The sequence below is a fragment of the Crotalus tigris genome, unplaced genomic scaffold (genome assembly GCF_016545835.1).
Source record: "Crotalus tigris isolate CLP2741 ecotype Arizona unplaced genomic scaffold, ASM1654583v1 scf7180000018831.1652172, whole genome shotgun sequence".
Classification (NCBI taxonomy): domain Eukaryota; kingdom Metazoa; phylum Chordata; class Lepidosauria; order Squamata; family Viperidae; genus Crotalus; species Crotalus tigris.
Window position 1 is genome coordinate 745,753 of NW_024097221.1, and position 118,771 is coordinate 864,523.

General features: G+C 36.3%; 2 protein-coding genes and 1 long non-coding RNA gene across 12 annotated transcripts; all 3 read right to left on the minus strand.

Moving 5' to 3' along the window:
• Positions 1-21,770: 21,770 nt before the first annotated feature.
• Positions 21,771-25,204, minus strand: LOC120314121. Its single transcript, XR_005558344.1, has 2 exons — positions 22,180-25,204; positions 21,771-22,050 (listed from the first exon to the last, which is right to left on the minus strand). It is a non-coding gene; the product is annotated as an uncharacterized LOC120314121 (long non-coding RNA).
• Positions 25,205-25,666: 462 nt separating this feature from the next.
• LOC120314109 (actin, alpha skeletal muscle B-like) lies at positions 25,667-48,669 on the minus strand. Of its 2 annotated transcripts, XM_039356852.1 has the most exons (9): positions 47,997-48,669; positions 44,460-44,633; positions 41,721-41,849; positions 37,248-37,358; positions 35,982-36,066; positions 35,337-35,498; positions 34,838-35,029; positions 28,075-28,256; positions 25,667-26,356 (listed from the first exon to the last, which is right to left on the minus strand). In XM_039356852.1, exons 2-9 carry the CDS (start codon positions 44,586-44,588, stop codon positions 26,213-26,215), a joined length of 1,134 nt encoding a protein of 377 aa, XP_039212786.1. In that variant the 5' UTR covers positions 44,589-44,633; positions 47,997-48,669; the 3' UTR covers positions 25,667-26,212. The 2 variants fall into 2 exon arrangements, with proteins under 2 accessions (XP_039212786.1, XP_039212787.1); XM_039356853.1 differs by lacking the exons at positions 41,721-41,849; positions 44,460-44,633 and having other exon boundaries at positions 47,997-48,034.
• Positions 48,670-50,597: 1,928 nt separating this feature from the next.
• On the minus strand, positions 50,598-103,682 carry LOC120314095 (golgin subfamily B member 1-like). Of its 9 annotated transcripts, none has more exons than XM_039356828.1 (29): positions 103,337-103,682; positions 99,793-99,850; positions 99,260-99,403; positions 98,051-98,197; positions 95,548-95,658; positions 93,484-93,651; positions 93,127-93,312; positions 92,656-92,778; positions 91,501-91,614; positions 89,082-89,403; positions 88,165-88,274; positions 87,718-87,835; positions 86,249-86,340; positions 84,918-85,069; positions 77,963-78,116; positions 77,596-77,719; positions 76,611-76,741; positions 74,008-74,117; positions 73,411-73,579; positions 72,455-72,559; positions 61,058-71,719; positions 60,670-60,821; positions 59,751-59,907; positions 57,444-57,596; positions 56,688-56,810; positions 55,231-55,328; positions 54,857-54,991; positions 52,058-52,172; positions 50,598-51,272 (listed from the first exon to the last, which is right to left on the minus strand). In XM_039356828.1, the coding sequence occupies exons 2-29, from the start codon at positions 99,835-99,837 to the stop codon at positions 51,114-51,116; spliced, it is 14,379 nt and encodes a 4,792-aa protein (XP_039212762.1). In that variant the 5' UTR covers positions 99,838-99,850; positions 103,337-103,682; the 3' UTR covers positions 50,598-51,113. The 9 variants fall into 9 exon arrangements, with proteins under 9 accessions (XP_039212762.1, XP_039212760.1, XP_039212759.1 ...); XM_039356826.1 differs by having other exon boundaries at positions 56,655-56,810; positions 93,127-93,306; positions 103,337-103,681; XM_039356825.1 differs by having other exon boundaries at positions 56,655-56,810; positions 93,127-93,309; positions 103,337-103,681.
• Positions 103,683-118,771: the final 15,089 nt, after the last annotated feature.

Sequence of the window (118,771 nt, forward strand, 5' to 3'; positions counted from 1 at the left end):
ATGCAAGCTTTTCTGCAATGAAGGAGGGGAGATGGAGGTATATTGGTCACGGACCAAAATAAATCTAGCAACATTGTTTGTTGAAGGTTTGTTGTTCTTTCAAGGAAAAGCTAGGGCAAACTCACATTATCATGAGTGGCAAGGGTACAGAGTACCTCTGAAGGATCAAGATTACCATTCGGGTACAAATCTATTTTCCATAAGTAGCTGAAGGAAATAAGAAAAATGCCATTAAAGACAGCATTTCCCAACCCAAGAGAATTGCCAAGAAAACTGCAGGCACTCTCTGAGAATTGAACTCAACTGAATGGAAGGGAGGAAAAGTAATAAGTAGGGATGGAGCATGTAACAATATTTATATTTAGCCAACACCCTAGGCTATCGTACAAATATATTTACATGTTTATTAGTTTGTTTAGGTTTCTAAGACTGCCCAAGTCTTAGAAACCTAAACAACAGAAATTTTGAGTAGCATTAAACCAAAAGTATCATTGCTGATAATAACAAAAGGAACAGACATGTACCATAAACAAATCCAGATAGATTACTCTGGGCGGACACATACTTCAAGGGCCTGGGGAAAAAGTCAGGTCATCAAATTTCTGGGTAGATGCTATTCCAGAGGGCAAGTACTATGATGAACAACTTCCTGGGTCCATTTGATGCTTTTACCTAAAATGGGACATGAAGTAAGTTTACTGTCACAATTTACAGAAATTTTATGGGCAGAAACAATGACAGTGAAACAGTGTCTCAGATAACCAAGTTCTATGGCATGAAGACTTTATAGTTGACAATACTTACTACTTTGAACTGGACTCAGAAGCTTACTGGTAACCAGTATTGCTTATGTATCAGAGGTGTTACACAGATACACAAAATAATTCCTATCACTGTTCTTGCCCCTCTATTCTGGATTAGCTGCACCTTCTGCATGGTCTGCAGAACATGTACATGTTCAATATATTCCAATCTCTACACACAAGATGACTAAGGGATAGGTGACTTTGAGAATGAACCCACAGTCCAGGAAAGGATCCAACTGGTACCATTACCACTTTTTGAACAAGAACCGTGAATCCAGGGAGATCCCCAATGTATACATCAGTTCTGCTTGAGAAAATACAATCCTGTTCAGAAATAATGATAGAAAATCCCCAGTATCAGAAAAACCCTGAACCCATAGCCACTCAGTTCATCAAGATTGAAATTAAGCCTGTTCCTCCCACTCCATACCCTGACAGCCTTTAGATCTTAGAACAAGACTTTGACACTATCAGTTGGTCAACCAGGGATCAGATACAATAACTGACTATCATTGTCACAGACCTGTGTTGACTGAAGACCTCATCCAATAGGTTCATGTAAAGTACATGAAACCTGTGACATCCACAGATCAGGGACTTAAGATTTGGTTTTTTCCTTCCTGTCAGCACTAACTGGAACCAGCCATGGAGTAAGGAGGAGAACCACCACAACACTATGTTCCCAGTCTCAGTCCCCAGAGTCAGTCCTAAAGAATACCATGACTGGTGGTATCAAAAACCATTGAGAGACCAAGGAAAACCAGAACACTTGCACCAGACCATCCTGGCTCTACCAGAGTTCACCAACAAATGCAATCAGTGCTATTTCATCCTGAAACATGACTGAAACAGGCTCAGATAATACGTTTCTTCCAAAGCCTACTGAAGCTGCAGCCTGACTAGTTTATTAAAAGGAAGTTTGGATATTGATTAAAAGTTATCCAGAATTATTTGACTTTATTAGATTCAAGAAGCCTTATTTGCGCAGGTACAGAAATAACTTAAAATGCCTGGGCATCTACATCTAATTTAGGCTATTGATTGCTTTGTTGGGAAGCAGGAAAAAGAACAAGGCTTATCTTCATTTGCTTGCTAAATAAAAAATAAAAATTACAAGCAAAGTCTGGTGTGTTATGTTTTAGATCAAAATCCTGAGAATCCATAAAACTCATGTCAAGGGAAATCTCTAAAACAGTCTAATTAGAATGGAATATATTCAGCATGTATGGTTAATACTGAGTAAAAAGAGAATTAGCAGAGTCTGTTTTTTAATATTTCCAGGAACTATCTTAATGATATAATAATAGAAATCCTGGGTTTACAGTGAGAAAAGTAATGCTGCTTTCCTTTGATTGATTCTCAGCCTCTGTCAAGAGAAATAATGTTTAAAATAACACAATTAAGTAATCAAAACAATTATAATAGCTAAATGCTTTTCTTATTCATTCCTAGGCTTCTCTTGATTCAAGCCACAATAATAACAATTTGCTGGGTAATGTTTAGTTTTTTTAATTAAATAGTTATGAGGACATTTCATAACACATATTTTTGGATGTTCAAATTTATCCAAGTGCTATACAAATAAAAACCCATTATAATGTACAAAACTATAGGCATATGTTCTTTAGGATGCACAGCTGTAGGCTTTCCTTCTCCTAATTTAGGCACCAGATGTTATTCTTTCGTGCCACTGGGAAAACTGATTGGATGTTTTTTCCACTATAGGTTTATATATGAAATCTGATTTTTAGAGAGTTTTACAGATTTAACCATTGCTTGTTAATCCTTTACTACAACAGGCAACAAAAAAAAAAACATTAAATGAGATTAGTTTGAAGTCTGTATAAAAAAAATTTATATAAACATTTCAGACCTAAAAAACACAGAATGAAATTCCTGATCTAACTATAATGACAATTAAAGTGAAAATATTTTCATATATAACTATTACTGACTGCTTTCAAGTGCAATGGAACATAGGCCTTCAGTAATTGCACTGGAAAACTTCTCCTTAAGTAGGGAAGGTCTAATTAATGCTGTACAGTGTACCATAAAAATGGAATAAATGGTGGAACAATTTCTGTCTTCCTCCAATAATCAATATCTCGTTTAAGATTTAATCCAAATTAATTAGAATGTGGAAAATTAATTAGAATGTAGTCCATGTTATAGAATCACAGGGCTGGTAGGGTCCTTGTAGGTCAGGCATGTTAAACTGCCAGCCCATGGGCCGGATGCATCATATTGAAACCGCGCCCATCCCCAGTGTTGGCAATGGGGAAAAGGTCATGGTACGTTATGTGATGTCACGTGACATCATGAGTTTGACATGCCTGTTGTAGGTCTTCTAGTCCAACAGCTGCTCAAGGCAGGAAACCCTACACCATCCCAACAAATGGTTGTCCAATCTTTTCTTGAAAACCTCCAGCACCCACAGTTCAGGAGGTAAGCTCTTCTGCTAATTAATTGTTCTTACCTTCAGGAATTTCTTCATATTTCCAGTTGAATCTTCCTCTGACAAGCTTCCACCCATTGCTTCTTGTCCTTCCCTCAGGTGTTATGGAGAATAAATCAACATCCTTTCCCCTTATCACAGCCCTTCAGGTATTAAGAAGACTGCTATCATGTCTCCCCTGAGCCTTCTCTTCACTAGTTCCCTTAGTCACTCATCATATGATGTAGCCTCCTAACCTCTTATCATCTCCATACCCTTTCAGCATTTTTTTTTTAAATCATGGTGACCAGAACTGGACACAAGTGTGATCTCACCAGTGCAGTATAAAATAATACTATCACTTCCCATGATCTTGATGCTATCTGTCTGTTGGTGCAGCCAAGAACTGCTATAGCTTTAATTAGTTTTTTGTGCTTGTAGTTGCTCATTTAATTGCAGAATTATAGCATTTTTACAGTTGTGTCAATGTTTATTCAATTACCCCAGATATCTATATCTAAGAATTTACGACTTTAATAAGATGTAGATTTAAGGATGATTTTGACTGCCTTCACTTCTCTATTCTTTCTGCAGTCAAGTACAAAGTCAGTTTGTTAAAATAGCAGTGTCTTGATGTCTCTTATATATGAAAGCTTCTATATTGCATTTCAAAGAATGCTACATTACATGCAGAATAATATCCATGCCTGCCATCTATTATCTTGGATCCTTATTAGTTATATATTAGACCTATGTAAACATGGGTGCTTGCTTTTGGTTCTACAGGGTCCAAGAGACCAATGAAGCTCTAACCTGTGTCTTTGGAAAGAATAAAGCAATCATAGGATCTTTTCCAATTGTTGGTATCTTTAGAGTGATTTTTTTTATCACAAAGTACAACCTGCCCACTTATTACAAATTGCAAGAGATGCACTTTTGAATACACCTTGTATAAGATATATATTTCAGAGATGTACAAAAGGACTTCTTTTCTCTATTCTTCCCAAACTATGGGATGCATTTAATATGTAATATTATTATGTTTTCCTGAATCCACTATTATTTATTTCCTATTGCTTGAATTTAGAAATAGAACAGAAATTTATTTAGCTACATTTTAAGGGAACTGTCATCAGGATTGACCTTGATTCTCACATATATGGATTGTTTTGGCTAACTGAGAACTACACATCCTCCAACCCTCTTCCTTCATCTATTACCTCTAAACTAAAATGTGGCAAAATGAAGACAAAATGAAAATGGCTTCAGTTCGGTTTGTCACGGCGTTGACAGAAACATTTGCAACTAATTTTATTAAGCCGAAACTGAACAAATCATATTATAGTAAAGGATATATCCATTTTACCTCTGTTTTTATATCCCAAGTTCTCAAAAACAATCAAAAGGTGATTCATGATTGGTTTAATTTCTACACATTGAAACTCTGAAATCAAGGAGCAAAAAACAATCACTGCTCTCGTTTGAGTTGTCTTCAAGAAGAAAGGAAAAGAAATCCTGCAGAGCCTGGCTTATTGTGTTGCTCATTGCTGAAGGGAAGAATAAAACTGACAAACTGTCAATTCCGAGTCTCATATTTTTATTTGGGTCATTGAGATGAAAGCCATCAAGCTCTCCAGAAGTTCAAAAGTTTACTTATTACATTGGCAACTAAAAAAGAATGAAAAGGATAGGGAAAAATAATTTCTTGATAGACAGAAGAACAGTAGGCATAATTGTATCTTTTTTCATTCCTTTCTTCTTTTTTCTTACTTTTTATATTTTTATTTGTTCATTTTTCCTGTACTGAAAAATCTAATAAAAATAGATTTTAAAAATTACTTGTTATTCAGTTCATTAGGAAAAAGATCTACCAGTTTCTTCTAATTTAAAAAAAATTCCAGTACATATTTAGAACTTGCTGTGCCAAAGAAAGTTTCCTCACTAACGATTTCAAATTAGTATTTTCTTTTTAATCACAAATAAACCAAATGTAAATAGATAGTTAAACATTTCACTGAGCTTATAGGGAAATGCAGTAAACATTCTTTAAAACTATTCCTACCTTTATACTTTAATTTATATTCGGTAGATAATCAAATATTAAGAATCTTTAATGGGAAAAACTTTTTAGATTTTTTTGAAATCAAAACTATAGTTACCCTATGGATCGTTTATTTTTTCAGGATTTTAGCTCTATCACTGGATTTTTATTTGGATCTCAATTTTCCTTTGGAATGCTGATGTTCATCAGAAAATCAGTTATGGGCAAAATTATAAAGATATTTTGTGACCTTTTTTTTCCACATGCCAGGCTTGGCTCCACTTTTAATCATAGTGCTACAGTGTTATTTTTCCAGTACCAAAGATCGCAAGACACATTTGGCAGATGTTAGGGCAGTGGCACAATGACAAATTTATCATTCTGGGATAATCCCAGATTGAAAAATACTTAATAAGCCACAGCTGGTAATACTAATAGCATAAATATTTTAAATTAGCTGATTGCAAAATCATACTCTAAAAGCTATTTGCATTATTACAGGAGGAATTTAAACTACTTAATACTGAAATGACAACATACTGAATTAAAACATCTTTTGAATTTTGCAATTTGGCACAGATGGATTAGTTACATCTAAAACTCTTGAATAATTCTTAGTATTGGAATTGTTATAGTTGCAAACTACCTACAGCAAATTCCCATTTGTAACTAAAAGGTATTAATAAAGTAGATATTAACAGTTTTATTTTAACTCCATTCAGGGTTCTGTTATTTTATTTTCTATTAGTGAATCAATGTAAAAAGGTTTTAAATTCAGTATATTGTATTTCTTATGATCTTAAGATGAGATGTCAAAGATCCCCCCACCCTTTGCTGGCAATTCTCAGATCAAAGGCACAAGCATTTCACAATATGGTGGGTACAATATTCTTGGTTTGTTCAGCAGCTTGCAAAATATGTGTTTATTTCATTAATTGCTTTCCCTAGGAATAAATTTGTTTTTGGATGACTGCATAATTCTTTAAATCAGGTTACAACTAATGCAACTTCCAAAACAAGTGAAGGAAATAGATTAAACTGCAAATACCTTGCACTGCTTTGGTGTTGCTATTAAAATTTGTTAATTAATGAGTCACTCTGATTGTTGAACATCTCAGGCCATGGTATTTATAAATTAAAATCTATTCCTTCTACAGATGTGATTTAATCAAAATTATAGTGTATATGCATAATTCATTGCCTTTATTTTGAACTTTTGTAAGGGGTACAAGAATATATCAGAAGCGTTCTAGGGGTGCTGGGTATAGAAAAGGTTGGAAACCGCCGACATAATATAATGGTAGGTTTGCTTTTTTCACATTCAATATACTTATTGAGTTTTTAATGTGAGTGGTTCAATTAAAACAACAGCTAATAAAAAAAATCCACAATAAAAGAAGTCTAGAGTGTTGTGTCAATTCCCATCTTTCATGGGTGTCTCCAGGAAGAAAACGTGCTGGGGGCAAATGATAGAATATGCATGTCAACATCACCATGCAAATACCATCACCTACATATTGGCACCAATTGTAGGAATGCCACAACCTTATGGTGGCATTTGTACGATAACTTCATTGTGTTCATATCATCATGGCTGGATGCCAATGTTTTAACTCTTCTGTCTGCATAGTACACAATGTAAAAAGCTATCCCAAAGTTACACATTTGGAGTTAAACTCCATTTACAAAGCAGCTGGACTCTGAAAAAGATATCTCTGAATGAAATGACATTTTAATTATGACTCATGATTGACTATGCACTATGGTTAGCTATCTTGATAATGTTATGATTGTTGTTGTTGTTATTGTTAATTGCGAAGTCGTGTCCGACCCATCGCGACCCCATGGACAACGTTCCTCCAGGTCTTCCTGTCCTCTACCATCTTCTGGAGTCCATTTAAATTCACACCTACTGCTTCAGTGACTCCATCCAGCCATCTCATTCTCTGTCGTCCCCTTCTTCTATTGCCCTCAATCTTTCCCAGCATTAGGCTCTTCTCCAGTGAATCCTTCCTTCTCATTAGGTGGCCAAAGTACTTGAGTTTCAACTTCAGGATCTGGCCTTCTAAAGAGCAGTCGGGGTTGATCTCTTCTAGGACTGACCGGTTTGAACGCCTTGCAGTCCAAGGGACTCGCAGGAGTCTTCTCCAGCACCATAGTTCAAAGGCCTCAATTCTTTGGCGCTCAGCCTTTCTTATGGTCCAACTTTCACAGCCATACATTGCAACTGGGAAAACCATGGCCTGGACTATACGCACTTTTGTTGGCAGGGTGATGTCTCTGCTTTTTAGAATGCTGTCTAGATTTGCCATAGCTTTCCTCCCCAGGAGCAAGCGTCTTTTAATTTCTTGGCTGCAGTCCCCATCTGAGGTGATCTTGGAGCCCAGAAAAATAAAATCTGTCACTACCTCCATTTCTTCCCCATCTATTTGCCAGGAATTGAGAGGGCCGGATGCCATGATTTTGGTTTTCTTAATGTTGAGTTTCAAGCCAACTTTTGCACTCTCCTTCTTCACCCGCATCAAGAGGCTCTTTAGTTCCTCTTCACTTTCTGCCATTAGAGTGGTATCATCTGCATATCTTAGGTTGTTGATATTTCTCCCGGCAATCTTAATTCCAACTTTTGATTCATCTAGCCCTGCCTTTCTCATGATGTGCTCTGCATATAAGTTAAATAGGCAGGGCGACAGTATACAGCCTTGCCGGACTCCTTTTCCAATTTTGAACCAATCAGTGGTTCCGTGTTCGGTTCTCACTGTTGCTTCTTGACCCGCATATAGGTTTCTCAAGAGACAAATGAGATGGTCTGGTACTCCCATCTCTTTAAGAACTTGCCACAATTTGTTGTGATCCACACAATCAAAGGCTTTTGCATAGTCAATGAAGCAGAAGTAGATGTTTTTCTGGAACTCCCTAGCTTTCTCCATGATCCAGCGTATGTTGGCAATTTGATCTCTAGTTCCTCTGCCTCTTCGAAATCCTGCCTGTACTTCTGGTAGTTCTCGATCCACATACTGCTGGAGTCTAGCTTGTAGGATTTTAAGCATAACTTTACTAGCATGTGAAATGAGTGCAATGGTGCGATAGTTTGAACATTCTTTGGCATTGCCTTTCTTTGGAATTGGAATGTAAACTGACCTTTTCCAATCCTGTGGCCACTGTTGAGTTTTCCAAATTTGCTGGCAAATTGAGTGTAGCACTTTTACTGCATCGTCTTTTAAGATTTTGAATAGCTCAGCTGGAATACTGTCACCTCCACTAGCTTTGTTGTTGCTCAGATTTTCTAAGGCCCATTTCACTTCACATTCTAGGATGTCTGGTTCGAGGTCAGTGACCATCTCATTGTGGTTATCTGGGATGTTAAGCTCATTCTTGTATAGTTCTTCTGTGTAGTTTTGCCATCTCTTCTTAATCTCTTCTGCCTCTGTTAGGTCTCTGCCATTTTGGTCCTTTATCATGCCCATCTTTGCATGAAACGTTCCCTTCATATCTCCAATTTTCTTGAAGAGATCTCTGGTCCTCCCTATTCTGTTGTTTTCTTCTATTTCTTTGCACTGTTCATTTAAGAAGGCATTCTTATCTCTTCTAGCTACTCTCTGGAATTCTGCATTCAATTGGGTGTATCTTTCTCTTTCTCCTTTGCCTTTCGCTTCCCTTCTTTCCTCAGCTATTTGCAAAGCTTCCTCAGACAGCCATTTTGCTTTCTTGCATTTCTTTTTCTTTGGGATGGTTTTAGTTGCTACCTCTTGTACAATGTTGCGAACTTCCATCCATAGTTCTTCAGGCACTCTGTCTATCAGATCTAATTCCTTAAATCTATTTGTCACCTCTACTGTATATTCATCAGGAATATGATTTAGTTCATACCTGAGTGGCCTAGTGCTTTTCCCTACTTTTTTCAATTTAAGCCTAAATTTTGCAACGAGAAGCTCATGATCTGAGCCACAGTCAGCTCCTGGTCTTGTTTTTACTGACTGTATAGAGCTTCTCCATCTTTGGCTGCAGAGAACATAGTCAATCTGATTTCTATGTTGACCGTCTGGTGATGTCCATGTGTAGAGCCGTCTCTTGGGTTGTTGGAAAAGAGTGTTTGTTATGACCATCGTATTCTCTTGACAAAATTCTATTAGCCTGTGCCCTGCTTCATTTTGTACTCCAAGTCCAAACTTGCCTGTTATTCCGGTTATCTTTTGGCTTCCTACCTTAGCATTCCAATCCCCCATGATGATAAGGACATCATTTTTTGGTGTTAATTCTATAAGGTGCTGTAGGGCTTCATAGAACCGGTCAATTTCATCCTCTTCAGCACCAGTGGTTGGGGCATAGATTTGGACTACTGTGATATTGAATGGTTTGCCTTGGATTCGAATTGAGATCATTCTGTCATTTTGAGGATTGTATCCCAGTATTGCTTTTCCTATTCTTTTATTGACTATGAAGGCTACTCCATTTCTTCTGAGGGATTCTTGCCCACAGTAGTATACCTGATGGTCATCTGATTCCTAAGATGTCGATGTTCAGTCTTGTCATCTCTTTTTTGACTACGTCTAGCTTGCCTTGATTCATGGATCTTACATTTCAGGTTCCTATGGAGAAAAAAATCTTTACAGCATCGGACTTTCCTTTCACCACCAGATATATCCACAGCTGAGTGTCCTTTCGGCTTTGGCCCAGTCGCTTCATTCTTTCTGGCGCTACTAGTACTAGCCCTCTGCTCTTCCCCAGTAGCATATTGGACACCTTCCAACCTGAGGGGCTCATCTTCCAGCGTCATATCTTTTTTCCTTTTAGTACTGTCCATGGGGTTTTCATGGCAAAGATACTGGAGTGGTTTGCCATTTCCTTCTCCAGTGGATCACATTTTGTCAGAACTCTCTGCTATAACCTGTCCGTCTTGGGTGGCCCTGCACGGCATAGCTTATAGCTTCATTGAGTTACGCAAGCCCCTTCGCCATGACAAGGCAGTAATCCATAAAGGGGAATGTTATGATAGAAAGTATTATTTCCATTTTACCTCTCCATTTGAAATTGTATAAAAATACTATTTATATTGTCATAGTAGTCATAGAAATATTGTTCATGAACTGCTGAATAACAGTCTTCTAGTCTTACAAGCATTTCTAGATAAGAAGCATGAAAGCCAGCTGGGCATTTTTGGGCCACTGTCTCTCAGTCCAACTTACCTTCCCATCATGCCTCATCTATTCTGAAGTTGTCTAGAACATTTTCTCCTGGGTGGGTTGGAGCCATGATTACTTGTGACAAGTGCTCTGCCATCTTGGAAATTATTCAAAATTTAAAACCTGAACCCAACTCCAGTCCTGAAACAAGATCCAGGATATTTCAAAGGAACGTTGCTGGGCAAATAGGCTATTGGTACTGAATATCAATGTAGCCTTAGTTTGTCAGATAACAACAACAACAAAATACAAAGACCTACAAATAGAAATAGAATGACTGTGGCAAAGGCAAGCAAGGGTAGTACCAATAGTAATAGATGCCTTACGTGCAATCCCAAAACAACTAGGGCACCACTTGAATACCATTGGAATTGACAAATTCACCATTAGTCAATTGAAAAAAAGCAGCCTTACTAGGAACTGCTTCCACCCTGTGATGATATCTGTAATACCATCAAACATCCACATCTGCCTATCCCAGGTCCTTGGTAAGGACTTGATAGGTAGACAAAAATGTCAAATCCAGTCTGAACATCTGGCTGACTGTGCGATGATCAATAATAATAACAATAACAATAATAATAGAGTTGGAAGGGACCTTTGAGGTCTTCTAGTCCAACCCCCTGCTCAGGCAGTCCAATTTCATATACAGGAATTCACATACAGTCACCTCTAGTGCAATCCTTCCCATGTCTGCTACAATCTTATGTACCATCATGGCAACCACTCCTCCCTGACCTTGGCATTGCAATTGCTGTAGGACATGAAACCTAGCTGGGTAGATTAAATCAATGAAGAAAAAAGTTTAATACATGGCAAGATGGGAATATGAAGGACATTGACATCTATGTTTGCTTATCACCAGTCAGATCTCATAATAAACACTTAGGTCTTTGTTTGTCCACCACCATGGCATGAAAGGACACCATCTTATTTCACACAGATATGGAATTCTTCAGTATTGTCTATAATTTATAATTATTATAATAATAATCATATAGGCATATATGTTCTAAGGTAAAATACCAATAGACTAGAAGAATTACAGGACATGACTTCATTTCTGATCTATTTGTCTTTTTTCTGTTCTCTTTTTAGATATACTGTTAACTAACATTTGTTAATAGTATGCCTAAAAACATACATGGGTATTTAAGGTTTCTAATTTAGCAGAAATGGCTAAAATTTGGGGGGGTGGATGGGTTGAAGTTTAAGTAGTTCGGATAAAGTAGAAATAGTCTTATTGTATATAATATTAATGTTTTAATTTTGAGAGAGGAACTGCTCGGGCATTTCCCCTGGACTGCATCAAGAGGGAGGAGAAGAAGGCGAGAAGTAAGTAGGAAGGTGGAGGTGAAGGAGGAGAGGGGGTGAGTGAAGAAAAAGAGGGAAAGAAGTAAGTTGGTTTGAGATGGGATGCGGTTTGGGGGGAAATGGGCGGGCAAGGCCAAATGTAGTGTGTATCAATTTGTTTTATTTTTTATCTGAAGTATTTGTAAGATGGTCATGTATTGTAAAGTTGAAAATAAAAAAATTTACAAAAAAAAAATAGTATGCCTAAAAAGAGAACATAAAGAAGACAGATATTTACATTTGTTCATCATCTTTAAACTCCATTGCTAAACTTCTATGATTTCTCTGTATTTACCCAATAAATTCACTCCTTGAATAATGATTCCTTATATTCCATCTATATTCTCTGCAACAGCCACAACAAGAAATAATCAGTCCAGAAACCCACACACTCCTTACAATCAGGTGCTATTCAGAATTTCAGATTATCTTTTTAGTTTGTGTAGCTGAAAATGCAGTCCTTTAAAAAGTTTGTCTGTTCACTCTTCTATCATCTTTGTCTCTTTCTGCTACTGAATTCTCTTGTCAAATTCCTGTTATTAGCAATTCCTATTCATTGGCTCAGGGAAAGTAAATTAAAAGATTACAAAAATCTCAAAACAGCTAAAGTTGTCAGTAGTAAGACTGCAATTATACAAACTTTTATCTAAGAATAGGCTCCATTGAGGAGAGTGAAAAATTCTTTTTGGGTAAACAAAATGGATCCTGCTATTTTTTTTTTTCAAACTTTATCCATTTATGAAAAGTTATCCAAACTGCATACTTCTGCTTTGGGAAAATTGTGTCCCAATTTTATGCTGAATTCTGGGGCAGGTAACATACACAGGTTATGTAACACAGACCACTTTTTAGTTCCCTCAAATATTTTCTCCTTCTTTGTCTTTGAACTGACAGAGCAAACCAAAGCAGACTAACAAAGAACCAAGCCAAACTAGGTCATAATCATATTGACAGGCTCTGACCCTCCATTATTGAACATGTTCTCTGTTCAAGAAGAGTGTTTCCCCAATCTAGACAGTGTCCTGTTATACATTTCAGAAGATAAGCTCAGTCATCTAAGCAAAAGACAGCTTTTCGGGATACAGCCTTCATCCAAAAACTTGACAAGAGTGATACATCTCAGTTTTTGAAGTCTGTGTCTTCCTGAACAAAGAAATAATACAAACCACAAACATTTATTGGCATAATTTTCTCCTTTAGCTTCCATTGCATCTTCTGCCTATGAAAAAGCAGCTTGAAAGGATTAAGGGACTTTTCAGAACAGTCTGCAAAATGGCACTGGAGTGGTATATTTTTTTCATTAGGCTACAGCTGACCTCAATTTAACAATCAGAGTGTTGAAGGCTTATTTTTGGTTTTCATCTTGCATATTTATGAATGAAAATTGATTCAAAAAGTAAACAGGGGATGATATAACTATGTATAGTGTTTTGGTAAAATATTACAAGCATTCTTCTTTTTAATTTCAGATTCAGAATTTACTGAAAACATAAACTACCAGGCATACTCAGGTCTTCCTTCAGTGACCTAAGGCAGAGGTCCCCAACCCCCGAGCCTCAGCTCACTACCGGTCCATGGTCTATTCAGAACTGGGCTGAGTGATGGGCTGGTGGACCAGTGCACATACAGCTCAATTTACAAAAGTGGTAGGCTGGCATGCATGTGCATGCACATGTCAGCCCGCAGCTTGCATGTACCTCCCCACTCCCCCGTTAAACATAGTTTTGAATCTTTACCTGTGAATTTTATCCCTTAGGTCAATGGTCCCCAACCTTTTCTTTTTATAAAATATATTTTATTGATTTTTTAATATAAACATCTTGATATTTGATAAATAGCGTGTTGTCTGGGTTTATATTTACAAAGTAATCACTAACGGTTAATTTCTATATTCCAAAATCCACATTATAACTTTGCTTGATTTTCTCTTCTTCCAATAACATTCTCTTTGCAACCTAAATGAATACAATTTTTATTAATTTGATAGGTAACAATTAAATATAAAGATTTTTCTAAAATTTCTACCAATAATAATCTCATCAATATCATGCTTCTTTTCTATCTAGTCATCTTGGTTGCCTCGTCACAAATCCTGTTTACAATTCTTATTTAAATTTATTTTCCCTACAATGTTCAAAACATTTCTACTGGCTAAAATTTTCCCAGAATTAATTACCTTAAAGTATTTAAATCTATTTTCATGTCTTAAAAAATAAGTAAGAAAAAGACACAAAAGAAAGACATAGAAAAAGAAAAAACGTGAGAAATAAAAAGAAAAAGAGAAAAAGAAAAAAAGAAAAAGGGAGAAAAAGAAAATAATATACTACTTAAAATACGTATTCCTCTTGAATTAGTATACACTTATTTCCAAATTCTTTCTGTTCTTTTTACCCATAATTAAACCTATGTTTAATCTTTAAATGTTCCATTTAATAAATCCAATCATCTAATTCTATCCAAAACATTTTTTCCATTTTTACTTATCCATTGGAATTTTCTTAAAATCAGTTACATTTAAATATATAAAACATTTGCTTTATGTTAATCAGTGGGTGAAGTTAAAAAAAATCCCCGATGGCATCGCCATGATGCCTTTTGTGATACTCAGCTAGGCTTCCAAATGGCTTAAGCTTTTAGCTCAGGAGTTCTGGAGAAACACAAAGTTTAGCCTTTCACAAAATTCATTACCTGTCCTTACAGACACATGCTGAACTTGATCAATACAAATATGTAAATTTAACTTACTGGAGATGTAGCAATGTCAACACAAAAAGTAGAGAAAGATTACATTGTCACTCTTTAATGTTTCCTGCAGGTGATCATCTCTGGCACTGAAGAACCTAAGACACACCTGAATGATGATTGTTCTTTAGAGAAAGAGTCCCCAACCTGTAGGCCATGGCCCACTACTGATCCGTGGCCTATTCGCAACTGGACTATGTGAATGGCTGGCTGGTGGGTGCGCATGCACCCGCACGCACAGCCCCACTCACACAAGCATCGCAGGTGCTCAGGGCCCCACTCACGTGAACATCACTGGCTCTTGGGGCCCCACTTGTGTGAGTGGCACAGGTGTTCTAGGTCCCACTTGCATGAGCAATACACAAGCCTGTCCCTCCCACAAAACCATTCCCTCTTTCCCCCCCTCCTCCCCGGGCCACCAACCCAAAAAGGTTGAGGAACTCTTAGAGATAACCTGCAATGCTGAAGAGGAAATGCCATTGAGAGAGGCCATTCAAGAACTTTGTCCAAGTGTTTTATAGATGGCACCTTGATCCACAAAAAATGTCTCTTATGTACCCTGACGTACAACCTAAATGTTGGAGATGTGGTTATACGGATGCTTCCTATTATCATATTTGGTGGTCATGCAGAGAGATAAAAGCATTTTGGATCAAAATATGGTGGAATATCCAGAGAATTTTTAGAAGGAGGGTAAAATTTACTCCGCAATTATTTTTGTTGGGCATTGTTACAGATTGTGATACAAAGGAGGTTGTATTGATGTTAAATTTGATTACAGCCGCGAGGCTGTTAGTTGGACAATACTGGAAGAAGGAATCTTTGCCTACACTGCAGGAATGGTTTCTTAAAGTGTCCTATTTGGCGGAAATGGCAAAGATTTCGGCTTTCTTAAAGCAACAAACGCAAGAGAAGTTTCTTGCCGTTTGGGACAAATGGATAAAATTTATACAATTTAGACTGGGTATAAAAAATATCACATAGTTTTTTCATAAGTTTTATTTTTATATATAGAGAATGTTATATATAGATATTTTTTATATATATATAAATATAAATTTTTTAATTTAATTTTTATCTTTATTTGTTAATTTTTAACTAAGCCTATATTCTGCTCTGGGAAGCTCAGGGGGGGGAAGGGAGGGTGTTTGTGAGGGGTGGGGGATGGGGGGGGTTTTATATATATGTAATGTTTAGTTTTTTATTTTTTTTGTATGTTGTTTTTTGTTTTGTATTGTTTTTGTTTTTTTGTAAAATTTATAAAACTTTCAATAAAAAAAAAAAAAAGAACTTTGTCCAAGTTTCTTTTCTTTTGAATAAGAATGCTATTAAATGCTGTAACTGTTTGGAAGAGTAGGAAATGTCTTTAATAAGGTGACCAACTTTTTTACAATGAAAAGGAGGACACAAATAAATTGAAGAAAAAAATATTGTAAATAAAAGAAACATTTTATTCATTGCAACAATAATACAGAATACACTATAATATGATAAATGCATAATAAAAAACATTTGTAACAATAACATTTTATATTGTACTTATGTTTACATGCCACACCCCCGCCTGCAACCGCCCCGCCAGCACTGCTACCCTGCTGTGTAGAGCGGGCCCTGCGGCTCCCAAAGCACCAGCTGTGCCTGATCTGACCCCAGGGGGCAGCCTGCCATCAACACATCCCGTCTGCAGCCGTCCCACCAGCACCACTGCCCACTGTGCACAGCCCCATGTAGAGCAGGCCCCACAGCTCCCACAGCATGGGGGACATCCAGCCACCGCTGCCCCTCACACCGCTGCCAGCAGCAGCCCCGCCACCCCTGCCTCTTGCACCCACAGCCATTACTGCCCTAACAGGGCCGAAGATCAAGAGAAAGTTATCATGGCATCACCGCTCCAGTCTCCTCCAGGTATCTTCAGGACTAACTAGGAGATGGTGTAGTTAGGTAGCAGGGAGGAGTGCAAAGTTCCTGCCAATTCGCCTTCGTTGAAGACAACTTAAATGTGCAGCGAAGGGTGTTTTGGCGCACTCAGCAGCAATTCCTATTGGCTTTCAAAAGCCAATAGGGGGAGTAGCACAGCTCATGCAGAAAGTTGAAAAAAAAAACCATCAAAAAAAGGTGCCAGAACGCCGTTCTGAGCATTCTATGAGAGAGAAAAAAATCCCAGCAGATTAGTCTTCAAATATCAAAAAGGAGGAGATGTAGGAGGACACTTTTTGAGGGAGGACAGAACTCACAAAAGGAGGACTGTCCTCCTTAAAGGAGGACGGTTGGTCACCTTATCTTTAAAGGTGCTTTCAGAATTACCCGACTCTACTATAGGCACTTCCAATGTTCTACAAGTACATCTCTTTTTATTTGTATTTCATCAGTGCATTTTAAAAGAAAATTGTCGGAACCAATTTCCTTCACAAGAAAATTTGGTCTTGAGTCTGCTTGCCTCATTGGTGGTTGTCCTGGAAACACGGCTCCTGTTCCCCCCTTGCATGAGAATGCGGGTAATGAAAGGAATCCCTTTGCATCTCTGGGTCATGTCATGTTAATTCAGTGCTCACTCTGAGTATGAGACCGACTACTGGCTTAGCCCGTGATATCCAATTAAACAGCCTTTTCACAAGAGGGATGGGGAAAATGAAAAACAAAGAAAAAAGGGAACCAATGTGCAAATAGTGTCTGGCAGAGATACATGGACAATCTGTGTGCACAAATTATTACATCTCAGAACCAGATGATTCAAATCTGCAAGGTAACACAATCCTTGATTTGATTGGGTCATTGTGAGCCACATAATTTGTCTGAGGGTTGCCACTGAATTGCTTAGCAAGGAAAAGCAATAATCATACCATGATTCAGGGACTGCTCTAGGGAGGATTCATAGTTAAAGAATAAAAACACACAAATCAGGGATATCCTCCCTTTTTTTTACACATGTGGGACTTCCATCAAGCCCACCATCAAGAAAATTAAATGGAGTTTAAAAACTGATGAATTTTGGTCAGTTTCTAATAATTAAATATGCACAATATTATACGCATGGATCCGTCTTCTGACCAATATATATATATATATAAACTAAAGCAGGGGTATCAAACTCAATTTCATTGAAGGCCGCATCAGCATTGCGGTTGCCCTCGAGGGTGTGGCCTACTAGGTGGGTGTGGCCTACTGGTTGGGTATGGATGGAGTGGGTATGGCCTATTGGGTGGGCATGGCCAGCTCTACATCGTTTGATTCAAGGGGGCCTGTAGGGGACTGGGCAGGAGTGGGAAGATCTGAGGGTCTCTGGCAGAAGGGGGTGGGACTGGGGCAAGTGCAAAGGCATGGTCCACTGGAGGAGCTTCACTGCCTGCTGAAACCCCTCCGCCGGAGCCCATCAAGCCGGATATGTGAAGTAGGCGAGGGCCATTTGCTGGCCACTTCCAGGTGATGGTGCATTTCTTCATTCCACATAAAGGTTGACACCTCCCCAGCATGCACCCAGGGGGCAGGGCTGACACTGCAGGGGCTGGTTCCTCACTGTTTCCAGATGACCTTGTGGAGCTAAGACTGAATGCGTTTCAGCATAGATGGCCGCCACAAAATTGTACATTGGCTCCCTTCCGGCCGGTCTGGGCCAGGGCCAAGGCAGCGGGGGCCATTCCCTCACTGTTTCCAGGATGGCTTGATGGGCCACATGAAACCAATTCGCGTGCCACATCCAGCCCCTGGGCCTTGTGTTTGACATGTCTGAACTAAAGCATCCTTTGAATCCAATTTAGTTCCTGATGATTTCATAAACACAACTATGTTCTTTTCTTGGCAACACTACAGAACAGCTTTGCTACTGACTTTCTACAGGATTCTTTTTATTCTTTCCAATTCAACAAAAGATTGAAAAAAGTCACAGAAAGGGGCTCAGGATTCTGTCTGCCTATCAACAGGCTCATTCTGTGACAACAGAAGAGATTGGGCTACTCTGTGCTGCACTGTAGAGATATACAAAAATGAAGTAATCTTTTCTCTTTTTCAAATAAATGTGTGCAGACATGCCACCCTGGACTGATAGCATAATGGAATCTATGAATGACCTTGAGGAAGGAGAGGAGGAGATGCTGCCTGGGAACTAATTAAATAAGAATGACAGGAGCCCACAGTCACTTAATGATCAGACAAAGAAACTTAGGAGAGATCCATCATAAGGGATAAATTAGTTAAAAATGGAAGAGGAAAATTTATGTCTTCGGGCTTGCAATATATTGTTACTGTTGCCTACAATTAAGTAGAATTAGTTCATCTTGTTGTTTTTCCTGTCTGGTTTGCCTGAGAGGGCTGACAGATAGCTTGTTTAGTAGACTGTATGAATGAAATTTCCCTTCCTTTTTTCTCAATATTGTGACATCACTCAATACTATATCTCCCCCAAACTCTAAGGAAAGGGATGATATCATCTGGATTCTACAATGGGTGGGTGAAAGTGAAGATGTAGAAATCCAATCAGATTTGACAGAAGTGATGCCAAATCAAAAGAGGATCCAGCTTGAGGCAATCCACAGAATTCATACTCTTCTGAAGAATAAAAGTTTGGGATCGTACCATTCCTATGAGTTGCATGCCAGTTGTTTATGAAGCTGAGGTAAAATTGTTTATCTTAATCTTTGAAACTTTAAATAATCTAACAACTGACTAAGTAAGGATCTGTCTGCTTCTGGACATATCTACAATTACAGAAGCTGCTTAATGGATACATGCTTTGACAGTGGCAAAATACTATGTAAAGGTTGTCCAGGAAAATGGTCTAGAAACTGTAATTAATCCAGAAGAAAACAACTAACCAATGCAATCAATTACACAAGTGATTTGCTGCTTGTCTTTTTCAGAACCCATCTCCAAATGCTGGTTTTAACCATAAAAACTTTAAATGGCTTAGATAAATATTGATTGCTATATTGATTTATCAAGACTTTAAAGTCTTCATTTGAAATGTCCCTCACAAAATGAGGCAATGTTAATGCCAAAAGAAAGACTTTTTGGTAGTAATATCCTATTTGGGGTACCATCTCTAAGATGCTCAGTGGTGCCTCCATTACAATTTTTGTCTTGCAGTCAGTGCTTCTTCGTTGTAATCATAATGTGATTTTTCTGGACTGAATTATGATGGCTATGATTTTTGTGATAAGTATTAATAATTGGGTTGTTTTTAATGGTTGACTTTTTTTATTTTTAACTGTATATATTTAACTGATTTTTGCAATGATCACTTTGGTTTGGATTTTTTACCCAGTAAAATAATTCTATTAAGCCTGTTAGAACACCACTGTAATTTATTGGCACCTGCTAAAACTCAAAAATACACTGCTGAAGACTTCCTAGGGCTGCGAGAAAGGTGTAACAGGTACTCGTAGGATGCAAGATTATTTTACCAAGGTAAAGCTTCAGTTTGTTGCTAAAATTTTTAAGGCATGGAGGGAGTCTATGTACAAATGAGAAACATCACAACACTTAATAGGGGCAAAACAAAGGACAAGTTAAATTGGAAAGAAATGCTTAGCAGAAAGAGATCTTTCAGATCAAAGTCCTCTGATTTCCTTCGCCATTTCTTTTGCCCGGCTCTCAGCATAGGCTTAATTCATGTTTCAACATATATATATATCAGACTATTAATTTTCAATAGTATTCTGCATGTTGATTTACTTAGGAATATATTCACAGCATAATCAAGCTCCCTCCACAGAGAAAATGAAATCAGCTGCCCAGATGTAGATTCATATTCTAAGCATTCAAACTTTAGCTCCAGCTGGTCTGATGAATATAGCTACAAAATAAGGAGATCTGAATATAAAAAAGTTGCTTTGCCAGAGAGAGAGCCAAAATGGGTAAGACTTTCAAACAGACTCATATTCACATTCCTGAATGCTGCTCTTGGGAAAAAAAATTTTCTACTTCTCTGCACATATATCTAAAAGTCAGGGATAGTTTATTTATTTGCTTCTTGGAAACCTACCTGTTTCCAAGAAGGTATTAGAACCTATTCGGATCTAGTACCTTCAGAAAAAATCTATTTTTCTAATTTTAAAATCTAATTTTAAGTATTCCAATATTTAAGGGACTGCCACAATGAACAGGGGGTCAACCTATTCTCCAAAGCACCTGAAGACAGGTCAAGAAGCAATCGACAGAAACTAATCAAATAGAGAAGCAATCTAGAACTAAGAGAAATTTCCTGACAGTTAGAACAATTAAACAGTGGAAGGACTTGACTCCAAAAATTGTGGATGCTCCAATACCAGTGGTGGGATTCAGCCGGTTCGCATAACTTCAGCAGAACCGGTAGCTAATTTTTTGTTGCTCAGACCCACAATGGACTTCCGGAAGCGACATCCACACAGAGAACTGGTTGTTCACATATTTGAATCCCACCACTGTCCAATACTGAAGGTTTTTAAGAAGAGTTTTGACAACGATTTATCTGACATAGTATAGGGTTTCCTGCCTGAGCAGAGGGTAGGACTAGAAGACTTCAAGGTCCCTTCCAACTCTGTTATTCTGTTATTCTCCATACCGTTATATAGTACACCACACCAATTTAGAGTCCCTTAAGGGATATACTGTAGTGCAGACATGTCAAGCTCGCGATGTCACGTGATGTCACGTGACGTATTGGAACTTTTTCCCCATTGCTGGCAATGGGGTGGGTGTGGTTTCATTGTGACGCATCCAGCCTGCAGGCTGGCAGTTTGACACCCCTGCTGTAGTGTATCATTGAAGAATAAGATTATCCCACACAAGCCAGGAAAATATTTACTGAACTGGGGCTGCACATTTCTCCACATTTCTGGATCTGGGGAAAATATAGTTTCAGGTCCACACATACCTCCAGAACCTCACTAGATGATTATGGAAACAACCTTTCCTGGAGGAAAGGCAGAATATAAACCTAATAAATGTATAATTAAATAGTATTGTGGTAGGTGCTTTACTGGGACAAAACTCTAGCTTGTATTAAGGACCAAGCTAGACCAATCAGATCTGATTGACATTGGTATATGTCCCCCAAAACACTCAATTTGCCAAATGATCCTTAAATTCTAATTCACCTCCTGGAAAATACAGAAGACTTTATTCTTTAAGGGGTGACCCTAACTCTGTTTAGAAATTCAAGAACTTTTCCCATCCTAGTAAATCTAAATCTAGTATAGTAACTGCATGATGTATAAAATGGAGGTGCTTACTATCACCTGATTTCCCCTGCCTTCATCTGAAAAATCACTCCATATCTTCTTCTACAGCAGAGTATGGGTTGTGAACAATTACATTATGTTTACACAACAGCTGAAAGTCAGCTGCCAATGAAATCTAAACTGAGGAACAATATTTAAATGTCCCATCATCTCTTGGGCAAAAATCAATTGCAAGGTTCTTTCCAGGGGGAATTTGGATCAGACATCGAAACCCTTATGAACATTTGCTTCCTGTACTGTTGATTCATTGGAATGTTCTCTTAAACCAGTGTTTCTCAACCTTGACAATTTTAAGGCATGTGGACTTCAACTCCCAGAATTCCACAGCCAGCATTGATGGCTGTGGAATTCTGGGAGTTGAAGTCCACATGCCTTAAAATTGTCAAGGTTGAGAAACACTGTCTTAAACCATGTGGAAGCTGATCACAGATAAGCAGTCTTTGAGACAGCAGGGATGGTGTTTTTCTGCCTGATAATTAAGCTTAACAGCAGCTGGAAACTACAGTAAAATGTGAAGCTCCCCGAAGTAAATTGGGTCATCTTTTCAGCTTTGCTAGTCATTCTTGAACAGAATGATGGTTAAAGCACCAGGCTAGTATCCTGGAGATTCTACTTCTGCCTTAGGCTGAAAGACAACTGCATAATCTTGATCATTCTCTCTGAGACCTAAGAAGGAGGCAAAGGCAAAAAACTTGTCAAGAAAACTGCAGGGATCTGCCCAGGCAGTTGTCAGGAGTTAGACTGACATGAAGGGACCAAAAAGAGAGAAAGAGAGACACACACATATTCCTGAAGATTTTGAGGAAAGGACATCATATGGCAATAATGAATTAGGTTGATTTCAGCTCATTTGGGAAAATAGAGCCTGGAGGCCTAGTTTTTAATTTATTATTTATTTAATTTTCGTCCTGCCTGTATTATTTTTATAAATAAATAAAGGTGGCGAACATACTTAATACTCCTTCCTCCACCTATTTTACCCACAACAACCAACCTGTAAGATAGGTTGGGTTAAGAGAAAATGATTGGCCCAGAGTCACCCAGCTGGCTTTCCTGCCTAAAGCAGAACTAGAATTTGCAATTCCTGGTTTCTAGCCTAGTGTTCTCACTACCACATCAAACTGGTTGTAGGTAGTTCTCGACTTGCAGCCGGAATGAGGCATTAAGTGAATATTGCAATTGCTAAATAAGCCCATTTTTCTCTACTTGTCCAAAAATTACAAGTAAGTGCCGTTTTTTGGCAAAAAAAATATCATAAATCACAGTCATGTGACTGTGGGACACTGCAAACAATCATAAATGTTTTGTTTCCAAGTACATTTTCTCTTTTTCTGTGAGTTACATATCAAATGATAGTATTTGGATTGTAGATAATTTAGTGATTCTTCCTTTAGAAAAACAAACGTTTTAACATTTAAAAGGAAAATACTTATGGAAGAAATAAACTTGTATATGTGTACGTATTTCTATGCAACTTCAAAGACCAGTCATATATCTATTTTTCAATGCCATCATAATTTTGAATAGTTGCTGAATGAGTGGTTAGTAAGCAAGGACTGTTTGTTCTATCCCACACATGTATTATTAATGCAGAAATAATGGTAGTTCTAGTTCAAACATTTTCCAACAGACGGTGGAAAATTGTTGTAATTCACTGTATATAAACTTTAAAACAACAGCAATACATTTTTTTAAGATAACGGATTATAACCAGAGTTCATTAGGTCAGAATGAAGATCGCCCACAGTACAGTTTAGCTGGAAACAAACAGATGTTTCTTCCCCTTGTAGGATCAGACTGTTGAAACTTTTCCATTGTCTGTGTGATACGTCATACCTCTGTCCATCTAATTATTCCCTTTATGGTGCAAAATGTAGGAGCAATCACATGGTGTCCCACTTTCCCTCTCTGTTATGTTGCTGTTATGTACATAAAAGTGTTAATTATTTTCTTTAGGACTATTTATGCTAATTAATGACATTATTTCCTGTGATCTGGAACATTCTGTGTCTTTTTGTATAGATAATGTGCCTTTTTAAAATCTCTTATATGTTCTTCATGCCTCTCCTCATTGCTTTTATTTGATTTTTGTATATAGTTTCAGATTTGATATTTCCCAATATTTTCAGAATAAACATCAAGGGGTTATGTGTTTTTTTAAACTAACTTAACTAAGTGGCATGGATGCTTGCTCTGATCTGGATATAGGACTTGATTATAGTGTGCTGGTTACAAGTTAAACTGGAAATTACCAATACTGTAGTAATTTTCCAAAAGTAAGAACTAAATGAGATAGCTACATTTGAGGGATAAAAAGTTATGCTATGAAAGTTTGTTTTTCTTCTCATTTTCTCATTTCCCTTCAACTTAGTTTGCTACAAATTTCACTTCAAATTTAGGTGAATTCATTAGCATTCCTTGACTGTATCTAAATGATTTTCATAAACAGATTAAACCAGACTATTCTGGTTGCTTAATTATATCTACTTAATAGGTAAATCAAAGTTGCAATTAATGCAAGCCACATTAGCACTACATATTTAATTATAGGTACATTAAAGGCAGCAATAATTATGATAAAATATTTTGAAGTATTATTTTTATTTATAAATTTTCATTTTTGCCTAACAAAAACAGCACAGAAACCAGAATCCTGTATACACTTGCACAGGAGTCTCTTGAATTTAATATTTCTGAGTAGGTAGGCACCTGTAGGATTTTACTACAAATTGCTCAGAGTACTAAGGGATTGGAAAGGGCAATAAAATATTTATGACTAAAACTGACTGTATGATTCGGCCCACTTTTTAAGGTTTTGAGGTAACCTTAAATATTGGAATAATGGAACTAGTGTCTTCTGAGAGTCTTATTTCTGAAAGCTACTATAACCGCCCCAAAAAGCCCCTCAATCAGCTTGTTTCTAGGTTTCATTATGGTTAAAAATTAAGAATGTAAACCATGTTCCTCCAGAAGACTTTCATATCTTATGCTCATCCAAAGCCTCTTAAAAACAGACTTAAAAAATCAGTTATGACCAGTTTGATGACTTCTCAGCATCACTTCATGTGGTCCTCCAGTGATCAAAAGATTAAGTTGCAGCCTCAACCCTTCAGATGATGTATATGTTAGATACATTTACTAGGTAGCCCAAAGCAAAGACATAAAGATTCTGATATGCACCCCTGCTGAAAGGAAACCAGAAAGTGAACAGTGTTGCAGCTTGCATGATGTGTCTCTCCAAACATTACTAAAATGCAATTCCCAGAAGCACCATACTATATGGCTAATTATCAAGTTGCTGGGATTTGACCAGAACATAGAATAATAGGATTGGAAGGGACCTTGGAGGTCTTCTAATCTAGTCCAATCTCCTATTCAAGCAGGAGATCCCTCTAGCCCAGTGGTTCTTAACCTTTTTAATGCCGCGACCCCCCAACCGGTTGTAAGTCAAGGACTACTCAACTGGTGCAGCAACGTTTGCAGAATGGGACTTTTGGCGGGCTCAGCAGGGCAGAGACAGCCTGGACAATTCCTATTGGCTTTTGAAAGCCAATAGAATTAGATTTTGTTCAAGTCTTTCAAAAGCCAATAGAATAAAAGGGAGTAGCACAGCTAAGGAAAAGGGGGAAAAAATGGCGGACTACTTGTTTGGTGACCCCCGTGAAATGGTCATTCGACCCCCAAATGGGATCCCAACCCACAGGTTGAGAACCACTGCTCTAGCCTGATGCCTTAACCGATAGTTCTTGACATATGACTATAATTGGTCATTGGTCATAACTGGTTGCTAAGCAGGCTGGTTGTTAAATGAGTTGGGCTCGATTTTACAACTTTTTCCCATAGTTGTTAAGCAAATCACTGTAGCTGGTAAGTGAATCAGGTAATCATTAAGTGAATCCAGCTTCCCTCATTGACTTTATTTCTCAAAAGCCGGCTGGGAAGGTTAAAAATGGAGATTACAAGATCTTAGGACACTGCAACAATCATAAATATATGCTGGTTGCCAAGTAGCTGAACCTTGATCATGTGGGGATGCAGTGATGGTGGTAAGTGCAAGAACCAGTTATAAGTCACTTTTTTCATGATAACTTTGAATGGTTGCTAAACGAAAGCTTGTAAATCAAGGACTACATGAACATTTAACTGGCTATTCTGTGATAAAGTATAAAATACTGAATTCACTGCCCAGAAGTGGTAGGAAAATTCCTAATGCACATTTTGTTCTAGGGGGGGGGAAAGAGTTTGAAGAAGTAGCTTTCCAATGATCATAGCTACCCTTTGCTTGTTACTGGAATGAAAAATCTGATGCATATTTTAGGCACCAGAAAACAGCACTTAATTAATTGGCAAAACCATTTACTGTAGTTTTAGAAGTGTGAAAAGAAAATTAAGAAAATAGTGAGAAACCACAAGGGATCCCTTATAGGAAATTGTAAGCATACTCAAAAGCATTTGCGATGGACAATGGAAGGACCAGCTTCTTCATATTCATCTTTGCTGATCCACATTTGCTGGAAAGTTGACAGAGAAGCTAATATGGAACCTCCAATCCAAACAGAGTATTTACGTTCTGGAGGTGCAATCATCTAGAAAAAGCAAAAAAGAAATATAGAAATGAGTGGAAAAATCTGTTGATATCACTCATAGTGGTTAAAGAGACCTCTATTTAATTTTATTTATTCTTATTGTACAAAATGGAGACAATACAGCATGTAGTTATAATATCTATAATAATTATAAGGTTCTATAGAAATTAGAAATTGCTTAAAACAAACAATTATTCATCTACTTCATGACAAATTCTGTGGTGGCTTTTTATTTATTTTTTTTAGTTCAGTTTAAACTGAATGATTGATAGTCTGCTCTATCCTAAAAGCTCAGGGACATCACATAAAGGCAGCATAAGCAGCACTTGAAATACAGCATCTACATATATATCTGAATCTAACATACCAATCATACTTGTGTTATTCAATAAGTCTTTGATCCTTTCTCCTGACTGGTATGGCTGATTCATAGTACAGGTTGTCTTCAACTAGTAGAGTAGAGTAGAGTAGAGTAGAGTAGAGTAGAACAGAACAGAACAGAACAGAACAGAACAGAACAGAACAGAACAGAATAGAATAGAATAGAATAGAATAGAATAGAATAGAATAGAATAGAATTCTTTATTGGCCAAGTGTGGTTGGACACACAAGGAATTTGTTTCTGGTGCATACGCTCTCAGTGTACATACAAGTAATAGTGATAATCATGATCATATACAACATGAAAATACATTAATCATAAATCGTGAATTTAGTGACCATGCAAAGTTACAACAGCACTGAAAAAAGTGACTTAAGACCGTTTTTCATACTTACAACAGTTGCAGCATCCCTGTGGTCACACGATCAAAATTGGCAATTGGGTCATATTTATGATGGTTGCAGTGTTCTGGAGTCATGTGATCACCTTTGGTGACTTCTGACAAGCAAAGTCATTGGGGAAGCCAGATTCACTAAACAACCATGTCACTGACTTAACACCTACAGTGATTCACTTAACAATTGTGGCAAGAAAGGTCGTAAAATTGGGCAAATTTCACCCAACAATTGTCTCGCTTAGCAACAGGTATTTAGGGCTCGGTTGTGATAGAGATTACTGTATCATCCAGACATCTTTATAAATAAACCAGAAAACAAACAATGTTTTCTAATTAAATTGCACCAGCTCCCAGAAAATGACAGAAAACCATGAACAACCAATGACCATATCCTGCCACTTCACTCAGCTTGTAGTTTATCTTGTGATACAAATATATTCCTATATGGCAGGAAGGTGGGGGAAAAAAAGTTATGGAAATTTTATTTTAAGAATCAAAAAGTCACTTTTTTTGAAATATTACTTCTTGCCTGAGCAAAAAGTGGCCTTCTTGGAAAACAGTTTAAAACTAGGCAGAACATTTGCTAAATTTGTGTATGCCGGTGTCAATAAAGATAAGAGCACATCATTAAGATGAATAGCGAGGTGTGTAAATAAACTTTTTATTGTATCAAAAATACAATGTCGTATTGAGAATAAAATGGCCCAGGGGGTTCACAGATTATGATAGGCCCAACCAGAGAATCTGTGCCATTGGTTCTGATTTCTGTATCTTTGATATTTGCATCTTTCTTCATAAAACCTTTTATTTGAGCCCCATTTTGTTTCTTTGAAGTCAGATAATATATGAAAATAGCATTCCTTAAAAAAATGTCCTAGATAATATTTCAGGAATATATTATTAAATATCTGTTAGACCAATGTTAAACATAATATTTACTTTAATTTTCATAGTACTTGGAGCCAGTGCTGTGATTTCTTTCTGCATACGATCACCAATACCGGGGTACATGGTGGTTCCTCCAGAAAGCACATTATTGGCATAAAGATCTTTACGGATATCAATATCACATTTCATTATGCTGTTATAAGTTGTTTCATGGATTCCAGCAGATTCCATTCCTGTAAAGAAATAAAATTAACTCATCAAAGATTTCAAAACAGGCTTCTGGTGGTTCCAGCGATGACGAATGGCGGCGTTTTACAAAGCCGCCCGTTCCTGGTGCATGTAAAAGCCGCGGGACTTTGACAATCAGCTGTCCCGCGGCTTGAATCTCCTCCCTGGGAAAAAGGGAGGAGGAGAGCTCTCAGGTAGAGGTAAGAGCTCCCCTGGATTCCTGTTATTTTGGGGATTGGGGGGTAGAGCTCCCTCGGAGCCTGAGCAACTCCGCGTTCCAGGGAGACTTCATTCCGAAGTTTTTGGGATGAAGCAAGTTGCCGCTTCCACATCTGCTTTTTTTTCCAGCTGCTTGTGAGTATTTGAAAGCAGACGGAGCAGACCAGGAGAGACTGTGCTTAAGTTTGATGGTGCCTTTAACTTCAGCAAGTTTCCTCTTCCTTTTCTTTTGTTCACTTTCCCTTTAGAAGAAAGGGAAAGTGAAAACTAAAATGGCGATCGTCTTTCTTGCCTGATTTGCATTACAGAGTAAAACCTGGATACAGATTAACTCTTTAAATACAGAAGTAAGAATTTGGCTTTTATTCTTTCCTCTTTTTTTCTCTATTTTTTTTTCTCTTTTTTTTAAGAACACTTAAAAGAACTGTGCCCTTTTTTTTTTTTCAATAAGAATCTTTCTTCTTGGAACTTAAGAAAATGGCTTCAAAACGTCTGCCTCCCGCCCCTAAGGTTCCTATTTCTTCTCCAATGCCTCAGCCTGCATCTCAGAAACCAAAATCACCTCCACCTTCTCCTCCTCCTCCTGCAATTTCTCTTAATGATTTACAAGATGCTTTAAAACAGCATGCCTTGGATATTAAGGAGGAGGTAAAAGATCTTATAATTGCAGAGAGGGCTAATACAGAAGAATTATTGGAGAAAAAGAATAAACAAGTAAGAGACCATATCCTTCTGGCCTTTCAGGGCCTAGCCCTGCACATAGAAAGGATTGATGACCAGATGGAAAAGATTACTGAAAATGCATCAAGGATGGAATTTAGAATGCAGGAGGTAGAGAACAAGATAGAAATTACACAGGATGAACAAATCATTTCACAATATAGGGAGATGGAACACGCATTGCGTATCAGAGGCCTGAGGGAGAACCCTCAGGAAGACTTAAAGATGCTTATTGTGAAAGATATTGCTCCTAATATTGGTTGGCGGCCTGAAATAATTGAGAATGAGATAGAAAAAATTTTTAGAGTTAATTCACGGGTTGCTAGACAGAGAAATCTACCAAGAGATGTGGTTATTTATTTTTCTAGAAGATCTATCCGTAATGAAATTATACAGGCTTTTTACAAACAAAAGTTTCAAATTGCTGATCAAGACGTGATAATTTTAAAAGAGATACCTCCAAAAATTTTAAGAGCCAGAAAAGATTTTACTTTCTTGTCTGATGAGTTGAAACATCGTCAAATTCAGTTCAGATGGGAGATTCCAAGAGGAATAATAGTAAATTATGAAGGGATACGTCACAGATTAACTACTGTTTCCAAAGCAAGAGATTTTTATCAGTCTATCTTAAAAGCAAGATTGTCACCACCTCCACAAATAAGGATGACAGAAGAGTCTCTTATGGCAGGAGCCTCATCAATGATGGTTATGGAACAAGCTGCACCGAATTCTGACATAAAAGAGCAAAGGATGACACGAGCTGCCCATAAACGTAAAGAAAAAGAGCAGTTGCAGAAGAGTGGTGAAAGTTTGGTTGTTACAGAGCCTGTGGGAGGGGCAAGACCAAAAAGATCTTCGACAGCAGATCTGCAGGCCATGCTCCAGAGGCTCCAGGCCGGTGGAGATGGTCAGGTTCCTGACCTGGAATGTTAATGGCTTAAACGTGCCCCAGAAACGAAGAAAGATTTTCCATTATTTGAAACAACATAATAATGATTTGATATGTTTGCAGGAGACTCATATAACTTTAAAGGATTCTAAATTTTTGATGAATTCCCGTCTGGGCACACATTTTACTGCTCCAGCCCCTGGGAAAAAAGGGGGAGTGGTAATTTATGTGAAGAAAACTTTTTCAGCTAAACTAATTGAGGCTGATTCTGAAGGAAGATATCTTTTTGTGGAATTATTATTACAAGGCCGAAAGGTTCTTATTGTTGGACTATATGCTCCCAATCAACAACAGAAACAATTTTATAAGTTGCTGCATGGCAAGATATCTCAGTTGGATTATAAATCGGTAATTTTGATGGGTGACTGGAATGGGGTTTTAGACCCAACTATAGACAAAAGAAGTTCCTCTAAAACTTTTATTCAAACTAAATTACCTATGACTTTCTTTGATTTGAAGGAAGAATTGGAGCTTATTGATATTTGGCGAGAAAGGAATACAAGTGATAGAGACTTTACCTTTTATTCTGATAGACACCAGTCATTTTCAAGGATTGATTTTTTTTTGATTACTAGTGACTTCCTCCCTAGAGTGAGGAAGGTGAAAATTTTTCCTAGAACATTGTCAGATCATAGTCCGGTGTGGATGGAGTTATATTCGGAAGACGGGAATAGAAGATCCTGGAGATTGAATGAGAACTTATTTAATCGGGAGGAGTTTGTACAAAAGTGTAAAGAACATTTAAAGGACTTTTTTACTATAAATATGAATAAGGGAACATCGATGTCTATGGTGTGGGACGCTAGTAAAGCATGTATGAGGGGAATTTTGATTCAATTGAATAAAGTTTTTAAGGAAAAAGGGTCACAAAGACGTAGAGAAATAGAAGAAGAGATCAAATCAAAAGAACAAGAGTTGGTTCTTAACCCTACTGATAATAATTTAAAGGTATCTATAAAGATGCTTAAGGAACAATTTAACATGTTGATGGCAGATCAGGTGGCTACCAATCTGTCGTATATGAGACATAATACTTTTTGCAATGCGAATAAGCCTGGGAGGTGGTTGGCTTATCAGTTACGAAAGAAACAGAAAGCTAGAATTATAGAGAAAGTAAAATATAAAGGTACTGAGGTTTTTCAGCAAGATTTGATTAAAAAAAGCTTTTTGGACTTTTACACAAAATTATATTCAAGTGATAATATAAGGGGTTTGGATATAGATAAATATTTACAATCAGTACATTTTCCTAGACTTTCAGAGGAACAACAAAATGGGATGAATAGTTTAATTACTGTGGAGGAAATTGGCTTAGCTATTAAGCAGTTAAAGGTTGGAAAGTCTCCTGGAACAGATGGACTGACTTCTAGGTATTATAAGATTTTATCTGAAGAAATGATAGAGCCACTAAAGGAACTCTTTAATAGTATTTTGTTGGGTATGCAAGTTCCTCCTTCTTGGAAAAGAGCTTTTATATCACTGATTCCGAAGGAAGATCAGGATCTTACAGAGCCTAAGAATTATAGGCCAATTTCATTATTGAATGTTGATTATAAGATCTTTACAAAAATTTTGGCAAATAGATTAATGCAGGTTATGAAAGACTTGATTCATAGTGATCAAGCAGGATTTATAACAGGGAGATATATGAAACATAATGTTAGACAAATTATTAACTTAATTGAGTACTTGGATAAGAATAATCAGATTCCTGTGGCTTTTATCTTTTTGGACGCTGAAAAAGCTTTTGATCAATTGGACTGGCAATTTTTATTTTCTTTGGTAGAGAAAATGAATTTTGGGGATAATTTTTTACATGCACTTAAAGCTATATATCAGCAGCAATCTGCACAAATTGTTGTAAATGGGGGATTGACTGAGAATTTCAATATTCAAAAAGGGACAAGACAAGGATGTCCATTATCCCCATTGTTATTTGTTTTAACATTGGAAATTTTATTGATTCAGATTCGGGAATCGAAGTTAGTTAAGAGTGTAAAGATGAGGAAGAATGAGTATAAATTGCGGGCATTTGCGGATGATTTGGTTTTAATTTTGGAACAGCCGAATCAGGCGATTGATGGTTTATTAGAAATTATAACAAAGTATGGGAATGTTTCTGGTTTTAAAGTTAATAATTATAAGACTAAGATATTATCTAAGAATATGTCAGTTAAAGAAAGGGAAAGTTTGATTAAAGCCACAGGTTTTCAGATGGTAAAAAAGGTTAAATACTTGGGAGTATATCTAACTGCTTCAAATGGAAAATTGTACAAGAACAATTATGAACCACTATGGGTAAAAGTCCAAAAGGATTTAATAGATTGGAAAAAATTGCAATTGTCATTGTTGGGGAGAATTTCAGCTGTAAAAATGAATGTTCTACCAAAGTTTCTTTTTTTGTTTCAGATGATACCTATTCTTAAAAAAGAGGCAAATTTGGAGGAATGGCAAAAGGGTATCAATAATTTTATATGGGCCGGGAAGAAACCAAGGGTTAAATTTAAGATATTACAGGATGCTCGAGAAAGAGGGGGACTTAAGGCACCCAATTTGAAATTATATTATGATGCAGCCGCCCTAACTTGGTTAAGTGATTGGCTTAATTTAACAAATATGGATATTCTTTTTTTGGAAGGTTGGGATTTAATATATGGTTGGCATGCATATTTAATTTTTAATAAGAAAGTTGATCGGACTTTTAAATCACATATTTTGAGGAATGCCTTACTTCGTGTTTGGAAGAAGTATTATTATAGATTAAATTATAAAATACCTATCTGGGGGATTCCCAGACATGCAATTGAGGGAACCTCTAAGGGGACAAATTTTGATAAAATTTCATATAAAGAATTGTTAATTTGTTCTGGTTCGAATTGGCATTTGAAATCCCTAGATGTATTAAGGCAGCAAAATATTCTACAGTCATGGTTTCAATATTTACAAATAATGGATAGATGGACTGTAGACAAGAAAGAGGGAATAACACTAGAAGATAGACAATTGGTTATTCAGATTAAAAACCAAGGTCCGGCTCATATAAAAAGAATATATAATGTTTTATTAGAGTTAGATTCGGAAACAGAATTGGTTAAAGATTGTATGATTAAATGGGCTCAGAATATACAGGAGCCGATCTCATTGGATTTATGGGAGATAATTTGGATAAGAAATGTTAAATTTACACAAGCTCAAAATTTGAGAGAAAATTTTTATAAAATGTTTTATAGATGGCATTTAGATCCTAAAAAATTATCTTGTATGTATTCCAACATACAGCCCAAATGTTGGAGATGTGGCAATAATGATGCGACATACTTTCATATTTGGTGGAATTGTAAAAAAGTAAAGGCTTTTTGGATTATGATTTGGTGGAACATTCAAAAGATTTTTAGAAAGAAGATAAAGTTTACTCCTCAACTATTTTTACTTGGTATTTTTGTTGACTTAAATGAAAAAGAAACTACTTTGATGTTGAATTTATTAACTGCAGCAAGGTTACTAGTAGGTCTATATTGGAAGAAAGATTCTTTGCCTACTTTAGAAGAATGGATATTTAAAGTATCTAGTTTTGCAGAAATGGCAAAAATTTCTGCTTATTTAAAGGATCATACACAAGAAAGATATATTACTGTATGGGGAAGGTGGATAGATTATATTCAGAAAAAATATGGAATTAAAAAGTTTTATTTATTTTATGAATGAATATCAAATATTATAGAGAATTGTTTTATAAGTTATGGAGTTAAAGGTTAATTATGATATTTTTTTTTCTTTCTCTTTTTTTTTCTTTTTTTTTAATTATTATAATTTTCTTTTTCTTTTTTTTTCTTAACCCTGTATTCTGCTCTGGGAAGTGAAGGGAGGGGGGGTGGGGGTGGGAGGGAGGGTAAGGGGGGGGTTCTCTATTTTAAAATTTTATTGTATTTTTATAAATGATTGTATGTTTTAAAAAATAAAAATTTTCAATAAAAAAAAAAGATTTCAAAACAGACCACTTTATCAAGTCGGTGGTGAGTATATGCTAAAAATGCAGTAGATGATTGTATATTGTTTGATAATCTATTCTAGTTGTTCAGCCAAATGCATGATTTTTAAAATCCATTTTATAAAGACATCCAGATTTTATTTGGATGTCTTTATAAGGAAGGCATTCAAAAAGTATCTACTGACATGATTAAATAGTCACAGAATTTATATCCCAGCAGTCTACATGTAGGTCTGTAAATAAATTTCTCCTGTCTTGTCAAATAAACTCTACAAATATTCATGTCAAATAAAAATCAGATCCAAAGGCATTTTTATTTTTTGAAAACTCTTACACTCTTTCTGACCATAAAACAAATCAGCTAGGCAACAGTCACAAGGCAGACACATACACAGGTTCACTAAGACAGAGTTCCCCAACTTTTCTGGCTTGACGGATTGGCGGGGGGAGGAGATGGTTCTGCACGAGTGGGGATGTGCAAGCATGTGCATGCACTCACCTGCTGTTTCTGCGGCCCGGTTGCAAACAATTCATAGCTCACTAGTGGACCGTGGCCCAGAGGTTGGGGACCCTTCCACTAAGACATTCATGACTTACTTCAACAAGAGCTCTAGGACACTTAAAGCATAAGTGTAGTTTTGTACCACTTAACTTCATCTTTGTTCAGCAGACTCAAGCCACACAAAGAAGAGGAACATGTCCAGGCCTACCTATAAAGGATGGCTGGAAGAGAGTTTCAGGGCATCGAAATCTTTCATTGCCAATTGTGATGACTTGGCCATCGGGAAGTTCATAGCTCTTCTCCAAAGAAGATGAAGAGGCAGCAGTAGCCATTTCATTCTCAAAATCCAGAGCCACATAGCATAACTTTTCTTTAATATCTCGCACAATCTCACGCTCCGCTGAAAATAGCCAAACAAACATTAAACAAGGAGGACAATTGAAACAAGATTGAATAGGGGGATGAAGGGATTATTGTAATGTTAAGGAGGGACAAGGGTTCTGTCATTGCAATAAAGAAAGGAATAAAGTTGGTTATGAACAACTGTGGTTAATCTAAAACATAAACAGGCTTAGGTTTCTCAGTAATATTGTATTAATACAGATTAATGATAACCTTTTGATGAGAAAAGACAGGTAGCACTTTATGCTGTTTTTATGGGTAATATTGTGGGCAAACAACGCAGCTTTAAGAAAAGTGCTGATTACCGGTAGTAACAAAAGAATATCCTCTCTCTGTAAGAATTTTCATGAGATAATCAGTGAGATCTCTACCAGCCAGATCTAGTCTCATGATAGCATGTGGCAGGGCATAACCTTCATAGATAGGTACATTATGTGTCACACCATCTCCAGAGTCCAGAACTATTCCTAGGAAAGCAGAAACAGAGTGTCGATATTTTTCATTACAGCCCTCACACTTCGCTTTTTAACATTTTTAACTCTGAAAGGAAAGATTGTAGGCTTTTCCCCACTTGTGTCTAATCATGGCACAAACATACCCTCAGAAAATCCATTTTGTTCAAGTACTACAGTATGCTTGGCATTTGTTTTATCCATGCTTCAAATTACTTTTCATATTTGAATATCTAAAGTTATTTAATTGTATAATATTACATGCAAGAATAGAGACAATGTGCCATACTTCAACATTTGTCTAGCACAATATCACTGATACAGAAGCTTCCCTATATGAAATCAATAAGGAGTATTTCCTCCAAACGTTTGGTAGGATAAAATTTAATTATTGTACTATGTATCAGTGCTCAATGTAAGAGAAAATGGAAGGTAATGGATATATTCATAGACATATATTTTTTAAAAAAGGGAATAGAAACTACAATCCAAATTTACCGGTAGTTCGTCCAGATGCATACAAGGAGAGAACGGCTTGAATGGCCACGTACATTGCTGGTACGTTGAATGTTTCAAACATTATCTGTAGATTAAAAGATTTTTAGCAACTCCAAATATGGAGGACAGCATGTTTAGTCCTACGCTAAGACATGGGACAGAAATTATCTCAAGAGCATACAACTTGGAACAATGGAATTATGTTAAAGAATGTAAATTTCAGATAAATATTAGGAATTTAAAAACATCTATCATTATGAGCAACTTCACAGTAAATCTAATTTGAAAGGGGGATGGTGAGAAACCTTGCACTAGTTGTGCTCTAGTGAAAGCTAGAGAAGCCACCCACAGGAATGCTTCCATTTGGATTCCTGCAGTGAACAGCGGATTGAATCAAGGCCCGCGTGCCTCTTCTAGCATGATGGTTCCAAAAAAGAGGAATAGTTTGCCTCCCAAAGCATTCTGAAGCAACAGTGTTTGTCTGCACTGTCATGGATAAAATATCTGACTTACTGTAACTGCTGTGTTATTTTATAATTGATGATTTTAATGTTTTTTTTAATGTTTTTATGTTGCAAGCCACCAATGTCATTGGACATGAGATGGGCGGCAAATAAATTTCATAATAATAAAATATCCATCAGAAGATATCAATCGTCTATGTTAGATATGCAGGAGCAAGATTCATATGCCATAATGTGACTGGGGAGGGGAAACGGGGTTTTGTAAGGTATTCAGACTACCATATAAATTCTTAGCTAGCATTTCTAGCGACATTGGCTTGTTTCAACCAGTCTGACAAATCATAACTTATTTTTTAATTTGTTTTTATTTGTTTGTTGTATTCTTCTCTTTCAGAGCTGCAGTTCTTTTGTTTAAATTGTTTCCTGCTCTGTGGCTAAAACAATCTTTGTTTGGTGTCAAGGATAGCACTGTCCATCCTACGTAATAATGCTCACCTGTCAAACTGAAGGAAAAGTAGTTCGACTCAGAGAAGTAGGATATTAAAAACTTGCCTCAGGCTATGATTTAAATTAAGGTTATGGCACAAATATGGCAAGATAAGAACTAACCCTAAACAAAAAAATAGATTAATAGATCTTTATATCAGGAATAAATACCGCTATTGATGGCTTATTGTGAAATTATTTTTTTGTGGTTATTACACAACAGTAATACTTCTGTGGTTATTACATGACAAGTTTTTTTTTTGCTCAGAAGGAAGGCAGTTCTTAATTTGAAAAGAAACAATATCCAAATAATTACCTGAGTCATTTTCTCTCGATTAGCCTTGGGATTTAAAGGAGCTTCTGTGAGCAGTACAGGATGCTCTTCAGGGGCAACACGAAGTTCATTGTAGAAAGAATGATGCCAAATCTAAAGATGGAGAACAATTTTTATTAAGCATCAGATATAGAGAATGACACATCAATGAAAAATGAAAAATGACTGAAAATGGGAATTCTTATGCAAATTTTTATTTGCACTGAGGAGTCTATGCTCCCTCTGAGGCTGATTTAATTTTACAACATTTCATATAATTGGGGAGCTGCATGTTTCATTTAGTCCCATAAATGAAACATTTAGACAGTCACTATCCAGAGCCTTCATCACATGAGCATGACAGACACTCCTGCCACTCTGTAACAACTACAAAGGAAATCCTTATGCAGCACTCTTGCTGCAAGCAGTATTAAGGGACAACTCTCTATCAGGAAGATGTCGTTTAAGTGACACCAGGCGGGTAGGACATAACCAGAACACCCATGAGATTTTCCTTAATATTCCCATAATATGTTTTCATATAAGCTCTGGCAGCAAATGCTTCAGACAGCCATGCTTGAAAGCACTGTTACAGAGACCTCAATCTGAGATTTTTGAAATTTTTACTGCTTCACAAATTTTCATTACAGCGGCTTTCAGAATTGTCCATAATGGAAAAAGTTGCCCAAGGGATTCAAGTGTAATATATTACATACTAAATCAAAGGTTTGTCATTCTATTCATATCTAATGACTAGATTTCCCCTATTTTGTGTCCAATTTTTTGCATTTTATGAGTGCTAAAGGGAAACCACTTGGTTTTCCACCTGCATTGGCATTTCAGATTTTAAAATTAGATGTAAGGAACAGCTAAGAATGATTTCCCTTCTACGTGCTATGAAAGAACAATGAAGATTAAAAATAATGCCGCTTCCTTGTCCTTTCGCTTTTGTGCACCAGATATGTTGAATGCCACTCTGAGCAGATGAACCCAGATCTAGACTCCATGATTTTGCATTTCATTTAGCACCATGTGACATCTACTACGAGAAATCTGGCCACAGCACATAAATCTGTGTGCAATGTTTCAACATTGCTCTAACAACAGTTGTTCTGTTCTCACTGCTTCATTTAATTCTGTGCATGCTATCGTCCAAGTTCAAGTTGCCAACTAGATCATTTGGAGCAGAGTTCCTGCTGTTGAATCTGGGATAAATGCTGTTGAGGATCTCAGAAATCAGTTGAGACAGCCAAATACTAGAGCTCCTGTAATTTATCCCTCTCAACGTTTTATTTATTTGTTAAATTTATATGCCACCCATCTCCCATGAACGTGATGGGGGAAAAGGTGGTTAACAGTGGTTAGTATGCAGTATTTCAGGCTAACTCTGCCCATTGCCAGTTCAATCCTGACCAGCTCAAGTTTGACTCAGCCTTCCATCCTTCTGAGGTCAGTAAAATGAGGACCCAGATTGTTGAGTGGCAATATGCTGACTATGTAAACTACTTAGAGAATGCTGTAAAGCACTGTGAAGCAGTATATGCTAAGTGCTATTTCTATTGACTTCCTGAGATCAAATTCTGTGAGAAAATAGTACCACAGAAAAAAACAGTAGGGAGAAGGTAAGTAGGGAGAGGGAAAAGTAGGTCCAACAAAAAAGTAAATGATTTAGTTTTGGGATGATAATTGGAAGAGAAGCAGGGACCCAGTTGTACCCAAATATAACCTTACCCATTGGCCCCCTCCCGCATACAGCTACTCATTTCTCTATGTTTTCTTTCACCGTGGTCTCCTATGTAGGTCCACTCTGCAGTAGGACCCACTGACTACATTCTCACTTCCTCCCAATAAAAACATGTTGAGATTACACCTTCCCATTCTGAATTATACCATCTTGATTTCTGCCTGTTTCCTGCAATCTAACCGTAGCTTCTGTTTGCTCTAATGTAGGGGTATCAAATTCACAACGTCACGTGACATGTCGCAACGTACCGCGACTTTTTTCCCATTGCCAACAATGGGCTGGGCGTGGTTTCGGCATGACGCATCCAGCCCCCGGGCTGGTAGTTTGACACCCCTGGTCTAAATCAGAAGTAAAATGTTATTTTAGATTGCAAGTGGAAATCAGCAAAAAAAAGGGGGGATATATAAGTTGGATACTCAAGTAAACAATGTAATTCCTTTTGCCAGTTAAGTCATTTTTTTTTTCTGCCATAAAGGTGATTTCTCTGTATTTCTTGTAAAAGGAAAAATCTCTTTAGGAAAAAGGGTTTTTCCTTGCCTCCTATTTTTTGTAGGTGATGATTACCTGCCCCCAAGTCTCTTGTGACTAAACTATAAACTTAGTTTCTAAGGTTCTGGACTGAGTTGCAGCTGAGGCAGTTTAAGAAAAGGCTCTGAAGGCTCTGAAGATTTATTTATTATTTATTATTAAATTTATTATTTAATCAATTTCTACAGTCCACGACTATGGAGGCAAACAATGCAGGTAGTCCTTAACTTATAACCATTTGTTTAGTAATCACTCAAAGTTACAATGGCACTGAAAAAAGTGAATTACATCCAGTCCTCACACTTATGACAGTCACAGTGTTGCCATTATCACTTGAGCAAAATTCAGCAACTGGCATGTATTTACAACAGCTGAAGCCTCCTAGGTCATGTGATCACTTTTTGCAACCCTTCCACTGGCTTCCTGCAAGCAAAGTCAATAGAAGATGGTCATTTAATGACCACGTGATTCACTTAAAAACTGAAGTGATTCACTTAATAACCATGGCAAAAAAGGTCATAAAATCAAATGCAGTTCACTTAAGAACCAACTTGCTTAGCAACAGAAATTATAGTGCCAATTGTGGCCGTAAATTGAGGACTACCTGTAATAAAAGTTGGGCAGTTAATCCAGACACCTGATGAACGATGAGCTAATTCTGGATTCATTTGTCTTTATGCTCAACTGCCATAGAAAAGCAGGCCTTAAGTAGCACAAAGTCTTCAGTTAACTTTTTTCAAGGAAAGCTCTTCCACTTTTGGAACTTTCATAGGATTATACTGGGATAGGGTGAGATTGAAGAGATGAATTTGTTGTGGGCTACATGTGAAAGTTTAGCTACGGTGCCAGATTTTGTTTTAGCTTTTAATACTTGTGATTTTAATATTTTTTATGGTACATAGATGTTGTTTTATCTTTTGGTTATGACCCGCCCAGTGTTGGGTACAAGATGGATGGCCAATGTTTTAAATAAAATAATAAAATAAACTGTTACAGATTACTGGGCATGGGTGGATGATGAAACAAAACTCAGCCCTTCCCAATGAAGGCAGAGAGGTGACTGTTAGAGGACCTGGAGGGCAGGAGAGGAAGCCTAGCTAACTACCCTCCCTGCTTCTGACCTTTTAATGATTTAGCATATTTGGATAAACACAGCTGGGAATCCCAGGAGACAAAGCATTGAGCAGCCACAGCAAAGAATGTATCACAGATGCCGCCTTTTAAACTTTAGAACTACTTGACAACACAGGAAATAGAAATGAAAGGGGAAAGGGGGAATTGCAGAGATGTAGTGGGAACAATTAGGGCTGTGAATGGGATCCATTGAAATGTCATTTATGGAAAAGCTATGCTACCATCTACAGGATGAAGTATGTCATTCCATTTCCTCCACCCCGTCCTCAAAAAAAGCACAGCATGTCTATGGAGATTCTCCATAGAGAGAATCTATGCATAACTGAAGAAGCTTCTTGGATGAGAAGCGAAATGTTTTCAAAGAAAAATAAAATTCCAGGTGCCTTTTGGAAAAGCACCTTTGGGATAGTAGCACAGCAGTTCTTACAATCAGCTAAAGGGGCAAAGAAAGGATGAGGCAGGTTCTGAAGGCTGTGGGAGAAAAACTAAGAAATTTTCATCCTAACCTATCATTTCCATTGAGTGCTTAGATATGAGCCAGCATGTGAAAACCAAAGTCTCTGAACTTCTGTTAAAGCAATCACATAGAAGCAAGCAAGCAAGCAAATACAAATTATGCCAGAACAGAGCACACATTCAATCTGGATCTCTATAAAAGTTTCAGCATGGAAGCCACAACTGAGTTATGCTTAAGACTATTCCTTGTCATAGAGATGCTCCCTCTCTTCTATATGGGATCTTGTTTCTTCACAGAGCAGAAATATAAGCAAACATATATCAATGTGCATTGCTGCACACTTAGCATTTCCAGCTGTGATGATCTTGTGACCCAGATGAGTGTGTGGGAATAACATAGCCACAAAAAGTATGACCTCAAGAAAAATAATAATCAAGGATACCCCCCGTTTTTTTGGTGCAGAAAGGGAGACTTTATATTGCACTGTACATAAAGAAATTGGTTGGTTCTGATTGGTTCCAGTTCAGAGGAATTAGCTATCTCATTGGTGCAGGTATGATTACCTGACATTTTCAAAAGTAGCAAATCATCGGGAGTCACAAAAAGCACTCACCTTTTCCATGTCATCCCAGTTTGTGATAATACCATGCTCAATGGGATATTTCAGGGTCAGAATTCCTCGTTTACTTTGTGCTTCATCCCCAACATAGCTGTCTTTCTGGCCCATCCCTACCATAACTCCCTGTAAAATTTATCAATCAAAGGAAAACATCACCATTAACACTGTATCACAAACATTACATAGACCAGTGGTGGCGAAACTATGGCACAGGTGCCAGAGGCGGCACTCAGAGCACTCTCTGTGGGCACAGGTGCCATTGTCCCAGTCCTAGGCCTTCAGCTAGGTTTTATAAAACCTTTTTGCTTTGGGCGTCTGCTGCCATGTGCAAAAAAAAAAAAAGATTCAATCAATCAATATCAACTTCTCTCAGAAAAAAAAGATCTTGCAAAGTTGGAATTGATTGATTTAACTTTTTAGTCCCACCCAGTCTGCCGTTACCACCACAGCCATGCCCACCCAATGGGCCACACCCACCCGGCACCTGACAATGCATAAGTGGGTTTTGGGTTGCAGTTTGGGCACTCGGTCTCTAAAAGATTCGCCATCACTGACATAGACTAACTAGTGTCTGGTGTAATTCAGCATCAGCATCAACAACAAGAGGGGTAAATTCTTTTATTCTGCTTTGGTCTGTGTCTTTGGCAATCCCACACAATTCCTTTCATTGCTTTCTTTGCATAGATAAGTCAACACTCCTCTTCCTAAAGCAGACATCTATAACACCTAGACAATAGTATTATAAAATCTCTGATAATGATACATTACATAGGGCATAGGCTATACTATGATAGAATCAGTCATTGTGAATTTATAGGTAATCTGCATTTAACGTCCATTCATTCAGCAACCATTCAGGATCGCGACACTACAGAACTAGGGGTGCTTATAAGTGTTCTTATAATTGTGGCTGTCACAGCATTCCCACGCTTGGCGTTCAACTGATCATTATTTGCAACATTCACTGCCATCTTCTAAAAAAGTCAGTGAGGAAGCTGGCAGGAGATTGCAAATGGAGATCATGTGAGCGCAAGATGCTGCAACCATACAGGATTCACCTAATGACAGGACTGCCAGAACTGCTGTCATAGGTTAGTGTGGTCATGTGACATCACACCATATGTCTATGTTGCTTAGCAAAAGAGTTCCTGGTCCCAATTACTGTAAGTGAGGACTATTTGTACTATACTGTGTGGGACCAATACAAATTCCATAGGGCACTTTCAAGTTTCAGTATTTGATTTACTTCAGTGGGGAAAAAATGACCTGCTATATCACACATTTATTGGTACTCCTTTCCAAGCAAGTGGACTAAAGCTGAGGTCCCATGGAGGATTGTGGATTGCATTGATAAATAGGCATATAAGATTGTTCTGTGGCTCTCCCATTAAAATCAACAAGATTTAATGTTTAATTATGCCCAAATTCTATGCCATACTTTAAATACTCCACAGCAGCACTCATCAAGATGTGATTTACTTTCCAATTATTCTGTCTTTACTTTTGATACACATTTAGAATTGCTAAGTGTTTTGCTTTCTTTAGCTTTCATTTTAAAATACTGATTTATTTGATGTGATGTTCTTTTGAATTTTTTTTATAAAGCTAAGTTTATTACATGGAGAATATTAAACTAAAAGACATAAAAACAGTTCTGTAACTATGCCATATTTATAAACTAAGTTATATAACAGAATTTAGTAACTTTTCTTTTTAAAATGCACATTGTAGGGTTTAACATGTAAGTGTGACACCCTGAAAACCATTCATAGAGACAATCTCATGTTTGAAAAAGTATCTTTAATCCGTAAATTTTATTCCATTTCTTACAAGCTACCTTAATCAGTTGATTTCAAATGACTTACACGGTCATTATTTATCTTACATGATCATTCATCTTGGGAAAAGAAATGATTGTCCTATGTTTTAAACATTATATTCTAGTCATTGATATGCAACATTAATAACTTCAAAGAATTAAACAATATTTTATTCTGAAATATTTTGTACAAAGATCTAGACCAGGGGTAGGCAACCTTGGCTCTTTTATGATTCGTAGACTTCAACTCCCAGAATTCCTGAGCCAGCATGGCTCAGCTTGGAAACCTCTCCCTTTCCCCTCAGTGTGGCTGGCTCAGGAATTCTGGGAATTGAAATCCATGAGTCATAAAAGAGCCAAGGTTGCCTACCCCTGATCTAGACCTATCACTAGGCAGCGCAGCCATTTGCCTCAAATAGTGGCAAATGAGTAGGATAATAATTGCCAAGAGTTACACGAAAGGTAAAATAAAGTCAAGATGGAAGTTGCAGCTGCATGATTTTCAAACACCCATCGCTCATCACAACACATGTAAAAAAAAGAACAAAGCTTCAATCTTGCAGTACATCTTGATCCTTCTCTGGATGGCAACTTCCTTGCTATTTCTCTGAATCTCCTGCCATTTTCTTCTATTCACAACAAAGTTTGCTCACCACTTTGCCTGTTTTAGTCTCCTAAATTGGTCTGCTGCCTTCAGAAGTAGTGATCAGCTGAAGGAAAATTCAATTAAGAATCTACTAATTTCCTACATATGGAATGGGGGATTTTTTTAAAAAAAAAAATAGTATTGGAGCAATCCCATTTTATAAATTGTTGAAAAATGTTCAATGGATTTTGAGATGTATTCAAATAAAATGCAGTGACTTTTAAAATCATCCATTTTCAGGGTTTTTATTTATATTATTTAAACTGACCTGGTGCCGAGGGCGCCCAACAATAGATGGAAAGACAGCCCGAGGAGCATCGTCTCCTGCAAATCCAGCCTTACAAAGCCCAGAACCATTATCACAGACAAGAGCTGTGGTTTCATCATCATCACCCATGACTTCTCACTATCCTTTCAGCCAAAGTCAAGGAAAAAAGCAGGTCTGGAGTTGGGAAATAATTTGAACTATCAAGCATCGTTTACAGAAACAGGAAGCAAACCACATACTATAGCTTCTAATGAACTCAGAAAATATATACACAAATCAATTAATATGATAGTGCTGATTTTAATTATATTCAAGCTGAAATAACCTGAGAAGGAACTGATTGTAAGATCTTTAAACCCATTTGTTTGTTTCTTAAATGATCCTCTTTCCGGGCAATAGTTGAACTTTTTTGTTTTTCTTAAGATACAAATAAAATATCCAACTACTCATAAGATGTTTATGTATGGGGTGAAAGGAACAAGCTTTTTTCTTGACACTCCTTATTCTCCTGAATATCTGTTCATGAGTTGGAAGCAGCAGTATGGAGATTATAAGAAAAGTCAATGAAAATGGATTCCACTCTTCTATCAGCAGAAGCTTTTGTTAGAACAAAGATAGCCAGAAATAGATATTAAGAACGAAGAGATAATTCAAAATGATGTCTTGAGGTACTTATTATACAGACAGCTGGTTCAATGGTTCAAGCAGCACAGATGGGCAAGCTCAAACAGAATAAATAAAACAAGAATGATTAACAGTGTGAATGACATCAAGAGAAAGCTTTAGGATGCAGAGAAAACAGGAGAAAAACAACTTCTCATAATTTTTCAAAGGTGCATGGATGTGCAGAAATAGAATAGCATTATAACAGGAGTCCTATTTCTGGATTTCAAGCACATTGAATTAGTATGTATGATTTCATGTATACAAATCTTTTTATAACATCCTCTACATTATTAAAAATCTTGGAAGGCTTCCACTTATAAAGAATACCCATTTGAAGCATAGTTGTGCATTCTTAGATGCCTTATCTATTTATTGTTAATCTTAGGCTCTATCTATTAATTTAATTTATTAAAATTTATAGACTGCCCCACTCCCGCAGGATTCCGGGCAGCTAACAATAAAAACACAACATAACTTAACAAAACAAACAATACAATAACATTCATCCAGGGGTCAGATTTTATAAACCCCAGGCCTGCCAGAAAAGCCAGGTCTTAAGCAGCTTGCGGAAAACCAACAGGGTGGGAGCAGTCCTAATCTCCGGGGGGAGCTGATTCCAAGACGTGGGCGCCATCACAGACAAAGCCCTCCCCCGCGGCCCCGCCAAATGGCACTGCTTGGCCGATGGGACCTGAAGGAGGCCCAGCCTGTGGGATCTAACTGGATTAGTGCATCCTGAGCACAAGGCTACGGATTTTTTTACATTCTACTAGTAAACAGCTGGGAATAGGAGAAATGGCAATGCCTATACTCAAATCCAGTTGCTATTTTTAGAGGATTCATAATATTATAAAGATTCTCATATAATATTCTTGACTGTTGAGTGGAAAAAAAATGGAGCGGAAAAGTCAGCTTCATTTCACATATTACAGCAGTGACTAACTCCACTGATATGTCTGTTCAGCTGCATGGCCAAAGACATCTCTTAGAAGTGTAGTATAGAGGTGTAATCTCTTCAAACACAATAGGCATTTATCAAATTCTCGAGAAATCAAATTGAGGGTCTTAACTCTTGTGCATTCCACAGTAATGATAGAAATTTGGGCAAGTTAACCTTCATGGAGGAAATTCAGTCTTGCTTTGAATTTGAGTAATTAAGCTAAGTTTTCTGAGATACAGGAATATTTATTAGAATGGTAGGAGAGTAATTAAATTTACTCCCTACCACCTTTTATTCACACAGATAGTAGGGGTGAGATAAGGAGAGATTTGCCTGGAGAGAATACTAAAATTTCCCTACTTTTCAGGTTAACTGTTGATTGAAAGTGTATCAGAGCCTTAATACATGACTTACCCACACTTGATACTAGTATATTTAGCATGGACAGGAGAATCCTATTGATGTATCTTGCATAGATGTCTAATATCTCTATCTACATTCTCCTTCTTCAGTAATTAGATTCTGGGAGGTGGGTCCAGGGAGCAGTGCTGCCTGCCTATTATTTTTTCTCATATGAAGACATCATTATGTAATTAACACAAGAAAGTCTTTTGGCTTAGATTATGTTCAATTTGTACATAAAGCAAGTATATTATTTGAAGCTACTCTACAGCAGCAGCAGCATATTCCTAACCCACCCATAATATAAACAATCTCAGCAGGAAAGATCTAAAAATAGACCCTCTCTGGAAAGCTTTGGATAATTCTTTGAAATGGCAGCTGTTCCCATTAAGTGTTCACTTACAAGAACTATTCTATATTTGGGAACTATGAGCCCTTATCAAAAGAACTGTTCTAGAAAGTGGAGTGAGATAGGACTGGGTTTATTTACCATAAACAACAAGTACAATAGACCTCTCTTGAAATTCTGAAGTTCAACTCTAAGGCTAGATGCTTTTCCTTCACTTGTGCCAGATATTGATAATCAACATGGTGTAGAAAAGAAATAATCCCATTTTTTTCTCTGGAAATAGAAATCCATTTCCCAGTGTACCTAAATCACGGCTGAAAACATGTTTTTTTCCATTCATCATGCAATGGAAGAGTTGTTCAATGGAGTACCTGTCAGAAGCCATTAGAATCCATATACTTTAGATTTTTACTGCATCTCTCAGTTAGACATACTGAATTGTATAACATGCTCTTGTTCCCAATAATCTTGCCTTTTTTAAAAAAAAAAAAGAAGTCAGCCATCCAATAGAGTTCAGGAGCTCAAAGAAATCCAAAGGTGATTTAGTAAGATTGACAAAGTGAATATTTCATTTTTTTTAAAGTTAGTGCAATTAGCTAGAATTGAAAAGAACATTAAAATTTGATGCACTGAACTGTGTTTTTCTGAAATGCATTCGGAATACAGAGCATGCTTCTCTACCAAAAACATAAATGATGTAAAACAAAGACCTTTTGAATTTGCAAATAAAATGGGGACATGGTTGGCATACAAATTGCAAAAAGAAAATGGAAAGGTAATGTATTTTACAAGAAGTAAATACTGTAATAGCAGATAATGTGAATAGGTGAAAGAATTCTAGCATCATGCCTCTTTATACAAAGGTCAAGAAATTTCCTCAGAAAGTAGATGAATACTTGCATAAACAGAATTTGTTCCAACAAACTACTGAAGCCAATTTTAATGGCTGTACTATTCCAGCTATACTATTAAAATGAATTAAAATATCACATAACATAGCTTGAGTGCATTTGCTAAAATTATTCAATTAACAAATTTATGCAGACTACTGAAATTTAATTAACAATGAAATTTAATATTTAATATATTAAAATATGCTTTGATAGATCAGCAAATTTTTAAAAATGAAATCAAATTTGCTATTGTCAAATGTGAAAAAGGTTATCTACTAAATACTTACCCAAAAGATACAAGGAAGCAACAAAATGCAACAGCTCTCTTGGAACCAATGACTCTCTCGTCTTCTGCTACATTTATACAGTTTGTGGAACGGAGTACATAGACTACACAGGTCTGCCTTGCCATTTTTGGAAACATTTTTTTTTCAGTGTTTGCTTATCACTGACAGTTTACAGGGCTGGATAAATTAGGGCACAATTTCTAGTACTTTTGGATACTTTCCCACTGTAAGTTGTTAAACTGGCTTCCTCTTTGCTTCCCAATCCTTTTTCTCACTTTATGTTTCGTCAACCAATTTGCTTCATTAAATATTTAATTAACTGTCAGAAATTCTGTTCACACTCAACTGGCTGTGGTTCCAAAAGAAAAAAGTAACCAGGTACAATATTATGGTACCATTCAAGTTGTCATCAGGTTTTCGAGGAAAACAGACATAAAATAACTACCTTATCTTGCGATGGGATGACTCCATGCCTGAAAACTGTGGCTGACTCATAATCACAGGTCACTTACTTCTCTATCTCTTCATTTGGTTATACATGCCCTACAGCATTTTTTTTTTAAACCCAGCCTCTCAAAAGAGGCTTAGATATTCTTGGAACAGGTTTACTGACATTCATGGGATCTATTTTACAAATAACTAATCTTAATCCAATCCACTATAAAGCACACTATATGTCCCAAATGTGCTTTTTCAAGAGGCAACTGGACTTTGTTTTTCTTTGAAGATGTTGCACTTCTTATGCAAGAAGCTTCTTCAGCTTTGACTGGATGATGGGGAATGGAAGGCTTTATATTCCTTATGGACAGCTGTTCGTTTGCATTCTTTTAGAAAGTCACTGAGGCCACTTGGAAATTTATCTGTGTCCTCAAGATCACCTGAGTGGTGCAAATGGGTGTGGAACTTCTAAGTGGCCTCAATGATTATCTAAAAGAATGCAAAGGACGAGCTGTCTGCAAGCAATACAAATCTTTCCATTCCTCACCATCCAGTCAGAGCTGAAGCAGCTTCTTGGATAAGAAGCAAAACATCTTCAAAGAAAATGAAAGCCCAATTGCCTCTTGAAAAAGCACCTTTGAGACAACCATGACCTGAATGGCTGGATCACATAGACATACTATGTGTCAATAAGCAGTTATGTTATGTTGGGAGATCCAATTATACCCACAATTATTTTAAAATTACAGCCTGACCAAGGTGCTTATGGTTATATAGTTACATGGTACATCTTCCGTTCCCTACGCCAGTCCTCCATAAGGCTTTTTTTGACTTAGAGACCTGAAGTGATTCCAATTCCCAACTGCAGAATTGGCTCAGTATTCTAGTGTGTGTGAGGCTGGAAAAAGCAGCCCTCACATGCTCTGTAAAATACCTATGAATGATAATAGCAAAAGTACTTCTACTCAGCAGGAAGATGAGATAGCTCAGCTTTCAGAACCTGTAGATTGCAGCTTCTTGCATATCAATAAATATTATATACAGGGATTAAAATACATACTCCTGATTGTAAATTCAAGGCATAATAGTGATCTTCAAGTATTTTATGTGTATGAAGAGATGGAGCAGACTTACTTAGTGTGATTGGAGGCTAGGACATTGTAATAAATATCTTTTCTTTTAAGATTTCTTCTGAGTGAATCATTCATTTCAATAATTCAGTTACTGTTAAAAGCATGTAACAATTTAGCAGGTATGGTATTTTTTTTAAAAAAAAATTACTACTCACACCCCTCTTACCAAGGTTAATTTTTCTAGTCAAAAACAGAAAATACTTGCAGTTGAAGATTTCAAAATAAACACAAAGCATGTATGTTTTCTTTTTCATGTTTGCATCTGACAACTTACTAGTTCAAGTCATAATTTTATTCAAAATTTGGCAGCACTTCATTTAGCTGCAAGTTACTTGCTGGTTGTCAGACCCTTTCAGACAACAGATTTCAGTAATGATGCTTTGTATTCCCTTGGCTTTTCCCCATTAGATGCTTTTCAGGTGTTAATTTGGCACACCTGGACCTACCATACGAAAAAAGAATTCTACCTGTTGAGTGTTGATCTTTTTTAGATGCCAGCTCTGGATAATGTGATTAATTATCCTTGAAAAAATTCCCCCTTTTTCAGTAGTGAAAATTATTTTTTTACAAAAAATAAAGAAAAAAAAGTATATTTAAAGGTACTTAGAATTATTAGTCAGATTATAAATTTCTCAAATTGTTACTACCAAGGACATTGTTATTCTTCCAAGTCTCTCCTCCATCTCTATTGTTGATATTACTAATGACATTTAGATGGTAAAAACTGGAAGGTTATCAACCAGACACTTAATATGTTGTGCAATTAGATTATATCTAAAATAATAAATTACTGTGAATTGGAAAACTTCATTTTATCCAACACAAAAACTTCCCTTATGTCTCATCAAACAACAAAAATTAAATTATTAGCTGTTGTTTTGGAGCTGATTCCAAGAACTCAGAACAAGAAATTTAAACACTTCCAAAAACTGTCCCCTTCTCTATTTTTTTATCAGAAAAAAAAAGATTTAGTTATTGCCAGTCTCCTCATACACAGACTATGGTAAGCATTCAATATATCACAGACAAGTTTAATTCTTAAGATTTTATTTAAAGTTGAGAAACTCATAATGATTCCAGCTTTCCCTCCCTATATATTGCACTCTGTGAGCTCCTTGTTATAATCAAGAAGCAAAGAAACCCAATAGTTAAGAATAGTTTTCCCCAAATGTATAGTTCAACTCTGTTAAAATAAATTTATATAGAAAAGATAGCATTTACAACCCATTTGACAGTGTTCAGCTATTCCATATTCCTCAAATATATTAAACATCCCAACTGCAGCAGCTTCTGGTAGTGTTTTGATAACGTTTTTTCTTAGCAAATATAATATTCCATTGTTACAGAGCTACTCAAATCAACTTTGGAACAACTACAATGTACATCTAAAACTTCTTGTTAACGAAGTTGAAACCCACACCTTATGCTGAAAATATATCAACTGTATCCAGTGCATAGCTTTACAATAGCTTTTGAGAAGTCCGTTATCTCAAACTGGCACACATTATTTTAGAAGAAAATAATTCACACAGCAAATTCAGTGCACTTATAAGACACCTGTTAGACATAAGACAACTAGAAGATGTAGCATCACCAAATAACCAAGAAAAAGATAGCGAGATTTTGCCCGTGAGGTCAGCAACTTGGAGCAGAAAATACTTCGTCCCCGAATCCATCTCCTAAAAGTAAGTGCTCCTCCTTTTACCTGTGCAAAATCAAAGAATACACCTTGTTTAAAAGTATAGTCTGGAAACTCTTTATTTGAGCTGTTCAGTAAATACACACTTAGTTAATAACTGTGATGCAAAAACTTTCACAGGCGCATAAATTTATGGGATAATGCAATAATTGATCTGATTGTCAGGACAGCTTGCACAAATATTTTCATGCAATCAAGTGCAAACAGTAAAACTAAACAATGAAAGAATGTATTCAATTTTAAGTGTCATATATCATCTAAAGTGATTATACCCTCAGAAGTTCTAGTTATTTTATCTATTTCATTGACATATTTCTTTCTCCAAGAACTAAACTTGCTTTATTTTTTATTATTATAGCTTTAGGAGATATAGTTTTTGGCTCAAGGACACCTGCTGACTTTTATGATCGACTGAGCTTCCAGTCTTAATCAAACTTCACAGTTATTTGCATATTTACAGAGAGGATCGCACTTGAATATATACATTTTAGTAATTCAATGGCATTTCAAAGGGTAGCACTTCAGTAGTTATGTTTTTTTTTAAAAAAAGTGATTAAAAAAGTGATTAAAATATTGCAGATGTTGAAAGATGAGGTCAAATGGCATTTGAGAATTTTGCTAAAGTTCTGGAATTACTTCGTCCTGGATGTAAAGCAAAGAACTACAATAGAATCTAATGGCCCAAAGTCTAATGGGAAATTATTTTCATTATATGATCTCTGCTTTTTTATATCATGTGATTTATTTTCACATCAGCCAGGGACATTTCATCTTAAGACTTATGAGCTTACCTTTTGCACTACAATATGTTCATTTGGGTTGATGACCAGAGCCTCTCTTTCATCATCAGACTCCATCTGAACAGCATAATCCCTAGGTGATGATCTATAAGTAGTCATCTCAAGCCTTGAAAGAAAAGTTAATAGAGTTCAAGATGCCAGAAATTTCTAAGCAGCAACCAGCTATGAATATGTGTACACTTTTCTTTGAATCACGATTCTTAATATCAATGTTTTTTTTCAAATTATGTCAGATTTTCTTACTCTTCAAACAGGCAAGACTTTTTTTATATAGAAACATAGCTAGTTATTAAAGTCCTATTTATTTTCTTTACTTACGTATTAAATGCATATGCTGCCAAATAATTCCAACTTCTGATGGCTTACAACAAAAGACAAAACAAAAAACCCCCAAATATAACAATTTAATATCTATGGAGATTTTCAATCATCCAGGTCATGGTTGTCTCAAAGGTGCTTTTTCAAAGGGCAACTGAACTTTCTTGTTTTTCTTTGAAGATGTTTTTGCTTCTCATCCAAGAAGCTTCTTCAGCTCTGAATTCATGGTGGGGAATGGAAGGATTTATATTCCTTGCATTCTTTTAGAGCAGTGGTTCTCAACCTTTTTAATACCACGACCCCCAACTGATCGTAAGTCGAGGACTATTCAACCGGTTGTAAGTTGAGGACTACTCAACTGGTGCAGCACCGTTTGCAGAATAGGACTTTTGGCGGGCTCAGCAGGGCAGAGACAGCCTGGACAATTCCTATTGACTTTTGAAAGCCAATAGAATTAGACTCTATTCAATAGAGTCTATTCTGTTGGCTTTCAAAAGCCAATAGAATAAAAGGAGTAGCACAGCTAAGGAAAAGGGGAAAAAAATGACAGACAGCGTTGTTTGGCGTGAAATGGTCGTTCGACCCCCAAATGGGGTTCCGATCCACAGATTGAGAACCACTGTTTTAGAGAGTCATTCAGGCCACTTGGAAGTGTATCTGTGTCCTCAAGATCACCTGAATGGTGCAAATGGGTGTGTGGAGCCTTCTGAATATCTGAAAAGCTCAAGAGGATATTCAGTCAACATAACATACGTGCACACCTTAAACACAAGACTACCCTAAGGCAGAAGCTTGCCCACCCCAAGGATAAAATATCCAGACATAAACTAAACAATGTGGTATATGCAGCACAATGCAGTGAGACATGTGCAGATCTGTACATTGGGGAAACAAAACAACCACTTCATAAACATATGGCACAACACAGAAGAACAAACCCAGCAGGACAAGATTCAGCAGTCTATCTGCATTTAAAAGAGAAAGGCCACTCTTTTGAAGACAGCAATGTCCACATTTTGGACAGAGAGGACCGCTGGTTTGAAAGGGGGGTCAAAGAGGCCATCTATGTCAAAGCTATGTCAACAGAGGGGGAGGGATGCAACATCGTCTATGTCCAGTCTACAATAGTCCTTTCAGCAGTTCCAAGAAGGCTCCACACATATTTGCACCACTCAAGTGACCTTGAGGACCCAGATAAACCTCCAGGTGGCTTCAATGACTCTCTAAAAGAATGCAAACGACCAGCTGTCTGTAAGAATAAAAATCTTCCATTCCCCACCATCCAGTCAGAGCTGAAGAAGCTTCTAGGATGAGAAGCAAAATGTCTTCAAAGGAAAACAAGAAAGTTCAGTTGTCTCTTGAAAAAGCACCTTTGAGATAACAATATAATAAAGCCTCTATGATAAAAAGAACATTAACAGACAATAACACATTTCTCTACAGTATAATCCTCCTAACCATCAGAGCCCGAAATAACTAAAATAAAAACCCACCAAAGCAAAAGTAGCAGGAAGAATAGAAAGTAGAAAAAAAAGAAGGAATGGTAATAAGGGACCATATTACATATGACTTCTGAAAGAGTCCAACTTTCACTGGCTTATACAATATAAGAATATTACCAAAGGGACCAGCCTAATTTCTAGAGGAAGACTATTCCAAAGAGTAGGCGAAAAAGCACATTTTCTAGCTCATCTCTCCTCATCTCATGAAAATGGGCTACAACAGCAGCATCTCCCACAAGAACTACCTCAGGCACGTTAATGGGTTGAAAGAAAAGGTCCTGCAAGAACCTGGGTGCCAAGCCAAACAGGGCTTCACATGTCAAAATTAACATACTGATTTGCACGAAAGCTTTTATGTTATATGCACTATTAGTGAAGTACCTGAGTTAACAGGTAATAAATAATAAATCACAATTTTCATCATAAAAAGAGCACATATTTATTTGTTAAAATAACTGAAACTGAGATATGGAATAGTATATTAATTTGCTTGTGAACCAATGCTACCTCCATCAAATTAGCATATACAGAGATTAGATAGATTAGTATCAGAAAATATAACTGCAGTCGCGAAAGTGATAACTATAAGTAATATTATTTATAGAGATATAATAACATTTCAAGTTTCGTCACTTCAGTAGTAGTAAAATAATATATTTGGATCAATGTTCTGAAGTTTTCTCTAGTAATTGCTTCCTGAAACATGACTCCTTGGGGCAATGTTGGATTTTATAGGATTCTTATCCGTCATAGCTGTATGGCCATGTTGTATTTGTAAGACTGAATTTTGTTTCCAAATGTTTACAATGTACAGAAATCCCATAGTCAATAGCTCAGGAAGGCATTTTAAAATTCTTGGTTGTACATTAAATCTAAAGAAATGGCTATGTCCATCATGAAGTGTTAAATATGTCAATTCATTCCAGGCCTTGTAGCAACGTGTTTTTCATAAACGTGACATAAATGTTACCTTTTAATCTGTTCCTCAGATTGTCCCAAAGCCTCTTCTGCAACTTGTCTTCTAGTCCTTTCTTCCGAGAGCCTCTCAGTCAGTTGTGTTATAGTCTGTTGCTCTGAATTACGTTGTCCCTCCAGCTCTACAAGTCTAGTGCAAACCCACACATGAAATTACACATAAAAAATATTCTCACTTTTATTTTTATTTATTTTTGCTTTTATTCGAATTACTATACTAAAATTAGTCATTTTAAGAATTATTTTAAATATTTAAAGTTAAACCAATGCTCTTTCTTTAAATTGTATCATAATGTGATTTACATCTTAAACAACAAAATGTATTTTACTACAACAACAACTATTACTACCACATAAATAAATAGCAACCTTTTCTTGAGTTGACCGAGTTCCATATCATCTATTTTAACAGTAACTGCAGCCCTTTCTTGAGGAGCTCCTGGAGGAACTTCAGTTGGAAGATCATTCTAAAACAGTAACATGACACGCTATTTCAATATTGATGTTAATGTACAACACTGTTATGCCATTTATGAGAAAACTGTTCATAAAAATCAAAAGTTAAACATATACCACATTGATTAAAATAAGTAACATTTACTTCTTTATAGTTAATTCCAAAATAAAGGAAATTCAAGAGACTTACTTGCATTTACCATAAAAATTTTCTGGTTGTGGATTACAAAATAAATTTATGGAAGGACAGTGAATAGATTAAGGAGCAGGGGGAAAAACTGAGGTTGTGATTAAATGCAACTGATATCCTCAAAAAGAAATAAAGTGAAAACTTTAAAGAACAAAAAAGCAGTGCATGAAGGATGATTTGTCTTCAAGGTCAAAAAACAACACAGAGGCATAGTGAATAGTATATGGGGAGGAATACTAGATTTTAGTTGTGCTTTCTTTTTCTTATACCTTTACTCTTTTGGGGGGGGGGCCTTACATATATTCTTCATCTTACTACCACAATTTTAGAGCCAAAATTTCCATTGCTAAGCAAGGAGGTTATTATGTGAATTGTGCCCAATTTTACAACCTTTTTGCCAGTTGTTGAGTGAATCATTGCAGATATTAAGTGACTCATGTGGTCGTTAAGTGAATCCAGCTGCCCCTACTGTGTTGGAAGCAGGCTGGCATGGTTGCAAATGGTGTTCACATGACCCTGGCCATTGTAGCCATCATAAATACACACTAGTTGCCAAATGTCCACATTTTGATCATGTAACTTTGGGGATGCTATATGTCATTAGTGTGATGACTGGTCATAAGTCATTTTTTTAAAGTGCTGTTGTAATTTCAAACAATTGCTAAAAAAATGGTTGTTAAGTCAAAGACTACCTGTATATAAAATATTCTATTTCTGCATTTTGCATAATGTTCTTGCCCAAAAGAAGAGCAGCAAGATTATGTATTCATGTAAGAAAGACAATGCATACCTAGAGCAAGCTTGCAAACAAGACCTTGTGGATCTGGTACAAAGACCGAAGCTTTCTGACTTGAGTAGGCTGTTGCCATAGCTATATACTACCTTCTAGGTTTTTAAAGTATGAGATAGAGAGATATTGTTTGAAGAAAGCGGGGAAAATTGTATTTCTTGATCTCTTCGTCATCCTGCAACTATTTATTTTATTTGGAAAAACTGGAACCAAAGTCTTAGCCTTCATGATTTGCTTCTACTTGTACTTGTACTTCTATTTCTGAAATTAATTCAAACTTAACTATATGCATAAGACTATTCTCTATGCAGACTACTCCTTGGTGTCTATTTATACAAAATTGCCAATCTTTCTTACCTGGGTGTTATCTTGAACAGAAACAACTTGTACCTGATAATCCCTTTCAAGCTTCAAGTAACGATTCTGGAGGTCATTACAACGAAGTTGATTATCTTGCAAAGTTTGGGACATCATTTTTAGTTGAGCAGACAAAACAGCATTTTCTTGTATTGCCTGCAATAATTTAGATTGGACAAATGATTAAATTCATGAATGTGCACAGACATACCAAAATAATATAAATATTATCATTATGTTAAATCAAAATTGTGTAACTGTTTGAAAGAATACCAATAATGTACCGTAAATGCCGGCGTACAAGGCGACCCGGCGTATAAGACGACCCCCGTCTTTATAGCCGGGCCGCATTCCTAGAACGTCGTCTTATACGCCGGAAACTACCAGTATTTCCGGCATATAAGACGACTCAGCGTATAAGACGACCCCCGTCTTTGGCGCCGATTTCAGCGCTCGCGAAAGTCGCCTTATACGCCAGCATTTACAGTAATTTCACCTTATTTTTATATTGAGCTTCACACCATTTACTAAACTCTGCACAGAGATGCTTACAAGCTTAGGTTTGTGCTAAGACATAAGTAGGAAGGAAATTAAAATTTTCAACATTTTTATTACATTTATGCAACAATGAAATCCAGCTGATTTTTTTCAAACTAACTTATAGTAGAATAAATAGAAATGTATTATTAAGATAATTTCCATGGACAGCTGCAAATTTACAGGAAAAAGCCATGTACAAATAACAAGTACCATATTTGTTGAATAATTTTGCTGTATCTTCTTAGTTACCTTTGAGTTTATTTGTTGGAATTTCAATTCTCTCTGGTGCAGCTCCTGAAAGCAGCGCTGGAGTTCATTCTGTAAATGAGTTCTTTCAGCTAGCAGATGCTTCACTTGATCAGAGACATCTGTGCTTCCAGCAAGAGTAACAGATTCTAATCCCTTGCACAATATATAAAAACATGACAATGTGACTTAGGCTGACCATACATAGTCTACAACAGTGGTGGCAAACCTATGGCACAAGTGCCAGAGGCGGCACTCAGAGCCCTCTCTGTGGGCACGCACGCTGTCGCTCCAGTCCTAGGCCTTCAGCTGGGTTTTATAAAACCTTTTCGCTTTAGGCTTCCGCCGCTATGTGCAAAAAAAAAAAAAAGGTTCAATCAATCAATTTCAACTTCTTGCGGGAAAAAAAAGATCTTGCAAAGTTGGAATTGATTGATTGAACTTTTTAGTCCCACCCAGTCTGCCATTACCACCGCAGCCACACCCACCCAATGGGCCATGCCCAGCCAATGGGCCACACCCACCCAGCACTCGATGATGCATAAATGGGTTTTGGGTTGCAGTTTGGGCATTCAGTCTCTAAAAGGTTCACCATTGCTGGTCCACAATGTGATTGCCTACAATGTCAATTCAGAATGCATCCTGTAGAACTTCTCACTGTTCTTGCCACAATTTTACCAAACTATTTCCAAGAAGACGAATATGAAAATTCATCACTACTACAACTTTCTGTAGTAGACTCAGGATAGTATGTGCCCAAGATATACATACTATTAAGCTTCCTGACTAACCTGGAATTGAATAAGGATTGTATTGTATTATAAGCATTGTACCACGCTGTATTCATATTCTTTTATATGTACTAATATGTTTATTTTAGTTGATAACTAATGCATGAGAGCTTGAATCCAAGCCCATTAGGTTTGGCTATATTAAGTATTTCCAGTTGGAGAAATTATCAAATCTTTCTTTAGGAACTGGCAAATGGGCATTATTGTAATAATACTGTCAGACTATTGAATTGAACAGGAATACAATATACATAAAAACCATGTATACAAGTCTGTCCCATAAAGAATTTAAGACCGCTAAGCATTTGTAGTGGCATCATGGAAAAATTGGAAAGGAGATGATATAGTGCACTTTTTTTCCTCTAAAGGTATAAGATAAAATTTCTCCATACCTACTTTAGAGTTAGGTATTAACCCAATTTATTATTTAGAATCACTTAATAAATGTTGCAAATTGCATCACTGTATTGTAAATATTATCACTAACTATAAATTTCTCCACACTCCATGCTCTATGCTTAGAAAAGATTACTTAGCAGACTTTGCAAATTGAATGTAATCACTCTTACTTCAAGTCTTTTACCTGCACTGCTACTTGTAATTATTAAGATAAAAAAGATAATAGTGACATGATGTGCCCCCAAGCTAGTCTCTCACCCTTGAAAAAGTATCAAAAATAGCAGAAACTCAGACACTTTGAACTTTGATATATTCCCAAATCCCAAGAAGAATTCTCCCTGGGAGCCTATCCATTTCTGGGATTCCTAACTTGCTAAAGGCATGCACTGTAAATTGGCCTATATGACTTCTTTTCTCTTCATTATTTGTTTAATGTGATCCTTTTTGGCATTCTATTGTGGTTTGAACTTATTACCTTGAAATCCTGAGCCAACTTGTCAAAACATCTCCCTTCTCAGAGGAAGGAATGACTTAACATGATGTTCAATGTGAGGCAATACGGTGTGCTCTCAGGATTTTGGTGTGGCAGTGCAATTAAGAGTTATGTGTCTTTTTTAAATCCCTAGTTCCAAACCTTGTCTTTGCAATACTAATATTATTGGCCACTAGTGCCATCTGGTGGTATAGGAATGCAGTCGTTGCACAACAGAAAACACAATGCTTTGGCTGAAAAGAGGAGCTGGAGTCTCAAGAGGCCTAGCTACAGATTATGGCATTTATGCTCCTGCTGCTTATAGCAATGTGGCAAATACAATATTCTTTTATCTGTGCTTTTTGCAGCGATTCCAGGTTTTATAGACTAATGGTAGAGGAAATTGATATCTTGGTCAGGCAACTCCAATATGTGATTTTCCTAGGCTATTTTCTTTCTATTTCAGTTAGTTTTATTCTCTTCAAATGACTTATTCCCTGGAAGTGCATTTAAGATTAATTTTTATTCCAAAATTTTTATTACTTGGAAATTGATATGGATATAAATTCAAAATTTAATATAAAATGCAAACAAGACACATTTGGGGCATTTTGTTTGATGCGGTTTGCGTAGTTTTTGCGTAGTTACCTTTACTGAGCAACTGCTACCAGGAGATACAGCTCTTTGAGTCACTTCATGATGCACTTTTTTTAGTTCTGCAATCTGCTTTTCCTTTTCTACAAGAGATGCCTGGAAGTGATTTTGAAGTGCTTGAGATTCTGTCAATAGACGGTGGTTTTCTTTTCTAGAGCAACAACGTTAAGATAATGATAAAGAGTTAGACAACTGCATGAACCTAATCTTAACACCAATTGTCCTTGTTACAATTTCATAAGGCTGGTTTGAAGAAAAGCATGCACGATAAAGTGAAATTAATTAAAAATACAAATCCAATCTGAACAGCAAGGGCAGTCTCAATGGAGAAAAAAACTTCTCAATTAAAATATTTACCGTATTTTCCGGCGTATAAGACGACTCCCAACTTCAGAGACGATTCACATAGTTAGAAAGTCGTCTTATGCACTGGAAAATACGGTATTTTCCGGGGTATAAGACGACTCGGCGTATAAGATGACCCCCGACTTCAGAGACAAGTCGCATGGTTTAGAAAGTTGTCTTATACGCCGGAAAATACGGTATATCTGATCTCTCCCAGAAATTTAGGGCAGATTATATGAACCCAGGCAGGCAGTCATTAATTGACCTAATGTGACCAGTAAAGTGTCCTGGGACTTCAATATACTATTAATTATATCACATTTTCTCACATTACTATGAGATCTTCCCTCCTACTTAGGTAGCTTTTTCTGATCTTTTAAGCCTGGTATCTTAAATTTTCAAACCATTACACAGAGAGAGAGAGAGACAGTCACACACAAATACACGTCACTGATACACTATAATAATAATGTAAATGTAATGCACAAGATCTATTCCCATTTGCACATTAAGGAAAATGAAGTAATCATAAGGCTTTTATAAAAAAAACATTTAAAATATATTTTACCTCAAAGCAACCACTTCATTCTGGTATGAGGCTCTTTCTTTCTCAGCTTCTTCTTGAAAAGCTTTTGTCTGGTTCAAGTCTCTCTCAAGTTCATCCACTTTGGCTTTCAGTTTCAATATGTCAGTTGTTGCAGAATTAGTTCCTTCTTTAGTCTATAGAAGAGAAACACAGTTAATTACCTATGTTTTGCATATTTTGCTATAATTACAGTTTTTATCAACCAGTAAATTCAAATGCATGGAACCGAAAGAAATATTACAATATGATCTTACGCATATCTACTTTGAAGAACTAAGTCCCACTGTATTCAATGTTCCCTACTCTTGGGTGAGCATAATATTGCAGCCTTAGCCTCTATTTTGTATAATATTGTAAGGCATCAACTTACCAGTCTGTCCCTATCCATTTGAAGACTCTTCAAATTATGTTTAAGTGAACTAATCTCACTGTTGCAGTCATACGGTATGGAAACTGAGTTTGTGCCCTGTTTAGCTTCGTGAGCTACTCTCAGTCTGGAAAGTTCCTGCTGAAGTCTATCTCGTTCATCCTGAAGGCTGGCCATAGCCTTAGAAAAGGCATTCATCTGTTGAACATAACTCTCGCGCTCAGATAAAAGTCTACTAATTTCAAGATTTTGGGTATTCAATTTTTTGCACAGATTTTCAAATTCATCAATCAGCTGGTGAAAGGTGAAGTTGCCTTCAGTTTTTAACAGCGTCTGACTTAAAGAAGTATTTTTTTCCATCACATCAAGAATATTTGATTTAAACTCTTTGAGTTCAACTTTGAATTTTTCAGTTCGTTTTTTTTCAGATGCAAGTTCAGAAGTAGATTTGCTTTGAAAAACCTTGAAATCTTCTATTAATCTGTCTCTATCACTCTGCAGAGCTGTCATAGCTTTTCTAAAAGATTCAAGTTCAGATCTCTGTTCTTTATTCTGCAGTTGGACTTCTAACAACCTTTGTGACAATCCAATGGCTTCACTGTCCAGTAATCTAGCATCACTATCTCTATTTATTTTCTCTTTCATAACCTGGTGTGCAGGTAATTGCTCTAAATTTTCTTCTGAATCAATATGAGATTCTTTTTTCTGATCAAGTCTATTTCCTTCCAAATGCATTTTATTTATGGAAGTAATCAGAATCTCTAGGTCACACACTTTTGATGTTAATTTTCCATTTTCCAGTCTTAGAGATTCAATTATCTCCTCCTGTATTTTCACAGACAGTTGAAGTTCTTTCATTTTTTTCAGAACTTCAAATTTTTCCTGTTGAAGACTCTTAATGTTGTCCAATTTTTCTGTAAGTAATTCTTTTAATTGGTTATCTTTTAGTGACAACACTTGATTGAAATCCTCCCTGTACCTTAAGAGTTGTGCAGTGAGCATTGCATTTTCAGAATGAAGATCATCTATCTGATTCAAGAGCTTCCTTATTTCTTGTTTCAATGTCCTAGTCTCATTAGCATTGTCAGTTATTAATCTCTCTTTCTCAGATAAAGCAACTCTGTGCTCACACTCTAGATATTTATGTTTAGAAAGAAGGGAATCTCTGTCATTCTGAAGTGATGACATTGCCTTTTTTAAGGTATCTATTTCACTGGCGATCTCAGCCCTGTCTTGAGACACTTTGTCAACATTCATCTGTACATTTTTTAATTCATTTTGCATCTTCTGACAAGTTTCATCCGATTGCTCTTTGGCTATCTGTAGACATTTTATCTGCTGCTCATATTCTGAAATTTGCTTTGGATGCAGTGTTTGTATCTGAGTGTGATAGCCAGAAGTGTCTGTGTCTTTTGTTGAAATCAGAACAGAAATTTCCGTGTCTTTCTTATTCAGCATTATCTTCATTTGATCAGAAATGATCAACTGCTTTTCCAACTCAGCTTCAATTTCACTTTTTTCTAACAGAAGTTGTTGTGTTTCCTGTTCTTTTCTTGTCAGATTTTTCTTCAGTGCTTCAATCTCTTTTTCAACAGTATTATTTTTTATAAGGTGGTTAAGGGATCTGTTTTCTTTAATTAATGTATGCAAAGCATCTTCTTTTGATGCCAGAACACTTGTCAACATTTGCAGCTTATTCCACAATGTGATATTCTCTGCCTTTATTTGAGAAAGCTCATTGAAATTGTGTGAATCCATGGAAGCCTGCATTACACTCTTGCCTTCTTCTGACACATAACTTTTAAGTTCTGATTCTTGAATCTGAGACATTTTTACTTCTGTTTCTTCTTGTAAGGATGCTATTAATCTATCACAGGTCTCTGTCTGTTGCTGTTTATTCTCAATGACTCTGTCCATGTCTCTTGGAAGAGAGTAGGGAAAAGCTGCCAGTCTAGCTAGGTCATCATTCAACTCATTTGGAACATTCTTATTCTGAGAGTCCCTAATGTCAATTTCTTTCTGCATATGATGTTCACCACGGATTTTCTCTTTCTCTTGCTGAAGAAAATGGAATTTTTCTTCTAAGTTTGGCCATTCTTTTGGGCAAATTGTTTTTAGCTTCTGAAGGCCATATTCAAGTTGATTCTCATATTGTCTCTTCTGAACTAATATCTGATTCTCTTTCTTTTTAAGTTCTTTTTTACTATTTAGGTTTTCAATTGCTAGTTTCTCTATTTCAGCCTTAGCTTCATCCAACAAGGTCTTCAGTAAAGAGAATTTTTCAGCTAGATTTCGCAACTCTTCTTTTGACTTAGTAAGTTTTTCTTCTACATTGCTTAAATCTTTCTCAGTTTTTTCATTTTTTGTTTGTGACAATTTCAGTGACTTTTCCAAATCTAAAATTAATACCTGGTATTTAATAGAATCCTTTTGCAATTGGTTAATTTCTTGTTGTTTTTCCTTCAGCAGCTCTTGTAATTCCTTTGTTTTGTTCTTTGTCCCATTATTGTCCCTCTGAGCAGATTTTATTTTTTCTTCAAATACTCTGATAACATTCTGCTGCTCTTCTTTTTCTCTAATTGTGCTAGATTTCTCTGATACTATATCTTCTAGTTGCTGTGTGAGTAAATTTATTTGCAATTCCTTGGCATTCAATCTATCTGTCATTTCATCCAATTTTTTAATGTGGTTGAGCAACTCAGTCTCCAAAAATTCTTTTTCATTTTTTACTTTATAGGATATTTCTTGAACATTTTCTAATTCTTCTTGTAACAGAGATTTGTCATCTTCTAATATTTTAATTTTCTCATCCAGGCTTACTATTTCTTGATTAAAACTTTTAGAATAATTTTCTAACTTAAATAAATAGTCTGTATGTTGATCATCTTTTAATCTTTCTGATATAATTTTGTTTTCTTGTTTTAAAATATGCACACTTTCCTCTTTTTTTTCTAAGATCTCTTCAGTTAACAAATGAATGTACTTTGCTAAGGACTCTCTTTCACTCATCTCAGATGATACATCAAATTTGTTCAATCCCAATTGGATTTGGAGATCTTTCAGAGCAGATTTTATTAGATTAAAATTCTCCCAGAGTGATACATTTTCTTTCTTATTTTTTTCTAGATCTTGTTTTAATATCTCACAGATTTCTTTTAAATGTTCGTTTTCTTCTATTAGCTTATTGTTTCGAAGAGCAGATTCATCAATCATTTTTTTATGTTCTTCCAAACTGAATTTGTGCTTAGAAGCCTGCTCTTCTGCTTTAGTATATAGTTCAGTGATTTCTTTGCTTTTTGATTCAACCAGTTGTTCTAGCTGGTCTTTCACAACGGCATTTTCATTTCTTGCTTCTTGAAGCAACTTCTGAAGTTCTTGTTTATCAGACTCTTTCAAACTTATTTTATAAAGAGCTTCCTGTTTTTCTTTTCTAGTGACATCAATAACCTGCCTCATTTCTGCTATTTTACTGCTAACATTTTCATAGGCCTGAAGTAATGATTCATACTCTTCCTTTAATTCATTATGTTTAGCTTTCCAACCTGTCAATTCAACTGTCTGAGAATCCTTTAAGGAATTTAATTGGAAAGAAAAGGCTTCTTTCTCCTGGGCTATAGTTTCCATTGTAGACTTCAGACTTTCACACGCAGCAGTTAGATTTTCATTTTCAATTAATAAACTAGCACTTTCTGTGGCAAGCACCTCCTTTTTACACAAAATTTCATTCAAATCTTGTTTTTCTCTGCTCAGCTCAGACAATAGAAGTTCAAGGGCATCAGTCTTATTAACTAATTCTTTGTTTTCTAATATTAGTACCTCCATTTGATCTTTCAGAACTTTGTTTTCTTTCCGAGCTTCCTTCCGTGATATTAAAGCAGCTTGGAGCTTTCTTTGGAGATGGTCCCCAATTTTTTCTTCACGCTTCTGTTGCTGGAGTTGACAGTTATCTACATATACATTTTGTCCCATGGTTATTTCTAATGAGAGATTATCTTGATTTTTTAGTCTTTCTGATGTCATTCCTGTTATGCAAGTAAAGTCTAGTGAATCTTTCTCTACATAAGAAACATCCAGCAATGGATTAGAGATGACTGTATCCTGAACTCCAGTTTGCTGCACATTATCAAAATGCAGCCATGCAGTTTCAGAATTCTTTCTGCTTCTTTCATGTACCATATTTTCACTGATGTTAGGAACTGGTAAACCCTTTCCATGAAGCATGTTTAATTCTATCAATAGTCTTTTATTTTCTTCACGGACATCTCTTAACTCCTCTTTCATGCTGAGTAATTGTTCGTTTGATTTTTCTGGGCTGCTCATGAAATTCTCCATTTTTTGCCTCAAATCTTCAAACACTAATTTAAAATGTTTTGCTTCTTTTTGATTTTTCAATAAATTTTGTTGTACTTGGGAAATTTCTTTCATTATTTCCTTTCCATGGCCAATTTTTCCGGTGAAATCCTTAAGAGAGTCACTTAATTTTTTTATCTCTTCAACCTTCTCTGAAATTTTTATGTTGGCTTGTTGAACATCATGCTTCAACTTTTCAATCTGTTCCAGATCATCTCCATCATCTGTATAATGGAAAGTAGGTGTTTCGTTTATTGTTTCAATAATAGCTCTAACATCTGTCAATTCATCTTTGTAAGTTTCCAACTGTTGTCGAAGATGATCTCTCTGATTCAACATACTGTCATTGTCTTGCTTATACTGCTGTTCCAATTGTTGAACACTGAACTTCAGTTTCATAATCTCATGTTCCTTTTTATCAAGCTCATATGACTTCTGTCTTACTTCTTTCTTAAATGTTTCTTTTTCTTTCATAAGACTGTGATAGTTTTCATCCTCTTTTTCTGCCACCTTGCTCAAGCTTTCTGGTTTTTCTACCATAATAGGACTTTTCTCTTTCATCTCTTCTGATTCAAATGTTTTTTGTATAGTACTTTCACCGTGGTGTAGAGTTGTAGCATTTTCTAAATTTTCATGCCCAGAGTATGATGGTGACATAGTAGATTCAAATTCTTCACACTTTCTTTGATGAACTATCTGGAGGGCTTTATAGTCTTCCTTTATGCACACAAAGTTTTTTGTTAGTTCATCAAAATTTGCTAGTAATTTAGCATACTCTTCTTTTTGTTTCTGAATTGTTTTAGTACTTTCTTTACGGGCTGCAAGTAATACCTGCATTTTCTTACGTAAAAGTTCCTTTTCTTTCTGCAGCTGATTAATTTCACTAGGAAAATGTGCACCATCACTGAAAGGTTCTTCGGTGTTTACACCAGCTTCTGATCTGTTCATTTCCTTGCACGTTTCTTCTCTCTTTGATGCTTCGATTTTGAGGTTTTCTATGGTTAAGAAAAGCTGAGAGTATTTCTCAGTATAAGTTTTCTCTTTTTCAGATAGCACAGATTGCATTTGTGCAAGCAAAGAATCTTTCTCCTTTAGATATGTTAAATTTTGATCAGACATGCTTTTTTGTTCAGCAATAGTTTCCTTCAATCGTATAACTTCCTTCTGCAGCATCTCCAAAGAAGCTGTTTTAGAAGATAACATTTTGTTCATGTCATCTATCCTCGTATCTTTTTCTAATAATTGTTCCTTCGATTCATTAAGTTGAGATTCAAGATTTTTAGACTGCTTTGTCAATTCATCAATTTGCTCCAACAAATGTTGTGTTTTATTATATTCTCTTTCTGAATATTCCTGATCGCTCTGTTCAAATTTCTTAATTTTCTGAGTTAAATCCTTCCTTATTATCAAAGCTGCTTGAAGCTTCTTTTTCAGAGTTTCCTTTTCCTGACTTAATTTTTCCAAAGTAGCATTTGTCTGTTCCTTCTCATTCAACAAATCTTTAATTATAGCTTCTTTGTTGGTCAATACAATTTGACTGAGTTCAAGTTTTTTCTTATGTTCTTCTATTTGCTGCAATAATACGCTTGCTTCTTCTGTCATACTATTCTGTGTGCCTTGTAGCTGTTGCAATTTGAGAGATAGTTCATTTTTTTCTTCTGAAAATTTAACCATTTCATTCGACATAGATTCCATTATCTGAGTAACTGAACAATCTTTTTCTTTTAATTGCTGGCTTAGAGTAGTAATTAAATCTTTTTGCTGAGTAGTTTCTGAAATTAAGTTTTCTATCATCTGATTTTTGTATTCAAGGTCTTCTAAAAGTTTTTCAACTTTTTCACATTTGTTGTTTAGGGTTTTACAATTGTCTTGAAGTTCTTCTTCTAATTTTTCTATCTTTTCCTGGAGAAAAATGTCCCGTTTCTTCATTTCTGTTAACACAAATTCATTTTCTTCACAAACACTCAGTTGCTTACCTAAAGCTTCTTCAGCAGCACTCAGTCTACTTGATAAGAATTCAGTCTCAGATTGCTGAGCATCTCTTATATTTTGAAAGTCATTCTTCTGCACAATCATTTTTTCTTCCCACAGAGATTGCATGTTTTTCAACTGATTATTCAAGTGACTTATTTCTTCCTCTTTCTCCAAAAATGTCCGCTGTAATTCTATTGCTTCAGCTTCTTTACTAAGAATACTATTTATTAGAATAAAGATTTTTTCTAACACAACCTTAGTTTCAGTTGGTTGCTGACCGGCTTCATTATCATTGTTACTGGTGAAGTACCTACTGTTTAATAATGCAGACAGGCATTTGAATAACTCTTTGTTAATGATCTCGTGTTCTTGCTGCAAAGATTGAATTTCAGTATCTTTTGATTTCATGTTATCTTTCAAACTGCTTACTTGCTCAAGACTAATTTTGGTTTGCTGAGTTGCCCTATCAAGTTCTACCACCCGCCTGTTTTCTAACCCAAGGATATTTTGTTCTAGCTTTTCAATTTTCAGTTTTAATTCAGAGATCTCTTGATTCTTTACACTAACCTGCATCAGTAACTGTTCTCTCTCATTTTCCAATTGCATAGAGATGGCATGTACGTGCATTTGTGACTCATTCTCACTGGTTTCTATTTTTTTGCGAAGTTCCTCTACTTCTCTTGATTTCTGCTGTAATTGGTTCTGGCATTTAACCAGTTCTTTATTTTCTTCACTCAATTTAATAAAGTTATCTTGTAAAATAGTTTTATCATTTGCTAAAGAATCTACCTGTTGTTGCAATTTTTCCATGGAAAGTATATAATTGTGACATTCTTGAGTGGTTTTAGAACTGACGATGTTAAGTTCAGAATTTAAGTATTCAATATGCTTTATCTGCTCAGCGCATTTCTCCTGTACAACTTGTAGATCCACTTCTTTCTGTTCAAATTGTTGCTTCCACTGATCACCTTGTTCCAATGCTTTCCGGTGCTCTGATTTTTCAGATTCCAATTCAACTGACAAAGTATTAATTTTCTTGTGGCTAGTGGTGATGCCCTCATCTTTTTCTTCCAAAAGTTTCTTTAGTGACACAGCACTTTTTTCTAGTTCTTTTCTAAGGAGTTCAACCTCATTATTAAGAGCTTGAACATTATTCTCTGCTAGTTGCACACTAACATATTTCTCATTTAAAGAATTACGTAAATCATCAATAAGTTGTTCTTTTTCACTCAAAACAGCACTGAGTTCACTTCTTCGCTCACACTGAGCAGCAAATTTGTCCTGCAAAGATGAGAAAGCATTGTCTTTCTCTTGGGCTCTGTCTTGTAATTTTTGAATTTCTTGGGTTAGTTTATTAATTTGATCATGAAGTTGTGAAATTAACTGATTTTTTTCTTCATTTATTTTTAATTCTTCTCTTACTTGTTTCACAAGACTAGTATTATCCAAAGCAGAACCCTTTTTCTCTGATAGGGTCTGACTAATGTCAGTTATTAATTTCTCCTGAACAAACATCTCCTTTTTGAGACTCAAATTTAACTCTTCTACATTTGCAGCTTGCTTCCTCAGGGTCTCATATTCGTTCTCTTTGTCCCTAATTTCAGTGTTCAAGGTATTATTAAGCGAAGAAATGTTATTTACTAACAGTTCCTTTTCAAGAATACTTGCTTTTAACTGTGCTGCTTCACTCATCAATGATTCTATAGTTTTCTGCTGCAAACAGGAAGTTTCAGAATTATGTGCTTGCAAATTAACATATTCCTCCTCCTTTTGTTTTAAAAATATATCTTTTTCTGTAATTAATTTGTTTAATTCTTCTGTCTTTTCTACCATATTTTTCAGCTGACAATGGAGATCAGAAATTATTTTCATATTCTCAGACAGTTGAACTCTAAGTAACTCAGATTCTTCAGATTTATCTTTAAACAATTTTAAGTCTTGAACTTGCTTCTGCAAATTTTCATTCTTTTCTTGTATTTCTAACTTAAGCTTGTCACCTTCACAATCTAAAGTCTGAACTTTGTTTTGCAGATTTGAAATTGTTTGCAAATATTGTTTTTCCTCCAAATCTTTCTTTTCTTTAATCTGCTGAACCAAAGCTTCTTGCTGGGAAAGGAGAGATTCTTTATTATGACAATTACTTTTTAATGTTTCTATTTCAATTAGTAGACTATCAATATAATCTACAAAAGCTAAAATATTATAATCATTCTGTTCACTTAAAAGAGCTATTCCTCCACATTTTTTAATTAATGCCAAATTAATTGTTTCAATATTTCTTTTGAATTTTTCGTTTTCTAATTTCAATATATGAGCTTCATGCTTAATGGATACTGTTTCACTCTGATGTTGTATTAACTGATGCTGAAAAGTTTCACATTCACCTGACTTAGTACTGCACAAGGCCAAAACTTTCTCATTTTCAGATTTCAAAATATCTACTTCTTTGGCTAATAATGCTAATTTATCATTCGATGCTGCATATTCTCCAGTTTTCTTAACAATTTGCCTATGAAGCTCCTCCACCTCTAGCCCCTGAGATAATAAAGCAGCATTTTTTTCTTCAATCTGATGAGATAATTGCTGACCAATACCTTGAAGCTTTTCTAATTCTCTCTCCAATGCTACCATATCAGCTTGCTTTTCTTTTCCTTGTTTTAATAAGGTTTCATACTCCCTATCTTTTTCTTCTAGAGATCTTGATTTTTCGTTAAGATCCATTTCTAAGTCTTGAACTTGTTTTTGCAACGACAGTATTTTTTCTCCCTCACAACTAAGCTGTTGGACCATTTTACTACATTCTGACTCTTCCTTTTTTAACATTTCTTCTTTTGCCAGTTCTCTGTCTTTAGCAACCTTCAGCTGAGTGTTCAATGACAGTATTTCTTGATGTAATTGTTTTGACAACTCAGTTTTTTCTGAGAGCTGTTCACCCAACACTTCACACTTCTTTTCTTTCTCTGTAATCAAATCTTCTTTTTCTTTCACAACCTTTGAGAGTTCTTTAACTTTATTTCTTAATTTTTTTCTATCCTGATTAATCTCTAAAATCAACTGTTCATGTTCCTTGGTACTACCAATTATTTTACTTTCCATTTCTTTTATACACTGAACACCCTTCAACAGTTCACATTCTTTTACATCCAATAATTTGGACAAACTCTCATTCTCATTGATCAGCTGTTGCTTTTCTTTCTCCATTATATGCATCTCATTTCTAAGATCTTCAGTCACTTTAATTTGACTTGCTAAATCTTTCTCTTTCTGTTCAACAGCTGCTGCTAACTGCTTACTAGTCAGGATGCCAGCTTGTTTTTCCATTTCAAACTTATTTATTATTTCATGATTCTCTTGTAATTCATCTTTTATTTTTTTCCACTCCATTTCTTTGTTATCTAGTTCATCAAGAAATTTCAGTTTTTCTTCCTCATTTTGCTGTACTATAGCTTTAAGCTCATCTTTTAATGATATTATGACCTCTGTTTTTTCCTGTACAGACTTTTTGGCAATTTCTAGATGTTCCATATGTTCAGCAAGCTGCCTGGATACATTTGATAATTCTTCATCTTTTTTAGCATTTTCCACTATTAGTTGATTATATAATTCTTTTACCGATTTCAATTCATTTACAAAACTTTGTTCTTTGTTTTCTTTCTCTTGCAACAAATTGTTTAGTTTCTCCTTTGCAGAGATATGTTCGTCAAGCTGGATTCTAAGTTGCTGTATTTCTTCTCTACATTTTATCTCTGTTTCTTGCACTTTTTCAGCTGATTTATTTATTTGTTCTTTAAGCAATTTAACTTGCGACTCACATTCCAAAAGCTGATTACTATATGCAATATCATGGTTCTTCATTTCAGAATGAAGTTCTTTAATTGATTTGCTTGCTTCTTTTACTTGCTTAGTAAGATCCAGATTTTCTTTGGTTTTAGCTTCATTTTCAACTTTTACTATTGCCAGCTCTGATTCTATTATTCTTAACTTCTCATTAAGTTCTGAAAATTTTATGCTTGCATCTTTCGTATCAGTTGTTTGTACATCTTTCAACAATTGGACTTCCTTTTCTGCCTTGGACAGTGCTTTTTCCATCTCCCGTATTTCATCTTCTTTGCATCTGACCTGTTCAGAATACTCAGACATATTCAAAGAAAGATCAGAAATTTCTTTGTCCTTTTCAATCAACATTTTCCTGAGGTTGTCAATTTCTCTTTCCCGTCTCTGCAGATCTTGAATAAGCTGAGATCTTTCCTCTAAATGATTTGTGTTCAGCCTGTCAAGTTCTTCGTTTGTCTGTTCCAAGTCCTGTTGCATCAACTGCATAGCTGCATCTTGTTTCGCAGTCTGAAACAAAAATAATAAATTTAAGAATTTACTTCATTGTTGGCCAAGACGTAACCCAACCAATATAATAGTAAGACCGCTTCCCTTTACTCTCTTCTCTTTCTGATCGCAATGTATTTCTATAATTATTTCAGGCAATTTAGAATACAGAATAATACGTTAGAAGAACGTTGAAGTTCTTCTAGTAGTCCAACCCCCTGCTCAAGCAGGAAACTCTATATCATACCAGACAAATGGCTGTCAAATATCCTCTTAAAATCCTCCAGTAATTGAGCACCCACAACTTCTGAAGGAAAGCCACTCCATCGATTAATTTTTCTCACTCTCAAGAAATTTGTCCTTAATTCCAGGTTGGATCTCCCTTGATAAGTTTCCAAAACTGGACACAGTATTTCAAATGTGGTCTTACCGAGGCATTATAAAGAGATACTAACACTTCACATGATCTTGATACTTTCCCTCTGTTGATGCAGCCTAGGACTGCATTGGCTTTTTTGGCAGCTGCAGCACACTGCTGGCTCATGCTTAAGTGGTTGTAGCATGAGATAGGGAATTAAGAAAAATACAGTTAAAATTTCCTGGATTAAGGAAGTAATCATAGTTCCTTCACCAACTGTATCTTTAGTGAAGAAAGATTTTTTAGTATGTATATATAACACATATGGCTAGATTATAAGACTTGAACACACATAAACAATATTTTTACATAAAGAATAATGCTTTAGTTTTTTTTACCTTTTCTTTAAAGACAGACACTTTCTCTGTTAATTCATTGATAACAATTTTCTGTTCTGAACATTCTACTCCGTAAGAACTGCATTTCTTCAAAACATCTTCCAGCTAGGTTCACAAAAATATATGTTTTTAATTTAATATAATTAATTATAATTAACCAAATAAATTATTTCATTATTAGCAATGTGCAGTTAATTACAGGTGCATGCAATTTAATAATATATAATAATCTTGCAAAGTTGACTTTTCCTAAAAAAAAAAAAAAAAAAAAGCAAAGAACTACTACTAAACGATAATTGACATTAAAAAGAAGTAAAATGATTTAAATTTTTCCCAAGGTAATACATTTACAGAAAGCTGCTTATTCTTAGAACTAAATTGTTATAGAGTTAAAATACTCTTCATTTGGACTACAAGCAACTGAAAGCCTGATTTAACAATCTACTGTTCGTTATCTAGTACTCTATTGTATGACAATGAGATACTCCTCATTTGCTGATGGTAATTGGGACTGAGAGTTCCGCCACTAAGGGAATCATAAAATGCAACACAGTATGACTGAATAAACTTACAACAGACGTTGTGGCAGTTCACAAGTGAATCTTACACCACTGCAACATCCCATGGTAACATGATTGCCATTTGTGATCTTCTACCGACTTCTCCATTAACTCTGCTTGTCAGAAGCCAGCAGTGAAGGTTACAAATGGTGATTATCACACTGTAGGGATGCTACAAGAGTTACAATTATGTGGACTGGTAATAAATCCCTCTCATTCAGCGTCATCATAATTTCAAATGATCACTGAACAAGAAATCTTTAAATGAAGACTACACATAATTGACTTGCAGGTGATTTTAAAGGTTTTGGAGGGCAGTGAATATAGTGCTGTATGACTGACTGACTGACTATTTAATGAAGATGTTTTCTATTTATCTGACTCAGTCCAACTTACCTTCTGTTCATTTTGCAAAAGTCTTTCACTTAATTCTTTATTCAGATGCTCTTTTTCCTGAAGTGATTTTCTTATATCTTCTATTTGTTCCAATCTTTCCACTGCACTTGAAAGCTTCTGCTCCTTCTCCGCGAGCAAAGTGTCAAGTAGACTATTTCTTTCATTTAATCTGTCACAACATAGTTTTAGTTTTAGCTACAGTAGGCATTATTTCTATACACATACATCAAATAGAGCATGCAACACCCAATGTAGAATAGGACTTTCTTTTATACTTTTTGCCTAGGGTCAGTTTTCAATTCTGATCCCTAGTATCTCATAACCATGTACAACAGATTTGAGTAAATCTACACATAAAAAGTGTAGATGCTCTTAGGGGGATGACAATATTCAAGTGATGAGGTGGTAGGGGATGAGATTACCAGTGATCATGTTTTCTGACTGTCTGTAGAAGGCTCAAGCATTTCTAAATATCCAGAAACCAATCACTATAGCAATAATCTGAGAGAAGAGAGTTTGTTTTTCTTAATTATTATATACAAATATAGGTAGGTAGGTAGGTAGACACAAATCAAATTGTGCAATGTTTTATTTTACCCTTTAAGTTTTTCATTCAAGTTAGAAAAAACAAGTTGGTGTTTTTCTGCATCACGTGTTTGCTGGCTGCGAAGCTGTGCAAGTTGGGACCGCAAACGATCATTTTCATTCTGCAAAAAAAAATATTTACATGACTATCAATTGTACTGAATATAAGATCATAATTAACTTTAAACTACATAAGTTAAAATTCTGTAATTATAGCTAATGAACTATTTTTACAGAAAGACTTGTATTACTTTTAGTATACTCAAAATTCCTTTTGAAAGGGTTCTCCAAGTAATTTTACTATGAGACGATCAAAATGAAGAGACCCTGATAAGTTCATATAAAACACACCATGCTCATGTATGCTGTGTAGGAGCAGCTTGCTTCAAATTAGGAGTCATGAAAAGAAAAACCTATTTTAAAAAGCCCAGGAATTTATATTATACTCAAAAAGGCTTTATTTTTAAACTTGTTAATTTAGAATACATTCTTTTACTTGCACTGATTTTTATATGTGTTTTTCAACAATTAAGCAGTGAAGTAATTATGGAATTAAAACCAAGGCAAGAAAGCAAGCTCCACTGACATACAGAACTGGGTATGCTATCCAACTGGTTAGTCTATCCAACTTCACAGCACTACTACATAAAGTTAAACTGCAAACAAACGTCAGCAATAAACAGAAAACGGCTCACATAAATCCAAATCCATAAAAAGTTGGATAGATTAGACAACATATAAAATATCACTTCTAAAATAAGTAGAACTTAAGAATGGGCATGACACACCTGTACAGCCCTCAATAGCTGCCCTTCTTCCTCTACATCAAATGTCACCTGTATTGAAATGCTTTATTACAATCCAAATTTACACTGACATGTTTATGTTTGATAAATCTGTCTTGTATTATACATGTGCATTTAGTATGTTAATAGAATTATCAGTAACACACACAATTCAATATTTTATCTGTTCACATGAAGCTTAGAAAGACAAGTATGCTTCACATGTTATATGCAAATGAAACATACAATTAATATTTCAGATTTAGTTTTACAGATTCTATAAGCACAAAATTTATTTTTATTATAAAAGTACTGCTTCTTCATTTCTCTGCCTCTATTCCATATATCTATATCTATCCACATACATATAGCAGACACCCTGCAGGCAATTCATCAGTTATCAATAATAAGCAGTAATTATATCACAACATTACAGCTCAACCAGTGTCTGTGAAGACTTTATTTGAATGATGTGAAATCAGTGCACTTGTAAAAATTAGCCAATGAAGAGAACAAAGAATAAAACTATTTTTTTATAATTTGCAACTAAACATTCAAAAACAAGTTTCAGTTTGCAAATTCTTTTTTTTTCAGGTGGAATGTAGTTATTTTTATTGCAAATAAATCTATGTCCATCCTTGTATATTGTGTGACTATTTCCTTGCCTATACTGAAACTTCTATTTGATGCCATTTAAAATATTTCACTAGACTGTATTCAGAAGATTCTGAGGAAGTACATCTCAGCACACCTGAGAAAAAATATAAATAAAGCTATTTATTAATATATAAGCTAATATTGATACATCAATATTATACAATAAGAACAGAACATGACAATTAAAATAATAAAGAAATATTTTTTTCTCTAAGATGCCAAGTGAATAAGGAATCCCTATCCTATGTCAAAAAGATGAAGTATGTAGAGTTAAGAATTTTGGGATTGAAGTATTGTTGTAGAAACAGTGTCTCAATGAAAATAGAATATGTTTTTGCTAAAGAGAGTATTTGGAGATGACTCCATAACTCAAGGCTTGTTCATTTTCACCCAACCCAAGTTAATGCATACTAAATGGTATGATAGATAGCCCTTAGGTTAGATCTGCAATTGGAATTTCTGTCACTAAGTCATGCAACAATAAAGTACATTATGAGACTGTATTGTTTAGTGATGGCACTCCCAACTGTCCCTTTGTCATCGTAACTCTAGGGTTGTATGGATCATTAAGTGTGGACCTCATATGACTGTGAAATGGGAAGATGAAGGAATACTAGGCAAACAAGCCAGTCAGTAAAACTGTGGGTGACAACTCTGGGTGGGCAAGTGCCACGGACAGGTGCTGTGGGCAGATATTATGGGTGGGTGCTGCAGTAAAAAAGTGAGAGCAGGAGTAACTTGTCACCCTTTGTTGGCTTTCCCATTGACTGTTGTAAATGGTGATTTCATGACTAGAGGACACTATAATGGCCACAATTTACATAAATTAAGTCCCCCTCATTCACTGTTGTTGTAACTTTGAAATGATCATTGAACAACTGTTCATAACACGAGGACTACCTGAACAAAGGCTATTAAAAAAGGTTAGCCACAAATATTATATCTGCTTCTAGCTGATATACAATTTATGGTGGGGAGGGTATGTATTACTTACCTGAGAAAAAGCTTGCAGGGAATGGAATTAAATTATTACCCTGCTTCCATCTTACCCTTTTGCATTGTGTTGAGGCAATCAAATTTATTTCAGTCCAGTTCATTTTTAGCACAGAATTAGGTTAGGACAAATTGCTTAAAAGCAGTGGTGGAATGTGGCACCAGAGTTCTAACACATACCTGCAGAGCTTCCATTCTACCTTGGAGCTGCAATTTGTCTTCCAAGTCTCCACATCTTTCTTCCAAAAAGAGAATCTGTTCTTGCAAGTTATTTCTTTCCAATTCTAACTCTTCCACCACAGTCCGTAAACCTTTGTAATTCAAAGAATAGTTTCTTATTATTGTCACCCAAATACACAAACTATCCAATAAAAGTATCATGCATATTTAATGGAACAGAATGGGAGAATAATGCCTTCTTGTAAGTACTTATATTAAAATCATTTTAAAGGTCTGCATGATTAACCTCTGTAGCCTTCTTTAATTAGAAAAGCTTCAACAAATTAATGTAGCTGATGAAGTGCTGCATGCTCAGTTTTACTGCTCAATATTTCACACAAACATTTCTAATAAAAAAACTATTCTAAGTTTTACTTACTAGTATGTCTATTACATCATAAAATATTTAAAAAAGTTTTATTTGAAGAGCAACAGACATATCCTCTTCAGAATTTGTAGTTTTAGCACCATAAAGGAAAATTTATTATGTGAAATATGTTAGCAATTAACTGAACTTTAGGAGAGCCAGACAAAACAAATAAGATGCTTCATTTCAACAATTTAAATCACAATTTATAAAATAAATGTCTCTGCATGCCGCCTTTTCTATCTTAAATGGGCCATCTATCCCTGGAACTGAAAACAGTAACACAACTCTAATTTTTTTTAAAAAAAAAAAAATCCTTCTTACCACGAATGAAAATAATCTTTACTCACAAAGGTGTATCCATGTTTGAATCACCACTGAATTCTAGTTCTGAACCAAAACTAGACAGTTCATCCAGCACGCACATGCTTCAAAATGAAATAAAAAGGCAAACCAAAAAAAAAATTCAATATAGATACAAACACAACATAATATGGTTTGTTGGTTGAATTTGAAAAGGAAAAAGAAGACGGACAGACATTGTGCATGCTTTAATAAACTGTCTAGTGTTTGCCACACCTGTACTAGGAGAAGTGTATTCTGGCCACCAACCTCCCATGTTCTCTCCTTCGGTTGAATCAGTGCTATCTAAAGTGATGTTCAACTCTTCATAGCACTGTTTTCCATCAAAGCCGTAATCTTCCTGAAGAAAAATATATATACACTAAAATTAACATACGTAAAACCCCACATCTTACTATATAATACCCACTTCCACTGAAACCTTCCATAAATTAATCAACAGTATATTTCAAAAGCACTGAAATTAAATTAATTATGTTTACCTTCAGTGTCTCACTACACATGTTAATGCAACACATATACTCCAGAGTGCATCCCCAAAAAATCTAATACCTATTAAGATACCAATATATTGTCAACTTACCTGGAGTTTCCTGCTGGACTGAATAGTCTTCTTTCTCTCCAGCGGCATCCTGCCAATCCCCTGGCCTGTGGCCAATTCCTCCTCCAGCTCCTGTTGCCCTGAGACTATGGCTGGATCAGAGCAGCCAGGAAAGAACCAGTCATCCTCAATCAGTTTTGTGCCACAGGAAAGCAATCACATTATCAGACAAAAAACAAACAAAAAACAAAACTGTATACATTCAAAGGGGATTACTAACACAGAGAGAAGTTTTTGAAGTTATAGGGTAGATGCACTCTAGAACTTCATTTTCCTTGTGATTTCCTCCACTGCAGAACACCAATACATAATCAGCTTTTTATTATTTCCAAAGAAGCCGCAGATGGTACTGATCTCATGGGCATCATTTTTGGATTTTAAAAAAATTGTATATAAATATTGACAAAAAGGGCAGCCACTTTCATAATCAAGTTTAAATTAAGTCTGCCATACAGATTATGTGTGTGACAAATGCATAATCACAGATTATTGATCTGTACTACAATTTCATAAAACTAAACAAGCTTTGCTTAGTTATTACCAAAAAGAGCTCTTGTTTCAAATAATATGAGGAAGTCACAAGCCTGTATCACACACAGCAAACTGGCATTAAGCCATAACATTGAGTGTTAAAATAATAGACTCATTTGTCAATAAGACACAATAATTTCAAAATACAGTAACTTAAAACAAATGCATTTTTGCGAGAGAGTAATTCTTTAAGCACATTCCCATCTGTTTTGTGTGATTAGCGAAGAACAAACATTTGGAAGTTTAATATAAAGCAGACAAAAATCAGCAAGAAGAAATTAAGATAAAGTTGGCTCCATACTTTGCTCATTTTTTAAAGCACTGACTTGGTTTTCCTAAAAATGAACAACTGTTATCATTTTTAACAATAAAAACATGTAAGTGATAGAAATTCAAGTTTAGACTTCATAAAGTTCATGAAGTCTGGAAACCCAAGAGTCAGTGATTTTTTTATAATGTAGTAATAGATTTTGCATTTCTTCACAGATTACTTTATGAATAAAATCCAACACTATGAAAGAGGAAGTCCTCTCTTTGGCAGCACTTTTTATCCCTCCTCACCTCTGCAGTTCCAAAGGCTTTCCTAATTTGCTGAAGAGAAATCACTTGTTCTCCAGAAAATATTTTAAAAGTGCACTGGTGGCTGTAGGAAAGAAAGGGAACTATATTTTCCCTACCTACTCTGTTGATGGAAGCAGTACCGTGTACCTATCCTAAAAAAATCCAAGGAAATGAACCTGATATTTTCCATTTCTACAAACTGAGTACACAAGAGCTTGCCTAAGCACACAACCTGCCCACTAAATTAAATGGCAAAGTCAGGTTTACTCCTGGTAATCTATTTCTGAATAATTTTATGAAAGAACCAATAGTTTCATCCATCATGTTTAATTTGCAATCGCTCAAACATCTGTACTATCTAACAAAATGAAATTCAATGGTGAAAAAAGTAAGGTTCTACATTTAGGCAAGAAAAACCAAATGTACAGGTATAGTATAGGGGGTACCTTGCTCAGTAGTAGTAACTGTGAGAGGGACCTCAGAGTCCTAGTGGACAATCACCTAAATATGAGCCAGCAGTGTGCTGCAGCTGCCAAAAAGGCCAACACAGTGCTAGGCTGCATTAACAGAGGGATAGAATCAAGATCACGTAAAGTGTTAATACCACTTTACAATGCCTTGGTAAGCCACACTTGGAATACTGCATCCAGTTTTGGTCACCGCGATGTAAAAAAGATGTTGAGACTCTAGAAAGAGTACAGAGAAGAGCAACAAAGATGATTAGGGGACTGGAGGTTAAAGCATATAAGGAACGGTTACTGGAATTGGGTATGTCTAGTTTAATGAAGAGAAGGATGAGGGGGAACATGATAGCAGTGTTCCAATATCTCAGGGGCTACCACAAAGAAGAGGGTGTCAAGCTATTTTCCAAAGCGCCTGAAAGCAGGACAAGAAGCAACAGGTGGAAACTAATCAAGGAGAAGCAACCTAGAACTAAGCAGAAACTTCCTGACAGTTAGAACAATTAACCAGTGGAACAACCTGCCTCCAGAAGCGGTGAATGCTCCAACACTGGAAGTTTTTAAGAAGAGACTGGACAGCCACTTGTCCGAAATGGTATAGGGTTTCCTGCCTGAGCAGGGAGTTGAACTAGATGACCTCCAAGGTCTCTTCCAACTTTATTATTATTATTATTATTATTATTATTATTATTATTATTATTATTATTAATGTCCATCACTGATGATGTATTTTTATTTAAGATGTTTATATACTGCATTTTCAAAATTCGAGATGCACATACACACACACAATGTAAGCGATTGCGCATGGTACCAAAGGTAGTGTGTTATCTTCCAGATGTGAAGATTTAGGCTGATAAGGAGAGGCTGACTCAAGTAATCAAAACTACTGACATTAATAGAAAGTAATGGGACACTTTAGACATTAAAGTCACTAACAGAAAGAAATGGGAAAGAATATAGAAAGACTATGAAGAACTAGGGAAAAAGGCAAAAGAATTCACAGAATAGGAAAAAGAAAAGGGGACCTTTGGGGACCTGTGCTATACAGTACTTAAAAGAATATAATTTGTTCAAAAAAAATCCAACAAAAGGGCTCATAAAAATGATCACTCTATGGAAATACATGATTCCAAACCACACTAAAAGCACCTGGGCAAAAATTAAGGGAGGAGGTGAATGTCACTGCTCTAGTTATATTGAGGAAATGGAAGTGGAAGAAATTAGCATGGTTGCATGAAGAGTGCTCTGATAAGCTAAAAGCTATATATATAAATATCAGGGAACAACCTAAATCTGTAAGGATGGGTTCAAGAAGCCTAAGGTTCAGAATGAACTGAAAAAGAAGATACTTGGGGGGACGGGAAGGGGGCAAAGATCAAAATAAGTAAGGAGTTGGGTAAGAAAATACCTAGCTGCTTTGAAATAAGTCTGTGGAATTGCATGGATCATTTCTTAGGGTGCTTAAATAAGAGTGGCAGATATGATCTCAGAATCACTGATTGTAATCTTAGAGATCTCCAGGAGAACATAGGAAATGCCAGAGAGAGATTCAAACTTAAAATAAGGAGAAATTTCCCGACCATGAAAATTGTGAAGCAATAGAACAGCTTATATGGGTCTTTCATTGTGGAGGTTTGCAAGAAAGCCATTTTTCTGGGATGGTATAAGGATTCTTGCCCTTGGCTTGGACCGACCCTAGCACTCTATAATTTTATGATAAAATCAACACAAAAAATATCAGGAAAAATAATAAATTTATTAGAATGCAATATTTAATACTCAGCACTGAAGCTACAGAAATTTAAAGGTAACTCAATTCACATAGTGCTATTTTCTCTTTTTTGCTGTAGCCCTGGCTCTCCCGGGGCACAACCACATGATGAAAGTTTTATCCCAATGCATGTAAACAGATGCTTAAATCACACGGTTGTGGCCACTATCTTGATTTTTTTAATACCACCCAGTTGAAATGGTGCAGATTATGGAGTAGGCAGTAACATATATATTTTCGCCCTCTTCAAGTGTTAAGTGAAATCTTATGATCACTGATATGTCACTCAAATATGTTTTAGTATCAATTCAATAGCATGCTAGTGCATCATGCTATGATTGTATCTACTGATATGTACTACTCTGGTTGCATCAACTGGTTCTTTCCACAGGTAATACCAGCTAACAAATAATAGATGTTATGTATTATTATCTCTGCCCACTGGTGGAGTAGATTGAGTTACATAGATTCTCCTAGGAAGTTTTCCAATAACCCAAACAAAGGTTTTCATATGTATATGGAGAATTAGCTAAAATAATCTTACACCTGTTTATAGAATCAGCCAGTTTACAATTACCATATGTAATTTTAGATCCAATCCCATAACAACATATTTGTTTACTTCAGTGATTTTGTACCAATAAACACTTCATGCCATATCTAATATAATAATTAGAATAATTAGAATCAAATAGCAGAAACTAAAGAAAAATTGAATTGTAGAACTTAGAAACAATGTAATTTCCCAATTTATGAATATTTTCATCTTTACAATTTTCAGATGGAAAATGTATTTAGATGATAGATAAAAAACTGAATATCATAATTTACATCTAATAGTGCCATGCTATACAAACGTTGGATAAGATAAGAATTAAGTACTACAGTACAAAGTCAAAAATAAGCTACAGATTCAAAATAGTTTAAAAACTTGAATATGGTTTTAAAAAAGGTTTCAGTTCCTTCTTCCCAAAATGGCAATCGATTCAGTAACTTATTTTAAAGAAAAGTAAAAAAGAATCTGTAAAGAAAGCATAATGGCGTTCTTTGATATTAAATTATGATTTGTTATAAATTGTGGCTTCTCAGATAAATATGGAGTCAGCTATTAATACAAAAATGAGATGATTGTGTTAACATAAATGAGGCATAGGCATTGCAAAGGGAAAGAAAGCATGTTAAAAAAACAGTGTTTGTAACTTATGCTAATTTAAAAAAAAACAGCACCACAAACAACTGGTATAGCACACTACTGAAAATTTTCCGCAAAATACACTACAGAGGAAAACTACCAGCAGTATGCTATAGGCTGTTGTGGCTGCAGAATCCTGCATGCACAAAACTGATGGGAAACTATGTTCTCAGTGGCTGACCAAATCGCAGTGGAGGTTAGGAGTGGAGGGGGAAGGGACATCAAGCGCTCATCAGGTTTAACCACATTGGGATGACGGTGGGGAACAAAACAGAAAAGTCATGCTTAACCCAATAGAAAATGCAAAATTAACTACAAGCCAAACACATAGGAAGATAAATAATTCATCATATTAATGCAATATAAACACAACTTTAAAATGTTCTCTTTCATCTGCCTTTAAACTGATATGGCCAACATACAAGCACATTTGTGAAGTCTAGCACACTGAATATATGGCATGTAATTTGCTACCCTATGAAATATTGTAATCATTTGAGGGTTTATTTTTATCTATTTCCTTCTCCTATTGACAGAATGCAAAGACTTCAGTTCTATTTAATGGGAAAGAAAGCAAGTACACAACTAATGGGATTTAGGGCTGTACAACCCTTCAGGTTTGATTCTAGAGATATTTACAGCAGGCAGTCAAACAAACATTGTACTTGTCTGTTACCCTTTATAGTAGCTGCGTCATTTCCTGGTGTTTCCTGGTTGCCCTTCACAGACTTTAAAGAGAAGCAGACAAATGTTATATTTGCACCTCTGGGCATACTGAAGCACTTTTTTGGAATTGAAACTGAAGTGTTCCACAGTTCTGTTAATAGTAAGAGTGTTTAACATGTGGTAACAACCATTTTTGTTTATATTAGTACTGTGGAGTCACTTTAAATATTAATCAATTTTTTAAAAACTAACCTATAGCAAAGTAACATGCCATATTGATCAACTCATGTAAAACATTTATCAGTTAACTTGCTGAATTAACATATGCATATAATGAGAAATTTTAGAAAAGAAATACAAATGTTTATGGACATCTCTGTTACAATACTAATGTTTGTTCAGTACGGCCTAAAATAATTTTAATATATGCAAACAAAGCAATATTTCAACAAAATTAAATTCTGTAAATTCTGAGTACCTTTGAGTGATAAATCAGCTACCTACATAAAGCCTTCAAAGGTATCTTAAATAATTTAAATATTTAATCAATGTGTGCAAAAAGTACAAATCACATTAAAGAAAGAAAATTTCAAGAAAAATCCTTTTTGTGTTCCTAGCACCACAAGAATAAATTAGAATATAGTATTAGATTAAAACTATTGCTATTTTAGTAGTTATTATACAGTAGTGGCCAAAATTGTGGAAACCATTTGGGAAAAGTGTATTTTTGAGGTTTGATGACTAATAACATCACTTTTGGGGGGGAGTAGTACCATAAAATTATATATCAATGGAAAGATAATTTAATCGAGAATGTAATGCAATGAAGTTTGTTCAATTATCTGTACTGTATTCTATGAAAAGTTATAGCCAAATAACCAGAAAAAGGAAGCATAACTTGCTTAGGTTGATATCAGGTAGCTTTCCTTCATCTGATTGTAGCCAATGAGCATGAGTGTTTAGAGAGCCAATCAGGTGTCATCTTGTTTTGGCAATGTGCCAATCAGATCACAGTAGGATTCAGTTATTGATGTCATGTATTGAAGCTGAGAGGAGGACATCTGTCAGTGTGTTATGTGATCGCTATCAAGTTGGTTGGGGTTTTTTGTGTTCTTTCATTTCATGAGCTTGTAAAACGTAATAAAATTAAAGTAATGATGCAAAGAGTTGACTAGTTGCCCAGAAAGCGATGTAAGATAATATTATTAAGTGAACAAGGCTAAAGTTATAAAGAAATTAGAAGAAAAATTGGTGGAAACTTAACCAAAGGTGGCATTTCTACTCTACACTTTTCCCAAAAAGTTTCCACAATTTTGGCCACTACTGTACTTTAAAATCTGCACAATGCCATGGACGTCTTATGAGTTCAGCTGTCCCAAAAAGACAATAAAAAAATTCTTTGTGTTTAAATCTTTTCCATTTGTGTGATATTTAGCATTTTTATATTTATCAAATAGTTTTGTTCCATGTACTCTGCTTTACTTAGTTTCTAGCTACAGTATATGTAGTAATTACAGGTAATTGTAACTCTTTAAATCAGGTTGCAAAATAAACTAGGCAAAGGCAGATAGATGCTGCTAAAATGTCTCACTAAATGATTTTCACTAGATTGCTACAGTAAATCAAACATATACGCATGCATATATTCTTATACATTTACACATACTGTACATTGACTAAAACTGCCAATGAGCTTTCAATATTTGACAATCCATCCAAGTGATGTAGTAACATTTCAAGCAATATATCTCACCTTCTCTCTCCTCCTCAATCTGTGCCATTCTTAGAGCCATAGCAGATTTTTCCTCTCTGGTTTCATGGTGCATATCCTCAGATTCAGATACAGCTTCTTGCCATTCCAAAAGCGGACTCTGTAATTCATCCACACTGCCCGATTCACTAGCCTGAACCAAGTTAAGTTAGGACATGAGAATAATTAATCAGTTCAATAAAACCGATAAACAGAATAACTGGGCAAACAGTAACTTGTCGATCGGATTAAAATTTATGAGTATTTTGTTCTAATCCTGACTTAGAAGGCAATGTTAAGTACATAAGCAGAACTTGAGTGCAAGAAGTACCTTTCGAGTTTTGTTCCCAAGAAAATGGCACTGGGAAACATACTGCTTGAAGCATCACAATAATATATTATTGAAATAATTAGCAATCATTATTATCCATATTCTATACGAATGTGTCTTTTTAAAGATCGTGCCATGGTTGATTATTTTATTGGACAAATATGGAGTAAAGTTCTTTTTAACTACTCTGAATCTCCTACTGTTTAGTTTCATTCAATGCTTCTGAATTCTAGTTTTGTGACACAGGAATTTGTTTTACTGCTCATCCAGTTTCTCTACAAATGCATAATTGTATAAACATTTATAATGCTTTCTTGCTTCACTTTCTCTGAGGTATAAAATCCCCCAAAAGTAAGTTTTCCTTATACGACAATTAATCCTGACTCTAAAACTCTATGGACATGCTTTTCTGCAGTTCATCAAAATCCTTAGGAAGTTGCATAATATTCCATATACAATAATACATATCTCGCTTATATTTAGAGCCCTAGCAAATCAAAGTATACCCAATTTAGGAAGAAGATGATATTTTATCCTGAAACATAATATTGTAAATTTGTTCTCCTCATCCCTGGATAAAGAGGTCTTTTTGTATCCTTTTTGTATCTTTGTTTGGTTTCCTATTGCTAAAGCTTTGCTGTTTGAATACAAAACTCCTTTCTTTAGGGAACTGGCAGATCTTGGAAACAAGCTTGTTCAGCCAGAGGAAAGACCAAAAGCAAAGCAGATAAACGTTCAAGAAAGATTTTTTTCTTTTAAAAAACAAGTTTCATGAAACTACTCTAGCACCCTTTTTGAGAACCATAGTTCAAATATTTGCAGAATGGCATTGATAGAATATTGTGTCTACAGGCAGCATAGTGATTCACAATTTATCACAACTATTCCCATTATAGCAAATTTAAACTGCTTTCAATTTCTTCATTGTTATTTAACTACATAAAGACATGCAATATATTAATAATAAATACTAATATTAAAGATATTCCCAACAAGGTAGACCTGTGAAGCTGCCCTCTTCGTAACTTGTTCAAGATCTGCCTGAAGTTTTCGCTGCTGTTCTTCATAAACTTCCAGTTTAGCCAAAAGTGCTTCTGTAATGGAAATTGTTTCCATTATACATACACTATTCTTGTAATACGTTAAGGCAAGAAAATGTTAAGTTCAAATTTTTGGTGTTTAAGACATTTACATTAAAAACGTTTTTGAGCTTTAAAAAAAAATCTTCCTTTGAGTCAAAAACAACTATTCCAATATCTTTGAGAATGGTTAATATTGTTATAACCATTCTGGAAGTGTTATTTCAAGCTCAAATTATTTCCAGAATAGTTGGTACAGCTTCAGAACACTATTAGTAAGGCTTCTTGAAATAGGTGTTTTCAAGCTGAACACTTTTTGAAGCTAAGACATTATGCACAGGTCTAAATTCAAACTCTAAGTACAGAAACATGGAAGCACAAGATAAAATATCATCCATATCGCTCTACTCTGAGACCGCAAAGAAAAACGGAGAGTATTTTGATAGATCCTATATATCTCTTCCTGCAACAAATGAGCATCAGGACCAACTATAGCTAATGTAAGAATGCGGGAGAATCAGTTAAGCACACAATCAATGATTAACTGTCCTGGCTATTAAAAAAATAAACAACCCTCTATTGCTTTCTTTTTAATTAGGCTTATTGCTAATTTTAAATTATTTGCTAAGGAGAAAATTGGAATTTGTAATATAATGATATTCTTCCTCAGGTAACTTTTGTCAGATGTCATAGTGCAGTGATGGCAAACCTTTTAGAGACCGAGTGCCCAAACTGAAACCCAAAACCCACTTATGCATCGTTGGGTGCCGAGTAGGTGTGGCCCATTGGGTGTGTGGCCATTGGGTGTGCGTGGCTGCATTGGTAATGGCAGACTGGGTGGGACTAAAAAGTTCAATCAATCAATTCCAACTCTGTAAGATCTTTTTTTTTCCCGCGAGAAGTTGAAATAACTGATTGATTGAACCTTTTTTTTTTTTTGCACACGGCAGCGGAGGCTAAAGCGAAAAGGTTTTATAAAACCCAGCTGAAGGGACTGGGGCAATGGCGCACGTGCCCACAGAGAGGGCTCTGAGTGCCGCCTCAGACACCCGTGCCATAGGTTCGCCACCACTGCCATAGTGTAAGTTTATGTTATTTACTTGCATTCTAGGCAAACTACTCACTAAGGCAAACTGTATGCAAAAGCTCAGATGCTTTTTTGAACTTAAAGACAGGATCAAATGTGGAAATGTAGGACTCAGAAAAAGGAGGTTATTTTTGTTGCTGCAATAAAATTTCTGCCTCTATTTTATCTACAAATTTTACTTATTATACTTTGCAATTCATAAATAGAAAAGTGAACAATTAAATGGAGACTGTAAACATTCTTTCCTTACATCATTTTAAGATAGATATCTTTCAAAATGACAGTAAAAGTTTATCATTATTTACCATTTTGAGTTTTATATTCCAAATATATGTTCAGTGTTGACCGCAGCTCTTCTTTTTCATTCTTTAATTCAGAAATCTGATCTTGTAAGGCAGTTATACTGCTATTCATTGGTGTAACCTAGAAAAAAATGTCAATTTCTGACAATTAAGAATATATGTAAAAAAAAAGGAAATTGAGGTTAAATCTGGTAATGTCTCTGATACATTTATGTAATTCTGGAGATCTCATAATATAAACAGTTCCCTTAAGTTGCAGCAAAATTATACTATCAGTTCCACAGTTAAATTGTTATTTTTACTAATCAACTTTTCAACTATAATACTGTATTTTCTGAAGAAGCAACTTTTAATCAAGAAAAACACTACTTTATATATTATCATTTTAACAGAACTTTGGCATCTACACTACTAAAGCAAAATTAAATTATATATAAACATTTAACGTACATTTTTAAGTTCATCTTCAAGTTGTCTGATTCTGGATTTGGACCATGCTTTCATCTTAAGGAATTTAGCTTCTGATTTGCTAGCCTCTTCTGTTTTCAGTTTCACTTGTACTTAAACAAACAAGCAACTCAATCATTATTCAGAATTACATCAAAACTATTAATATAACATATTACTTGGTCTGTTTGCATACGAGTGACATGTGCTTAGGAGAGAATTTTCTAAGACTTGCCCAATGTGAGATACTAGACAGTTTCTTTTATTGTTACCTTAGGGACAAAATCTTGCCATATTAAACTATTTACATAACTACGGATATACTCTGGGGATAGCTAGGGAGGAGCCATTTAAACCTCTTCCTGCTAAACAAACTTCCCAAGCTCCACTGACTCTCTGCCCACTGGACAGCAGTTCCTTCCTCCTGAAAATTCAGACTACATTCCACCATAGGCTATATGCACTGCTATAGCCCCAAGAGATCTCCCCCAAGATCGCACAATTAAATTTGTCAGTAAACTTTGGATTATGGCAAAAAAAAAAAGTCTACTTTATAAAATAAACAGTAAAATATTAATTCTCTATTAAACTTAACACATTAATCATTAAAGGAAGTTCAACTTTCCCAAATATAATAGTCGTGTCATCATTGCTCCACTATCATGCCCATCAGGAAATTCAGAAACTAAAAGATTTGTTTAAAGAGATATAACCATCTACTCTACACAGGATGGAGAAGAAATAATTACACTTTATCTTTAATGCTACTGCACTGAACAAACTGGGCAAAAACTGTCCACAACGGTGGCTCTCAGCACAATTTTTCATCATCAAAGGGTAACTGTAATGCTAATAAAAGCGGGATCAACTATTTGGTGTAGTATGCAAGAGGTTTTAAGGGTTGTTTTCCATTATGTTACCTTCTAAATGTTCCAACTTTTGCTTAATAACAGCATCCAAATCAACGCCTTGCTCCAAATTACTTTCATGTCTGGAAATTAATTCATCAATTTTTTTCTGTAGCTGAAGCAGCGTTTGATCTTTTTCCTGAAGCTCCGTTTCATGCGTTTCTTGTATCTCCTGAAGATCAGCATTATACTTCTCTCTGGCTTTCCTCATTTCGTTCTCATGCTTCTCCATCATATCTCTCAGCTGGGCTCGCATTATGTGCTTTTCTGCATCCAGTTTGGACTGAAGATTGTCTTTCTCTGACTCAAGGCGGTTCAGTTGTTCCTTCATTTCCTGAATTAAAAGAACTTTAGACATTAGGTAGAATGTCAGAAAAGACTAACAAACAAAGCCTATATTTGATTTTGCACATCACAACAGCGGCAAGAATAATATTTGCCCAATGTTGAAAAAATGAAGGAATACCATTAGATGAAGAAATAATTAAAAAAAATACTAGAATGCGCAGAGATGGACAAATTGACCATGAGACTGAAAGAAAAAGAAGAAACAAAATATTATCAAACTTGGGAGTTATTTTACCGATGGCTAAAGGAAAGACTAAAGGATTAGGAATTAAATACGTGTTAGCGAATCTAAACTCAGACAGCACGTTGGTTGTAAAATTATTACTGTATGTATGGAAAAAATTACTAAAATCTTATATTAAAAAAAGAAGTTTAGGCAATAAAACTGCAAGCTTCTTTAATTATATGCACAATGGTTCCCTTAACATGTGCAAGCCCAGAGAGATGTGTCCTGCCTCACCCTCTGTGGAAAAAAAAATAGAGTTGCCAAAGCCATGGAAGATCTTTCATTCCGCTGAGGATCCTCACGGGTAGAAGGTAAGAAATGCTGAGCTCCTGAGAAAGAAATCTATTTCTTCCTTGTATTTTAAAAGGTTATAAGCACAGAGCTCAATTAACTTTGAAAGATGGGTGGCTAAAACCAATTGGAATAAATAAAAATACTTTTCTACAGTATTGCAGGGGAAGGTGAAAGACTCAGTCAGGAGCATTTGCCAAATACACGTAAGATACGCAAAATTATAAATGGGAGAAAAACTATTTTCAAGGAGCAAAATATTGTTTCCCTGCAGAGCGAAATATTTATTAAATTTATTGCATTTGAGAGAACATTTAGAACAAGGCAATAACTAAAAACTATGTATTTGCTGTAATTGGCAGCATCGGGAGATGAAAAAAAAAAGGAAACCGCACAATCAAACTCACAGATCGTTGTCATTTTTTCTTGAATTATTTTTTGAAATGAAATTAATATTTAAGGTAACATTATAAAGAAAAGTATACCAACTATACAATATTTATATGTCCAGGGATTTTAAACTGCTTTTAGTAATTCTGTTTCATATTTTTTAGAGTATTGTTGCTTCTTTTTGATGTATTGTTATTGTTTGGTATAAAGTTTGCAAATATCAGGGTGAAGAACATGCTATGTCATTTTGAACAATAAATTAAGCACTATAGTCAGATTCTTTCCTCACTAAAGTAAACCTCTATTTTTCTAAAGCAGCAGTATATGGGAAGAGATAAATGTCCAAATTATAGCAAAAAAAATATTAGAAGTTTAAGAAATAGTTAAGCAAACTATGTTCCCCATTTGCATATTTTTCATCACTGTTCAGTTCATTTTATGATATGCACCCATAAACTAGCAATATAAGAATGTTAACTACTGCTGTCCAAAAAAGGAAAGTATAAAAAACTCATAAGTTAAGCTTTCTGTAGACGCTCTTCAGATTCTGACTACCAATATCTGCTTGTTATTCTTGTCATGTTTTGATCTTTTTTTATTAAAATCAGGTGAGTTTTCCTTTTCTTTTAGCACTGTCTCAACATTTAACCACAATGGATAAAAGTACAACATAAGAGTACAAAACACATTTGATTAACCAATGCAATGAAAGGAAAGGCAAAAAAGGTGACTAACAAACTGCATTCTAATTTACAAATGCTATATTTTTTTTATAATGGGCAGTGCGGTGACTCAGCGGTTAAGACTCTGGGCTTGTTGGCTGGAAAGCTGACAGCCCAGGTTCGAGACTCGAGCGCCACACAACAGGGTGAGCTCCCATCCTCACCCCAGCTCCTGCCAACATAGCAGTTTGAAAGCATGCAAATGTGAGTAAATAAATAGGTACAGTGGGAAGGTAACAGCGTTCTGTAACATTATGCTGGCCACATGGCCACAGAAATGTCTTCAGACAGCGCTGGTTCAATGACCTTGAAATGGAGAGGAGCACTGCCCCCTATAGTAGGCAACGACTAGTGGAGTAAAATCTCCAGGGACTCCTTTACCTTTACCTTTTAAAAAAAAAATTATAACAACTTATCCCACAACAACAGTTTGACTATGTAATCTACTTCTTACTTTCAGTTGTTGGTCCTTGCCATCCAGTTCTTGTTGCAACATGACTATCACCTGTGTCCTTCCAAGCATGACTTCTTCCTTTTCATGTAGTTTCTGCTTTAAGGCTTTCAGCAACTATTACAAAAATATACATATATTCATTGTTAAATAATGGAAAATAGCAACTTCATTTTGGAATTGATAACGCTCACCATCCAGGAGTGTTTCCTTGTATTGCCACTTATTCTACAGGAATAAAATTTCATATTTGTAGGACATCACAGGAAACAGATATATGCTCAATATCTATACAAAGTAATCTAGAATCAGTAACTATTAAAGTCAGAAATAATTAAATATAATTTAATTAAATATAATTATTTCTACTAAGCTGTTTTTAAATACTATACAAATACTAATACTAATACTAATACTAATAATAATAATAATAATAATAATAATAATAAACTTGGAAGGGACCTTGGAGGTCATCTAGTCCAACCCCATACTCAGGCAGGAAACCCTATACCATTTCAGACAAGTGGCTGTCTAGTCTCTTCTTAAAAACTTCCACTGTTGGAGCATTCACCGGTTCTGGAGGCAGGTTGTTCCACTGGTTAATTGTTCCAACTGTCAGAAAGTTTCTCCTTAGTTCTAGGTTGCTTCTCTCCTTGATTAGTTTCCACCTGTTGCTTCTTATCCTGCCTTCAGGCGCTTTGGAAAACAGCTTGACTCCCTCTTCTTTGTGGCAGCCCCTGAGATATTGGAACACTGCTATCATGTCCCCCCTCGTCCTTCTCTTCATTAAACTAGACATACCCAATTCCAGCAACCGTTCCTTACATGCTTTAGCCTCCAGTCCCCTAATCAACTTTGTTGCTCTCTCTGTACTCTTTCTACTATACTATACAAGTTTGCCTAGAACAGAAGAAAGCACAACCAAACCTTTTTTTAACCCTGAAAAAACCTGCATGGCTATAGTCACAAGGTGAGCTCAATTTAAGAACATGTATACCTTTAGATAAATTTAACCTTTTTTTCAGATGTAACCCATTTGTAAAATTTAAATTGGCAATGTGACCACAAAAACAAACAAACAAACAAACAATTAGGGATACCAAAAATCAACTTGGGATTCCATTTGCAATACTACTAAATAAAATACATTTTCTCTACCTGTTCTAGATCAGCGCTAGCATCAGATTTTGCAGCTACTTTAAAAAGTTCTTGTTCATGTTTCTGGGCCAGTCTCATCAACTCTTTTTCCTTTTCCTGGATAATATTTTGAAACATACGGATCTAAAAAATAACCAGACCGAATATTTCCATAAAGCTGAGTCACGCATAATCATATAAATTAACATTCAGTTCTTACTGATTCATAATACTTCAGTGGAAATTAAGCATAGATGAAACGGATCCTTAAATAACTCTTGGGTAACACTCATCTTAATTTATTAATAACATCCACTTTACACCTAATAATATCTAAGAAAAAGGATAAAATCTACATACTCTTATTGCCACTGTCAGGCAAATCTTAAATTGTATTGTTTTGTAAATTTATTATTAAATTTATTTGCCCCCTCCCCCCCCGCATCTCACCGTAAAGGCAAATACATTTTGTTGTACTGAAGACCTACTTACATTTTGAGTATACATGGCTTCTCTTTCTTGAAAATGCTCTTTCTCTTTATTTTGAAAGCTTTTAAGACTTGCAATTTGTTCTTGGAGGAGGCTACATCTTTCTTCACTGTCTCCAACTTTCCTGGTAAGGTTCTGAACTAGAATTTGCATGCTCTGCAAGGAAGCCTCTTTTGTGGAAATCTGCTTCTTTGAGTGCATGGAAAAAAATATAATGAAACAAACAAGAGATTGGTATTCTCAGCTATTTCTTAGGTTTATTGGGAAAGCCACAGTACAGTCAATTCAGAATGTTAATCAAACTGTCCAACTGTTGATGGGAAATAAAACAACACATACATGTTCCCAGTTTAGTTATACCTTTAATTCATTGTTATGTATTAGCACTTCTTTGGCATCATTAGTTGATCCACAGGCTAGCTGCAAATCAATTATGTAGGCTTCTTTTTCGGTTAGTTTCTTTTGCTTCTCAGCAAGCATGGCATCTAGTTCAGCACCCCGTTGGTGTGCAGCATCCAATTCTGCAATCTGGAAGCAAACCACTATTCCATCAGAAACATTTTATTAGCATCAATAGTTTTTTGTACCATTCCATCCTTTAAAAGCAAGCCTTTTCATAGTAATCGACACATACGAAAGGAATAGCAACCAGTTTAACAGCCTCCACCCCTACCAGCTTTTAAGCATGTCCAATATTCTTATTCCCATTATGTGTGCCCTGGATTCCAGCCAGACCTATAATATTTCAATTATACGTATCTGAGGATTTTATTAACATACTTTGGTATAATGATTTCATTACTGTAAGCCATCCTACGAGATTTTGTTTTGCCCTACAAATATGGCCTAGAATACTTAATTAATTAGATATCTATCATACTAAAATTACATTCTTTCTATTATTTTCTCTCATTAAACCTCATTCTTTTTTTTAATGGCAGATTTTTTTTCACCCAAATGTTGGGTTGACCTATATACGTATAAAAAAAAATTGCCACTTGTGTAAGGTATCTGATTCTTACTAAGAAGATACCATTTATTTGTCTTACAGGTAGACCTTGTTTATTGGCTGTCTTGCAGCAATCATTTGAAGTTACAACAGTACTGAAAAACAACTGTACGAACAATACCCACATTTATTACTTTTGTAGCATCCTTCATTGATATGATCGCCATTATAGTCAGTAATGTATCTGTTTGCTATCCTTTGCCTATTTTTCCCCCATTTCCAGAGAGAAAAGATTAGAGAAGAAGGGATTGCAAAAAAAAAAAAAAAAATAAGCAGGCAGACAACTGAGATTACACATAGAAAGAAATGTGTAGTGTTGGCATGTCCAAATATTCCCCTCTGCAGAGCAGAAAAACGTCTTACACAAGTATGGGAAGGGAGGGGGGGAAAAACCCAAATAATATCGGTAGACAATCTCTTCTGACCATTTTTTTCCTCCCTGCCCCACTGCCCAGAGTGGAGATACTAGAGACAAAGGAATCCAAGATAGTAAGAATACACATGCACACATTTGGCTGTATGTGTAGCACACTTGTGCCTCCCATCCCCAAACAAGTTCAGGACTGCCAACACTACCATATTCCTTTTAATGTGTATTCCACATTGTGTCTGTAATTCATTCCTCTCCAATGAATGTAAATACAAACATTAATTCCTAACTTGTCAATTACTCCATGTCCAGGAGGAGCAGTCCAAAGGGTGGGAAGATGAGGAAAAAGAAAGCAGAAAGCAGAGTCACATCCAGTCACAGTTCTGGATGTTAAAATAGGACTACTTGTACTTCATTCTCCATATTAATACCTAGGAGAGTATCTGGCTTTGAATGTCTGTTCTATTAGCATATCACTTCTATCAATTATGCAAATAATGTAAATTGACACAAATGGTGTAATTTACATCAGATGAGTAATAACTTCATTATGCAAATGACACATTACTGTGGTTGCTCTAAAACTAAGATAAATTTAACTGCCTCGTGCAGATAGCTTTGAATGTAGCAGATTTGTCCATTATTTCAGGATATACTCAGAAATTTTGTCTGTGACATCCAAACAGTGCAAAACGGCAGTCACTGAAATAAAGGTTTTACAGTACTATTTCAGGCAACAGAGTAGAAAAGGATATTCTATAAACAATTAAAGTATTTAATTTAAAAATTAAACCTTGAGGTCTACGTAAAAACCTCTCTCCATGGAACCGATTACTGGTTGATGTAAAGCATACTTTTTCTGCTTTATAGGTTGCAAGAGATCTAGGTCAAACTACAGAGAAATTATAGTAACATTCTTTTTTAATCAATAAAAAACATGAATGTTTCAGCTCTATGATCAGCAGCTTTAGATACATTTCAGAAAATACATCTTTAAGTAGTAGCACTAACACTCAAGATAAAAAATAAGCTCATACAAATTTACCTTTTGTTGGAGCTCTTCATTTTTTTGGGCATTCAGTGTTTCTAATTCTTCAACCTTCTTTCTGAGCACCAATATTTTTCCACGACTTGCAGCAGCACTATCTTGATCACTCTGAAAACATACATTTAAAAAGTTAGCTTCCAATAAAACAAAAAGTAAAATATTTAGAATAGTCACATTCCTGGCAGGCAGTACTACAGCAGAAATATTTTTTTCAATTAAAAAATAATACAACATTCTTCAGAGTTCTTTTTTAAATTTTAACCTGGCTAGGGCAATTTTTTTGAAATGCAGAGCAGAATTTGAGGTATGAATAAAAAGTATTCAGAATAGAATACTTTTGTTTGTGTCCTAAAACAGAATTGTATGAGTTTATCAAAGTATAGTATAAAATACAAAAATGTGAAACAAAATAATAGGAAAATAAGAGATGGAAAAGGGAAGGGGGAAAAGTGTAGGGCAGAAAGGAAAAGAAAAGAAAAAGCATTGAGTTCTGACTCTTTTTGGTGCAGCAGAATATGGTAATAGCATAAAACCTCAACTTTTTACTTTTATATAATAATATATACCGGTACTAACCATTTCTATATCAAACCTATATAATCAGCAAAAGCCAAAATCAAAGTTTCAATTTTTTTCACCTGAAGCACAAAATCCAAAAGCTGTTTCCAAGTAGAAACAAAATTAATTCTATTCTTGTTTGTGTCCTAAAACGTTAATCACAGTCAACTTATTTGATGGCTTAGGATGGTGGAAGCTTGAGGTCTTGCACCTTGATTGTTTGAGGTCAGTACAAAGCCATTCCTAATTCAAATATAAAATGTTCTATCCCTCCTCATATTTTGAGAAAGAAATGGAAAATTTATTTTAAAAAATTTTGAATTTTAAAGATTTGGACAAGATAGAGACACTCCAGATTCCTTAAATGCTGCATCTTATTACAGGGCCTTTTACCTTTGCAGAATGATTTCTAACAAACTAATTCTAAAACACAGCTACTGAATTAGATTTAAAACTAACACCAGTTGCAAGTGGTGCTAGTTTCAGACTTATTTCAGTAGCTATGTTTTGGAACGCATCCGCTGTTCTCCTGGTTGCAATGAAGTAAGAGAGTTGAGGGTGGGCGCAAAAAAATATTATATTCATATGTCGAACAAACTTAGCAAGATTTACAAATAGCTCATTTAGAGGAGAATACATGAACAGATTGGCACAGAGAAGAGCAACAAAGATGATTAGGGACTGGAGGCTAAAACATATAAGGAACAGTTGCTGGAATTGGGTATGTCTAGTTTAACGAAGAGAAGGACAAGGGGGGACATGATAGCAGTGTTCCAATATCTCAGGGGCTGCCACAAAGAAGAGGGAGTCAAGCTATTTTCCAAGGCACCTGAAGGCAGGACAAGAAGCAATGGATGGAAACTAATCAAGGAGAGAAGCAACCTAGAACTAAGGAGAAATTTCCTGACAGTTGGGACAATTAACCAGTGGAACAACCTGCCTCCAGAAGCGGTGAATGCTCCAACACTGGAAGTTTTTAAGAAGAAATTGGACGGCCATTTGTCCAAAATGGTATAGGGTTTCCTGCCTGAGCAGGGGGTTGGACTAGATGACCTCCAAGGTCCCTTCCAACATTATTATTATTATTATTATTATTATTATTATTATTATTATTATTCTTTTAAAACACATTACTAGAATTGTGTTGTACTGATTCAAATTATACATACACCTAAATACATCTGGAAAATCAGATATAAAATAAATCTGACCACAGTTTACATCACAAGCTTTCCACTGTGCAGTTCAACAAGCAATCTATCTTTTCAGTTGTAGTTAACTACAGGTAGTCCTGGATATACAACTGTAATGGAGCCTGCACATTACAATCATATGTCATGACAGCCATGAAATGAGATGGTCTAACTGAACGAGCCCCCCTCCCTGCTCTCCCTGATGCAGCTGTTAAACAAATGCATCAGTTGTTAAACAGAGCACGAGGTGCATCAGGGATGGGTGAGGCAAAGAGGTCTAGCGCAGGCCAAGGCCCACCTGCCTGGGCATCCCAAGGCCTCCCTCACCCCAAGACACCCCATGCTGCATGTCCCTCCCTTTGGATACGTGCTGGTCTTTTCCTTCCCTCATCGGGTCCCCTTAGGCCAGCGGTTCTCAACCTTTGTGTGACAGCGACCCCCGTCACACGGACGTGCCCCCATGCGCGGCGCAGCACGCATGCGTGGCACCCCCATGCGCAGCGCGCATGCGCGGCCCCCCCGAGGGGGAAAAATGGCGGATCGCGTTGTTTGGCGACCCCCGTAAAATGGTCGTTCGACCCCAAATGGGGTCGCGACCCATAGGTTGAGAACCGCTGCCTTAGGCCTTCCCTCCCCCACTGAGTCTCCACAGGCCTTTTCCCTAACGACCATGCTGGACACCAACTGTAGAAGAACTTGTTAGGGAAAGCTGCCTTATAATCGATATTATTTTTAAGGATAGAACTCACTCTCTTTTGACCAGATTTTCCATCTTGTACTGCATTTCCTGGTAGTTGCTTCTTAAGTTCTTCTAATTGTGAAGTTAATGATGCTACTTTGGCTTTGTTCTGAAGTTTTAATTTGGAAATCTTGGTGTCAGAAGCTTCTTTTTCTTCCTGTAGAGTATATACATTATTTTAAAACAAAATACAGTTTGCAGACATAATTTTAATTACAACCATGTATATCAATATCTAAATAGATGAAATATAAAAGTATATATTCCTTCGAAATAACTTTCAAGACAGGTGAAATCATATGCTATAGCTACCTATTTAGAGAGGATAATTTTAACCATAGCAAAAGAAACATAATAACAACAACTGCAGATGGACACAAGGTGTTTAAAATCAACGAAGTTGATTTTAGTTAAAGAATTTTTCTTCCTTGGATCAAAAATAGTTCACAATCACAATTCTACATCAGAAATCAAACCGAGGATAACCTTAGGCATTGCTTAATAAATAAGACCTGGAAAAGCAGAGATATTGATATAAATACAAAAATCAGGCTTTTTTAGAGCAATAGTCTTCCCTATAATGATGTATGGGTGTGAGCTGGACACTAAGAATGGCTGATCAAAGAAAAATTGACACCTTTGAACTATGGTGCTGGCGTAAATTATTTTGTATACTATGAACAGCCACAGCAACCAACAGTGAGGTGCTGAATCATATAAAACCAAAAACATCACTAGAAGCCAAAATTACAAGATTATGTCTAATTTACTTTGGCCACATCATGTGTGCAAATTCATTGGAGAAGTCAATGATGCTAGGAATGGTTAGTGGAACAAGAGGAAAGAGCAAGCAAAGAACTCACTGGCTTGATGCCACCAAAGCTGATATAAAAATTAACATCTCGCAACTAAAAAAGCTGTCCTTGATGGTAGCATGGAGAGCACTTGCCTATAGTCACCAAGAGTCAGAGGCGACTGAATGGTTAAAACTACTACTAATTTTAACCATATCAACAGCATCTGTTCATACATAAGAAATTGTGCATTTTGAGTGACAACCAAATGTGATAACTTATACAAACCTAAAATAGATTAGAAGGAAGCTGTACCTAGTTATAATCACAATTTCAAACACCAATCTAAAATACTTAAGACGGTATATCAGAAAAGCAGTTTGCCTCAAAAACAACTGGAAGTTCTCCCCAAACACACACAATACCTTTAATTGTTTATCTTTCTTGTGTAAGTCATTATCTTTTTCTTTGACAAGTTCTTTGAGTTGTGCTACTAATTGTTTAGTTTGAGCCAGCTGTTCAGTCAAATCTGCCAAAGACATGCTTGCTACTTGAGAAGGCCCATGAACCTAGTGACAAAGAAAATATTTTTGCAGTATCAAAATTGTACGTATTACTGTAATACATTATTTATACCATTTCTATCCCACTTTGTCATTATTCAAAACAAACCCAAAACAGGATTTAAATAAGAAATATAAGAATTCCATGAATTCTTAAAGATAGGTGTTACAATGAATGCTAGAATTGAAATTTCTTACCATTATAGTGACAAAATAAACTAAAACTAAAAACACAGTGTCACCACTGCTTTATCTATTTTACATTTCACTCATGAATAAAAAGCCACACCAAGGATTCGGAAATCTCCCATACGTCAGACATCTGAGATATAGAAACTTTGAATTAATAAAGTCAAATAGATTTTAAGTAAATAAGATTTTAAATAAATACTTACTTCAGATTTAGGGACTGAATCATCTCCACTGCCCCATCTCCACATAATTTTAAGATGGCTACAAAAGCAATAGTATTGGTTTATTTAAGCAACATTTTCTGTCCAAACTGAATTCTAAATGCTATATAATTTAATAATAATTTAATAATCAAGAGAACCAAAAACAGTATTATATAAAAATAATGCCTGAATCCAAACAAGAAAATTTTACTGTGGAACAAACAAAAAACTTTTAGAAGAACTGCTAAAATGATACGGGGGGGAGGGGGGGACATTTACCAAGGACGTATATTCCACAATTATCATCAATGAGGCAGCCCTAAGCAACCTCATTTTGCTCTTTACAATACTATGCAATATGCATTGATAAATATATATATATATATATAGCCACCATAGCTTGAAAATCAAGTAATGAGGCAAGCTTTAAAAGACTGTAAACCTGTTTTTAAGGAGGAATAAAAAGTGCAGGTACATAAAATATACATGCTGCAGTACAAAATTGAACTTCAATTGTTTCTGCCATAATTCAGCATAATAAATTAGCATTCATATCAATCTAGAAAATAATTATTTTTGAAAACTTAGTAGTACAACTATTAACTAATTTCATAATAAACCCAACATCAAAGATGCCCTGGATTCCTAAAAATATTTAGGATCATGGTTAGAAAAAAAATGCTTGTTTCTCATAATACATTTTAATTTAAATTAAATTAAGGAAATTAGATGCCTAGCTACTAGGTATAAAATGTCAAAAGTAATTATTAAATACTACATGGATAAAGCTAAATGAGTTGGGCTACAGCATCAATCATTATCAACAAGATAAATTGCCCACAGGGGCTGTGGATGAAATGAGCTGTTGTTCAACGTATCTTAGACTGCAGAAGGTTATTTTATATCATCAGCAATTGTATAGAATAAGACAAGTTTGGGGGGAAGTAAAACTGATCTCTGCTAGAGCCCTTCACGTTGCTAAATGGAAAGAAAAGGCATAATATGTGATGTCCATATTTTATGCTCATTTTTCATAGCATAAAACTATGGTATGATGTAACAATCAACACTGAAACTTTACAAATTAAAACACTCTTTTAGACCCTAAAGACACAAATCTGAATAACAGAAAAAATGCATTACTTTCATTTAATGAATCTTGACTATTTTCCTTTCATGCCACAAACTATATCCCCACACCCCAAACAGTCCCTGGAAGAATCATCCAAGCTCAGGGACCATGAAAGAAAACAATTTTCACTTCAGCAATTGGATACAGGCCTGTTTCTTAAATGAGAAATTAATACAATAAATATCTTAAAAAGAAAAAGGGCACACTCACTTCTGTTTCTATATGTACAAATTAAATGTAACCACATGGAAGTAAATCTTTCAGTAAAATGGCTGAATGGCCCTCTATTTAATGAGTGAAGCTTATTAAATCCCATTATAGTAATACAGATACACAGTAAGATACTATTATTTTGCAGACAGCAACTCTTTTATATCTCATGGAATGCTGCTTCCAATATTTTCTATTTTATTCTACAATTTAGTAAGTTATGATTTAAAGTTAAAAGCTCCACTGCAGATACAGTGCTCATTAAACTTTATAGTACGAAAAGTTTAAATACTTGTAAATATCAAGAATCATAAGATCATAATCATAAGAATATCATAGTGATAAGTGCCACGTGTTACTAAACAAGCTAACATCTCAAAAGAAATACCTGACCCACCCAGCACTACTGACATTTTTGAGATAAGCAGCTTTACTGATAACCATAAAAATATGTATTTAATTAACTAGCCAAAAGTTTCCAAGTAAGCAATTCCTTTTTTCAAAGCTAGGGTAGAATCAGTTACCATCAATCATTCACAGGTGTCACAGAGAAGGGCAAACAGCATGTGTGGAATGAATGTAACATCACTGTGACTATCTAAGGACACATAGGCAAGTATTATTTCATATTATATTGAAGTTATAATACTTTACTGTAATGAAACACTGATGCATCTATTCTTGAAACACTCATGATGCTGGACTATTTTTCTTCCAGCACATGAGTATTACCACAAAGATAAAACTTTTCAGGGGTATTATCATACCAACTGCAATATAGGCTTATGAAACATGGAACTGTATAATCAAGATGGTTAAACGATTAAATGTTTTCTAACAATGCTGCTTGAGAAGAATCCTCTGTGGCCTCACTAGTGAAGAGGTACTACAAAGATCAGATTTAGAACACCTATTAAGAACTATGAATGAATGTGGAATGTATTTTATTGGCCATATCTTATATATGCCTAAAGACTGGCATCCAAAAATTGCATTACATTGAATACCTCCTGGAGAAAAGAGGAAACAACGCCAGTCTCAGAAAACTTGATGTCAAATATTTAAGGAAGATTAAGATTATCCATGTCCCATGGGACAAGGCCAAAAATACTGCAAATGATCAAAACCACTGGAAAACACTTGCTGTCTAATGTGCTCTGCACAGGACCTAATGATGATGATGATGATGATGAGATTAATGTTTTAAACTGTAAACCCCAGTGAGTTCTCTAGGGCAGGGTCCCTGATCCGGCACCAGGCAACATCATGCAGAAACTGGGCCACACAAACAAGCAAAGCCCCATCTGTGAGATGCAGGCAGCATGTGAAACCACGCTTCCTCTTGCTCCATGGAAAAACCTCTCTCCACAGGTCCCAAAAGGTTGGGGGCCATTGCTCTAGTCCAGGGGTAGGCAACCTTGGCTCTTTTATGACTCGTGGACTTCAACTCCCAGAATTCCTGAGCACAGCTGGCTCAGGAATTCTGGGAGTTGAAGTCCAGAGTCATAAAAGAGCCAAGGTTGCCTACCCCTGCTCTAGTCTAACAGAATAAAAACAAATTAAACAATGCATGGCCAGATTTTGAGCCAGGTATTGGCTCAAAAAAAAAAAAGCTCTGACAAGAAACATTTTCAGGGAATGTTCTGTCTGCTCACAAAAATAGCCCTGTCGGGTGGCAAACCTAAGTATGACAGATGGTCAGACTTGTCCATGAAGTACTCTTGAAGACCCTGGCTAAGCAATGCATTCTACTTAGCTCAGTGGCTTGAACAAACATGTCTATGGTCAAATTGCAAGTGAGCTCCATTTCTTTAATTCATTTAGCCTACGGATACAGGAGGCGGAGTACGACACGGCTTTGCACAGAGTCTTGGGGCTTACCAGTGAGTCCACCCGATTCAACCGAACCTTTCCGTGTGTCCTTTCCGAAGTCAGCCTCTCTCCCGCTGGAGAGACATCGCTCGGAGAAACAAACCTACTTCCGTACCCCGAGGAAGCTCCGTTTTACGGCAACTGCGAAAGTCGCACAATGGAGTCCTTTCACATCAGGTGCTAATTAGGGGCAGGGATCGAGCAGAGAAGCGAGCCGTCCTTTTGGGGGCGGGGCTTGACGCAGGAAAAATACTTCCGGTTGGGACGTTACAGACCCCCCTCTACTCTGTGGGGGGAGGAACGGGAACGGGAGGAGTTTGGCCGACTTACCTGGCAGGAGGCAGCGAACCCGGAGCACGGTCCCCCCGCCTTCTCCGGAAAAGTGAAACGGAACGGCCCTAGTGTTGATACTGCTTTTCAGAGGCCGCAGCGCCAGCCCCACTTCGGCCTGGTCCAAGCAGATCTTAAGCCGACCAGGACCATGGTGCCGAGACCCGCGCGCGAGACAAGCGCCGAAGCGCAGGCTTCGTCGCGACTACGGCAGCAGCGCACGAACGTCAGGCCCTTCCTCGCGTCAGGATGTAAACCAAGTTCTCAGCCAATCGGCAAACAGGCAGCAAGCCGGGGACCCATAGGACCTTGCCGTCTGCTACGGACGAGCGCCCCCTGGCGGTAGTCGAGGCTCGCAGAAATAGGCGTTCCTGATGGGGACGGGTAAATAGTGTTGAATTTAATCGCTTTAAATGTTTATGGCATTAAAAAAGGAGGGTGAAAAACAGATGTGCCAAGTCAATGCGATCAATAGTGTTGTTTTCCAATATTAATTCGTCGCCAGCTGGGATCTCAGAAGAGCGACTTCCAATAGTAATAGATAAAAGTACATACAAAGCCCTGATGAATGCAATAATTTGTTAAAACATTTTTTAATTACTACTAAAGCTGTAGAGTGAAGAATAGTCTTTGATTTAGAGGTCAAAGCCCAGCATTAGCTTGAGAGCCTTTAAATGCTTATGACCTCAAAAGCAGTAAAAGGCAATTTAAAAAAAATACAAACTTCCGGATTAATGTTAATTCCTAATTATCGGGTCTTTGGGGAGAAGGTAATATTAATCTGATTAGGGTAGTGTGACAGATTTTAACATGGCTAGCTACTTTGAACTTTTTCAGGAAAGGAGGAAACAGTATATTTTGGATAGGAAATTACGGTGCAAGGGAACAAAGGAGCTTCTACAGCCTTATACTCCATTTTACACTGCGAAACGCTTCAAGTACGTCTAGATTTTTATTGACTAGTAAATATTGATTTTTATTTTTCTTATTTTTTCCCCTTGTTTTCTGAGATCCTCACTTCAGCCCATGTTTTTTTCTAAGTTGAGATGGTAAAGGTAAAGGTTTCCCTTTTTCAGCTGTGTCCGCCTCTAGGAGGCGGTGCTTATCTCCGTTTCTTAGCAGAGGGAGCCAGCCTTGTCCGAAGGCTTTTCCATAGTCATGTGCCCAGCATGACTATAGTAGAGGCTCATGGAACACTGTTAACCTTCCTCCCTATACATCTGCTCGCATTTGCATGCTATTTTTACTCAAAAATAAATATAAGTGGATGTAGGATTGCAATCTAAATTGTGCAGTTCACTGTTAGAAACTTTGATTCTACTGAAATTGCTATTGCTGTATATTCAAGTCTTTCAAAAACAAATCAAAATGCAGAACTGACTTTTTCTTTCTTTTCTTTTGTTCAGTTATGTCTGAGTCTGGGAGATTGCTTGGTCAAGTCTCTACTGGTTTCTTGGCAAGGTTTTTCAAAAGTGCTTTTGCCATTTCCTCCTTCCTAGGGCTGAGAGAAATTGACTGGCCAAAAGTCACCCAGCTGCTTTTGTGCCCACAGTGGGACTAGAAGTCAGCATCTCCTGGCTTCTAACCTAATGCCTTAACAACTACACCTAACTGGCTCTACAGTCATATTATTCATCCATTCATCTAGGGCAGGGATGGGCAACCTTGGCTCTTTTATGATTCATGAACTTCAACTCCCAGAATTCCTGAGCCAGCATAACTGGATCACGAATTCTGGGAGTTGCCTACCCCTGATCTAGGGTTATCAGATATCTAAACAGCCAAAAGATGTTTAGATGTCAAATGGGGGAAAAGAGGACACACTAATTGTTTAACTTTCTTGACATCTTCAATTAAGTGAAAAACTGCAAATATGTGCTCTTAGGCTTACATATATATATATATGAAATTACTTTTTCCAGAATGAGGAAGACTTTTCTGAATTGCAATACCTTTTCAACAAATTTTTATTTTCAAGAACATATCCTAGTGATAATATGGAATTGACTATATGCTTTCCAAATTACACCATAAAAATGTTTAAGTCATGTGATCTATAGTCTAGTGATCATAGAATTGAAGGGGCTGATTGAAGCCAATTGCTAGAGTAAGGTAATAAATAACATAAAACTAGGCTGTAGAATCTATCAGTGGACAAGAGAAAGAGTTAGACAATTTATAAGGCCACAATGCACAAAGATTTGAATGGCTATTATTAAAACAATGTGGGTTTTTTTATAAAAAAAAAACAAGATACTCAAAAGTTAAATGATATTTAATTTTAAGGTTATGCTTGCCAGATTAGACACATGAGGAGGATGTGTACTCCTTTTGCCAGATGTCTCTGGTAAGCCTACATTAATCTGATTCTTTAAATTATTTCTAACAGAAAACTAAAAATATGGTAGATAACATATGCCACTGAAATAGAATACTGTAACAGAGAATAAAAGTACACACATAAAAAATCTTCAGTTAAATATATAACAATTAAATTCTGTCAAAACAGAGTAAAATACCTCTAATTTCCTGATTTAAAATACTATTCCCTATTTGTAAAATGCTGCAGAGGTTTAATATTTGGTGATAATGTACTGAATATGTTAAATAGTTGAGTGAACAAGAACATTCTTGACTAAAGTACAATATGGTAGGCTTATTGTTGGTTTGTGGTGTTATGTATATTCAGCCTGTGTGGTTAATTACAGTATGGTTCAGTGATGGTGAACCTTTTAGAGACCAAGTGCCCAAAAGCCGCCCCCACTCCACCCTTGCCCGACCCACTCCACTCCCACCCCCACTCCGCCCCCCGCAGGGCCACCCACCGCCTCCACGGCCTGCTGCAGCAAATCGCCCAGGCGGCCCAGCAGCGCCATGGCGGTCACGCCCTCCGCCCGCACCCCACAGCATCATCTGCATGTGACGGGGCGGAAGGGTGAAATCTTGTCCCTGCTGCCCGGCTGCCATGTCCTTGGCTGTGCTGTTCCGCATGGGCCATGCCCGGAGACAACTCTTCTCCGAGGGGGCTGCTAGTGAGGAGGGGGCTGCGGGGGGAAGCAGGGCTGGGCCAGGGGGAGGCGAGGCTGGCGCAACGGCATGCATGCCCACAGAGAGAAGAGCATGCGTGCCATAGGTTCGCCACCACTGGTATAGTTCATTCTCTTATGCCAGAAAGGTTCTTTTAACCATAGAGGAATATGTTGTATGAATATAGCTTGTTGCTTTACAGATGTTAAAGCAAGCATCTATTTAAGAAAAGTGCTCCGTACTCAAGAGGCAGTTAGCCAAGCCTTGGGAGGCCAACCTTTTATTGCTACCTCAGCAACTTTAAGATGTGTGGATTTCAACTCCCAGAATTTCCTAACCAACCTGGAAGTTTACACATATGAAAGAAACTGAGATTGAGAAACACTAATATAGAGTTGAAATAATAAATTTTGGTTGATTTAACATGGGTTGGTAAATAAAGGGGAAAATCTCTTGTGAGCAAATGTTGGATTGATTTAATTATTATACAAATATAGTAAATTATGCATATACAAATATGCTGCTATCTAATGTAGCATTTTTTTTGTGAAATATAGATGGGAAAGTTTATAATTATTTGTAGGCTCATTACGTAAGGGAGGAGAACATATTATTTTGGGATGTACCTTTCAGCATTTAGCCAAGGTGGATTTTTTTTGTGTTTTAATGTTAGATTTACTTATATTTGGAGGTTTACTTTTTTTTTGTACACAAGATGCTTTTTTGTTATTAGTGTTGGATATTTGTTAATCTCTTTTTTCTGTTTTTCTGTTTTGTATTTTATCTTTGCTGAGAAAAGAAAAAAAAAGTTAAAAGGGGGGGCAGGAATCTCATGAAAACACAGAGCTACAAAGGGCTTTGTAAGTCTACTGTCATGGTTCGGACAGACAGAGACAAATAAAGCAGAACTCCGAGGTTTGGAAATTCCTCAAAGAACATGTTTATTAGTTACAAAGTAACAGTACAAAAAATGTTCATACACCGCCCAGTCCCTGATCGTGGGAACAGTAGATGTCCTTGGTTCCCACGGGACAGAAGATTATTTTGACTAGTACCTGGGCAAGCCCCCCTCCCTCCATTCTATGTGGTAAACTAGAATGAAGAGAAAAATGGCTGCAACCATGCTCATTGTAGAGTCGAGATTTTTCTGCTTTTTTGAGAGACCTAGTTGAGGCAGGTCCTTACATACCTTCAGAGTACATACTCTTATTACGAACCATTCCAATGTTAGCCAGGGATGTTGTGTGACTTTGAGCCAGTGTTTAGTTTCTGGTTCAATATGTTGTGCAAATTGAGACATTTGGATTAAGTAAGCCATGATTAATTTAGTCATAGATAAGCAAGGTGTGTACCAAATCTTTGGAATTAAAAAAAGAACAAAGATGAAAATACTGTCTCAATATGTTCACAGTTCTTGGTCTCCCTTAACATTTTTGCTGTCATATTCTATTCCAGCTCAAGTATTCAAGCTCTCTTTCCAGACAGTGACATATATAGTGGGTTGCAAAACAGTATGTGAAACAGGTTTCTCAGAACATGCATTGCTAAAACCAGTTAATCCACTTCTTGATTAGTTCATAAAGTGTCCCTTACTTAACATATAATGGCTGCTACCTTCTATATCTTCGCATATCCTGCTCAGAGATCGAAAAAGGTTTGCATAAGCTTGTCTGATCTGTATACTATCAGAGCATTCATTATTAGGAACCTTGGTAAAGGCAATTCTTAACTGACCTTTATAGAGTCCCTTGTAAACTTTTTCTGTTTTAGTCACCTAGAGAAAACATCTTGTTACAGATTTTGCAGTATTAATAAAGCAGCTATATTCCACATCTGAATTCAAACAACATATTAAGCCTATAAGGTGGTTGATTAGTTTGTGGCTTAATGTTCTGTAAAGCCAATTACTTTTATTTATAATTCATGACTTATATGTTGTGTAACCCCAATCAACTTTAAATTACTCAGTCAACCATGATTAAATAAGCAAGGCTAAGTAGATTGTTTAAACATAGACTGAAATTTGTGTTCGGTTGGTTTCACAAGTATTCCAGCTAAGGATTTGGTCATATATGTTAGAAACAGGGAATATGTAGCCTCCAGGTATTAGATTCCAATTCATAGCAATCCAAGCCATCATGGTTAGTAAGAAATATGGAAATTGCATACAGCAACAAATTAGATACTTGTTAACTTAGCTAAATTAACCCAGTTTTCTGGGATGCATGGTACTGAAGCATAAACTAAGCACAAAGTTTATGCCAGGTTTGCAGAAGGTTACGAACTAAAATAAAGTTAGTGCTTTGTAGTTCGTCATGTGATTGAAATACTCAAATACTATCTATTTTGATCAAACGTTAGCTTCCTGGTTCTTATTCCATCCATTAATGCAGTTAGTAGTCCTCTTTCATTCTCATTCCCACATCTAAATTAAATAAGAGTGAGCTATGTATGCCATTCTCATGTTTTCTTATCCTGTAGTTCACTTTGCCAGGTTTCTGAATGAGAATTTTAAATTATTTTTCATACATCTATATACAGGTAGTCCTCGAGTTACAACCATTCAGCCAGCAACCATTCAAAATTTCAAAGGTGTTGAATGGACTTATGACCCTTGCCCAAAGTTATGCCTGTTCAGTGCCGCCCTGATCATGTGAACAAAACTCAGGCACTTGGAAATCTGCCCACACTAGCAATGGGCCACGAAGATGCTGCAGAGGCTACCCTGCCTTTTGTCCCTCCCATCCTGCCCTGTTGGTTCCCCACTGGCCTTGGGCCTGCTTCTCACCCACTGGATCCCAGACTCTCCTCCCCATCCTCATCATGTTTCAGTCATTTAATATATCTCTTCTGGAAGTACCTGCTCTCCCATGCTGCACTATCTTGGAATTGGACACCATTTGAGGAGTGGTCATAATGAATTGCAGCCACTCCAAAATGGTGCCTGCTTCTGGGATGGCATCACATGACTTCCATAATGTATAGGGAAGCCAAGGGGCAAAGCAGCGATCTAAAGATGTTCAGAAAGGACAGCTGACTGTTCCACCCCTCAACTTCCCTATAGAGTGGAGGCCACATGTGCCTCCTATAAGTGGGTGCCGTTTTAGAGCAGCCACAAATTTCCAAACCTCGTGGGGGCAGGAAAGAGACCCAGTGGGTGTAATGTGGTCCTGGGTCTGTGCTAGGCCTCCCAATGCCCCATATCCCTAAAGCACCTTGGGCCCCACTTAACAATTGCAATGGGGAGAGCAGGGATTGGGGTTGTTAAATGAGGTCTTTATGTGGGTGCCTTACTTAACAAGCACCACAACTTGTGACTGGTAGGCTTCATTACATTCTAAGATAAGGATTACCTATACTAGGCTTGTCTGTCTGTCTGTCTGTCTGTCTCTCTCTCTCTCTCTCTCTCTCTCTCTCTCTCTCTCTCTCTCTCTCTCTCTCTGGGGGGGTTGACTCTGAAAATCTTTCTGTTATCAAAAAATAGTGTCAAAGAGCATAGTCCACAAATGCTAACATAAACATTGCTTCATCTCTTCTTTCTTCATCCACATAGTTTTCCAATGATGTGTAATCCCTAGATCTCTTTCTGTATCCTTTGTTTACTATATGCAATTAAGGAACTGGCAAAGTAGAAAATGATTTCAGAAAATTGTTTATTTTTGACATTAGATTAAGAATTTCAGACTAAGACTTCATTTAAAATTACAACTTTGGAAGCTCCCTTTTCTTACAGCTTTCATGTATATATATACCAGTGATCAGAAAAATAAAGGCATCTCAATCCTGATATGCTGCAAATTCCTAAGACCTTACAGATTAATCTGTTAATGCATTTATAGCCCGTGATGGCCAAAATGCATGTTGGTTTTATACATTACTTTGCCTGTGGTTGTATATGTGTATAATTTTATTGAAACTTTTTAATAAAGATATAAAAGCTAACACAAAATAAACTAGAATGAAAATTCAGAAGGTGCAAAAAAAAGACAAAAGAGAAAAAAGTACTAAAGAAAAAGACAAAAACAGTAATAAAGTAGTGGCTTCCAACCTTCCTCACACCAACCACAAGCTAATATAATCAACCCCTATCCTAGTCCAATGCTTGAAGGAAGAGCGAGGTCTTCATGGCTTTCCAGGAGCTAAAATGGTAGAAGTCCCTTGGATCCTAGATGGGAGGCTATTTTTAAAGGTGGGGCATGCCTCCAAAGTCCCATCAGGTAACAACACTTAAGGGAGGGGATCTGGAACACATTTACCCTATCTAATCTAGTAGGGTGGCCAGAAACCCTCAGGGAAAGATGATCCCACATGATCCTGGTCTTGCGCCATGCAGGGCTTCAAAGGTAATAACCATCCCCTTGAAATGTACCAGAAAGCTACTGAAAGGCAGTATGCTGACACATCAGTGTTACTTGGACAAACCATTGGAATCCAAAATTGTACGTACTGCTGCATTCTGGACCAGTTGCAGTTTCTGGATGGTCTTCAAGGATAGTCCCATGTAGAGTACATTGCAGTAATCCAAATGGGAGTTGACTAAGGCATGAGTGACCAGGAGAGGCCCTCCTAGTCCAGGGATGGTTGCAATTGGCATACAAGGTGAATTTGTGCTAAGGTCCTCCTGGCTACATCTGCCACCTGCTCTTTTCAGCCAACTTGAGCACCAACTATCTGGGATAGTGCCACCCCATCAGAGACGTCAATTCTCTTGACCTCAAGGGGACCAAAGACCAACAGTTATCTTGTTAAGGTGGCGTTGCAACTGGTGTCTCCCCACATCCAAACTTTAGGCTCTAAGCCAGCACCTGAACAGCATCACTTGGTCAGTGTAGGGCAGATTACTTCATCCATGGGAAATGGCTTCCAGGGAAGGAAAACAATGCGTCTTCTCCCCAGTTTTCTCAGTTGCTGTCTCCTTTCCTGTTTCTTCACCTCCTCTGGACAGTCTATCTTTTATTTGCCTCGTTACTTGATATCATTCAAAAGGAGAAGGAAGAGGAGGAGTTGCATAAGATGATACAGTATAATGAAAAATAATGCCTGCAAAGTAATACATCACCAATAGATGGCAGTACTGATGTGCTAGAAGTTCCAGCATGTTTGGGGGCATCTGTTCTCTCACTTCAGTTGGCACAGTTATTGTGAATTGAGGTAGAGGCAATATAATCTCAAAGCTTCACCAACAAAAGAAAAAAAAAATCTAGACTTGGCAGAAAAACTTGGTGGTGGTCCCTTTTTTATGGAACATTATTCCCCCAATCACAAGTACATTTGTCCCCCATCCTGTTGCTTTTCCAGAAAATCCTAAAACCATGAATTTGTCAGCAGGCCTGCAGACAAAACCTGATCTGATTGTGTTGCTGTTACCATTGGGGGTGGGGGGTGCGTTTGGTTTTCTATTATATGGATTTGTATTATATGGTGGATTTTTTAAAATATTGTAAGCTGCCCAGAGTCATCTATTTGTGAATTCAGTGACTATATTAATATTTTATTATAATAAATATTAAATCAAACTGTTTATAGTTGTTGAGGCTGCAGATGGTATTTTTCAGTGGATTTCCTTGAACCTGACAAATTATCAGCTCAGTGCACTATACTGCAGCTCTCAAAACTTTGAAACAATAGTTAAGCAGAGTTTCAAAGTTCAAGATGAAAATTTTACTGTAACCATGACAACCTTGGGCTTCATACCTCATGAGCCATCCAAGATACAACTATAAAGTGTGATCACATGCTCTTACCCCAACTGGCATTGCATTCAGAGTTGGTAGCATGCAGCATTTGCCTTTTCTCAAAATTGAAGGAATATCTTCAAGGACAGCTGTTTGACACAAGAGAAGGAAAGGAATGTCAGGATGAACAAAGTGAGGAGTTCCTTCACGATGGCTTTAAGAAAAAAGTGACATGACCGTTTTTCACACTTACAACTGTTGCCACATCCCTGTGGTCACATGATCAAAAACTTGGATGCTTGGCAACTGGCATGTATTTATGACGGCTGCAGTGTCCCGGAGTCATGTGATCCCCTTTTGCCAAGCAAAGTCAATGGGGACGCCAGCTTCACTTAACTGTGTTACTAATGTTAACACTTGTAGTGATTCACTTAACAACTGTAGCAAGAAAGGTTGCAAAATGGGCAAAACTCACTTAACAAATTTTTCACTTAGCAACAGGAATTTTGGGCACAATTGTGGTTGTAAATTGAAGACTACCTGTAACAGCTTTGCAAAGGTTTAGCCAGTAAGTAGTTCTGGCTTCATTAGAAAACTTAGTGGGAAAGGCCACCTACATTCCAAGATTTTCTGCTACTTCCATGCTGAAAGTTTAAAGAGGGTCCTGAACACAACATCAGTGCTAACTTAGAAACAAATTCTGGTTTACAATTATTATTGTTTATTCTGGACTAAAAATGACACTTCCTTTTTTTTTCAATCATGCATCTCCTCAAGTTCAAAGTCTACCTGGCCAACTAGGAATAATGTTCCAAAAAAAATATCTAGGAGAGGAATTTACTCTGCACAATACCTCAGTCTCTGTGTGATGACTCAGAAATATTACACTTCCCATTTTATAGCTTCTTGTTAGTCTTGGCTGGACCAAGCCAAATAATATTTGCATGTATTCCTGGTATTTTTCCAGCTGAGTGACATTGCCTAGTATATATCATATGGGAATAATTTCTTCTTTTGAGGAACTTTTCAGAATCACTTTATATTTTTATAAAATATATTTTTTCTTCTTAGAAATCTTCATTCTAGTGTTTTTCCACAAGCTATATGCTGAAAATCTTATATTTCTTTTTCTTTTTTCTTTTTTCTTTTTGCTTTGATTGGGTCTCATATACTCAATTTTTCAAATATTTCCATTCCCACTTCCACATAAATATATGAGATAAGGTGGATACAGGAAGCAAACAGATACAAATCGATTCATATGATAACTTAGGCATCCAGTAAAAGGAATGATGATATTAATATTATGTGCATTATGTACGATGCTTATAATACAAACACCATAAATTATGTACTTCCATTGTTTGATTGATTGTCCAAATAACACAAATACATAAGTCACATCATTTGTATCATAACAAATGCAATGTCCATTTCCCTCATCCCAAATGTCCATTTTAGGATAACTATATAATGGTAATAATATGGTGGTATGCACAACACTAAAGGAATAAACAAGTTTTTATACAATGTGATGTCCTAATTACAATATAGCCATTTTCTAGTGTATCAAACAGCACAAGAGGGATTTGTTATTTTTTTTTTCCTGTAAGGCTGGAAAGTTAGTGGAAGTTTGTTAATATAGTATAGTCTCTCTTAAAAGTAGAGCCAAAATTTAAAAATTAGGAGATGGAGAATATATTATATAAAGAAACTTTTCTAGTTACTAGAGATTTTGTGCTTGTACTTGTTTCAGGAATGTTCAAAGGCCCAGCCTTACTTGATGATGAATTGTCTTTTCGTTTCAATGGTCACCATTGTTGCTGTTGATAGGACTCAGCAAAATCTAATATTTGGGTTTTTAAGCCTTGCGTGAAATGTTACAATGGAGCCTATTGATTGAAATGTTTTATAATCTCTGCTGTAGAATGTTAGTCTCCCACTCTGTTAATGTAATTTATGAAAGCCTTCCAATAAAGTATCTTTTGTCTGTAAAGTGTTTTGCTACATACCATCTGAGAACAGTTTGATTCTGTTGGATCTGATGAAGTGGACAGGGTCCTTGACACTGTCAATGCATCTGCCTGCCAGTTAAATCCTTGTCCCTTCTAGTTGATAAAAGCGTCCAGGATGGTGACTGTCAGATGGGTCCAAGCAGTGATACGTTCTTTATTACAGGAAGAGACCCCATCCCCGGGACCTTTTAAGGAGGCCCTGATTTACTCCCTGCTCAAGAAACTATTACTTGATTCAGCATCACTTGGATCACCAGAGGTGGAAATATAAAGTCGGGTATCATCAGCATACTGATATTTCAACCTGTGGTGATGAATATCAGTATGCTGATGATACCAACTTTATATTTCCACCTCTGGTTACCCAGTGGCTTAATACAGATGTTAAAAAAGTGGAGAAATAACAGGCCCTGCGGCACATCACAAAGGAGCGGCCGTCGGTTGGACCTCTCACTCCCTATCAACACCGATTGGGACTGCCTTGGAGAAAGGAGCCAAACCAACACTAGAGTCTGCTGCCCAGCTCCAAACCCCATAGCTGGCTCAAAAGGATACCATAATTGATGGCACTGAAAGCCACTGAGAAGTCAAGGAGAGCAACAATAGTTGCACTGTCCCCATCCCGAGCTCACCAGAGATCATCAACAAGTGCAACAATGCTGTTTCTGTCGGACCTGATTCAAGAAGTATAGATAATCCATTTCATCCATAAATTGTCCAGCCTTTCTAAATTTATTAAGAAAACTGGACATACTGCCCTCTCGCAGAGCCTGGAGGCTGTGGGGCCTGAATGGGGAACAACAGGCTTTGGCTGGAAAGACTGAGTGGCTTTGGGTGCATGAAGCTTCAGGATCTGGAACTTTAACAACTTTAGTTCCGGATAGAGTTGCACTACCCCAGACAGATCAAGTCCACAACTTGGGAGTTCTCCTGGATTTGTGACTCCTGTTTAAGAGTAGTTAGCAGCTGTGGCTAGGAGACCCTTTCCACAACTTCCTGTTGTGCAGCAGTTGGACCCTTTCCTAGACTGAAAGTCCTTGCACTCAGTCACTCAAGCCCCAAACATCTCATGTTTGGACTACTGCAATACACTCTGCATGGGACTACCCTTGAAGAGCATTTGTAGGCCACAACTGGTGCACAGTGTAGCAGCATAGGCAGTTCTTGAGGCCCTTAGGGTGATTCATGTTACACCACTGCTCCACGACATCTTCAAACATCTTAACCCTTGAGTTGAAATTGGTTCCCACCGTTCTCGCTTTCCATTAAGGGCTAAAGACTTGGCTCTGCCAGTTGGCTTGGAACCCCAGTGGGGGAGTATCACAGTGGAGATGGTTGATAAATTAAGAGAAAATCCCTCCTTCTCCCCCCCCCCTATACATCCTGTTACCTCCCTTCCCATCTTTTAAATGTAACATTACTTCCGATTGCAATTCTATTTTTATTGCTTTTTGAAATATTTATCTTCTATGGTTTTATTGCTTTCATGATGTACACCATGCAGAGTTGCTTCAAAGCAAAATGGGCAGCAAAATGAACGAATGGATGGACGGACGAACGGATGGATGGGTGAACAAACAAATAAACAAATAAATAAATATTTTACCACTCAGTTGCTACATATGTAATGGTGCCTCTACTTATTTTCCTCACCTGTGGAATAAATGAATTATGCAGTACTGTGGTAGTTTCATTACAACTAACTATTTTGGGGTTCAGGAAAGAAGTTAAGTGTCAATGCAGTTGCTCCCAAAAATGCCGAGGGGGAAAAAAATACCAGCGTAAAGACCGGCTCTGTTTGAGGCTCTGTTTGGAAGCTCTTCTGGACCTCACTAGCTGAAATTCCTTGACTGACAGGATCCACACCATGCCGCCTCTGCCAGCAAGAATGGGTTGGGCCAGTCCCCTTGGGGTGAGACGGTACCTCAAGAAACCTGGGCCCATGCCAGGCAGAGTTTTAAAGGAGCCTCCAAACACAGCATTGTTCCCGATGGAACCGGGATGGATTCTTCAATTCTTCTAAGCCTACAGCATGCATTATATAGTCACCATATAAACTGAATAGGCAAAATAATGCAGCCCCATCTGTCTCATTTTTTGATGGTAAATCATCCAGCGTGATCAAATCCATTCTTACCTTGGCTTCCTGCTTATTATAAAAGTTTTCTTATTAATTTCAGACAAATATGAATGGTTTTTCATATTTGTGAAGTATGTATGCTTTAGGCTGGTTCTTTTTTATTATTTGTGGCTCTAATTCTTATATTCCTGCTAATATAATGAAACATTTATGTATTTGGGAATCAAATAAAAGACTCAGATTGGCTTTGTACCAAATAAAGCTTTACATTTTTGGATGACTTTTGCTACTCAGATGTAAAATTATTGAATAAGTCAAAATATTTATCTATAGCAGTGGTTCTCAACCTGTGGGTCAGGACCCCATTTGGGATCGAACGACCATTTCACGGGGGTCGCCAAACAATGCAGTCTGCCATTTTTTTTCCTCTTTTCCTTAGCTGTGCTACTCCCTTTTATTCTATTGGCTTTTGAAAGCCAATAGAATAGACTTTCTTGAATAGAGTCTAATTCTATTGGCTTTCAAAAGCCAATAGGAATTGTCCAGGCTGTCTCTGCCCTGCTGAGCCCCCCAAAAGTCCCATTCTGCAAACAGTGCTGCACCAGTTGAGTAGTCCTCGACTTACGACCGGTTGAGTAGTCCTCGACTTACGACCGGTTGGGGGTCGCAGCATTAAAAAGGTTGTGAACCACTGATCTATAGCAATATCATATGAAAATGCAAGTCCAGCTACATTGTCCATCTCTCTGTCATGAATCATAAAATTCCTGTGGTTCAGTGTAGTTCAAGAAAGCAAAATCTTCTTTTCAGAAGCTACCAGAAGAGTCCATTTTCCTATGGGGACAATACATAGGCAAGGCAAAATACACAGAACGAGAAACAAGCTCAGACAGATCCATAGGCAGTGTGAAAAAGAAGTCAGAAACAGCAAATAAATTATTTCTTTTTAATGGAAGATAAATTGCTGGACAAACGGTTCTTTATGAGCAGGATTCTTAATAGGCAATCTCTGTACAGAATGCTAAACTGCTATTAAAGGGAAATGCTGATCTTTTGTACATCAAATTCCTCAGAATTTGTATCTAACTTTTAAAATCTCACACAGCCAGAATTACTAACAGAACTTTCTGGATTAAAAGAAAATTTCAGGAAAAGTTAACGAAACTTTTTCAGGCGGAAGGATACGCTAATCAGTACTTTTGAAGGGTTGCTAAGGATCTATCTTGGGCACAATTTCAAAATTAAATGTGACTTAATTAAGCGCATACGATGCCACTAAGACAAGCCAATGGAACTTAAGGCATATGAACCTCTGGAGCAGAATTTAAGGGATATGTACCTCTGTTTCTCTTTATTAAAAAGAATACAAACATGTCACATTTAAATAATTTAAATACAGTATGGGGAACTGCAACATCTCAGCATCTACAAGTCTGCTCCCTGTAATATAAGCTTCCCATTAATGTAATTTATTTTGTTAAACAGTATATCTAGTATGCATAATATGTATGCACGTTTAGTAATTGTTATTATATTTTAAGTAAAAAAACATCACAGCACACTAGGAAAAAGATTAATGAGAAGGCATGATTTTTTACTCGTAAAAGGCTATTGGTAATCAAAGATAAAAAACAGAACGCAAGTGAGATATCACCAAGGCAGAGTAGTGGGGAAATCACTTCTTCTGATTTGGACTCCATGTTCTTCTTGAAGCTCAAGATGTCCTTGGCTTTCTTTGCAGCTTCATGACACTGTTGGGACATGTTGAGTTGGTACCGAGTACATCTAGCATATCCTGCTCTTAAGTCAACTTTCTTCTATCCTGATATTTTCCTGATGAAGTGTAGACCGTTAACAAATAATCCTCTCTACAAGGGTGGGGGGAGAAATCTATTAAGATTTTCTGCCCTGGAGTCTCACAGATTCTTCTAAATTCCATAGGGATCTGGGGAGTTTCCTGCTGGTATGGGCAGGTGCTTCTTTCAAAGCCCTGGTTGCTCTGTGGAATATAGATCCAAAGATATCCTAGGCAGTTGTCATGATCACTCATAAGCACTCCGTCCCTGCCTGCAAAGACTGAGCTGAGAGCTATGAAGCTACAAAAATCACCTTCCTCCCAACTGGTCAAAAAACCCACATGCAAACTTTGCCCTGCAGTCTGTGTTAGGCTAATAACATGTCATTGGACTGAACTGGATTCAGTTTCAGCACCAGCAGATCCAGCAGCAACAGTAGACCCGAGGGCAAGCTGGTATGGCAACCAGTTACCTTCTGGATCAGGAGAGGGAAGAACCAGAAGAAAAAAATAAGCAAAAAAATGTCTAATCCCACTTCTCATCCTCACATCTTCTCCTCACCTGGCTAGTTTTTTCATTGAAAAAACCCTGCTCTTATGGTCACATATCAAGTACTCTGTTTCCCTAATCCTCCTTCCAAACTAAGTTATTTAAAAGCATTGACTTGGCTCTTAATACAGACTAATTTAAATGTGGAACATTTCTTCTCCCAGGGCTACAAAATTTGAATGATCAGTAAACAGCAACAGAAAGATACAAAAACCTCTAAGATTGTGGTCCTGTGTCAAGTACTCTGTTTCTCTAATCCTCCTTCCAAACTAAATTATGTAGACACATTGGCT

What these genes read in the sequence shown, in the direction of transcription:
- LOC120314109 (XM_039356852.1), bottom strand. Translation starts at nt 44,588, where the DNA reads ATGGGTGATGATGATGAAACCACAGCTCTTGTCTGTGATAATGGTTCT. An exon ending in TTGGGCGCCCTCGGCACCAG is followed by an intron (nt 41,850 to 44,459) that starts GTCAGTTTAAAT and finishes TAAATTTTACAG; the next exon opens with GGAGTTATGGTAGGGATGGG. An exon ending in CTTCCAGCCATCCTTTATAG is followed by an intron (nt 28,257 to 34,837) that starts GTAGGCCTGGAC and finishes ATTTCTTTACAG; the next exon opens with GAATGGAATCTGCTGGAATC.
- LOC120314095 (XM_039356822.1), bottom strand. Translation starts at nt 99,837, where the DNA reads ATGTGGAGATGGGGCAGTGGAGATGATTCAGTCCCTAAATCTGAA. An exon ending in CGAAGAGGGCAGCTTCACAG is followed by an intron (nt 85,070 to 86,248) that starts GTCTACCTTGTT and finishes AACTTGGTTCAG; the next exon opens with GCTAGTGAATCGGGCAGTGT. An exon ending in GATTGAGGAGGAGAGAGAAG is followed by an intron (nt 78,118 to 84,918) that starts GTGAGATATATT and finishes CCTGTGGCACAA; the next exon opens with AACTGATTGAGGATGACTGG.